The following is a 142837-nucleotide window of genomic DNA, read 5'->3' as shown; positions in this document are numbered from 1 at the left end:
TCACCATGTTTCACTAACAATGATGTCAATAAACAGGAGCTGCCCAGCTCAAGCCATGATAATTCTGACATTAACCCCAGATAGCCCGAGAGAGAGACATTGTGAAGTCTGGTATCAGAGTGGTACATCTGGGGAGAATATGCTGTTTGAATTGTCTATACCAGAGAGAAAACCAAACGTATGTGATATTATGTAAGTCTACCAAATTGAGAAAATCCATTATCTTTTTAAAACCTAATCTTGGCCGGGCGTGGTGGCTCACGCCTGTAATCCCAGCTACAAGCGCCCACCACCACGCCAGGCTAATTTTTTGTATTTTTAGTAGAGATGGGGTTTCACCATGTTAGCCAGGATGATCTCGATCTCCTGACCTTGTGATCCACCCACCTCCAGCCTCCCAAAGTGCTGGGATTACAGGTGTGAGGCACCGCGCCTCGCCCCTTATTTATATTTTTTTGAGACAGAGTATCATTCTGTCACCCAGGCTGGAGTGCAGTGGCATGATCCAGGCTCACTGCAGCCTTGACTTTCTGGGGTCAAGTGATCCTCCCACCTCAGCCTCCCAATTAGGTGGACCACAGGTGCAGACCACAGGTGCACACCACCACACCTGGCTAATTTTTGTATTTTTAGTAAAGACGGGGTTTCGCTGTGTTGCTGCCCAGGCTGGTCTCAAAATCCTGATCTCAAGTGATCCACCTGCCTTGGCCTCCCAAAGTGCTGGGACTACAGTCGTGAGCCACTGCATTTGGCAAGATGACCAGTTTCTTAAGAAATTGAAGTTGCTGCTGGATGGGGACAGGCGATCCACGACCAACATGCCTGCACTCACTCAGGGTCCTATTGGGCTCCACTAGTGCCATCAGCTCCCTGGGACTTAGCAGCCTCTGTGAGGCTTGTGACAACATAGGCTTACCAGAAACAAATTAGTAAGAAGTACCTCTTAAGGTACCAGATTGGAGGGCTTGATCTGTGATTAGAGGTGCCAATGAAATGGCAAACGGGTGGAAGCCCCAAGAAGTGAATATCAATTAAGTGACTCCCATGTGAGAGTTGTTCATGAACCTTAGGTCACCAAAATTGGTTTTGGTTTTGGTTTTTGAGGGCTGCCCTTATACCCCCAGAGAGAATAGCAGAATGGACAACTGCTGAAATTCATAGGCCCAATTTATCAGCACAGGTTGGTGAGAAAGGAGAAAGGGCACCCCTGTTCAGATTGGAAGAATGACCACAGCAGGCATCTACTGGGGAAGAAGCCAGCAAGGCTAGAAGGACCAGAGGCACCAGGAGCAGCAGCTCTCAACCTCAGCTGCACAGAGTCACCTGGGGAGCTTTTTCTACTGAGGCCTGCCTTCCCCTCAAGAGATTCACCTTCAGTTGGCCTGGCCTGAGTCCTGCAAAGAGGAACTTTGAAAGGATCCCAGGTGAGTCTAGCATGCAGCTAGAGCTGAGAACCTCTGATGTAGATGAAGGGCCTGTGATCCTAATTTATACTCAAGATGTATTCAGTTATCTTGGACTTCATCATGATCTTCAGAATTCTCAGCTGATCTGAGGGAGAGGAAAAGGTTACCGTATTTGTTCTCCAAAAGCAAGCTTACATGATGTATTAGTCTGTTTTCTACTGCTGATAAAGACATACCCAAGACTGGGTAGTTTGTAGAGAAAAAGAGGTTTGATGGACTCACATTTCCACAATCATGGCAGAAGGTGAAAGGCACGTCTTACATGGCAGCAGGTGAGAGAAATAAGAGCCAAGCAAAAGGAGTTTCCCCTTGCAAAACCATCAGATCTCGGGAGACTTATTCACTACCACGAGAACAGTGTGGGGGAAACTGCCCCCATGATTCAGTTATCTCCAATTATGTGCCTCCCACAACATGTGGGAATTATGGGAGCTACAAATCAAGATGAGATTTGGGTGGGGACACAGCCAAACCATATCACATGATAAAGCTCAGATGGAGGATTCTGGTAGAGATCTGTGTGAGAGAAGTGATTCCAAATACAACATGTACCCAGGATGAGCAAGATCCTAGTGGTTTGCATGAGCAAGGTCTGAAACCTGAATAGGACCTCCCTCCCAAAAGTTCAGTTACAAGACTGCACCCACTAATTTACTTTCAGCTGAACAGAATGAGTTAGAAGTGGGGTAGCACAGGTCGGGTACGGTGGCTCACACCTGTAATCCCAGCACTTTGGGAGGCCGAGGCAGCCAGATCACGAGGTCAGGAATTTGAGACCAGCCTGGCCAACGTGGTGAAACCCCACCTCTACTAAAAATACAAAAATTAGCCAGGCGTGGTGGCACGTGCCTGTAATCCCAGCTACTCAGGAGGCTGAGGCAGGAGAATTGCTTGAACCCAGGAGGCGGAGGTTGCAGTGAGCTGAGATCATGCCACTGCACTCCAGTCTGGGCGACAGAACAAGACTCCATCTCAAAAAAAAAAAAAAAAAAAAAGTTGGGCAGCACTGAGTTTTTGGCTACTCATACCCTGGCATTTTGGAAACCCAGACACATGCAAAATGAAACCTAAAGGGCTAGCTCCAAACATTGGGAGGTTCGATGTGTCCTGGGTTTGCTTCAAGCCGCAAAGAAAGAAGGTCATGCAGCAGCAGTCTACAAACACGAAGATAATCGCTTGGTGAGCATATCCTCATTTTCGTATTACGTAGGGCAGAAACTGTGGCGGGTCTGCCACTCCCTGGCTCTGAAGTTTGTGAGAAGGAATCATGATGAATTCAGTCAAGCTCGACCTGGCAGGACCTCCAGGATTTCAAAAAAAATAAGTAATTAAACTCACCCCAAAAGGACAAGGATAAAGATTGAACTGGAAGAAAACTCGTCTCTGGGTGCTTACCATCAAATACCAGGATTCCGTTTAGAGAGACTTTCAAATACTTCCTTGGGAAAAGCCTAACAGGGACAAAAATTCACAATCTTCCCTCACTATCTTCAGTTTCTAAGGGAGGAAAATTCTTCATGTTACAGCTCCTAGGTTTCCTTTGTTGTGGAGAATCCATAACGAGAAATTTTTTAAAAAGGAAATAAGGCTAGATGCGGTGGATCATGCCTGTAATACCAGCACTTTGGTTGGGAGGCTGAGGCAGGTGGATCGCTTGAGCCCAGGAGTTCGAGACCAGCCTAGGCAACATGGCAAAACCCTGTCTCTACAAAAAAAAAAAAAAATCGGTGTGGTCGTGCACACCTGTATTCCCAGCGACCCGGGAGGCTGAGGTGGGAGGATCGCTTGAGCCCAGGAGGCAGAGGTTGCAGTGAGCCATGATCATGCCACTGCACTCCAGCCTTGGTGACAGAGCCAGACCCCGTCTCAAAAAAATAAATAAAAAGAACCTAAAGATTCCAAGTTAATCCCAGCACTTTGGGAGGCTGAGATGGGCGAATCACGAGGTCAGGAGATCGAGACCATCCTGGCTAACACGGTGAAACCCCGTCTCTACTAAAAAATACAAAAAACTAGCCGGGCGAGGTGGCGGGCGCCTGTAGTCCCAGCTACTCGGGAGGCTGAGGCAGGAGAATGGCGGGAACCGGGGAGGCGGAGCTTGCAGTGAGCTGAGATCCGGCCACTGCACTCCAGCCTGGGCGACAGAGCGAGACTCCGTCTCAAAAAAAAAAAAAAAAAAAAGATTCCAAGTTGGAAAAAGATGGGCAAAAAGGAAAAAATAGAAGCTGTATGCACTAGATATTAGAGGGGACTTGGGGAGGGCTGAAAAGTGCTAGTGGGAGAGATTTTCAGAGCTCTACTGCCAGAGGTGTAGGGTATATTTGGAGAGAAGAAATATTTAAGATGTTAGGCATTAAAAATACATTTCCTCTTTGGCTCTTCTCAAGAAACAAAATGCTGCAAATTACTTGTCATGAATTTTAGCTGCTGACCTAGATTTCTTTGGATGGATGCCTTGCAATAAATGGATTACATAAGGTCCTGATTTACATTAAAATTATTAGGGGTATATATGGAAAACAGACGATGACTTCAAATCCATTATAATTAATATCTGGAGAAAGATTAAAGAGGCGATCACATTCATAAAACAAGAACTGGCTGTGAAGAAACCAGTGAAAGATTAGAAAATTAAAAATTGACTACCAAAAAACGCTAGCTGGAGAACAAGTTTTTCTGAGTGATTTTTAAAAACATAGTGCAGGCTGAGCACGGTGGCTCATGCCTGTCATTGCAGAACTTTGGGAGGCTGAGATGGGTGGATCACCTGAGGTTATGGGGTTCAAGACCAGACTGACCAACATAGTGAAACCCCATCTCTACTAAATATATAAAATTAGCCAGGCATAGTGGCACATGCCTGTAATCCCAGCTACTTGGGAGGCTGAGGCAGGAGAATCACTCAAACCTGGGAGGCGGAGGTTGCAGTGAGCCAAGATCACGCCATCACACTCAGCCTGGGCAATAAGAGCAAAACTCCATCTCAAAAAAGAAAAAAGAAAAAAAAAAACCACACACATAGTGCAAAAGGGGAACAAAAGAGACCAAAATATTCAAAAATGTCCAAGAAAACTTAGAAAACAAAGATCCAGAAGTATCAACATTGATCTAATGCAAGTTCCAGAGGAGCTGAAGAGAGGGGAGAAAATCATTTTTTAAACAAGATGAAAATTCTCCAGAGGTAAAAACAAGACACCAGTTTTCATATTTAAAGAGTCGCTCAAATGCAAGGAAGATCAATTTTTAAAACTATATCTGGACCTATCATGGGGAAATATCAGGACACCAAGAATAAAGAATAAAATTTGTAAAGTTACCAAAGAGAAAAGACATACTGCTTCAAAATAAACAGAATAAGATTATGCTTAGAATTCTCATCAGTACCTCTAAATGTAGTAAGAAATGCACTAATATAGCTGCAACTGTCAAGAGTGAGAACGGAAGAAATACGTATTCAGACATGCAAGGACTTAAAATTTATCTTCTTAAACCCTTTTCAGGAATTTAGAGGATGTGTTCCAGCATGTGACTATGTAAGCCTAGAAAGAGAAATATATAATGTTAAAGAAATAGTAAATATAACTAGGAAAATAATAAGTAATTCAAGGATAGCAGCTGCACAAATCAACCTGGAGAGCAATCAAGTCAGTTGGAACAGGGGAAGGAGGATCCCAGAGAAAAAATTTTGTGAATAAAATCCAACCAACTAAATCCTGAATCAAAATAAACAGCTCAAAAACAGCACTGCAATGGTGAAATGGCTGGTGGTGAACAGTGTAACCATATACATTTAGAACTACCACTAAACAACTCTGTAAATTATGACTGTAGAATAGAATGCCAATTCCAAACACTTTGATGAAGTAAAATAACCAACAACAAAAAAAATGAAAGGTAGGTTTTCTATTTCAGGCAGAAGTAGACTAACTTTTTGCATACCAACTCTCTCACTAAGTACAATCAGAAAAACTAGATAAGATGCTTAAGAGTGCAATGAGGACATGAGAGCGAAGATAGAAAATAGATGAGAAACACACAAAGATGAAACCAACATTCAGTGCTGCTTTTCCCTCGAGACATCTACTGATTTAAAACACACACACACACACACACACACACACACGCAGCTGAAAAGCTGAGCAGAAAGCGATGACTCATATATACCGAGGAGCTGTGCAGTGCTTCCAACAGTCTCAAAGGGATAGGGAGGAAATTAGACTTCAGAGTCCACCAAGGAAGAGACCCTCATAAACACTCCATGCTTTCAGCTGGAATATCTGAAGGGCCAAGTATTTGGAAAACTGGTGAATCAGAAGTGAAGAAGCCCTCAAAAAGACGTATTCCAGATTCAAATCGGCTCAATCCCTGAGTAGATTAAGGAGAACTGGCCCACTTTCAACTGACAGCCAGAAGCTAAATTAAAACTATTCTACAAGAAAATAACACTGTAGGCAGGGCGTGGTAGCTCACACCTGTAATCCCAGCACTTTGGGAGGCCAAGACAGGCAGATCACCTGAGGTCAGGAGTTCGAGACCAGCCTGGCCAACATGGTGAAACCCCATGTCTACTAAAAATACCAAAAAAAAACCCAAAAAATTAGCCAGGCAAGGTGGCATGTGCCTGTAGTCCCAGCTACTCCTGAGGCTGAGGTAGGAGATAATCTGATAATTGCTTGAACATGGGAGGCAGAGGTTGCAGTGAGCAGAGATTGCACCACTGAACTCCAACCTGGGTGACAGAGCAACACTCTGTCTCAAAAAGAAAAAAATACAGGGAATCAAATTTATGTCTATAATTTTGCATATGCAATATCAAACATTCAATGAAAAACTTTTAGGAGGATTCTGGCCAAGATCAACTAAAAGGATTACCTTTATCCTCCCATCCAAAACAACCAAAAAGATGGGGGGGGGGGGGGGCGGGGAAATGAAACAATAGGTTACAAGACACTGAACATTAAAGCAACAATAACAGTCATGGAGAGAGCTTGGAAACAAACAAGGTAAACCCTAAAATTGCCCCGCATTACTGCCTTGAAAGAGTTTCCAGGTCACGGTGTGGGGAAGGAGAACCCAAGCATAGCCTAACAAACAGCCTGAGTTGAGGAGACAGACTGAAAGTCTGGGATGACAAAGCAGCTAGAATCTGCAGGAACAAGTACCAGAGAGGAGGAAGCTGCAAAGACAGAAAACTCCAGATATCTGCAGAGGGTTCCCCTTGAGTATTCAACAGAGTACTAATCAGTGCAAGCATGTTTGGAAACTACCCAAGGCCAGGGAATGAACCAATTGAGATTAGAGGGAATGGTGCTGAGAATTTACACAGGGCCAAGTAGAAATGGACTGTTGCCACTAACGAGACTGGAAAACCTCAAAATGCACAGGGAATTTGGTAGAGTACGCAGAAGAGTCTTGGGTCAGTTGTGGGGATAATTAATCCTAGACTAAAGGATCCTGGTCCTGCCCCTGCCTAACAGATTTTAAAAGCAAGACTTGAAAGGATCAAACTGTTTCCAAGTAACTTAACTGTGTTCCAGAATAAAGCTCAAGAATGTTTATGGGAATAAAAATTATCAAACATTCAACAAGGTAAAATTCATAATGTCTGGTATCCAATCCAAAATTATTAGGCACAGGCCAGGTATGCGCATTGCAGTGAGCCACGATCGCGCCACTGCACTCCAGCCTGGGTGACAGAGCAAGACCTTGTCTCAAAAAAAAAAATTACTAGGGATGGAAAGAAGAAAAATACAACCCAAAATAGGGGCGTGGGTGGGGAATAAATCAAAACCAACCCCCAAATGAACGGATGTTAGAATTAGTAGACAGGAACACTAAGAGTTATAACAGTATTTCATATGTTCAAAAAGTTAAGACATGGAAGATTTCTTTTAAAGACCCAAATCAAACTTCAAGAGATGAGAATTACAATGTCCAAGATGAAATATACTGGCTAGAATTAATAGCAGATTAATAATAGCCAAAACTTTTACAAGATACAAACTAGAATATTTGCAAATCATATACCCAACAAAGGATTTGTATCCAGATAATAAAGAAACTCATAACAGTAAAAATCCAACAAGCCTATAGAAAATGGGCAAAATGTATTAAACCAAAATGATATGTGATAGTGAGCGAGCATATGAAAAGATGCCCAGCATTACTAGTCATTAGGGAAATGCACATTAAAATGGCTAAAAAAGGCCAGGCACGGTGGCTCATGCCTGTAATCCCAGCACTTTGGGAGGTCGAGGCAGGTGGATCATCTGAACTCAGGAGTTCGAGACCAGCCTGGGCAATATGGTGAAACCCTGTCTCTAAAAGAAATACAAAAAAATTAGCCAAGCATGGTGGCACATGCCTGTAGACCCAGCTACTCGGGAGGCTGAGGCAGGGAGGATCACTTGAACCCAGGAGGTGGAGAGTGTGGTGAGCTGAATCATGCCACTGCACTCCAGCCTGGGCAACAGAGTGAGACCCTCTTTCCAAAAAAAAAAAAGGCTAGAAAAGAAAACTGACAATGCCAACTGCTGACAAGGATGCAGAACCACTGGAACTCTCATGTATTTCTGATGAGAATACAATATGGTACAGCTGCTCTAGGAAATATTTTGACAGTTTCTGTGTGTGTGTGTGTGTGTGTGTGTGTGTGTGTGTTTTGAGGCGGAGTCTCGCTCTGTCACCCAGGCTGGAGTGCAGTGGCCGGATCTCAGCTCACTGCAAGCTCCGCCTCCCGGGTTTACGCCATTCTCCTGCCTCAGCCTCCCGAGTAGCTGGGACTACAGGCGCCCGCCACCTCGCCTGGCTAGTTTTTTGTATTTTTTAGCAGAGACGGGGTTTCACGGGGTTAGCCAGGATGGTCTCGATCTCCTGACCTCATGATCTGCCCGTCTTGGCCTCCCAAAGTGCTGGGATTACAGGCTTGAGCCACCACACCCGGCCTGACAGTTTCTTAAAAAGTTGAACATACACTTACCACACTACCCAGCCATCCCACTTCCATGTATTTACCCTGCATAAATGAAAACTTGTGTCCACAAAAACCTTTACATGAATGTTTATAGCAGCTCAAACGATAATTGCAAGAAAATGGAAACCCAAATGCCTTTTTTTACTTTTTAAAAAAATGTTTTAATTTTTAATTTTTGTGGGTACACTGTAGGTGTATGTATTTGTGGGGTACAAGAGATGTCTTGATACAGGCATGCAATGTGAAATAAGCACATCATGAAGAATGGGGCATCCATCCCCTCAAGACTTTATCCTTTAAGTTACAGACAACCCAATTACACTCTTAATTATTTCAAAATGTACCATTAAGTTATTGTTAACTATAGTCACCCTGTTATGCAATCAAATTGTATGTCTTATGCATTCCTTCTATCTATTTTTCGTACCTATTAACCATCCCACCTTCCTCCCAATCCCCTCACTTCCCATTCCCAGCCTCTGGTAACCATCCTTCTATTCTCTATGTCCATGAGTTCAATTGTTTTGATTTTTAGATCTTACAAATAAGTAAGAACATGCAATGTTTGTCTTTCTGTGCCTGGATTATTTCACTTAACATTGTGATCTCCAGTTCCACCCATGTTGCTGCAAATGATTTCATTTCTTTTTTGTGGCTGAATAGTACTCCATTGTGTATATGTACCACACTTTCTTCATTCATCTGTTGATGGACACTTAGGTTGCTTCCAAATCTTAGCTGTTCTGAACAGTGCTGCAACAAACATGGGAGTGCAGATATCTCTTTGATGTACAGATTTCCTTTCTTTTGGGTATATACCCAGCAGTGGGACTGCTGGATCATATGGTAGAGATCCATTGCTGGATCTCTATTTTTGGTCTTTTGAGGAACTTCCAAACTGTTCTCCATGGTGGTTGTACTAATTTACATTCCCACCAACAGTGTATGAGGGTTCCCTTTTCTCCGTGTCCTCACCAGCATGTGTTATTTTGCCTGTCTTGAATATAAGCTTTTTTTTTTTTTTTTTTTTTTTAAGAAGGTGTTTCACTCTTGTTGCCCAGGCTGGAGTGCAATGGCGTGATCTTGGCTCATCACAACCTCCGCCTCTGGGTTCAAGTGATTCTCCTGCCTCAGCCTCCCGAGTAGTGGGGATTACAGGTGCCTGCCACTACGCCTGGCTAATTTTGTATTTTTAGTAGAGACAGAGTTTCTCCATGTTGGTCAGGCTCGTCTCGAACTCCTGACCTCAGGTGATCCACCCACCTCAGCATCCCAAAGTGCTGGGATTTCAGGCATGAGCCACCGCATCCGGCCGAATATAAGCCATTTTAACTGGGGTGAGATAACATCTCATCATAGTTTTTATTTGCATTTCTCTGATGATCAGTGATATTGAGCATCTTTTCATATGCCTGTCTGCCATTTGTATGTCTTCTTTTGAGAAATGTCTATTCAAATCTTTTGCCCATTTTTTGATAGGATTATTAGACTTTTTCCTATAGAGTTGATTGAGCTCCTTATATATTCTGGCTATTAATCCCTTGTCACATGGGTAGTTTGCAAATATTTTCTCCCATTCTGTGGGTTGTCTCTTCACTTTGCTGATTGTTTCCTTTGCTGTGCAGAAGCTTTTTATGTGACCAAATGCCTTTCAATGGGTGAACGAATAAACAGTTGTGGTATAGCCTTATAATGGACTACTACTGAACAATAAGAAGGAACAGACTATTGATACATGCAACAACATGAATGAATCTTAATGACACTATGCTGAATGAAAGAAGCCACCCTCAAAGATTATATACTGCATGATTTCATTAACGTGACATTCTGGGAAAGGGAAAATGATTGTGATGAAGAACAGATGACTGTTTGCCAGGGCTTAGACGTGGGATGAGGGTATAATTACTAAGAGACAGCCTAAGAGAGATTTTGGGGATGATGGAATTCTGTATCCAGTTTGTGGTAGAGGTTATATAAATCTATACATTTGTTAAAACTCATAGAACTTTACACCAAAACAAGCATCAATTTTACTATGTGTTATCTTCTAAATACAGACCTGTACGCCAAATAAGTCAATTTTACTCTTTATTATTTAAAAGTAAAATAGAAACACAATCAGATATCACAACACACACCCTAAAATGGCTAAAATTTTTAAAAGACTGATCATAAAAAGTGCTGGTGAGGATGTAGAGCAACTGCAACTTTTTTTTTTTTTTTGTCTTTTTTTTTTTTTTTTCCTTTTGTGGAGAACGGGGTCTCGCTGTATTACCCAGGCAGGTCTCGAACTCCTGGGCTCAAGCTATCCTCCCACCTCTGCCTCCCTGAGAGCTGGGATTACAGGCGTGAGCCACCGCGCCCGGCCAACTGCAACTCTTAACACTGCTGGTGGGATTGTAAAATGGTACAACTATGTAGGAAAGTTTGGCTATGTCTAAAATGTTAAATATATACCTACCACACAAACCAGTCATTCCACCTACTCTCAAAGAACTGAAAACATATGTCCACACAAATATATAAATGTTCATGGCAGTTTTATGTGTAATAGCCCAAAACTGTGAACAATCCAAATGGCTATCAAGAGGTGAATGGGAAGATTATACTGTATCTATACAATGGAATAATACTCAGCAATTAAAAGGAATAAACTATTGATATATGCAGCAATAGAGATGAATCTCAAAATAATGGTTCTGAGTGCAAGAAACAAGACTGAGAAGGGAAAAAAAAGGAGTAGCAGAGTTAAGAGATTATATGTACCCCATAATGAAATTACTGAACTAGAAAGTAGGTCAAAAGAAACTATCCAGAATGAAGCATGGAGAGACCTAAAACATGGAAAATATGTTTTTGTTTGTTTGTTTGTTTTCTTTTGGGACAGAGTCTCGCTCTGTCGCCCAGGCTGGAGTGCAGTGGCATGATCTTGGCTCACTGCAAGCCCTGCCTCCCGGGTTCACGCCATTCTCCTGCCTCAGCCTCCCATGTAGCTGGGACTACAGGCGCCCGCCACCACGCCTGGCTAATTTTTTGTATTTTTAGTAGAGACGGGATTTCACCATGTTAGCCAGGATGGTCTCAATCTCCTGACCTCGTGATCTGCCCGCCTCGGCCTCCCAAAGTGCTTGGATTACAGGCATGAGCCACCACACCAGACCAGAAAATATGTTTTTAAAAGTGCAGAAGACATACAGGATACAATGTGAAGGCCTAACAAATATTTGTCCTTTTTTTTTCTTTTTTTGAGACAGGGTCTCACTCTGTCACCCACGCTGGGGTGCAGTGGTGCAATCACGGCTTACTGCAGACTTGATTTCCCGGGCTCAAGTGATCTTTCCACCCTCATACACTGCTGATGGGAATGTAAAATCATGCAACTGTTTTGGAAAACAGTCTGGCAATTGCTAAAAGTGTTAAAAGTCAAGGTACCATATGAGTCAGCAACTTCACCTCTAGGTTCATGGCCAAGAGAAGTGAAAACATGTATACACAAAAACTTGTACACAAATACTTAGAGCAGCACTGTTCATAATAGCCAAAAGGTGGGACAACTCAAATGTCCATCAACTGATGGAAGAATGGATAAACAAAATGTGGTATATCCATACAGTGGAATATTATTTAGCCATTAAAAGGAACAAAGCACTGAGACATGCTACAACATGGATGACACTTGAAAATATTGTGCTAAGTGAAAAAAGCCAGTCAAAAACAGCATATATTGTATGATTCCATTTATATGAAGTGACCAGCATAGCAAACCTATAGAGACTAAAGGTAAACTAGTGGATGCCAGAGGCTGGGAGGAAGTGGGGAGTGGGAAGTGACTGCTTATGGGTATGAAATTTCTTTTTTTTTTTTTAATTTTTTATTTTGAGATGGAGTTTTGCTCTTCTCACCCAGGCTGGAGTGCAATGGCATGATCTCGGCTCACTGCAACCTCCACCTCCTGGGTTCAAGCGATTCTCCTGCCTCAGCCTCCTGAGTAGCTGGGATTACAGATGCCTGCCACCACACCTGGCTAATTTTTTGTATTTTTAGTAGAGACGGGGTTTCGCCATGTTGGGCAGGCTGGTCTCCAACTCCTGACCTCAGGTGATTTGCCCGCCTCGGCATCCCAAAGTGCTGGGATTACAGATATGAGCCACCGCACCTGGCACTGGGTATGAAGTTTCTTTTGAGAGTGATGACATATTCTAAACTTAGATCATGTTGATGGTTGGACAATTCTGTGAATATACTAAAATTTGAATTGTATACCTTAAATGGTTGGATTTTATGGTGTGTGAATTATATCCCAGTAAAGATTGTTTTAAAAAGCCATGATGGGGCCAGGTGCACTAACTCATGCCTGTAATCCCAGCACTTTGGGAGGCTGAAGCAGGCCAGGAGGCCGGGAGTTCGAGACCAGCCTGGCCAACATGATAAAACCCCGTCTCTACTAAAAACACAAAACTTAGCTGGGCCTGGCGGTGCGTGCCTGTATTCCCAGCTACTCGGGAGGCTGAGGAAGGAGAATCACTTGAACCTGGGAAGTGGAGGTTGCAGTGAGCTGAGATTACACCACTGCACCCCGGCCTGGGGGACAGAGTGAGACTACGTCCTCCCCCACCTCCCAAAAAAAGTTATGGGGCACAGTTACAGAGAAAGACAAATGACAAATGGAACAAAACAGAGATCCTAGAAGCAGATTCACATACATAAGAATATTTTACATATCACAGAGCTGGCTCTGCAAATTAGTGGGCAAGTATTCATTTTTTTCAATAAAGAGTTGAACTGTATGAAGTTGAAGTTGAAAAAAGTTAAAGTGAATACTTAACTCACACTATATCCTAAAACTGATTCGATGTGGATTAAAGACATAAGTATGAAAACTCAAACTACAGAGCTTTAAAAAACTGATATCAGAGAATAACTTCATTGCTATTAGAAAGAATTTCTTAAGACACACAAAGTATAGTCATAAGGAAAAGATATCAATTTTACCATGTTATAATGATGAACTTATGTTAATCAAAAGACATAATACAGTAAAATGGCAAGCCACAGACCAAGACAAGATATTTATAGGGATTTTAAAATTACATATATGGCCAGATATGGTGGCTCATACCTGTACAGCACTTTGGGAGGCCAAGGCAAGAGGATCACTTGAGCCCAGGAGTTTGAGACCAGCCGGGGCAACATGGTGAAACCCCATGTCTACCAAAAAAGAAAAAAATATAAAAATTAGCCAGGCGTAGTGGCATGCACCTGTGTTCCCAGTTACTCGGGAGGCTGAGGTGGGAGAGGTGGTTGAGCCCAGAAGGTAGATGTTGCAGTGAGCCGAGATTGCGCCACCACACTCCATCCAGCCTGGGTGACAGAGCAAGGCCCTGTCTCAAAAACTAACTAAATAAAATTACATATAACTGACAAAGGACTAATATCAAGACTATATAAAGGGGCCAGGAATGGTAGCTCACACATGTGATCCCAGCTCTTTGAGCCCAGGAGTTCAAGATCAGCCTGTGCAACATAGTGAGACCTTGTCTTTTAAAATAGATGATTGATTGATTGATAGATAGATAGATGGATGTTTATGGATCAACAAGAAAAAGGTAAGCGATCCAATAGAAATGGGCCATTCATAGAAAATAGGCCAAAAATCTTACATAGGCTTGTCACAAAAGAGGAAACGTGAATAACCAATAAATATGTGAAAAGATGCTCAATAGTATTCATAATTAGGGATATGTTCATTAAAATATCAATGTAAAATCTCAATGTAATATTCTTTTACATGCACAAAGTTGGCAAAACTTAAAAGTGTGCCAATATTACAATGTTCTCATTGCTGCACATCCTCACCAAAACTCAATATTTTCCAATTTTACTGTGAAGAGTGTAAATTGGTCCATTTTGAAACAAAGCTTGGCATTGCACATGTGAACAAAAGTTCTCTGGAAAGGAATTTGGAGGAAAGATACTTTATTTCAGTGAATGGTTTGCAAACTAAGGAGAGGAAGGTTTCCCTGTAAAACAAAGGTGCTTTCCAGAGAACAAAAAGAGGGTTAGGTTCTCATAGCAAAAGTTCTTGACCAAGTTCCCAATCTAGTCTGTTCATACAAATAAAGGACTGAAACTTAGTTGTGATTGGTCAGTGAAGCTAACTTCTTGGTTGATTGGTTGATTGGTTGATACAGCTGAGTCCTGATAGAGGCAGGTAGGCTCTGATTCGTTGATTCAGGTGAGTTCTGGAGTCCCAAAGTTGAACAGAGGTGTGGATTTAGGGGTAATTCAAAGAATATGGGTGACCTCTAGTCAGCAAATGGCTGCTTGGCTCTGTTTTATTTTTATAATTTTTTTCCATTTTTTTTTTTTCCTATACCAGTTGGTTCACATCTATTTTAAATGTAGGCCCAGTTAGCCACTGGGGATCCATCGTGAATGATTGGCTCTCTCAGGTTCACATTTGTTCACACACGTTAAATTTGAATAAGATCAGGAATGACATTCAGGGACAGTGGTGATGACTGCTACAATAATGCTTTCATTCTTGCTCATTTAACAAAATGTGTAACGTACAGGGAAAGGAAGAGATGGAGAACTCTAATCCAGCACTGTGTACCTAGCATTAAGACTTTTTCACATGCTTCTTTATTTAAAGTTGAGGCAAAGAAGGTACTCAGAATGCTGTTATTCTATGAAAGGAAATTTCTGGCTGAAGTTCCTTCTACTAGGGAGAAATAAATCAGGAGCTTACTCCATCAGGACAGGCTGCACATTTACAGACTATCGCTCTCTTGCTGCTTTTTTTCTTTTTTTTTTTTTCTTTTTTTCTTTCAGCAATCCCACCACTGGGGACATACCTTGCTTCTCTCTTCAAGAGACATCCGTTTCAAACATTTAAATTTTTTGGTACAATAATGATCACACGCTGGGGCACGGGATTAAAGGGATTCTTTCTTCTTGGTGCCATTTTATGATGACAAGACAAATCCAAGAGACATTATATGTGAAAAATAGAAATTCCCAAAGAAGCAAAATGCCAGTAGAAGTAGTAATTACACACAAGATGTAAGAAAACTTCTTCAGCTGAAGAGAGACTTAACAGAAAGAAAGAAATCAGCAAATAACAAATCCCAGATGTGATTAGAAGTACACACAAACACACGCACATGCACACACCCCTAGATCCTAGTGACCTTTCTGAGTTCTAAAGACAAAGGAAAATTCATATGAACTTCAGGAAACAAAAGAGGAGGCATCGGAGTTCTCATAACACTGAAGTTGGAAAACAATGAAACATCTATAAACTGTGAAAGAAAAGAGACTGTGAACAAAAGTTTATACCTACTAAGATCATTTGTCAAGGCAAAAATAGATGTTTTGGGGTAGTCAAGGTTTTAGAATATACAACCACATACCAAATATGAAGTAACAAACGAAGTGTACATCAACCAAACGAAAATTGATTCAGCACAGAGATGTCAAATGGGGAAAGATGAAATGGACAAGAAACAGCTGTAGCCAAAAATTCCGCAGTGTACACTTATGTCTAATTATAACATGAGAATTTTTAATATAAGAAGAAAGGATTGAAATAGAAAACATATCAAAGTAGAATTCAAGACCAAATACATTAAAGAGGACAAAAATATCCTGTAAAACATACAGTCATAAATAAGATCTGTCAAACATCTATGAAACAAAAATCAATAGAAACCAAATACATAAAGCAAAACTTTAAGTACAAGGAAATTCCATAAAACTCCCTTATAGTGGGATATTTTGATATTTTTTCAAAAATTAAAAATCAAATAGTCACCAGGCACGGTGACCCATGCCTGTAATCCCAGAACTTTGGGAGGTTTAGGTGGGAGGCTCGCTTGAGCCCAGGAGTTTGAGACCAGCCTGGGCAACACAGCGAGAACCTGTCTCAAAAAAATAAAAATAAAAAAACTCAAGTAGTCAAAAAATAGCAAGGATATGGGATATAAAGGATCTGAATAAACAAGCTCAGTTTTATCTATAAGCTTATACCTATAAATGTAAAGATACATGTTACACTATATCTGTGTTGTAGTTTCCAAAAAATTATGTCTTGCCTAAAAGGAAAACTTCAAAAATTCAAAAAAAAAAAAAAAAATGTAGAGGTTATACAGGCCATACTTTGAACTCAAACCAACAAAACTAGAGATCAAGGCTACAGGGATTAATAAGAATGTTTACTACTTGAAAGTTAAACTCTACTGTAAATAGGAAATCAAAACAGATGTAAAACTATCTAGAATACAAAAAAGGACAACTCATATACAGTGGCCTATAGCTAAAGTTGTATACCAAAGGAAATACACAAGTTTCAAGGATTTCCTTTAAAAATAAATGAAAATTAATGAAATATGAGACATCAGACATTTTGATTAGACAGTAAAATATACCAGAAGAAAATAGGAAAAGAAAATAAGCCAGGCACGGTGGCTAACACCTGTAATCCTAACACTTTGGGAGGGGGATGCAGGTGGATCGCTTGAGTTCAGGAGTTTGAGACCAGCCTGGGCAACATGATAAGACCCTGTCTCTACCAAAAAAATACAAAAGTTAGCTGGGCATGCTGGTGCGTGCCTGTGGTCCCAGCTACTCAGGAGGCTAAGGTGGGAGAATCACTTGAGCCCAGGAGCTCAAGGCTGCAGTGAGCTGTGATCACACCACTGCACTCTAGCCTTGGCAACAGAGTGAGACATTGTCTAAAAAAAAAAAATTGTAACAATGAAAGATAAAATTAAGTAGAAAACCAAAAAATATAAAGAATAAAAGAGCAGTTTCTTTGACACTACCTATGAAATAGCAAAACCTCTGAAAGCCACTTAAAGAAATATGAGTCAGGCACAGTGGCTCACACCTGTAATCCCAGCACTTTAGGAGGCTGAGGCAGGTGGATCACCTGAGGTCAGGAGTTCGAGACCAGCCCGGCCAACATGGTGAAACATCATCTCTACTAAAAACACAAAAATTAGCCAGGCATGTTGGCATGTGCCTGTAATCCCAGCTACTCTGGAGGCTGAGGCAGGAGAATCGCTTGAAGCTGGGAGGCAGAGGTTGCAGTGAGCTGAGATCACACCACTGCACTCCAGCCTGGGCAACAAAGCAAGACTCCATCTCAAAAAAAAAAAAAAAAAAAAAAGAGAAAAGAAATATGACAGCAAACAAAACATATAACATTTAAGATGAGAAAGGAGATGCAACCAGAAATGCAAGAGAATAAAATGAGACTGTTAAATAATAAGAAAATATTGTATATCTATGGCAATAAACTGCAAATCTAGAAGAGTGGTTCAAATCTTGGCTACACATTGTAATCACCTGAGGAACTTGAAAAATTACTGTCTGAGACCCATTCCCACCTGGCTCTGGGAAGTTCAAAGGCTGCCCCGTTTGATTTTATGACCGAAATTGAGAACCACTGAATTCTTAGAGGGCTTGGACTGCGTGGTCCATGGACCACAGCATCAGTATCACCAGGGAGCTTGCAGGAAGTGCACAATCACAAGCCCCACTCTAGACTCACTGAATCAGAATGAGCATTTTCACAATATCCCCCAGATGATGCATATGCACATTAATACATGAGAAGTATTGATCTAGAGAAAATGGATGATTTTCAAAAATACCAGATCTTAAGAAGAAAAGCTGATGGGCTAATTAATGTAGAAGAGATCAGAAAAGTCAAGGCCTCCCATTTTATTTTATTGATTGATTGAGTAGAAGTTTTGCTCTTGTTGCCCAGGCTGGAGTGCAATGGCATGATCTTGGCTCACTGCAATGCGGCGCAGGTTCCCAGGTTCAAACAATTCTCCTGCCTCAGCCTCTCAGAAAGTAGCCGGGACCACGGGCGCACCACCACGCCCAGCTAATTTTTGTATTTTTAGTAGAGGCAGCATTTCACCATGTTGGCCAGGCTAGTCTCCAACTCCTGACCTCAAGTGATCCACCCTCCAAGTGCTGGGATTACAGGTGTGCGCCGCGGCCGCCTGGCCCCAAGACCTACCGTTTATAAAGAGGCATCAGACCCAAATGCTTTCACAACTGAGTTCTATCTGATCTTCAGGGATTAGATAATGCTTCTAGTTTTTAAACTATTGGAGATTGTAGAAAAGTTTCCAAGTTTATTTTTTAGAGCTAGAGTTAAATTAATATGCAAACTAATTAGTATTAGTCTTGGCCGGGGGTGGTGGCTCACGCCTGTAATCCCAGCACTTTGGGAGGCCGAAGTGGGCGGATACCTGAGGTCAAGAGTTCAAGACCACCCTGGCCAATATGGTGAAACCCCGTCTCTACTAAAAATACAAAAATCAGCTGGGCGTGGTGGAGCATGCCTGTAATCCCAGCTACTCGGGAGGCTGAGGCAGGAGAATCGTCTGAGTCCAGGAGGTGGAGGTTGCAGTGAGCCGAGATCTCACCACTGCACTCAAGCCTGGGCAACAGAGTGAGACTCCGTCTCAAAAAAAACAAACAAAAAAATGCATGTGTTCTGAATTAAAAATCCCAGTGAGGCTTTTAAGGGAAACTGGGTAAAATGATTTTCATGTTCCTATGGAATAAGGGTCAAGAAAACTACGAAAAAGAACTAAAGAGGGACTTGCCTTCTGGTTCCCCAGGGTACTGTGAGAAAAACAATATGGCATTGGCACAAGAATGACAAACAGACCAGTAAAACAAAATAGACTTCAGAAATAAATCCAAGGATATATATGATGACCACATAAAGTGTCATTTCAGCTCATGAGGGTAAAGGGTGACTTACTTAACAAACAGTACTGGAATAGGTGGCTCTCTATCCAAGAGAAAACAGAAATTAGATGCCCTACCAAACAATATATTTTTAAAAAATTTTTTTGAGATGGGGTCTCACTCTGTCACCTAGGCTGGAGTGCAGTGGCACGATCGTAGTTCACCATAGCCTTGAATTCCTGGGCTCAAGCTATCTTCCCACTTCAGTCTCCAGAGTAGCTGGGACAACAGGTGCATGCCACCTTGCCCAGGTATTTTTTTTTTTTCAAAATAATTTTTAAAATCACCGTTGGATCTGCTAAACTAAATTTTAATTACATAAAAATCCAATCAAAACAATAAAAATATAGGAAGAAAATCTAGGCATATATTTGTAGAACCTTGCAGTAGAAAATACCTTTTTAAGCAGAACAAGAAACACCAGGAATCACAAAGGAAAAAAAAAAAAAACATTTGATTACACAAATATTAAAGATCTTTATATATGAAAAGATTGCATAAGCAATAACAAGATAAATCAAAAAAATAAATAAATCATGGACTACAAAAATGTGCAGCAAATGTATTAGAAAGTTAGTAGGCTTAATGTACAAAGAACTCCAAACAGAAAATGGGGCACAGGATTTGAACAGTTAATTTATGAGAGCGACAACTTAAAGTGCTATTATATATATTATATATAAAAGTATTAAACTCCACTAGGAGTCACGTCAAAGCAAATTGAAACAGTGGTGGCATAGTCTTTATTTTTTTAACCTGTGAGATTAGCTGTAACACTCACTGTTTGAAAGGCTGAGGGGAACAAACTCTCCCATATACTGGTGTAGACACATGAATTACATTTGATGTTTGAAAAGAAAATCCCTGAACCCAGAATAGAATTGATATTGTGGTTACAAGACAGATCAAAGATTTATGTGTATGGACTAAGATTAGAAGAGAACAAAGACAAGCAATCCCTTTAATAAAGGTGGTGGCCTTGTGGATTATGATTTTCCCAATTTTTGTTACAAAAGCATGCAATAAAAATAACTTGCAAGATTTCCATCTTTGTATAGTAAGTACATTTGCCCTTTAAAAATTAATTTTCTGAAGAACAACCAAAGCATACTGCCTTGAGAGAGAAAGGAACTTTAGGAAGTCTGCTACAACCACCACTTCAAGGGGGAACAGTAAAAATCAATAAAAGTGGACATAAACATGCAAGGCTACTGGGGAAAACCTCACATGTGGCTAGTGTGCCAGTGCCAGAGGGCAATCCAGAATTGGACTAACCTTTATTAGGATGACATAAGGGAACTCTTCTCCCCCTTTTCCTGTGTCCTAGCCTGGGAGGGCTGGAGTAGATGCTCCCTTTCTCTGATGAGAGAACTAGTCTCTTGATAGCTCACAAAGGAGTGGAAGGTAGGCCCCACACCTTCAAATGACTGGCTACATCAGTCAAAGCCTACATTGGAGGGAAATAGATTGGAAACAAGCTCATCTCAGCCTCCAGGTCTCCCAGTCCAGCCTTACTAGAATAAATCACACACCTAATTGGTGGTTTCTGGTCTATTTTCAATGTGGTTGGAACTCAGGAGGGGAGGACAGGTGACTAGAACCTTCAAAACCCCAACAGATGGCTTTGCAATACCTCTCTTACTTCAAATAATCTCAGACAAAAGGAAATGGGTTCTGCATTTAAAAGCAGAAACTGGCCTCTTAGAAAGCAAAATAATATAGGTCTAGTTAACTATTCTATAATTTTAGTCGATGTGTTTAGATACTTCTGTGGTAGTTCACATAGCCAAACGACATCGAGAAGTCCTGAGCAAGTTTTCAGTAGCCAAGTCTCCTAGTGGCTTTACAGTCTCAACAGGTCACTGTAATGCCAGATCCTTTGTGTCCACCAATACCAGCAATACAAGTAACATGGGAGACCAACTGAATAGGAAAAACCAAGTAAAGGAAAGTAATTCTTGATTTTGACCTCAAACGTGATGGACTGAGTATTTCCATCAGAGGTCAGAATATGATTTTGAAATCTAAGTTGGTACAGATGCTACGCCTATATGCACCAGTGATATGTTCCTTGGTGCTATTATTAGTGTTGAACTACTGAAGGGAGTCGAATCACCTCCAGCAAGTTGGGAATTCATTAACTGTGTGATTTAAATCTCCTCATTTCGAGTGTATACCTTGTCTATAGCCAACACTCCACTAGGGTAACTTAAAACAAAATAGTAATTTATTTACAATAGCAAAGATGTCAAAAATAACAGGAACAATATATAACAAATCCAAGATTTTTATGAAAAAGGCAAACAATATATACACGAAACCAAAGATGAAACAAAATCCATAGGGTAAACTTAATTTGACCTTAACTAAACAGTTACAGAATGTGGCAAAATGGTTTATTATGATTTACTTAAGTAACCCTGGGCCAGTTAAACACACACACACACCCACACACACACAATCTTTTTCAGCCCTTCTCTTTTAAATGCTGAATCTTCCTCTGAACTCAATTTACCTTTGAGGAATGTAACTATGGGAGGCCACACAAGATTTAGGAAGTGCAGGCTATTTACATGTACGCTAAAGGTATACTTGTTGACTTGGCAGGCTTACACTTTTAAAACAGCAAACGGAAAGTATCAACTGTCTGGGTCGTATTTTTCTCTGTTCATTTCTGATTTTTTGTGATTTTCTTATCTACCACACAAAATGTTGAACCAGTCATCTTTTAGGTTCCTCAAGTGCTCTATAAGTGTTTCCCAAGTTTGAACAGGCATCAGAATCACTTGGAGAACATGTTAAAACAAAGATCGCTGGGTCCCACGCCAGTTTCCCAATTCAGTAGGACTAGGGTGGGGCTGAGAATTTGTATCTTTAACAAAGTCCCAGGAGATTAAGACGCTGCCATGCTGCCCGGCCACACTTTGAAAACCACTGCTCTGAAAGACTGTCCCTTTAAGATACTGATTGGCCATGTTTTTCCTTACATGAATGCTAGAATTTGTGGGAAATGAAATTGTTAATACTGGGATTCCCACAGAATACAGCAGCACGTTATCTGACTTGTTGGATCACAGACAGGTTAGGTGTCATTTTTTAGGTGTTCCATTACAAAAGTTTTTCAGCATGCTATGGTGTTGTCTGATTTATGGCTCTGGACAGTGACATTCACCACGTTCCCTTCGTCATTTACTTAAAATTTTGATTTATTGTTTCAACTATTAGGCAAACATTTGTTTGTTCATACAGTTGGAAGAACTGCAGAATCTTGTCTATAAAATCAAAGATGGCACAACTCTCTCTCTTTTGACTCCTGACATTTACTTAACTGCCGATTTTTAACTGTGGCAATGACCATTCTCTAGTATGTTAGCGTCTACTAGAGTCCTCTAAATTGGGCACCAAGTGGTAACTCGAGGGCACGATTTCTGCTGTGGAGGTGGTAACAGTACCCACTGATTAAATATGCTGTAAATTAATACTGAAATGAACTTTAAGTGCTCTCAAAAACCACTTTATGCATGGGTAATTTATCTCAGGGGATCTGGAGATGCTAATAAAACAAATCCTTTATGAAGATAAAAGAAAAACTGAATTCCAAGGACATGCTCATCAAAGGACTCACCAATCACCTCTTAACTTCTCTGAAATATTACTTGCAAATTCACAGAACTGAAATGTTACCAGTATTTGCATCCAAGTCACAAAATTCAAAGCAATCAAGCACTTTGCATTCCACTGCTGTGAAAAAGGAATTAAGAAATGGGGGGATGAAAATAATCCACTGCTTTTGATGTTTATTAGGTTTACAAAAACTGTACATTTTTTTTTTTCCTTAAGAAAAAGCATTAACTTAGTACTGGTATCAAATAGACTAAACATTCAATAACAGGAAAATATTCTGATTTTTATTTTTGCACGTTATTCTCAAGTACACAATTACAATAATGTCACACATCCCTATATGATTTTCTTTTTATGTATTTTACTTTCTTTACAAAGTGTACAGAGGGAGGGACATACAATATTTAATAGGATATTTCTACAGAACAATAACTTATATTATGTCCTTGTAAAAATCTGTACCTCTTTAAAACATTTAACTGAAACATCCATTTTTTTTAGCTTTGCTAATCAAAATTGTTTTAAGAATTAAAACTAGGTTGTAACTAATGTCAGTACATAACAGTGACTACACTTTCATTTTCTCTTTATACAGACAAATGTTTTATCATATTCACTTGACCAAACCCTTAAATACCTTTTAAAGGTTTTAATATTGTGCTTTAAAAAGAAAAGAACTGTGTATGGTTCCAGAGTATGTAAGAGAAATATAAAATGTGTGAAGTGTTGTGTTCTTTATCTTTCAGTTTATTTAAAAAAAATGACCCAATCATTTATATTTTCTGTATTAATTTTATAGGATTTAAAATTAATACATTTCCACTTTCATTTAAGTGTTTTTACATTATTTTTGGGAAAATAAAAAGGGAGATTTTAAAGGTTCTCACAAAAAAACAGACAGAGCTTTCAAGAATCGCAGGGCAATGAATCACGGATCACAAAATTGTAAGTTACTTTAAAAAAAAAACACACACACATTATAGGGGCCAAGAAGGTACAGGAATTTCCTATAAGATAGGCTAGGAAAACCCATGCCTTGACTTTGACTGGCATTTGGGCTAGAGTTCACACCTGCCTAAAGCACTTGATTTAAAACTAGACTAAATCAGTCTAGCACTTCAGGTTTGCCAAACACCAAATATTTTTATTTCTAACCCTAAAAATATAACTCTTGAATACAAACATCAATGGCAAAGAGAAAGATGAAAGGTAAAAACCTAAGCACACAGGGGACGGAGCACCATAATGAGGTGGCAAGGCAGCTATCGGGTAGGAAGACGATTTCTAAATATCCTACAATGTGCTAGATGCATATGGACCAATAGCCAACTGAAGGGACCCCAAAAACTGTTTTCTGTTCTCCAAGATTCGTCTTAACACAACCAAGTTCTAATTAACCGAGTTTGTTTTATGACTGTATGACACTGATTCAGACCTATGTGGTGTCTAAGTGTGGTGGCTCACGCCTCTAATCCCAGCACTTTGGAAGGCTGAGGCAGGTGGATCACGAGGTCAGGGTCCAAGACCAGCCTGGCCAAGATGGTGAAACCCCATCTTTACTAAAAATACAAAATACAAAAAATTAACCAGGCGTGGTGGCGGGCGCCTGTAACCCCAGCTACTCGAGAGGCTGAGGCAGATAATTGCTTGACCCCAGGAAGCAGAGGTTGCAGTGAGCCAAGATCGTGCCACTGCAGTCCAGCCTGGGCAACAGAGCGAGACTCCGTCTTAAAAAAAAAAAACCAAAAAAACCTTTGGAAGACTTAGTGATGTTCCAAGTAAGGCCTCAGACTTTCCTTATCTACTTAAAACACATCTTTACCTTTTAATCAAAGCCCACTTGAGTGTTAAGTTTTTTAAGTTTGCTAACTGTAACTGTCTGAGAAATAACAGATCGGCCTGAACTTGCAGAGTGTGAAGTCATAATTAGCACCTGTTCTCTGGTCCACAGAGCCATCGCTTCTTTTCCATCCCCTCACTAGGTAAGACAGAGTTCCCTCTCGGGCTTCTCAAAGAGAACTGTGGGAGTCATGTCTGGATACTCATTTGCTTTTCAGAAAAATATAAAGACATGGAGCTGAAACTGTATGAAACCATTCTACCTAGAAACATCTTAACCTCTATTTTTCAATTACCAAAGATATTTAAAAGAAAATATCTTTACTCTTTAAAAATACTAGTGTCCTTATTTGCCTTCTAATTCTTCACCTGAGTAATCTCTCTGAAGAGCATGACTTACAAAATGCTCTCATGCATCCCTGGATCTTTCATGTTACTGTAAATTTAATACTTTTCATTATAGATTTTAAACAACTACTGTAACTTGGGGTTGTGTGTATAAATATATAAAATAAGCAATACACACAGGTACATGATATATATGTGTATATATATAATTCGGGGTACATTTACATACATAAAGTTGCAAAAGATCCTATAAGCCATGAGTTACCTCTAGGAGATTCCAAAATGCAGTCCTCAGTAAATGTCATTTGTAGCACAAACCATTCCAAGACGAAGCCGCACAGACAGAATAATCAAAATGCAACATGATCAAGCATAATTTTTCAATAAGGTTTTCTAAAAGTTTGCTATGCTGACAAAAGATGTAAATAATCCAAAGAAAACCAAAAGTAATATATTTGAAAAGTAAACACGAACCCAGCCACTGCTCTTAAGCAAAGCCAGGCACGCAAAAGCTCAAACGGAAACTTTCACTGTCAAGTGGTCTGAAAATATTAAGTAAATGACTTCCATGTTATGATAATTAGACCTGACTGTAAAATCTCCCATTTATATTAGTAGATGTCTCTGACAATTTTATTGTGAGAAATGTATGGGGAAGGAAAATGAGTCAACATGATTACTTTCAGAGTTACCAATATAAAGTTACCTTAAGTTAATGGTCTTAGAAGAGTACCATCAAGGTAAGCAAGGTAAATATTTAAATAAATATAAAATTCTAAGATATAAAAATTCGGTATAGAATCAGGGATTACTTTATTAAAAGTAACTAGCATGTTGCCAGTTTTCCCCATTTATTAAACAAACTGAATAGAATTCAGAACACACTACTGAACAAAATGTATATTAAAAAAAGTCAACTAGAAGCAATAATTCTATTTGTACACAGCATAAATCAATATACAGTATTGTATGTGAACGAGACTGATTGGCTTTAAAATGAATTTTCTGCTTCAAGGCCAATATCTCTACAAACGTCTGTAGAAGTATTGTTAGGGCAGGCCAACTTCTTTATGATGTCTCATTATGTGCTGGTTCTTTTCTGAAGGTCTTCGGAAGCCTTTCTTGCAGTACTCACACCGGTGAGGATAGTCTTTCGTGTGAATGGAAATAACGTGCCGTTTAAAGCCTGAGGCATCTGTAGTGCTATACTCACAGTACTCACACTGATACACTTTCCTGCCACTGTGTGTCTTCATATGCTTTTTAAGCTCATTCTGTTGCCTAAATCCCTTTCTACATCTCTTGCACCTAAATGGAAGATCCTTTGTGTGAACTGAGAGAATATGGCGACTTAGAACAAACGGATCTGCAATCTTAAAGTCACAATGTCTACACTGGTGCATTTTTTTGCCCTTGTGGGCAGCCACGTGTTTCTTGAGTTCTGAAGGCCTATGAAAGCCTTTATCACACATGTCACACTTATGGGGGTAGTCTTTCGTGTGAACTGAAATTATGTGTCGTTTCAAATCACTTGAGTTCGAACTCTTGTGGTCGCAATGCAAACACTGGTGTGTTTTGCTTTCTTGGTGGATAAGAGCATGTTGCTGCACCTCTTTGGTATCCGAGAAAGTCAGAAGACAAATGTCACACTTGAATGGCATCTCTTTACTATGCTTAGTTTTGACATGTGTTTTCAAGTTAGAAGAGTCTGCAGACCTATATTCGCAGTACTGGCATTGGTACGGCTTCTCCCCAGTATGGATTCTCATGTGCTTTTTGAGCTCTGAGGGGTGACGAAAACCCTTACCACACTCCACACAAATATGAGGAAAGTTCTTGCTGTGGACCGCCAAGAGGTGGCGATTCAGTAACCCTTGTTCAGCTGTCTCGTATTCACAGAATTTACACTTGTGCATTTTGTTGGCTCCTTTTTCCTTATGCACCATTTTGTGAGTAAACAAAGCCCCTGCATGAGAGAAATGCTTCCCACACTCATCGCATTCTATGGCCTTCTCTGCCTTGCTGGTCAGCTTGTGGCTCTCCAGGTGGTTGTGTAAACTTATCTTCTTGTTGGTAGTGTAATCACAGTCAGTACAGCGGTATTTCTTCTTGGCAAGGTGTTCGGGATGGTTTTTCATGTGCCTTTTCAAAAAACCTCTCGACTTAAACTTCTTCCCACAAATCATGCAAGGATAGACAGTCAAAGGATGTCCATCAGGGCCAATAATTATTGCTAAGAAAGGAAAAGAAAGGAGTATGAGTGCTCTAACCAAGTTCTGTTCCAGTTTCTTTGCGAATGTAAAGTGTGGGTTCTGACCACTGTTGGCCAAGGACTCCTAAATTGGACTATTTGCTACTTAACATTCCTTTTACTGTTTTTCAACACAAGAGATACAGCAACCTAGTCATAGAGAAAATGGTCTGGAAACTTCACTCATGAGGACTGTACCACCTTCACTCCCTCTAGTTTAATAAAATTAATGAATATGTAACTTTTATCAATTAGTGATTAAACCTACAGCAATTCAGAAATTGGTGGAAAATTGGCTGGGCATGGTGGCTCATGCCTGTAATCCCAGCACTTTGGGAGGTCGAGGCAGGCAGATCCCCTGAACTCAGGAGTTCGAGACCAGCCTGACCAACATAACATGCTGAAAACCCGTCTCTATTAAAAATATGAAAATGAGTGGGGCATGGTGGCACACATCTGTAATTCCAGCCACTTGGAAGGCTGAGGCAGGAGAATCACTTGTACCCAGGAGGCAGAGGTTGCAGTGTGAGTTGAGATCACGCCACTGCACTCCAGCCTGGGCGAGAGAGCAAGATTCTGCCTCAAAAAAAATAAACTGGTGGAATATTATTCATAAAAATAAACTTTGATGACAAAAATTTCCACTGTTTATTCCAAAAAACATAACTTACATTAACTTACAGCAAAATTTAAACCCATAAAATTTTTAATACGCAAATCATCATACAAGAATAGGAATGTCATATGAACTAAAGTACTTATCCTGCTGCTCTGTAAATTATGCCTGCTTTATGCTGACATAGATCCTCTGTATTTATTTACAAAGTTAATGCTTATAACATATTTGAGGGATTTCATTCCATGTACACATAAAAATCATCCAAGTTTTGAATTTTTCTCATCCATGTTTCTCAGTCATGTACTGTTTCTTTTTATCTAAGGTAAATCATTCATGAATATCACTGAATTCTGAAAATTATATTTTCAAGTTCAATAGACAAAGCTACATATGGTCTAGCAGCTAAAATGCCATTGTGACACCCCTGTGGATACATACTAGAGCTTCCTCTGAGAGCACGCTGCGCCATGGAACTCGTGCGCCCTCACCTGTTTGGTACTGCCTGGAATCAGGTCTTCTCCTTTTCTTTGGTTTTTGTTTAGCCAGTCTGCCGAGGCCAGCAGACTCATCTATGTGCAAGAGGGCACTTGCAGTGCCATTCCGGTTTTCAATTCCATCAGAATTATTACCTAACAATGTGTATTAAAAAACAAAATTATACAGTATTATAAATTTTAAAGAATTAGGAATTCTTTATTAACTACAACAACGAAAAGTAAGCCATGATACTCATGAATGACAGAAATTCCCCATTCTAGGTCATGGGTTTTATGAGCACATTTATTATCGTGAGACCATAGGAAACGCCTAGCTTCCAAAGCTAAAAAACGCATGTCAGCATTTTTGCCCCATGGACTTCCTTTGTCTCCCAAAATGAAAAAGTCATGGGCCAAATATAATCAAGATGAAAACTTTCAGCTTGAAAGCCTGTATACTTCTTGCAGTACTTCCTTCTACATAATATACACATGAAGGAAATTCCTGTTAAAAATAAAGACAAAATGTAGACTTTATACTCTAATTCAATTCAAATAATCCTTACAGGACACTGGTATTTCAGACTTCTGAAACCTAAGACTACAGAAACCATTTTTCAATCATGGATTCATGTTCAAGAACCAACTTCTTCAATGCTAAGAGGTGCTGGGCAACTTACCATAAGCTGCTGCCCATGCGATCGGCATGAAAGTTTTGATTTCATTGTCGTCCATTTGCTGCTCATGCACAGCGGCGGCTGCCGCTGCTGCAGCAGCGTCCTCCTCTCCTACAATCACTTCCATGTAAACTTCGTCAGCAATTTCAGCAACATCTAAGTAGAAAGTTACAAAAACTTCTGTGACCAGGTTTACAGAGATTACAGGAAACATGTTTTTATTTGAATTCAGTTAATAGACAAAATGGAAAGAAGGGCCAAATATTACATACCTAGAACATAGCTTTCACGTAGTAAGCACTCAATAAATACTTGTTGAATGAATCATTCGCTTCTTGGCTTTCACCATAACTTGGTTTTAAAGCAACATTATAAGCATACATAAAAGAGTCACTGATGTTTCCCTTGGAATGTAGTAGCATAATCATCCCTAAAATAATGCTACTTATTTCAAACGCTGGTCACTCAAAAGCTCCAGAAACATAAAATTTTCTCCCACAAAAAGGCCACCTACTTACTTAAATCTTCATCTTCTGGCTGAGAGTCATTGACAGTCATATAAACCATCTTTTCCCTGGGAACACGAATACTGCTGCTCTGATCAAGCAGTTCAACTCCATGATCATTCTCAGGCTCACTCTCCACAATGTCTACAGTTCCACCTATCCGAGAAGAAGACAGTTTCAATAATGTATTTGAAAACTTCATTTCCATCTATTTCTTTTTACATACTTTTCTTAATACTTTTTACAAACTTTGCTATTACGACATTGGAATTCTTATACAAAAGTTACTTCAGAAGAGATTCCAAATGTTCTCAATCTAAATAACTCAAAAGTAATCAGGCTGAAACATTTGGATGAGGATGTACAATGTCTAAACACTTCTTACCTAAGTCATCTTCTCCAGGGTCAGCTTTAAAAATGTACACCTTGATGACTTCAGGGCAAGTGCCATCCACTTTACAAGGATCAATTTCCGACTCTGTGTCCATGGTCATTCCGGAAGAACCGTCGTGTTCTATTTTGCCAGCATCATCCACTAAAAAGGAAGGAAATAAATCACAAATAATAATAGATATTTAAATAAAATGTTACTATTTGCAAAAAAAAAAAAAAAAATTTTTTTTTTTTTTTTTTTTGAGACGGAGTCTCACTCTGTCACCCAGGCTGGAGTGGCAGTGGTGGGATCTCAGCTCACTGCAACCTCCGCCTCCCGGGTTCAAGCTATTCTCCTGCCTCAGCCTACTCAGTAGCTGGGACTACATGAGCCCACCACCACGCCTGGCTAATTTTTTGTATTTTTAGTAGAGACGGGGTTTCACCGTGTTAGCCAGGATGATCTTGATTTCCTAATCCGCCCGCCTCGGCCTCCCAAAATGCTGGGTTACAGGCGTGAGCCACTGCCCCCGGCAAAAGTTCTTTTACAAATATAATCTCTAACTTGATTCACATAAAATTGGATTTTACCTAGACAAGTAAAAGATTCAGTAAATATATTTCTAAAGACTTCTAAAAACAGAAGATATTAAAGCAAAAAATACCATACATACAGAAAACTCCTGGTAGCCTAGAAAACTGTAATACAAAAGAATATACTTATAGCCTTTGTTAAGCCATAAGGTAAAAGCACTCCTATATTAAAGATATTCTTCTAATACTAAAACCTTCAAAGAACCGGCCAGGTGCAGTGGCTCATGCCTGTAATCCCAGCATTTTGGGAGGCCAAGGTGGGTGGATCACTTGAGGCCAGGAGTTTGAGACCAGGCTGGGCACTATGGCAAGACCCCCATCTCTACCAAAAAAAAAATATATATATATATATATATTTTTTTTTTTTTCTTTAACACATACAGGCTATTATACCTTCTTTAAAGACAGCAATGGGTGTATGAGAATATGTTTAAATTCACGTATTGCTGCATTTGCCACCAAGGACCTAAACTCACTATTGTCATAAACTAAAGTTGTGTGTATACGTTATGTGTATTTACATTTAAGCAGATTGAAGTTGAATTTCTGTTGACCATCTCATTGCGGTGTACCTTTCTGGAAATCATGTTTTGGTTATTTTCAAATGTATTATTCTATTGGAGATAGATCATATCAAATGATACTCAAGAATATATATATATGTGTGTGTGTGCATATATATACATATGTGTGTATATATACATACACACACACACACAAAATTAGCTGGGCATGGTGGCACGCGCCTGTAGTCCCAGCTACTCAGGAGGCTGAGGTGGGAGGATCACATAAGCCTGGGAGGTCAAGGTTACAGTGAGCCAAGATAATGCCACTGCACTCCAGCCTGGGTTACAGAGTGAGACCCTGTCTCAAAACAACAACAACAAAAAAAAACTTAGAAGAATGTCCTAGAAGTAAAATCAAGAAATAGTCTTCATATAAATATTTTATAAGCAGTACTTCATGGTCACTATTCTTGAGTATCATTCGATATGATCTACCGCCAATAGAACAACACATTTGAAAATAATCAAAACATGATTGCCAGAAAGGTACACCGCAATGAGATGATCAACGGAAATTCAGCTTCAATGTGCTTAAATGTAAATACGCATAACGTACACACACAACTTTAGTTTATGACAATAGTGAGTCTAGGTCCTTGGTGGCAAATGCAGCAATACGTGAATTTAAACATATTCTCATACACCCATTGCTCTCATTAATGAAGGTATAATAGCCTGTATGTGTTAAAAAAATGAACAAATGAAAGAGAGACACGGGGGATAAAAAGAGAAAAAAAAAGATACATATGATTTCCAATAGTAGAGACTCAGGGGATATATAACAAACATCACATTTATTTATATTTTATTTTTATTTATTTATTTATTTATTTTGAAACAGAGTCTCTGTCATCCAGGCTGGAGTGCAGTGGCACAATCTTGGTTCATTCTGCCTCCTGGGTTCAAGCGATTCTCCTGCCTCAGCCTCCCAAGAAGCTGGGATTACAGACGCCGGCCACCACACCCAGCTAATTTTTGTATTTTTAGTAGAGATGGGGTTTCACCATGTTGGTCAGGCTGGTCTCAAATTCCTGACCTCAAGTGATCCACCCACCTCGGCCTCCCAAAGTGCTGGGATTATAGGCGTGAGCCACCACGCCCAGTCAAACATCACATTTTTTAAAACTTTACCAAGTAGCCAAGAAAGTAAGTGTCCTGTTATTCACAGGACCTGGAAAATAAAGCTGCAAAAAATGGTGTCTTCAAATAACAGACTCTGGATTTGAATAAATACCAACCAAAAGCATAATCCCCATATAATGTAGCCTTACATTACACGTCACTTATGGGCACTGACTGCTATCTCTAGCTCAACAAAAAGTGTAGCAAAGACTAATGAAAAGTTACCACCCAATACAATTTATCACAAAAGTAGGGTTTTTCAATGTTGAGTCCATTAGTGAAACTCTGAAGGAATGTTCTCTCTGCTCTAGGCCCAGCTGGCCTATCTGGCATAGTGGAAGACCAACTAGAGGGGAGCAGAACCGAGGCCCAGAAAAGAAGGCTCATTGAGCTTGTTTGTAATACCTGCAACTAGCCTTTTCATTTCCCCTTTGTCCTTTTAGTTCCCTTTCTGGTGTTCCTCTGCTAGATATATCTGTTTTCCTTTTGGATGGACATTGTTTTATTCAGTTCAGCAAACAGTGAATCACAACTACATTAGACTCTAGGCAGGTATTGGAGATGCAAATATGAAAAAGTCAAGGGTTCCAGAAATTTACAGTCTTGTGGCAAAGTGGACAAGTAAACAGGTGGGTATTTTTAAATGTAGTAATAATAATGCAGCTACCATTTACTAAGTGATTATGGTAAGTACTACTTAATACAACAACCCTGTGAGGCAGATGGTACAATATTCTCTACATTTTACAGTAGAGCAAACTGAAGTTTAGAGAGGTTGAGTAACTTATCTGGAGTCACACAATTCACATCTCAAGCTACGCTGGTCCCAGTCAGGGCTCGTCAACTTCTGGAATTTGGAGCATGGGGTTTAAATTGGTAGAAGCAACTGTGGTTTTTGAAAAATCAAAAAATAGTGTAACTATCTAAACATGCTTTCTTTTCATGGAAAACAAATGAATATGCTCATGACTCAGGCAGGCGTAATTAGTATTGCAACCAAGTCTAGGTGGTAGTGATTCTGACCACTATAACTTTTAACATTCACAGCCATCCCTTGTCTAATTTACACCCGTTATACCAAGACAGAACTCAGAGTCTGATATCTTTGAAATGATACTTCTGCAAAGTTCTGTCGCAATCTCCATCAGCTCCAAAAACTGTGTTTACCTAATCAAAATTCTTACACAGAACATCAAGATGAATCTAATATCTTAAAAGCCAACATTAAAAAACAAAAATACAGTGACAATTTATCGACTTAACTTCTGACTTATTGAGAATCAATAATATCCACATCCCAATTTACGTGCAAAGAAAAGCTTGAAAATGGCAGCCCCAAACCTTTGTCATTTACAAACATAAAAATTATAAAATTTAATCAGCTGGTTTCAAATGCAAAGTTCAAGAATCCCAAACTCTGGGTCACTGAAAGCAGTTGTTGTTTTGGTCTATTTTTGACATCATTAATCACCAAACTACATTCTAATATATCTTCAGTTTCAAAACCAAACAAGTCACTTAAAAATGCACTTGTTGATAAATTATACTTTTTCTTACATAAATTGAAATGAAGGTCATTTATGAGAAAAAAGCAAAAGCTTGTTTATGTACATTGTAAGATGACAATGTTGAACCCTCTAATGCAATCTTTAATAAATTGATACAGAAAAATGAGAGGATGAGCGTCAGAAATGACTGGCAAACATCATTGTGCACTGATCTCTGCCATGGGAACAAAGGAAAGATACCTCACTCGGGTTAAGAGAAAGAGAAGGGCACTTACGTAAAGGGACAAATGAAGGGAGACACAAAATGGTGTGATGGTACGAGAATGCATGGTTCAATATTGCTGAAATGTGACGGTAAAGTGTGGCAAAGGACGTGGCAGGAAATGCAGCCGACTGCGAAGCAGAAGCCAGGTCACAAAGGGCCTTGTGCACAGGCAGAGGGGCTCAGACTTTATCCTTGCAGGCCAAGGGTTTCTCAGTCTGGTCAGGTGTCAAAATCTCTTAGGGAATTTAAAAACAAAGCATCCAGTCCAGCAGCTCTACAGAATCAGAATCTGCAGCACTCGGACCTGCTATATAGAGACAGATTTAGGGGCGCCCTGCCTCTCAGACTCTGATGAGAGGCTGGAGAACATCTGCTGCAGGACTGAGAGACTTTCACACAGAGCAGTGACTAAGTCAGGTGCCCATTTCTGCTGGTCTTGGAAAGGTAGATCCAACGAGATCAAAGCACGGAGCTGACTTGCGTCTACTGCAGTAATGCAGGTGACAGATGGTGAGGCCTTGAATCAGGATGGAGGTAGTACAACTGGCGGAGTGGGCTGGACTTGAGGCCTATCTTGGGACTGAAATGAGTAGAACTTGGTGTCTGACTGAAAACCCAACATGACAAGCCAAGGATAACTGGGTTTTTAAAATTTAGGTGACTGAGTGACTGGGGTAAGAAATGTGAGAAATGAGGAAAAGAATCTCTCTTCCTGCATGTTTGATTAACTTAAGGTCCCAAGGATAACGTCCTGAAAAGCCCTCAGAACCAGTGATTGTCGCTATTGCTTTGTGCTCACGGCACCCTTTGCTTGCTTCTCTTGGAATACATGATTCACTGTGTGGCCACTGTCTGGTTTTTCTCCCCGTCTTTCCCATTGACACAGCAGAACCTGTATTTTCATTACTCAGTCTTTTAAGACCCAGTCTGGTGATGGTAGATGATCAGAATATTGATGAATCAACAATTCACTGAATGAATGAGATGTGCAGCCAGCTGCTTAATATTCAAGTCTGAAAGTGGAAGGCTGACACAGTTTGGGGAGCCCTCAACTGTGTTAACTAAGCTTTGTCATCATGCAGTGAGAATCTGCAGTGTGAGGACAGAGTCCCGGGGAATGCCATAGTTGAAAGGGAGGGGCAAGAATAGTTCATAAAGAAACCAGAGAAGTGAAAGCTGGAGAGGGTGGTAGAAGGGTATGAAGGAAGCTAGGGAGTTAAAAGATGCAGGAAGCCTAGTAAGTAAGGCCCATGGCAATAATGCAGCACCACACAAGAAGGAACGTGGAGAAGGAATGTCCACTGTAGTAGCGAGAGGTCGCTAATGTTCTTGGTTAAAATCAGTGGAGTGAAGGCTCTAAGGGGTCAGACTAGAGTGGGCTGAGGAGTCAATGGAACATGTGAATTTCTTCGAGTCTAGTTTGAAAAAGGCAAACAGAAGGACAATAACTAGAATGGGTTGCAGAGTCAAGGACTTTTCCATTTAGTATTAGTAGATAAAAATACTCAAGCATGCTCGGTCTGTGGGAGAAAACAGAATAGAAAGTGAGAGACTGAAGCCAGAGGATATGATGAAATTTGGGGATCCAAATCTCAGAGGAAATGGGATAAATGAAACTAGGGGCAAAGATGAAGGAATTTTCCTTAAATAGAAGGAGAAACACGCTATCCTTCTGAGACTTGAATGATAATGTAGCTATGCTGTGTTTAGGGAAGCAGGGAAGGTGATAATGCAGAAAGTTGTAGTTTATGGCTGGTGGCTTCAATCATAGGTATGAAACAGGAGGCAAGAACTTGGGTAATCAGTGAGAAAACAACAGACTGGGTTAAGAGCTTGAGAAACTAGAGAAAATGAGTGATCCAGGACAAGCTTAATGATATGAAGGTTCAAATAGTCCAACTGGTTAAAGTCTTTGCAGTTAAAAAACAACTACAGGTTCTCTAAACACTGGACATAACTATCTAAATTAAAGTATCTTGATTATGCTTTATAAAAATGGTTTGTAGGGAGAAAGAGTCAGCATTAATGTTCTTACTTCTGGACTGATATGTACTTACCCTTTTTCAAAGCTATTTTTATGACATACCTGGCTAACTGGGCCAAGGTTATTTTCTTAAAGGTGGTTTGGAATTTCAAACCGAGGTAGCAATGGAGGGATAAAGTTTTCACCAAACTAGGAGGAAATTTGTAACATCTTCGGATAATTCAACTCAAAACAGTTTGATGTTGTTGATAAAGCTGGCCTCTTTTGACAAGGCTTGTCAAAACTGATTCCAGCAAGTACTGGAAAATCCATGTCCCTATGTTTACAAATAACAGTGCCAGGCTTGTTGTTTTTGCATGTCAGTTTGTCTGTACCCTTCAGGTTAAACCTTTGATGACTAGAAAATCCAATCATTTTAGAGCTTGCAAAATGTCATGGTTTTACCTGTAACTTGGAGTAAAAGACCTTTGTTTGCTTTCACAAATGTGTGGGAAAACACATTCCAAATATATGAGCTTACCTGGTAGCAAAGCTATTCTATTACATAAGTATAATTCACCTTCAGATTTTCACCTTGAACATTTATCCCACTAAATCTATAAAATTATTCTGAATATGAAATGTTACAGGAATGATTTATCTTTTAAAAAGACACTTTGATGGTCCTGTTAAGTACTCAAAATTTCACTATGATTTTAAAGCTACCATTATTAAAAATGAATTTCTAAAAACAGACAAAGAAGGCTTCGATAAAACTGAGTCATCCTACCTATGATTCCTGCATAAGTGCCTTCTCCTAATGTAGTAATGAAGAACTAGAGCTTTAGAATAAGGCCTCTCCAAAATAGAAGAGCATAATTTCTGGAAATTAAGACTACTTCTAATAATAACTACCATTTGCATGGCATTTTGCAATTTCCTTAGCATTTCTACATTTTTTTAAATTACATTTGATTCTCATCTTTTCCAGATAAAGACATACAGGCTCTGAAATGGCATGTGATTTGCCCAAAGTCAGTAAGCTACTAAGTGAGAGGTGGAAGAGAAAGTGAGGTGCCTGTCTTTAGAACTCAGACCTTTATCTTCATCTTCTGAAAGAAATGAAAATGTGCTCAAAATCCTGCCACTGGGAACCATCAACAGAATTTACAAATCATTAGACATTTCTCCACGCATACTACAAATAAAAGGATGGAAGAAAGAACAGAGAATTTTTTGTGAAAATGAGATGTTGTAACATGCTCTTTTTAAACAAAAGTTACAACATGAGAATTTAAACTCAAAACAATTTTAACTCCAAAGTCAATCCCATTCCCTCGCCCACGATCTCAATTCCCTTACCCTACCCCTTCTTTTGTTTCATCACACAGGCTTGGCACAATCACACACTTTACAATTTGCCTCTTTGCCTCTGCACCAGCACCTATGTAGCTAAATATGGCTGGAAACACACAAAAACACAAACACACCCAGCGGATGGTTTCACTTTAAATTCATAACCCTGAACCTGAAGTGAGCCCTTTCTGCTACTTTCTGTCCTCTCCTCTTTTCCCTATTCTCCTCACCCCTCAAATCTCTAATACCACCTCCCCATCCTCTCTCTCAGTGGCTGACCTTACTTCTTACTTCACCTAGAAATCGACCAGAAGAGAACATTCATTACCGCATCTAATCCACCTACCAGCAACTAAGCCCACATACGCTCTCTTCAGCCTGTTCCCACAAACCATTTGTGTTCCTACCTAATGCCCATCCCCTCTTTTTGAAGCCCCTTCTTCACTGCTTGAGCACCACTCCCCTCTCCTTCCCTGCATCCTCTACTGGATCATTCTCATCAGGATACAAACAAGCCATTCTTTCTCTCCTGCTTAAAATGAGCAAAACCTCCTTTTTTTTCTTTTTGAGATGGAGTTTTGCTCTTGTTGCTGAGGCTGGAGTGCAATGGTGTGTCTCAGCTCACTGCAACTGCCACCTCCTGGGTTCAAGCGATTCTCCTGCCTCAGCCTCCCAAGTAGCTGGGATTATAGGCGTGCGCCACCACATCTGGCTAATTTTGTATTTTTAATAGAAACGGGGTTTCACCATGTTGGTCAGGCAGGTGTTGAACTCCTTACTTCAGATGATCCACCCACCTCGGCCTCCCAAAATGCTGGGATTACAGGCGTGAGCCATCATGCCCGGCCAAGCAAAAACTCTTGATCCCATTTCTCCACCACCTCCATTTCTCAAATTTGCCTCATTTCATATCCTTTAAAGTCACTTCAAGGTTGGGTGCAGTGGTGCACACCAATAATCCCAGCTCTTTGGGAGGCCAAGGCAGGAGAATTGCTTAAGCCCAGTAGTTAGAGACCAGCCTGGGCAACACAGCGAGACCCTCATCTCTACAAAAGATTAAAAAATTAGCCAGGCATGGTAGTGTGCGCCTGTAGTCCCAGCTACCCAGGAGGCTGAGGTGGGAGGATCACCTCAACCTAGGAGGTCGAGGCTGCAGTGAGCTGTGATTGCACCACTGCAGTTCGGCCTGGGCGACAGTGAGACCCTGCCTCCAAAAAAAAGAAAAAGAAAATAAAAGTTCATTTCAATCAGGTCATTCTTTGCCCACAACTTCACCAAAACTGTCCATCAAGGTCACTTATGACCAATTCTCGGCCCTCACATGACTTGCAGTGGCAGCATCTGACAGATACGCACTCTCTGTGATTCACTTTCCTCACTTGGCTCCCATGACCCAACCTCTAGGTTTCCTCTCACCTCACTGACCATGCCTCCTCACTCTTGCTGGAGCCTCCTTTTACCACCTAATGCTGCAAACCCCAGGGCTTAGTCCTTAGTCTTAAGTTTGTCTACAATCACTCCTTTGGTTATCGCACTCTGTCTCATGACTTAAATTTCATTTACATACCAACAACTCCCAAATTTACATCTCCACTCTAGACCTGTCTCCATAACTCAGATTTGTACGTGTATCTCCTCTATGATGTCTAACCAGATGTCTCAAAAGTAAGTGTCTGCTCAAATGTTACCTTCTCAGCAAAACCCTGACCATACTTGTAACCCAAATCCTCCTTATACCTCTTTTTACCTCCCCAAGTACGTATCACCTTATAATATGCTGCACCACTCACCTATGTCTGTGTACCTCTGCTAGAATGTAATGTCTATGAGGGAAAGAAACTTTCCTGTGTTTTGTTCACTAATGTATATCCCAAGTGCCTACAATACTGCCCAGCGTATAGAGTAAGTACACAACATTCATTTGTTAAATATATGAATGCTAATCTTCAAGTAAAAGTTTGGTCATTAAGATATTAGTTCTTAACCCTCTAAAAACAACAAAGGCAGGTGCAGTGGCTCATGCCTATAATTACAACACTTTGGGAGGCCAAGGTGGGAGGATTGCTTCGGCCTGGGCAACATAGTGAGACCATCTCTAAAAAATTTTTAAATTAGCCGGGCATGGTGGTATGGGGCTGTGGTCCCAGCTGCTTGGGAAGCTGAGGTAGGAGGATCATTTCAGCCCAGGAGGTCAAGGCTGCAGTGAGTCATGATCATGCCACTGCACTCCAGCCTGGGCTACAAAGCAAGACCCCGCTTCAAAAAATAAATAAAAGTAAGAAAAAATATTATAAAAGCATCCATATTTTGCCTATAATACACAAATAAGTTTTAGACCCAGCATCTACTGTCACTTTACTGTGAAAGATATGGAAGTTAACATTTCGACTTCTCCACTTCCCCAAATATTTTATAGCTAGTTTTATATTAAATGAATTCAATGCTCATTTCTAGTTTTTTTAAAATCAGTTTCTCCATTCTGGGGTTCTTTCTATTGATCGGTCCTTTAATCTGCTAGATTCAATACCAAATAGTTCCCCCATCCAAGAAAGGCCAATGGGTGCTACAGTCCCTGAATTTCTGCATACTTGAAATGTTGGTCCATGGCCTTTACTTGAAGAATGAATTGGCTGAATATAAAACTCTTAGGTTACAATTTCCTCAGAACTTTGCAGACATTGTTTCACTGTCTCCTAGCACTAAGCATTTCTGTGTGGATGTCCCTATAATTCTTGATCCTTAAAGTTCACTAAATAACAGTATGATTATGATTTGGTTGTTTTACCATTTTGACAATTTCTTGGAACAAAAAAGATTCTAATCTTTATTTCAGGAAAAAAATCTTCCATTATAAATATTTTTCTAGTTCATCAGTAGTTCTCTTCCGGAATTTCACTTATGTGTGTTTGTGTCCTTTATCTTTCTCCATATCTATCCTTCTTCTCCATAAGCATTTTCACGATTTTATTTTCTTAACATTTCATTTTGTGATTTCCTAAAGCCCAATCCCTCTGTCCTTGGCTATACGCTAAGACACATTTTGTCTTATTGTTGCTTCTATGATGGCTTTTACCTTGATCATATTTTTTTCTCTTCAGCTTCTTTCTGGATTTTGTCAGTTTATACTCTAACTGTCCCTATTGCCTTGTAATATATAATAAATAAATTTTTTTTGTTTTGGTAGAGATGGGATCTCACTGTGTTGCCCAGGCTGGCCTCAAACTCCTGGCCTTAAGCAATCCTTCCATTTCCTACAGTCCTGGGATTACAGGTACGAGTCACCACACCTGGCCTGTCTCAAGTTTTTAAAAAGATATCATATTGTTTGCAATTTCACTGAGCCTGCAGACCAGTGCTAACCAAGAGAACTTTCTTTGATGAAGGAAATGTTCTGCACTAGCCACATGTAGCTATTGAGTACTTGAAATGTGACTGGTACAATGTAGGAACTGTATGTTTAATTCATTTGAACAACTTTAGCCAAATATGTGGCTAGTGGCTACTATTAGAGGAAATCTCCAAATTCAAAGGGCTCCCATGCACGAAAATACAATGCATAAACAAACAAACAACAAAAAACCTACAGCCAAACATGGTGGCTCACACCTGTAATCCCAACACTTTGGAAGGCCAAGGTGGGAGGATCACTTAAGCGAGAAGTTTGAGACCAGCCTGGACAACACAGTGAGACCCCATTGCTACAAATAAATTATCTGGATGTGGTAGCACGTGCCTGCAGTCCCAGCTCCACAGGAGGCTGAGACAGGAGGACTGTTTGAGCCCAGGAGTCCAAGGTTGCAGCAGTGAGCCATGACCACACCACTGCACTCTAGCCTGGGCGACAGAGCAAGATCCTGTCTCAAAAAAAAAAAAAAAAGAAAGAAAGAAAAGAGAAAAAGGAATACAAAGGGGAAAGGGGACAATAGATTTCTAGGGGAAAAAAAGCTGTATGCAAAAATGTAATCAAAGTGATCAATGGTTATGCTGCGAATGATATTTTCACAATCAAAATAATGTAAGCACTGTGTACTGATTTTCTACTTTATTGGAAGGCTAATGGTTATAGAACATACATGGATTGGCTGGGCGTGGTGGCTCATGCCTGTAATCCCAGCACTTTGGGAGGCCAAGGCAGGCGGATCACCTGAGGTGAGGAGTTCAAGACCAGCCTCATGGAGACCAACATGGAGAAACCCCGTCTCTACTAAAAATAGAAAAATTAGCCAGGAGTGTTGGCGCATTCCTGTAAGCCCAGCTACTCAGGAGGCTGAGGCAGGAGAATTGCCTGAACCCAGGAGGCAGAGGTTGTGGTGAGCCAAGATCACACCATTGCACTCCAACCTGGGTAACAAGAACGAAACTCCATCTCAAAAAAATAAAAATAAAAGAGAACTTAAGATGGATCAGCCTCAACAATACAAAGTAAACATAGATTGGAAGGTAGGCTGAACAGCTTAAAGAAAGTGGAGGCAAAGGCACTGATATCCTCATCTTAAAAAGCAGGAGTCAAAAGATACTGTCCACATTTGATGGAACAAGAAATAAAGATGTTAATGTATTACTTAAATTTTGAAAGGTAAAAGAACCAAAAATTGAAACACACCTATCATGAAAAGTCATGGGAAAGGGATGTGAGAACAAAAGTGAGCAAAATTGTCAGCTATCACAGCAGGACATGAAGAAAGAACATATGAAACGGAAGTAATAAAAATCAAGAAAGTGGCCGGGCGTGGTGGCTCACGCCTGTAATCTCACCACTTTGGGAGGCCAAGGTGGGCAGAACACAAGAGACCAGCCTGGCCAACACGGCGAAACATCGTGAAACATCGTCTCTACTAAAACTACAAAAATTAGCCAGGCAAGGTGGCAGACGCCTGTAATCCCAGGTACTCAGGAGGCTGAGGCAGGGAGATCGCTTGAACCTGGGAGGTGGAGGTTCAGTGAGCCGAGATCACGCCACTGCACTCCAGCCTAGATGACAGAGCGAAACTCTGTCTCAAAAAAAAAGTCAAGAAAGTATATTATTTAAAATCATATAGATAAGTACCATTAGAAATAGCTGAAAGAGAAAGTATAAGTCCTCACGTAATGTCATTGGTAGGTTCTCAGAAATTGTGACTTTCAGCCAAACAACGTAGTGTAACAAAAGCAATTTTTTGGCCAGGCGCAGTGGCTCACGCCTGTAATCCTAGCCCTTTGGGAGGCCAATGCGGGAGGATCACTTGACGTCAGGAGTTCGAGATCAGCCTGGTCAACATGGTGAAACCCCGTCTCTACTAAAAATACAAAAATTAGCTGGGCAGGGTGCTGCACATGTGTAGTCCCAGCTACTTGGGGGACTGTGGCACGAGAACTGCTTGCACTAGGGAGGCAGAGGTTGCAGTAAGTCGAGATAGCGCCACTGCACTCCAGCCTGGGTGGCAGAGTGAGACATTGCCTCAAAAAAAAAAAAAAATTACAGTAGGCTAATTGACATGAACAAGAGTTAAGTTCCTATGGCATATTTCTGGTCACAAAAACATCACCAAACTTCTATGTATAGTCTAAAACACTTCTAGCATTAAACGTGGAAATAAATATGCGCTATACATATATTTAAGAAAGATTAGTAAAAACAAGATGATAATTTGCCCAATGATTCTAGATCAGGGTCGTGGGTGTAGAAGCCTCTCCAGCAGCTCAGGGTACCAGGCAGGAACCATCACAGGGCATGCTCAGTCACATTGGGACAGTGTAGACATGCCAATTAACCTAATGTGCACAGCTTTGGGATGTGGGAGGAAACCCACACGGACATGAGGAGAATGTGCAAACGCCACAGGGACAGTGTCCCCAGCAGAAAGTCGATTTTCTTTCTCATCAACATTATAAGGAAATAACATGTTATTCCAGGACCTGCTACGGTTGCCTTTGGGGGGATGAGCCAGGAAGAACAAAGGGTAGGTAAGGCAAAGGATTACTGCTTTAAAATAGTTTTTCAATGAATAAACCCAATATGGTCTATCCATACAACAGAATCCTATTTAGCCTTAAAAAGGAAGGAAATTCTGACACAAGCTACAACATGAATAAATCTTGAAAAATCATGCTAGGTGAAATAAGTCAGCCAGCCACAAAAGGAAAAATACTGTATGATCCCACTTATAAGAGGTAGCCAGGGTAGTCGAATTCCTAAGAGACAGAAAGTAGGAAGGTGGCTGCCAGGGGCTGGGAGGAGGGGATCAGGGAGTTAGTGTTTAATGGGTATGGAGTTTGTTTTGCAAGATGAAGAGTTCTGGGGATTGATGATACTGATGGTTGCTCAACAGTGTGAATGCACTTAATGCCACTGAACTGTATACTTAAAAAATTGTTAAGATGGTAAATTTTATGTGTATTTTATAATTAAAAACTAATTTTAAAAACTAAATTAAAAGCTTTTGGCACAATTCCACAACTATCACCTCTCCTTTTTTAAACATCCCTCATGATACTGGAAGATATTTTATTGAAAAAAGTAATTGCTTAAAGAGGAAAGGCTAATTTGGGGCCTTTAGTAAACAGAAAAGCTAATAATAAAAGCTCTAGGGGATTGTTGCTTGGCCCATTTGGCTTTTATCGTTATTGAGATACAGTTTACATAACAAAATTCTCCATTTTAAAGTGTACAATTAAGTGATTTTTAGTACATTCACTGTGGTGCAACCATCACCACCCTTCTAATTCCCCATAAAGAAACACCATACCCATTAGCAGTCAGGCCCAACTCATTCTTCCCCCAATCTCCTGGAAACCACTCATCTACTTTCTCTATGGATCTGCCTCTTCTAGACATTTCACATAGATGGAATCATACAACATGTGGTCTTTTTCGCCTGGCTGCTTTCACTAAGCATAATGCTTGAAAGATAAGAAATGATCTCTTAAACCCAGAAAAGAGAAGTCATTAAACAGTCATTAAAATAAGCTCAAATAAAATCTTTTTTGGGTTTTTGTTCTTGTTTTTGTTTTTGTTTTTTTTTTTTTTTTTTGAGACAAGGTCTCGCTCTGTCACCCAGGCTGGAATGCAGCACGCAATCATGGCTCACTGTGGCCCTGACTTGGGCTCAAGCAATCCTTCCACCTCAGCCTCCTAGGCAAGCGCCACCATACCCGGTGTTTCTTTTTTTAATTGTTTCTAGAGATGGGGTCTCCCGATGTTGTCAAGTCTAGTTTGAATTCCTGGGCTCAAGTGATCCTCCTGCCTCAGCCTCCAAAAACGCTGGGATTACAGGTGTGAGCCATTGTGCCAGGCCTCAAAATCTTAACACTGCAACTCTGATTGCCACATTTCAATAAAGATTGAAAAGACCTTGTGCTCATCTTGAGAACAACTGAAATTATCTAGGAGGCACAGACAAGAGGGAAAAATCTATGCCATGAGGACACAATCAGTCTCAAACTCTAATTAAACTTGAAGTCAATAAACCTATGGCCAATACTCACAAGGTAGACATAAATTCATTCACTAAATCCCAGCCTCCCAGACACCTAATAAATCTTTAAACAGGCTAATTTGAGAGAAAAATAAAGAGGATTTTACTTCCTAAGTAAGTTACCTCAAGGGGCAGTATGAATACACAAATCTTTTCTAAAGTTTTAACAAGATTCACACCTGTGATCTTGGGACTGCTGTCAAGGAAGGAAACCAGGCCTTTCCTTACCATACACTTCACTTCACTATTGCTAAGATAAAATTAGGTTCTGTGAACAATAAGCCTATTCTAACTTACTATGACAAGTCTAATAGTCTTACTACCTAATTACCAGAATGTTTTTTAAACCTCGAACCCCAAAATCCAATCAAAAGAGAAACTGTAGGATAGACTTGGTATTAGTCAACATCCTCAGGGTCCCTGTGTGGATGGCTACTTAATACTCAATGAAAGCCGGGCTCGGTGGCTCACGCCTGTAATCCCAGCACTTTGGGAGGTCAAGACAGGAGAATCACCTGAGATCAGGAGTTTGAGACCAGCCTGGCCAACATGGCAAAACCCCATCGCTACTAAAAATAACAAAAATTAGCTGAGTGTGGTGGCGCACACTTGTAATCCCAGCTACTCCGGAGGCTGAGGTAGGAGAATCGCTTGAACCCAGGAGATGGAGGTTGCAGTGAGTCAAGATCGCACCACTGCACTCCAGCCTGGGGGGACAGAGCAAGACTCCATTTCAAAAAAAAAAAAAAAATCCAATGAAGATATCAAAGATGGGTATTTCCTCCTAAAAGGATATCTGAGCAACTATTATGTCCCAGGTACTATGGTAGTTTCCCTGTATTTTATTATGAAATCAATGACAACAACCCCAGTACTTAGATGTTTTGTCTCTACTTGACATATGTGAAAACAGAGCACCTAAAAGACTGAGTAACTTGCAGGAAGTATTCTGTCAAGAAGGCAAATGCTTTAGTAGATAAATACCTTTAAATTTCACTCTTAGATCTTCCTCTCTTAACTTCCTCCTCAGGAACCCTCTTTGTGGGGTTAAAATTCCACCTTATTTTTATTATATAGCGTATAAGAGACTTGAAAGAATTGGGTACGATCTGATCTCCTTTAATTCTTGAAACTTTCCTGGAGTGGTTCAAAGGTTTAGTGAAATTAGCCTCATTCTGTAGACCAGGAATTAAAGGAACAGTACCAGTCAGGTCCCTGTCCTAAGTTAGAGTGATCTGTAGCATGGTGTCAGAGACATAAGTAATGAAAAATAGTTGAAGAGGTCTAAAACTAGTAAAACAATAACTGATTTCTTTATACATTCAGGGGGAAGAGAAAGGAATAACTGTTACAATCCCACCCTGTACCTGCCCTTACCCAAGAAGAATTCCCTGATGGGACAACAGAAACGTCACAATGAAGCTAAGCGACATTGAGCCTTGGTAGCCCAATGGATGCCACTGACTGAAAGCCTCTGGATAACGACAGCAATGGCTAGCAGTGACTGACAGGATCTCTCATTCTCACAACCACCCTGGAAGTCAAGCAGTATTACTGGCATTTCACAAATAAGGAAGCTAATACAAAAAGGTTAGTTAACTTGCCCGAATTCATTCAGCTAATGAGTAGCAGAGCTGGTATCCAAATCCAAGGCTGTCTGACTCAGCCGCAAGCTGAGTTTCTATACACCAGATGTTGCTTCTCTAAGATAGGCAAGGAGAGGTATGTTCTCTCTCTCCCTCCCTCCTTTTCTTTTCCCTCCCCAGACCCATTACCTCACAAAGTAATCATATATCTGTTCAAAGGGCAAGGTGACATTTTTGTCTAGGTTTCAGTAGATAAACAGTAAATATTAACCAAAAGGCCAGTCTGAAGCTCCAATTGCTTGTAATGCTTTCAAAATAGAGACCTTTTCCCAACCTTGTTTTTGGCAGGGGAAGGGAGAAACTAAAACATCTTTGCCTATTTGAGTGCTTTATTCTTGTTATAAAGCTAGCCAACACCTAGATTGAACATAATACTGAAAACTCTTAAGTCATTAATTGTAGTGTTGATTTCTAAATAAACTTCAGTGTCTATAGTAAAGACACAATTTTAGATGGATTAAAATAACCTCTTTCTGAATTTTATCCGAAAAAGTTTTAAAAAGATGCTTGAGGTGATTATAGTTAATAACAATGCACTGTATACTTGAAAATCACTGAGACTAGATTTTAAGTGTTCTCACCACAAAAAGGTAAAAATGTGAGGTAATGTACGTTAATTAGCTCTACTCAGCCATTCCACAACACATACATATTTCAAAACATCATGTTGTACACCATAAATACATACCATTTTTATTGGGCAACTAAAACAATTAATTTAAAAAATGAAATAAAATTTAAGAATGTTCAATACACTTTCTCCAAAATATCCTTAGTTCAGTAAATAACACTTCTCAGAAATATTCCCATGTAGAGATATATTTTTCAAATTCCAAACTTTTTCCTGTGTTTTATCAAATGGTTTTTTAAAAGGTGGTAGGGTACATACATAAAAATAATAAAATACATATACCTAGCCAATAATTAACCCATGAACAAAGGAGTAAATATTTTACTAACTCTTCTGTGCTAATAGTCCCTAGAATCAATCAATAAACTATTTGATTGTGTTGACCCTCAGAGTTTATACGTTAAAGATAGGGGTTTGGACTTTATGTATTTATTTGCTCCCTGGTTTAAAAAAACTGGCAGGGTACATACATAAAAATAATGGTAAAATACATACCTAGCCAATAATTAGCCCATGGAACGAAAGAGTAAATATTTCACTATCTCTTCTGTGCTAACAGTCCCTAGAATCAATCAATAAACTATCAGATTGTGTTGACCCATAGGGTTTATACATTAAACACACGGGTTTGGACTTTATGTATTTATTTGCTCCCTGAACCACGTTTTATTGGATGTCTACTATGACCAAAGTCATGCTTAATTAGGAGCTAATATTAGAATGATTGGTCAAAATACCTAAACTAGATTACCAGGCAAACCAGGGCCACCTCATTACATATTTGCAGGAGTCCCTTTACATTGTAGTTGTATGCAGCAACCCTGTAAATAAATCTTTAGCATGTCTATCTGCTCCTCCTCTAGTAACAGTTTTGCCATGTGCCCAGCTGCATAAGCCAGAAACCAAGAAGTGAGCTGCAAACCCTCCCCTCTTCCTCAACCCTAAATTTAATCCAAATTCTACTTCCTAAGTATGTCATGAATCAGTTTCTGCTGAATTCTACTGATAAAACCTTATTTCAGGCCAGGCGCGGTGGCTCATGCCTGTAATCCCAGCAATTTGGGAGGCCAAAGCAGGCGAATCACGAGATCAGGAGATCGAGACCATCCTGGTTAACACAGTGAAACCCCGCCTCTACTAAAAATACAAAAAATTAGTCGGGCATGGTGGCACACGCCTGTAGTCCCAGCTACTCGGGAGGCTGAAGCAGGAGAATCGCTTGAACCCAGAAGGTGGAGGTTGCAGTGAGCCGAGATCACACTGCTGCACTCCAGCCTGGGGGACAGAGCGAGACTCCATCTCAAAAAAACAAAACACAAATTTATTTCGAACTATTATCAACTTTTTCTTACCTGAACTACCACAATAACCTTCTGATATGTACTTTTTGTTTCTGAATTCACTCTTAACTTGCACCTGCCCTGAACATGCCATTATCTAAACTATAAATCTAAACATGTTATTATTAATCTGTCTAAAACCCTTTAACAGCTTCCCACGTCCAAAAAGTAAAGCAGGCGTCTATGTTCAAGAGCCTTTGTGTTTTGGGCCCTATTTGCCAATCTTCTTTCTCACCACTTCCCCCACACTCCTCACCAGACATTATTAGCACCCAAAGAATAGGTCTGTGAACCCTCAATGATCTCTCACATCTCTCTGCCTTTCTTCCCTCCTCAGCCACCTAATGAACATTTTATTTTATATGCCCTTCAGATTGAGTTCACGTCAAATTATTTTTTAAAGCTTTGAAAACGGTTTTTTTTTTAATCCTTGTCTTTGAGAAGTAAATACTGAAATACTTATGAAAAAAATGTTCTGTGGAATTTGCTTCAAATACAGGAGGGAGGAAAATGAATAGGAGATGAAATAAACTTGGTCAATATCTTCAAGTGAGCTTCCATAGAACTTCAGTTTATAATGCTTTTATAGCATTCATCTCCCTCAAGCGTACCAAAAATTTTCCTTTATTTAAAATTTTCTTTTATTTATTTTTTTTGAGACAGTCTCGCTTTGTCACCGGAGTGCAGTGGCGCGTGATCAGTTCACTGCCACATCTGCCTCCCGGATTCAAGCGATTCTCCTGCCTCAGCCTCCTAAGTAGCTGGGATTACAGGTGCGTGCCACCATGCCCGGCTAATTTTTGTATTTTTAGTAGAGACGGGGTTTCACCATGTTGGTCAGGCTGGTCTCGAACTCCTGACCTCGTGATCCGCCTGCCTCAGCCTCCCGAAGTACTGGGATTACCGGTGTGAGTCACCGCGCCCGGCCCCATTTTCTTAGTGCTTCTAAAGTACTTTGTATATCTATTTATATACCTTCCTACACTCAACTGTAATTGCCTGTTTCTGTTTCTCTTCCCTCCGAGTCTGTGAACTCTTAAAAAGCCAGAGAGTTTGCTGTTCATCTCCAACCCCTAGTGAGGTTTGCAGCTCATTATCGCTAATCAATAAATGTTTTCTGAATGAATGAAGGCAAAAGAAAAATCAACACTGGCAAGAGTAAAAATAATAGCTTATATGAGATTCCTTTTTCTCATGTAAACACAAATTTGAAAAAAATTAACACTTTTCAGTTAGAAAAACAACAGGATGGGGTTTGGAAGCTGTCTGGGCTTCTGCTAGAATGAGTTAAATAAGAAAATGCTTAACCCCTCCCAACAAATTATTTTTTAACACTGTTGAAATTTGGTATTCATTAATATTGTAAATTGTAGTTATCTTTGGAATTCTATTTGCCTCCCCATCTACCAATAAGCACTATATATCATGAACTCTACTGCTGTGTAGTATTAAGTTATACACAAATACATACAAACATACATACACAGAGAGAGACAGAGAGAGGAAGCGGGGGCAATAAGAGAATTAAGAGTGGACACTTTGGAATAAAACATAACTGGTTTCAAAGCTCACCCTAATGCTGCTGGGTGTGACCTTGGAGAAGCTATTATTTGAGGCTGCAGTGCACTATGATCAGGCCTGCAGAAAGCCACTGTACATCTATAGGCATATATGTATGTATGTATGCCAGGCATGTATGTATGCCTGGGCAACACGGTGAGATCTCATCTCAAAAACTAACTATATTTTCAATTCCGGCACATAGATATTATTTATTGAAGATTTACTATTACCTATTTTTATTGTTATCAAGAGACAATAGCTACGGGTAAGGAAGAAATGTTACCGTTAATGCCTTGGATGAGGCATGATGTACAGACTTTCAGCTGTAACATTCATATATTCATTTATTCAACAAATATTTATTTCATACCTAATACACACATGGTGTGATAAGCAGCAAAGATGCAGTAAATAGTTCCTGTCCTCAAGAAACATATAATTAACTTAGAAGCCAATCATAAAATCTAGATTGCAAAGACTAAAGAAGTCAGTCATCCTGACCTCAAAGGTAGTTATATACTGTGACAATGAACATCTGTGTCTATACACAACCATGATATTATAAAGAATGAGGACTGCTTCATCATCATTTATTGTTGTTTTGTGTGGTTTTTTGGTTTTTGGTTTTTTAAAGATGGGGTCTCGCTCTGTCACCCAGGTTGAAGTGCAATGGTATGATTATAGCTCACTGCAACCTCAAACTCCTGTGCTCAAGGGATCCTCCTGCCTCTGCCTCCTGAGCAGCTGGGACTATAGGCACACGCCACCATACCAGCTAATCTTTTTTTCGGGGTGGGGGAGGAGTGGGGGTAGAGATGGGGGGGTCTCACCATGTTGCCCAGGCTGGTCTCGAACTCCTTACCCTCAAGAGATCCTCCCACCTCAGCCTCCCAAAATGCTGGGATTACAGGTGTGAGCCACCTTACCTGGCCCATCATCATTTTAAATGAGGCCTGCAAAGGGAAGAAACCTGCCAAGATGGATACTAAAGACATTATAAAAGCTGTTTATTAGACACTCAGATCCAGTAACTTACTGAAACTTTTAAAGAAAAGAGAGTACTTGGACATCTGGCCACATTTCTGACCTAAAGATAAAGAGTTTAATAAATATAAGAATTCAGAGATACTACCATCTCTCATCACAATATGAAAAAGCAGTAAAGTTGACTACCAATAATGGTATCTCCACATTCTCTATCATGGATTAAATTAGCCCATACTTCCTCTATATACTTATGACAAAACCTTTGTTAATCCTTAACTTCTGAAATCAATATAGATGTTTTAGGGGGGCTTTGGGAGGGGTTTTTTTTTTTTTTTTTTTTAAAGAAACAGGGTCTCTTTCTGTCGCCCGGGCTGGAATACAGTGGCGCAATCAAGGGTCACTGTAACCTCTGAACTCCTGGGCTCAAGCGACCCTCCCATCTAGGCTTCCCAAAGTGTTGCGATTACAGGCATAAGCCATTGTGCCCGACCTCAATATAGGTTTTAAGTTAAAATGCATCATTAAGGCCAGATGCGGTGGCTCACGCCTGTAATCCCAGCACTTTGGGAGGCCAAGGCAGGCAGACTGCTTGAGGCCAGAGTTTGAGACCAGCCTGGCCAACATGACGAAACCTTGTCCCTACTACAAATACAAAAATTAGCCAGGCGTGGTGGCACGCACCTGTAATCACAGCTACTCAGGAGGCGGAGGCAGGAGAATTGCTCGAACCCAGGAGGTGGAGGCTGCAGTGAACCAAGATCGTGCCACTGCACTCCAGCCTGGGCGACAGAGCAAGATTCTGTCTCAAAAATAAATAATTAATTAATTAAAATAAAATTCATCATTAAGTATCTTTGCTGGGAGGCGCAGCCAAGAGAAATATTAATTAATTCTAAAGTGTTCAACTGGTTTGATCCCAAAGCCAGTGGTAAATTAAATTTTAAAATATGATCATTACTTTGAAAGGAAAGGGGATGATGAAGTAGAGGGAAGTAAGAGTGCAAAAGTGCCTATATAGGCCAGGCAAGGTGGCTCACACCTGAATTGCAGAATTTAGGGAGGCTGAAGTGGGCGAACTGCTTGAGCCCAGGCTGGTTCAAGACCAGGTTCAAGACCAGCCTGGACAACGTGACAAAACCCCCTCTCTACAAAGAATACAAAAATTAGGCGGGTGTGGTGGCGCATGCCTGTCATCCCAGCTACTCGGGAGGCTGAGGCGGAAAGATTGCTTGAGCCCAGGAGGCAGAGGTGGTAGTGAGCCGCGATGGCACCACTGCACTCCAGCCTGGTAAGGGAGCGAGACTTCATCTCAAAAAAAACAGTAATAGAGAAGACAAAAGAACTACTAAAGGCCACCATCTCTAAATCCAACTTAAAAACAACCATTTCATTATAGTGAAATACGGGAATATCACATGTGTGCATGCAAATGCTCATGTGTGTATGTATTTGTTTAAATGTATATCCGCATTATTTGAGCTTGGATATGTTTTATTTTATTTTTTTTTTTTTTTTTTTTTTTTTTTTTTTTTGAGACGGAGTCTCGCTCTGTTACCCAGGCTGGAGTGCAGTGGCCGGATCTCAGCTCACTGCAAGCTCCGCCTCCCAGGTTCACACCATTCTCCTGCCTCAGCCTCCCGAGTAGCTGGGACTACAGGCGCCCGCCACCTCGCCCGGCTAGTTTTTTGTATTTTTTAGTAGAGACGGGGTTTCACCATGTTAGCCAGGATGGTCTCGATCTCCTGACCTCGTGATCCGCCCGTCTCAGCCTCCCAAAGTGCTGGGATTACAGGCTTGAGCCACCGCGCCCGGCATATATGTTTTATTTTAAAAGGAAAAATTATATTACTAAAATATATACTCATACATAAAACATATTAAAATACACTAACAACAGCCATTTATGTTCATCCATATTTACTTTTTCGGGAACATTAAAATATATATAAATTAGAAGAAACCCAGGGCCTAAAGATGACTACAAATAAGATTTTTAATGAAAATTTTACAAGTTTGTAAAATTTTACATGTCTTGTATTACAGATTCTGTATACAGAATCTATACATCTCCTCTTGTATACAGAATCTGTAATACAAGAACCTGATATGCTGAGTCAATTGTTACTAAAGCAACTCCAGGTTTTTTTCAATGACTTCCTTGGAGAGCTGAACTTCCTAAAAGAGGAGAAAGTAAAGGCAAGAGACAGTGTGCAGTTAAAGGGCAAAACAATACCATGCATTTTATTCCTTAGCAAAAAAGCTAAGGAAGACAGAAAAGGCAGAAAGTACAGAGAGAAGTCAAGGAGAAGTGAGAGTGCTTTCTCCTCTTCAGTATTTCACCAGGCCCTCTTCCCGTCACAAACTGGGATGAACTCAACTCTCTGCTTTCTCTAGCCTTGGTCCTGGTTTGCCCAGTCTTGTAACAGAAAATCTGGCAGTTGTAAGGGTTGAGTAACCCTTATCCAAAATACTTGGACCAGAACTGTTTCAGACTTCTGTGGATTTTGCAATATTTGCATATACGTAATGAGATTATCTTAGGGATGGGACCCAAGTCTAAACATGAAATTTATCTGTGTTTTGGCCGGGCGCGATGGCTCACACCTGTAATCCCAGCACTTTGGGAGGCCGAGGCAGATGGATCACTTGAGGTCAGGAGTTTGAGACTAGCCTGACCAACATGGTGAAACCCCGTCTCTACTAAAAATACAAAAAAAATTAGCTAGGCGTGGTGGCACGTGCCTATAATCGCAGCTACTCGGGAGGCTGAGGCAGGAGAATCGCTTGAACCCAGGGGGTGGAGGTTGCAGTGAGCCGAGGTGGAGCCACTGCACTCCAGCCTGGGAGACAGAACAAGATTGTCTCAAAAAAAAAAAAAAAAAAAAATTAATCCGTGTTTCATATACACCTTATACACATAGCCTGAAGGTAATTTTATACAATATTTTTTAACAATTTTGTGCCGAAATAAAGTTTATACGCATTGAACCTTCAGAAAGCAAGTGTCAGGTGTGGAATTTTCCACTTGAGGTGTCATGTCTGTACTTAGAAAGTTCTGGATTCTGGAGCATTTCAGATATTGGATTTTTGGATAAAGGATGCTCAATCTGCATTTTAAAATAGCATTTATGGCTGGGCGTGGTAGCTCACACCCATAATCCCAGCACTCTGGGAGGCCGAGGTGGGTGGATCACCTGTGGTCAGGAGTTCAAGACCAGCCTGGGCAACATGGTGAAAACCCGTCTCTACTAAAAAATACAAACATTAGCTGGGCTTGGTGGCAAGTGCCTGTTATCCCAGCTACTCGGGAGGCCAAGGCACGAGAATCGCTTGAACCCGGGAGGTGGAGGTTGCAGTAAGCCAAGATGGCGCCATTGCACTCCAACCTGGGCAACACAGCGAAACTCCATTTAAAAAATAAAATAGACCCCTAACCTCAGCTGGCCCCTCAATGCAGTTCAGTAATCTATCTCATAAATTCTTGGCTTCCTACACTGGCCCATCCCCAAAAGACTAAAGCTTTTCAACCCTTTGCCATTATCCTTCAGCTTTCCACCCAACCTCTGCAGTCCTTTCATATGTGCAGATGAACCTGCTACACAGACAAAATAGCTCCCAACATTCAAGCACTCCTTTTACCTTCTGTCCCTGGAAAGGGGCCTCCATCCTTAACTGCCTTCCTGTCTCAGAGAAGGGGACCCACTTTCTCTCTCCAGGACTCACCTAACAGCCACCTCCCTGCAGCCCTGGACCCTAGTCCCTTCCCCTTCTCTGGAACCTGATCCACTAGCCCTTCCTTTATTTTCAGGCTCTCTCTGTTCGTGATTTTTTTTTTTTCCCCTTAAGTCTATAAACATGTTCAACTTACTTTCGCCATCCAGGCAACCATCAAAAGCTATACTCCCACCTCTTCAGTCCCTTTGCTGACCAAAATGGCAATTTTTCCAAACTGCTGCTTCACGTAACTCCACTTCCACTAACTTCTTAATCCATCACAGCTCATCTCTTCCATCTCCTCTCCACTAGCCCATGCCTTACTGAACCTACTCTAATTTAGATACCAATGACCTAAATGCCAAACCAAAAAGCCTGCTTTCTCCTCAGTGGCTGATACTTATAGAAACTCTATCCTCAACAGTGTTGGAAACACTTTTTCTCCTCCTTCTCCTCCCAAAACCTCCTGGTTTTTCAAGGACTCTTCTCTGCCTACTTCTTAAATACCTAAAGGAGCTATACTTGACACTCTTACTCGACAAGCATGCTCTGGGGACTACCATCAATTTCCATATACGATACTGCCTATATTCTGTTGTCCTAAATTTCTTCCTCTAGCAACAAACTCTCTCAAAAGCACTGAAGTCATATTTTCAACTGACTAGAGAAAACATCCACCAGCAAGCAACTCAAATTGTAACAGATCCCAAATATTTCCCGTCCCCACCTTCCCCCACCAAACCTACTCCTCCTTTCAGGTAATGGTATGACCAGGCATCCAATCTCCCAACGTGGAACACTTAGGGTCATCCTTGAATTATCTTCCTCAAACCCCTAGCCTTTTTTATCTATCATCAAATCTCATCCATTTTTCTTCCTAATCTCTTTTGAATGCAGCTAACTCTCCCCTTTACTATTACTAATGTACTTCATACCATCTTATATATGAACCATTTCAGCAGCTCACTGCCACTAATCTCTCCCTTAGTCTTATTCCACATACAAGGATTATCATCCTAAAATAAATTCAAAACTGAAACAGGATACTGTATTTTTCCCTATCAGACTGGCAAAACCTAGAAAGAAAAATAATACTCTGTGTTGGTTCGAGTGTAAGGAAATGAACATTCTCATAAATTTGGTGAAGGGAATATTAAGGCAAAATACCAACGGAATTTAACAAAACTTCAAGCATAACCAAACTTGTAAATGTGTATACCCTTCGATCTATCAATTCTATTTCTACAAATTTATTCTAAGGAATAAAACAGAACATACACAAAGATATATAAGTGTATCCTAAAGTTCCCACCATTATCAGCAAAGGCCAGAACCTTTTTTTCTTTTTTAACACACTATACTATATGCCTGAAATGTCTTTCTGCCACCCGTGCCCTTCATCCTGTAAAACTAGAATTCATCCTTGATTTTAAAGGTCAGCTACTCCATCCCATCTCCACAGCAGTTTAGTCACACCTCTGCATCACACTACAAACTTTCTCTCCCACAGATGATCAAAAGCTCTCCAGGGATAATAGTTTTATGTATGTATTTCTTTAGCACATATCTGTATCTACACTACCTACAACAATGTCTCACACATTAAGAGTCCAATAAACACGTTGAATAAAGGCATTTTGTTCCCCTTTCCACAAATAATTCTTTGATTTTCAAAATTTCAAGAAGTTTTCAAAGGAGTTTCAAAATCTCAAAGAAGTTTCCTAAAATGCTGGTGGACTCCAATATATTAATATTAAATTCCTGTATTAAAACAGGTATTCGAGCAAAGCAAACATTCTTGTAAATTTATAAATAGCCTATGAATCCTTTATATTTTAAGTTTAGTTCCTTAAGGCATAAGAATTTCCATACTGGGTCAGAACCGTGGCCTAGCTAATCTAGAATTTTATCTCCAAAATCGGTACCAAGAAGTATGTTGTAAGAAGATAACAGCTGTCCTTCCAGATGCTAAGATAAACATGTAAAGGTGTGTTTCAAAATACTTTACTTCTCTCCAATAACCTAATATGAACACATCATACTTGATATGTTTTGGAATCATATTTCATACTATACCAGAACTCTTTTTCATGTTATCTGTTATGTAGCATTTTACATATTATATTAGTACATACGTATTACATAAACAGTACTGTGTATCCATATTCAAGAAAATAAGTAGCAGCATGGTATCTCACACCTGTAATCCTCCCACTTTGGAAGGCCAAGGCAGGCGGACTGCCTGAGCTCAAGAGTTCGAGATCAGACTGGGCAACACTGCAAAACCCCATCTCTACTAAAAATACAAAACATTAGCCAGGCGTGGTGGTGCGTGCCTACAATCCCAGCTACTAGAGAGGCTGAGGCACGAGAATCACTTGAACTCGAGAGGAAGAGGTTACAGTGAGCTGAGATCGTGCCACTGCACTCCAGCCTGGGCGACAGAGCAAACAAGACTCTCCCCCCCCAAAAAAAAAAAAAAAAAAAAAAGATTGTAAGTAGCTTGGTTAGACTTTCTTTTTCCCTACTCCTTTTAGGTTTCAAGAGCGTTCCTAATTCTAATAAAGGCTGGTAACAGCCTAATCACATCCTTCATGATTCCAAAATTCAGTTCTATTCCTTTCAGTTTTTTTTGGTTTTTTTTTGAGGAGTCGTCTTGCTCTGTCACCCAGGCTGGAGTGCAGTGGCACAATCTCGGCTAACTGCAACCTCCAGCTCCCCAGTTCAAGAGATTCTCCTGCCTCAGCCTCCCGAGTAGCTGGGATTACAGATGCACACCACCACACCTGGTTAATTTTTGTATTTTTAGTAGAGACGGGGCTTCACTATGTTGGTTGGCCAGGCTGGTCTCAAACTCCTGACCTCAGGTGATCCACCTGCCTCGGCCTCCCAAAGTGCTGGGATTACAGGCATGAGCCACCACGCCCAGCCTCACTTTTCTTAATTTTCAGTTATCTTGTAGCCTGCAAATGGAAACAACAATGCAGGTAGGTCTATCAGATTTACTTTAATTTTACAGACATTTAAGTCAGGAAAATTTCTCCCCTGATGTAAATTAGGAGAGGCAGCCTTCAAAAACACCTTTGACAATTACTGTACCCCAAGACTTACAGGAAATCATAAGGTAGTCCTCACAGTTGCCTTTGTCATCATCCTGCTGGTCCACAGGGATCCCATTGGCATCTATGACTGCTTCAGAGGCACAGTCTGCTACCAATACTTCTTCTGAAACTACGTCGGTAGTCAGAGGATCAGTGACAATTTCTGCTTCCACTACACTATCATGAACCACATGTTCAACATGTCCAACATGTCCAACGTCAGACACATGTATAGAATCACCCGTCAAGACGTGTTCGGGCATAGACATTGAGGCTGAAGTAATGTCAGAAGCTAAAACATCATCTGGGACTGTGCAATGTGCTAAAGAAACTTCTTCAGTTACATCTGAGTCCAGCACTTGCTCAGGAATGATGACCGTTTCAGATACATCTGCTTCTTCCATGATATCTGGGCACTGAACATCTTCTATAACAACGTCCTCAATAACATCTTGGATTACAACCGAATCTGGGTCATCAGGAACAAAGTTATGCACAGTTATGTCTGAATCCACAACATCTGAAACAAAAACAGTTTCTTGTACTTCCACAACAATTTGATCACCATCCATGTGTGTACCATCAGCTCCTTAAAAAAAAATTAAAATGACAAATTTCAGGTAAGTATGCATGACTACAATTAATGTAAATGTTATTTAATTTCTACTGGTAAAACATACTAGCTCCTCAGTTTTCTTAAACATTAAGATAGATTAAAGAAATAAAGAGGGAATCTATTTTTGAATCAGATGTTTTTAACCCAAGAACTTTTGTAATCAAATCAATAGATTTTTAAAAATTAGGAGAACAAAGCAATCGAGGCAGTCACAGAAGAAATATATAAATGAAAGTAAAATTCTAGGCACACTAATAAAATCCACATACAGCCAGGTGCAATGGCTCACGCCTGTATTCCCCACCACTTTGGGAAGCCAAGGTGGGGGGATCACTTGAAGCCAAGTTTGAGACCAGCCTGGGTAACACCGCGAAACCCTATCTCTACTAAAACTACAAAAATTAGCCGGGTGTGGTGGCACAAGCCTATTATCCCAACTTTCTGGGAGGCTGAAGCAGAACTGCTTGAACCCGGGAGGCGGACGTTGCAGTGAGCCAAGGTGGTGCTGCTGCACTCCACCCTGGGTGACAGAGCAAGACTCTGTTTAAAAAAAAAAAAAAAAAAAAGGGCCGGGCACGGTGGCTCACGCCTGTAATCCCAGCACTTTGGGAGGCCGAGGCGGGTGGATCACGAGGTCAGGAGATCGAGACCATCCTGGCTAACAAGGTGAAACCCCGTCTCTACTAAAAATACAAAAATTAGCCGGGCGTGGTGGCGGGCGCCTGTAGTCCCAGCTACTCGGGAGGCGGAGCTTGCAGTAAGCCAAGATGGCGCCACTGCACTACAGCCTGGGTGACAGAGCAAGACTCCATCTCTTAAAAAAAAAAAAAAAATTAAATAAGTAATGCAACTTCAGGTGACAAACATACTATTTTCCTTCATCATATGTGTTTCACCTTTTTGCTCCATCTCCCTCTCCTCAACTCATATTTGTTCTTCTTTCCATCTCTCCCATGTGTTTCTTTTACTTCTTTTTTTTTTTTTCCTTTTTCCCTTTACACGCTTCCCTTTTTGTTCTGGTGCAATATACCACCAATACGCTCCATCTATGGCTATAGAAATTTAGAAATCATCCTCTGAATCTAGGACATACAAGGATCAGAGGATAAATTAAAACAGGGACAAAAGGAGGAAAGTTGAGGAGGAAAGACAACTGGGGTGAGGAGGCTCTGGAGACAGATAGGATAAATACAAGTGCAGCTGCACTGGAGTGGTGGAGGGTAAGAGTAGTTCCAGCGGGAGCTGCCCCAACTTCACCAGGATACACTGCCTCCATCTAGCCTCCTCCCGTCCCCCTAGACCCCAACTCCCAAGGCAGTTCCTCAGAACATAGTCCCCCTACTCTAGTCCATTTTGCAGTTAAGGAATGAAGGTAGAGGATTCAATCAATTGAAGCCCAGTGAGATTAAATGACTTAACCAAGATCACACAGTTTGCACAGTGTATGGTGCTCAGAAAATATCATTCTGAATGTCACAAATGGAAATAGAAATCAAATATCCTTATCAAAAATATAAGATAAAAGAAGGCTGGGCATGGTGACTCACACCTGTAATCCCAGCACTTTGAGAGGCCAAGGTGGGCGGATCACAAGGTCAGGAGATCGAGATCATCCTGGCTAACACGGGTGAAACCCTGTCTCTACTAAAAATACAAAAAATTAGCTGGGTATGGTGGCACATGCCTGTGGTCCCACCTAATAGGGAAGCCAAGGCAGGAGAATCACTTGAACCCAAGAGGCGGAGGTTGCAGTGAGCCCAGATTGCGCCACTGCACTCCAGCCTGGGCAACAGAGCAAAACTCCGTCTCAATAATTAATTAATAAATTAATTAATTAAATATCTTGGCTTCTGTTCCAGAGAAAAGCAAAGAAAGTTTTAAAAAAAAGTCTTACCTAAATAGCTATTCAGTAAATTAGTGCCTCTGGTTGACTCAGACCAGGCTGAGTCCAACCAGGTGCCTAACTCAATGACTATGTGTCACTGGCCAGGCCCTCAGAGGAATACATAGCTTAATCAACAATCAAAAATAATCAGGCCTGGCGCAGTGGCTCACGCCTTGTAATCCCAGCACTTAGGGAGGCCAAGGCAGGCAGATTACCTGAGGTCAAGGGCTCGAGACCAGCCTGGCCAACATGGTGAAACCCCGTCTCTGCTAAAAATACAAAAATTAACCAGGCGTGGTGGTGCATGCCTGTAACCCCAGGTACTCGGGAGGCTGAGGCAGGAGAATCACTTGAACCCAGGAAGCGGAGGTTGCAGTGAGCCGAGATTACACCACTGCACTCCAGCCTGGGCAACAAACAGAGTAAGACTCTGTCTCAAAAAAAAATTCAAAGGCCAAAGAATATTAAAAATTGTAGGAAGCCAACTAATATCTATTTTAATTACATCTAGAAATAATAAAAAGAGGCTGGGCGCGGTGGCTCAAGCCTGTAATCCCAGCACTTTGGGAGGCCGAGACGGGCGGATCACGAGGTCAGGAGATCGAGACCATCCTGGCTAATACAGTGAAACCCTGTCTCTACTTAAAAATACAAAAAACTAGCCGGGCGACGAGGCGGGCGCCTGTAGTCCCAGCTACTCGGGAGGCTGAGGCAGGAGAATGGCGTAAACCCGGGAGGCGGAGCTTGCAGTGAGCTGAGATAGGGCCACTGCACTCCAGCCTGGGCGACAGAGCGAGACTCCGTCTCAAAAAAAAAAAAAAAAAAAAAAAAGAAATAATAAAAAGAATGTGTTCACTTTAGGCCGGGCGAGGTGGCTCACACCTGTAATCCCAGCACTCTGGGAGGCCAAGGCAGGAGAATCACCTGAGGTCAGGAGTTCGAGACCAGCCTGACCAACATGGAGAAATCCCATCTCTACTAAAAATACAAAATTAGCCGGACACGGTGGCACGTCTGTAATCCCAGCTACTCGGGAAGCTGAGGCAGGAGAATCGTTTGAACCCGGGAGGCGGAGGTTGTGGTGAGCAAAGATTGCAACATTGCACTCCAGCCTAAGCAACAAGAGCAAAACTCCATCTCAAAAAACAAAAAAAAGAGTATGCTCACTTTAATTTCTACAGAACTTCTACAAAATGCTTTATACTTTTCAATGTCCACAATATTATCATTAAGTAATAGATCACTAATTTCCATTTTGCATACATAAAGATGAAAGCATCTAGTGGCAAGAACACTGGTTATAAAATGTAAATCAGCCGGGCACGGTGGCTCATGCCTGTAATCCCAGCACTTTGGGAGGCCGAGGCAGGCGGATCACTTGAGGTCGGGAGTTCAAGACCAGCCTGGTCAACATGGCGAAACCCCATCTCTACTAAAAATACAAAAAAGGAGCCGGGCATGGTGGTCTGCACCAGTAATCCCAGCTACTTGGAAGGCTGAGATAGGAGAATCACCTGAACCAGGGAGGTGGAGGTTGCAGTGAGCAGAGATCATGGCCAATGTACTCTAGCCTGGGCAGCAGAGCAATTCTCCATCTCAAAAACAAAACCAAAAAAAAAAAAAAAAAAAAAAAAAAACCACAAAAAACAAAATCTAAATCACAGAGTAGAGCAGGGTAGGACACTTATTAGTTTTGTGACCTTGGGCAAGTCATTTAACCTCTGAGTTTCAGTTTCCTCATCAGTAAAATGAGGACAGTAGTATCTGCCATGCATACCTCACAGGACTGTGGTGATGATCAAATGGGAATGTATGGGAAGTGTTCTGAAAAACTGTAATGAGAGGTTTCATTATTATTATGACATATGAAAACGGAGGCCCTGGCAGATTAAGTGACTTGCTCAAAGATAAACAAATACCATTAAGTGTTATCAATCAAGACTAAAATGCAATAGCCCTTCAATCTACCACTTAGCCCATGACCTAGGTTTGCCTGTGGCAAGATTAAGTGAACAAACACTGCACATTTTTCTCCAAAGAGTTTAGTCTCTTTCAAGTACATCACTTATATTTCATGTTCCAAGGAAGAAAGAATTATAAACTTTACGTTTATCATTATCAAATTGAAATTACCAAACGAGTTAAAAGATTATCCCAAGTTGTTAAGAAACACGCACACATCCCCACTAGATTTAGAGATTTAAAGAAAATTTTTAAATTTGACCGAGCATAGTGGCTCACACTTGTAATCCCAGCACTATGGGAGACCAAGGTGGGAGGATCACTTGAGCCCAGGAGTTCGAGACCAGCCTGGGGAACAGAGCAAGACCCCTGTCTCCATAAAAACTAAAATTAGCTGGGCTTGATGGCGCACACCTGTAGTCCAAGCGACTCGGAAGGCTGAGGTAGGAGGATCCCTTGAGCACAGGAGTCTGAGGTTACAATGAGCTATAATCATGTCACCGTACTCTAGCTAGCCCAGGCAACAGGGTGAGACCATGTCTCTAAAAGAAAAATAAAATAATAATAAAAAGAAAATTTTAGGGTCGGGCGCGGTAGCTCACGCCTGTAATCCCAGCACTTTGGGAGGCCGAGGCGGGCAGATCACGAGGTCAAGAGATCGAGACCATCCTGGCCAACATGGTGAAACCCCATGCTACTAAAAATACAAAAAAATTAGCTGGGCATGGTGGCGCACACCTGTAGTCCCAGCTACTCAGGAGGCTGAGGCAGGAGAATCACTTGAACTCGGGAGGCAGAGGTTGCAGTGAGCAGAGATCATGTCACTGCACCCCAGCCTGGCGACAGAGTAAGACTCCATCTCAAAAAAAAAAAAAAAATTTAAAATTTTAAATCACTGACATTTAATTTCCTGATAAAGTTCATTGCTATTTCTTTAATATACTACAATCTGATCATTTACAGTCCAATGGAAAACTTACTAGCATTTTATTTACAGTAAAGGTAGCTACCTGGTGTGATATAAAACCCTTTTATATTTGTTTTGTTTTTTTTTTTCTCTTTCGAGACCGAGTCTCACTCTATCACCCAGACTGGAGTGCAGTGGTGCGATCTCAGCTCACTGCAACTTCCGCCTCCCAGATTCAACCGATTCTCATGCCTCAGCCTCTCAAGTAGCTAGGATTACAGCCATGCACCACCACACCCAGATATTTTTTTGTATTTTTAGTAGAGATGGGGTTTCACCACATGTTGGCCAGGTTGGTCTCGATCTCGACCTCATGATCCGCCCGCCTCGGCCTCCCAAAGTGCTGGGATTACATGCACGAGCCACCACGTCTGGCCTCAAATCCCTTTTATCTTATAAAACCAAGTATAGGCCAGGCGCAGTGGCTCACGCCTGTAATCCCAATACTTATAGAGGGCTGAGGCAGGCAGATCGCATGAGCCCACGAGTTCAAGACCAGCCTGGGCAACATGGCAAAACCCTGTCTCTACCCCCCAAAAAAAAGGAATACAAAAATTAGCCAGGCATTGTGACACACACCTGTAGCCCCAGTTACTCTGGAAGCTGAGCAGATCACTTGAGCCTGGGAGGCGGAGGTTGCAGTGGACCCAGATGGCGCCACTGTACTCCAGCCTGGGTGACAGAACGAGACCCTATCTGAAAACAAAAAAAACCCAAAACACAAGTGTAACCACTTTACAACGTTATATAATTATAAACACAGGTAATCTGAAATACATTTTTTCTAATACTGTTTTTTTCCTATTTTTAGAACTTCCTGAGTATAATTTTTCCTTGTACACTATGGGGAGTGAAGACTCCATCTTCCTGAAGCAGAAGTCTCTTTTTGGGAACTTGTGAGAGAGATGGTTATAAAAATAGGACAGGGTCAATGTGGGGGACCTTCTTTATCTGCTGGGTATTGGAGAACAGAGAAATGACAGGATCCACATGTTATTTTACAGTGAGTACTCTGATCAGCAGGCTAGATAAGAGAGACTAAGGGTAAAGAAAACAATGCAAAAGTTATTCCAGACTAAGAATGAGACGATAGAGCCTGTCTCTGTGGTAGGCACTAGGATGAAGAAGAGCAGATGTAAACAAGGAATATTTTTTCTTTTTCTTTTTTTAAATAAAGGTCCAAACAAAACTAACAAGAAATATTTTCAAAGGGAAAAACAACAGGAATTAGGGAAATAACTGGGGAAGGTATTATCTTCATAAGTGAAGATAAAACTAAGGTTTGATATCGCTGCTGTTACTGACAAGAATATGAGAGTTGGTTGTGAGGGAGCCACATCTTTGAGGAGGGTAATAATAATGTGCTCACCGTAACATCTGTGAATTTTGACAGGATAACAAGATAACCTAAGTGTGAATGATCAATGTGAGAGTTCTAGCAATTCATTGATGACAACCAACTCCAAATCTGGTAGATGGGAAGTGGAACAAGTCAAGTAGTTATACCTGTTGCATCAAAAAATGAGTTTGGCTCTTGTTGTAATTCAAGCCCATCTTCATCCATGGCCTTTAATTCTCATCAGTCACAGCTCCTAAATCAGGGAAAAAAGTAAACCAAAGCCATTAGTTTTTTCGTATCACGTACTGAACGCCACCATGATAGTTTCATTTCTGAGACACTCAAATTATGTGAAAGATAAATGTGTATCAAAAACATATCTATCTAAAGTAAAATATAACTTAATTGATTTACAATGATAAATGGGCATCTATATGACAAGGCAGGGCAGATAAATCAAACAAGTCAACTTTGCCTGGACTTCTTTCTAAGTTGAAGCAATAAATGTATTGCTTACATCCATCAAGTGCACATATTTTGATGAATTCTGATACATACATAAACCTTTGTAATCACTACCTTGATCAAAATATAGAACATTTTTAAGACCCCAGCACTCCTGTGTCCTCAGTCTGTAACAACCCCATGTTCCCACAAAGGTAACCAGTTTTGTTAAGGTTCAACTTAAAATACATTCTGTAGCTTATTGGGGGAAATTTTTGCACAGTTTTCATATTCTCTATATTTAATTAGTCTAACACCTTCCAACCAGATTAAACAACGATAAAAATTCAAAGTGCATAACTGTAGTAAACAACCTTTGGGATTCTGCCTAACCTCTCTTAACTAACCCTCTCATCTAGAAAAGTAAATTCCCACAGTGTATTTATACTCTCCCAGCCACAGTTAATTGGCACTAGCTATAAAGCAGTTAAAAAATAAGTTCATCTTTAAGCACAATAAAATCAAAGTCCTATCCCTGAGAATCCAAAACCATGAGCAAGAATCAGTGTCTGTCTCTGTGTGTGTCTCTCTCTATCTCTCTCTCTGTCTCCCTCTCTCCTGGTGGCTGGAACTTAAGAGCTAAGGAAAGCCATTTTGCAACTCTGTCTTAGACTAGTGAATAAAAAATAAAAATAATCCTGTGAGTGCCTTGAGTAACAGAATAGAGTAAGCAGGGAGGGGAGACAGCTTTTTAGTTCCTGGTTCTAGACCTATCTGAGGTACAGCTATAGTCCTGCCTTGAATTTTTATAAGACATTCCAATGGCCTTAATTATCCCTTTTCTACTTAAGCCAAAAACTTATGACAAAAAGAACTCTAACCAATAATTTCACCTTTATCATTTTTTTTGGCTGATAAGTACTACATGCTTATTAAAATTTCAAATAACAGAAACACAAGTCATTTTTCTAAAGCTAGGTGACATCATTCCTCTTTTCAAAAATGTTTAATGGCTTCTTGCTCCCTCTAAGTAAGTTCAAACACCTGTCATCTTCTAATTTCTGGCCCCAAACTACCTTCCCATCATCATCTCCCGTAACTTTCCTTCAATCACTTCCCTCTACCACTGTCAGCATGTACACAAACACACAGCCCCCACCCACACAAAGTTCAGCCAAACAAAAATGCTCAACATCCCCATAAAACCCCAACTTCATATTTGATTCAGGGTTCCTTCTACCTGGAACACCTTTCCCCCATTATCTCTGCTTTGATCTTTCCCCCTAAATCTCCTTCCCTACAAAAAAAGAGAAAGCTGGAAATAATTTTTCCCTCTGAAATTTCTACAGCACTCTATTCTTCTCTTATTGTACTGGTTTGTCATATTATCATTATTTATATATGCTTATTTACAGATACCAAATTATATATATAGTCTTTAAAAAATCCATTAACATGGAATAGTAATGGAAATATCCATTAAATGTTAATTGAGAAAAATTAACATTCATAAAAGGGATTCTCGGCCAGGCGCAGTGGCTCAAGCCTGTAATCCCAGCACTTTGGGAGGCCAAGACGGGCGGATCACGAGGTCAGGAGATCAAGACCATCCTGGTTAACACGGTGAAACCCCGTCTCTACTAAAAAATACAAAAAACTAGCCGGGCGAGGTGGCGGGCGCCTGTAGTCCCAGCTACTCGGGAGGCTGAGGCAGGAGAATGGCGTGAACCCGGGAGGCGGAGCTTGCAGTGAGCTGAGATCCGGCCACTGCACTCCAGCCTGGGCGACAGAGCGAGACTCCATCTCAAAAAAAAAGGGGGGGGATTCTCAACATATCAACTCTGAGATACAGTCTACTCATTTTTAAGAAATAGCACATTTCATGTTGTTTATTCAAACTGTTTCAAATTAAAGTAAATGGGTTGGGCGCGGTGGCTAACGCCTGTAATGCCAACACTGTGGGAGGCCGAGGTGGGTAGATCACCTGAGGTCAGGTGTTCGAGACCAGCCTGGCCAACATGGCAAAACCCCTCCTCTACTAAAATACAAAAAAATTAGCAGGGTATGGTGGTGCATGCCTGTTGGGAGGCTGAGGCAGAAGAATTGCTTGAACCCGGGAGGCGGAGGTTGCAATGAGCCAAGATCATGCCACTGCACTCCAGCCTGGGCGATAGAGCAAGACTCCGTCTCAAAAAAAAAAAAAAAAAAAAAGAAAAGAAAAAAAAAAGTTAAAGCAAATGAAAAACAGAAAGTGTACATGCTCTGAAAAAGTTATTACTGCCCTACTCCTGCAAAACCACCTCTGGCTACAGAATAGCTTTTCCCCCCTTTAAAAATGATAAACGTAAATTAATCTAAGCATTGCCGGATGTGGTAGCTCACACCTCTAATCCCAGCACTTTGGGAGGCTGAGGCGGGCCGATCACCTGAGGTCTGGAGTTCGAGACCAGCCTGGCCAACATGGCGCAACCCCATCACTACTAAAAATACAAAAATTAGCTGGGCGTGGCGGTGGGTACCTGTAATCCCAGCTACTCGGGAGGTTGAGGCAGGGAGAACTGCTTGAATCCGGGAGGTGGAGGTTGCAGTGAGCCGAGATTACGCCACTGCACTCCAGCCTGGGCGACAGAGCGAAACTCTGTCTCAAAAAAAAAAAAAAATCTTCTAAGCATTATGAAACACTATGACATTAAAGCAAGCCAATTAAGAAGGCAATAAAGGAGATACATTAAGGTATTTAAGCCCCTCACCGCACAAATTTCCCTACATAAACCCAATCCCATCAGCTCGATGAATTCTTAACCTGAAGAACAACTTTTCTTGGCATTCGTCCTCCTTGGCATTTCTATTAGAGTTTAACAATCAACTCCCTAATTTGTGAAGTGCTCTCCTTCCTCCGTTGCTTTAAGTGACTTCTAGTTCTCTTTCCCTCTTCTTAAATGCTGGCTGCTATGCCTTCCCTCACCCCGTACTGCAGTGCTCAACCCTCTTCTCTTCTGCTTTCTCTTTTTTTTTTTTTTTTTTTTTTTTGAGACGGAGTCTCGCTCTGTCGCCCGGGCTGGAGTACAGTGGCCGGATCTCAGCTCACTGCAAGCTCCGCCTCCTGGGTTTACGCCATTCTCCCGCCTCAGCCTCCCGAGTAGCTGGGACTACAGGCGCCCACCACTTCGCCTGGCTAGTTTTTTTTTTTTTTGTATTTTTTTAGTAGAGACGGGGTTTCACCGTGTTAACCAGGATGGTCTCGATCTCCTGACCTCGTGATCCGCCCGTCTGGGCCTCCCAAAGTGCTGGGATTACAGGCTTGAGCCACCGCGCCCGGCCTCTGCTTTCTCTTTATTCCCATGGTTTCAACTACTATTTCCACAACAATTATTCCCAAAATCATCCTAACATGTCCAACAGACTGTTGAATATTGTCATCTGGATAAAACCCAGCCTTCTGATATGACCACTATGGCCTTTTTCTTCTTCCCTGCTCAGAGTCAGATTGCCAGATATTGTCAATTCTCCTCAACTTCTCAAGAATCCATCCTTTTTTTTTCTTATTCCTAGTTACCATTCCCACTCAGCTTCGTATTTCCTGATCCCTGGGGGATGAAAATAGCCTCTGGACTGGCCTTACTCCTTTCTTCCACTCACACAACAAATGACTAGAAACTCTATTATTACACGTAAGGGCTGGTGCCAAGTATTGAGGCATTTCTGCAATCTGTAGGCAGATTAACCCTCCTGAAGCACTGCTTTGATCATAGCATTTCCCTGCTCTGAACACTTCAGCAGTTCCTCAATACTCAGGGGCTCTACAATATTAACCCAAGCTACCATTAACAGACTGATTTGCTTTCTTCCCATCCTTTTATATCATATGCATTTCCTAACAGATATTCTGGCCCACATGGGGGTGCCTACTCATCTCAAGTGAGCGGTAATTATTCAACAAACTACTGTTTTGCCTGGTCATTTTCCCTTGTTTTGTCATTACAAAAATTCAAACATTCTAAACAGAGATGACTATACCTCAACTTTGTAACCCCTCTGGAGTTAGAATACTAATTCCCTTTGACAATCAGAATGAAACTGTGTTCTCAGAACAGAACCTACTCAGGAGTTCTCAGATGTGACAAAGGAAGGGTGTAAGAAGGTATGTGATAACGTAACTGACGGTATCCATGCCTCTGTAGTACAAACCAAACCCAGAGATCAGTGGAACCTAAAGACAAATAAGCAGGATGGTTCAGAGAACCAAGAATCTCAGAACTTGGGTGAACAAGTACTAACATTTAGTCTTACTATCAAACGCCCTCAAGATATTTCCTCAATAACACCTCAAATTCAGTAAGATATTCCCTTCCCAGTTACAAGAATCACGATCCTGAAAATGCTTCTGAAATAATTCACAGTGGAAAAACGTAGTTTTTGGGAACACATTGTGAGGGCAGAAAGTAAAAAAAAAAAAAAAAGAAAGAAAAGAAAAACGTATAGTTTTAAGGGAAATAATGGGCTCGGAGAACCCAAGAAATTCACAAAAATTTCCTTCCATTCTTTAAAATAAAGCAATATCATCCTAGAAGAAGGGAATTATAAATAAATTATATAATAAAGCAATAAAAGTTAACGGGTATAGCAATGGCATTTTATCGATGTTAAATTAGGGATCACAGATATAATTTATTTGTTTTATATCTTTTGATGCTTAGACACTTCTGTGATCTCCCTCTTGGGCAAGTTAACAGGATTCTTACTTATTCACTTTGCTTTCTGCAGCTAATATCCATATAAAAATCACTTTTCTGCTTTTGGTCTCCCAAAACCTCAATGCCTGTTAATTCTGTGACTCAACTCTAACTCTTCTCACTAAGTCACACTCAGAGAACCAAATTTTATTATACATGGTAGAAGGAATGCTTAAGCTGCAGGAAAGGCAAACAAAGGCAAATGTGTCTATAACAATTTTTCTTAGAGGGAAATCAGAACTGGTGAAAACTTATATTTAAGGCCTAATTAACATCTTCTCTCTTAAGCTACATTTCTTTCCTAATTTTCCCCCCATGTTGTTCAGCGTTAGCTATCATTTCTCTAGATATCTCATTTTCAAATCTGGAGTCATATTTCACTTCTCTGACTATACCAGCCTTTAAATTAAATTCATCTCAAAGCCAGTAACTCTTAAATTTATCACTTCCTCTTTATTCTCACTGCTACCACTCTAATAAGTTCTCCTCTTCACACATGCAGACCATGTGGGGCCTTTCAATCAAGACTTGAGCCCTTCTTGAACTCAGGAAAGTTTCTCGTTTCTATAACTTTCCTCCATTTTCTCTATTTGTTCTTAGTAGTATTTTTATTACAGGCCTTTTAAAGGCTACTAAATCTAGCTTCTGTATTGCTTTAACTTTTCTCTCATATTTTTTATCTTTGTCTTTCTGCTATACTCTCAGAGAATCCCTGAATTCTTTCTTCTAAGCTAGCTAATTTGATCTTCACTCCATCTACTGAATTTTTAAAAGATCATATGTTAATTCCAGTAGTTTCTTTTCCATAGCAATCTTTTCCTTTTTGGGTGGACACGATATCTTCCCAAATCTGTGGATTTACAGTTTATTCTGTACCCTATATACACTGTCTCCTCTGGTGTTTCATTATTCAGTTAGTTGAATTTGGTGCCTCTCTTTCAAACTGCTGGTTTTCCTGAAAAGCATGGCTCTTCCTGGTTGTCTATTCCTATTTGCAGATGAGGGTCTAGACTAGAGTTATATTCTGACTGCTGGGGTGAACTTGTTCAGCCCATGTGAGAATTCCTGTTTGCCCAACAATAAACTTAAATTCAGATCACAGGAGTCCTATCTAGAATGAGTCCATAGGCGAGAAAAAAATCATGTAACCAGCCAGGTTCTCCTTTAATGGTGGAAGAGTATCCCATCTTCCAGGTACTGGAGGGTCAATATCCTTCAGGATATCTGCAAGCTACCTAAACTACTGCCCCTATCTTTCTTGCTATACAGCACTCACTTTGGAATTTCCTATGGACAAACAAGCAATTCAGAGAGCTGAATTTTGGGCATTATTCCAGCAGGAAAACCATTACAGGCACCTATACTAATAGGTAAATGGTTTAGTTTTCCATGGCTTCAATTATCTGGCTGTACTCATGGCTTGTTCAATCTCCAAGTGCCTCCCTGCTTTTGATGTTGGTGGTACTGCAGGATACCAATTCTTGGCTGGTGTTTTCTACTTTCTGAATAAGGTCACACGTTCACTAAGCTCTCTTGGGTTTTGCCATTAATTGATTTCCAATTGCTTTATTCAACCAGAAATTCATCATATTCTGATTCATACCGCTGAGGTTTTCTTGTTTCTCTGGATTTCTTTTTACATTCTTTATGTGATTTTAGAAGGAAGGAAAAAATAGGCTGGGCACGGTGGCTCATGCCTGTAATCCCAGCACTTAGGGAGGCCAAGGCGGGCAGATCACAAGGTCAGGAGATCGAGACCACCCTGGCTAACACGGTGAAACCCTGTCTCTACTAAAAAAAATAGAAAAAATTAGCCGGGCGTGGTGGCAGGCGCCTGCAGTCCCAGCTACTCGGGAGGCTGAGGCAGGAGAATGGCGTGAACCCGTGAGGTGGAGTTTGCATTGAGCCAAGATGCGCCACTGTACTCCAGCCTGGGCGACAGAGCGAGATTCTGTCTCAAAAAAAAAAAAAAAAGAAGAAGAAAAAATGTGTGTGTTCTCTAGTCTATGTTGAATTTGAAGTCATTATGAATTTTTATGTGCCAAATAAAACAGCATGGAAATATGTAAATATAAAAAAAAGCAAAAGAACCTATGAGACACCAATAAAAAAAAATCAATAGTAGTGGAAGGTTACAACTCTATCAACACTTAACAGATCAACTACTCTAAAAGGAAGGAAAATGTATATAATCAGTATTAATCTAATAACTAATTCAAATTCCATTATCTAAGAAAAGAATATTTTATTTTCAAACAGTCCTGCCTACTCCATGTCAAGAAGGGGAAAAGAAAATATCTACTATTGTAAACAGAGCCCCATCCTTCCTTGCCCTGTCCCATTTGGAACTTTTGTAGGCTTTGCTCAAATATTCAAGGCCAAGTTTTTGTATTAGTTTTTCCATAAAACCATGTTGAGCCACTCAGTAATTTCAAGGTTTTGTTTGTTTAAAATCTAAGAGTCCAAACTTTCACAATCTATTAAAACTTGGCCCTAAAATGACAAACCTTCTTAAAGCCTGATTTTCTCAAAGCCCCTATTCCTGCTCAGATTAAGAGTTGACATAATACTCTCTGAACTTACTTGTACCAATGAGCTACAAACACTACACTGTTTTAAATGCTTTTAAGACTTAGCTTGATGTGAGGAAATGCACACACTTTCTAACTTGTTTTCAGATATTTAAAGCAGTAGAACCTCCTTAATAAAGTATCGCCATTTAATGCATTCAACAATTTAGCAATATCCATGTTCATTACATAACATTCTACCATATATCATAATGGAATGAGTAAAACAACTCAACTCTTTGGATCACTCGTTTATTTCATAGTGAAAAACTTTAAAGTAGCTTACTAGTTTTTGCTGAAATTCTGAAAAGAAATTCTATTCACGTTTCCTCTACTGAAGTACTCTACCTTTAGGTGCAGACTTAGTTCAAGCAGTGTGAGAAACACTTAATGTAATCGAAGGATGAAGACAGTATTTTGACACAGTATCAAGTGGAGATTTAGACTACGCTGTACATGGAATAAATGAAATAAAACCATCCTAGGTAAAATTTTTAAAAGATTAATTTCTGTCAAATGCAGCACATGATGAAGAAAAGTTTAAGTATCAGAAACTGTTTTCTTACACATTTCCTTTTCCTTGCACCTGCTACTTTTCCCAAAATTGGGCATTTAATTTATCTCTGAACTAGTCATTAACATAGTTGTTAACTTAGTAAGTTCTTTTCTTATCAAACCCCTTCTCAATGAGCAATATGTCTCCTTGTATTAGAAAATCTTTCTGGCCGGACGCGGTGGCTCACGCCTATAATCCCAGCATTTTGGGAGGCTGAGGTGGGCGGATCACAAGGTCAGGAGATCGAGAACATCCTGGCCAACATGGTGAAACCCTGTCTCTACTAAAATACAAAAAATTAGCCAGGCATGGTGGTGCACAACTGTAGTCCCAGCTACTCAGGAGGCTGAGGCAGGGGAATTGCTTGAACTCAGGAGGCAAAGGTTGCAGTGAGCCAAGATCGTGCCACTGCACTCCAGCCTGGCGACAGAGCGAGACTCCATCTCAAAAAAATGAAAGAAAGAAAAGAAAACCTTTCTGATACCATATTAGGATTTGGGGTTTTTTTAAATTAGTGCATTCTCGCTTTCATGTTACTTTATTCAAGCTAATTAAGTGCTTTCCTTCATTTTCTGGTAACTAGTTGTAAAAATCATGCCTTGCAGGTTTACAGTTTTTTTTTTTTTTTTTTTTTTTTTTTTGAGACGGAGTCTCGCTCTGTCACCCAAGCTGGAGTGCAGTGGCCGGATCTCAGCTCACTGCAAGCTCCGCCTCCCGGGTTCACGCCATTCTCCTGCCTCAGCCTCCCGAGTAGCTGGGACTACAGGTGCCCGTCACCTCGCCCGGCTAGTTTTTTGTACTTTTTAGTAGAGACGGGGTTTCACCGTGTTAGCCAGGATGGTCTCGATCTCCTGACCTCGTGATCCGCCCGTCTCGGCCTCCCAAAGTGCTGGGATTACAGGCTTGAGCCACCGCGCCCGGCCTACAGTTTTCAAAACATTCTAAATTTTCTTTTTCTTTTTGAGACGGAGTTTCACTCTTGTTGCCCAGGCTGGAGTGCAATGGCACAATCTCAGCTCACTGCAACCTCCGCCTCCCAGGTTCAAGCAATTCTCCTACCTCAGCCTCCCAAAAGTAGCTGGGATTACAGGCATGCGCCACCATGCCTAGCTAATTTTTGGTATTTTTAGTAGAGACAGGGTTTCACCATGTTGGCCAGGATGGTTTCAAACTCCTGACCTCAGGTGATCCACCTGCCTCAGCCTCCCAAAGTGCTGGGATTACAGGTATGAGCCACCGCGCCCGGTCCTAAATATTCTTAAACTATGACCTTTCTTAACATAATTGTCTTGCCAACTCTCTTGTCACTGATCACCAACACTGTAATTTGACTCATACTGACCATACTGTATCTCACCTACATGAATGCATACTTACTATTATTGCTTTTCCTAAATACATTACTTTGGGCCTATGAGGTTCTGTAAACTCAGTGTTAACACTTACAGTATTCTCTGTACACCTTAAACACCGGCAAGAATATAACACTAGGCCTTTCAACAACTAGAACAAATATTTTAAATGGACAGTTCTAGAATTGTGGGGTATTTTTACATTGATCTTTTGCCAATGCAATTAGCAATGTGTTTTGCACATGGAATTTAATCCTTTAATCATTAAAAAAATAATAAAAGAAAAGAACAAGCTGGGCAATGCGGGGGCAGGTTTGAAATACACCTGCTTCTCACAAGACCAACAATAGGCATGCTCCAGGTTGACTATCAGCAACCATTACTTTCATGACCATTCTCTGGAGCAAAGCTAGGGAGCCAGCTAATTTTTACCCCAAAAAAATCTCCAAACTAGGCTTTTTCCAGGGAGTTGGGAAGACAATAAAATACGAGATCATAATCTAAAAGAGGGGAAGAAACTGGAAGAAAGCACAAACATATATAATTTGAGATAAGAAAAAAAAACATAGATACAGAAAAAAAAAACGACTTGTATGAAAATGGTCTAGAATTCTACACTAGCACATTGAGGGGAAATGTAAATTACCAGCATTAACTCAATAAAAGAAAATCCAATCATCATGAATATTTTTTTAAAAGGGGGGAGGGGCCTGAGCACAGTGGCTCACACCTGTAATCCCAGTGCTTTGGGAAGCCAAGGCAGGAGATCACTTGCAGCCAGGAGTTCAAGACCAACCTGGACAAAATAGCTAGACTCCATCTTGACAAAATAATTTTAAAAATTAGCTAGGCAGCTGGGCATGGTGACTAATGCCTGTAATCCCAGCACTTTGGGAGGCCGAGGTGGGTGAATCACTTGAGGTCAGGAGTTCGAGACCAGCCTGGCCAACATGGTGAAACCCCATCTCTACTAAAAATACAAAAATTAGCTGGGCGTGGTTGCTCGCGCCTGTAGTCCCAGCTACTTGGGAGGCTGAGGCACGAGAATCACTTGAATCCAGGAGGCAGAGGTTGCAGTGAGCCGAGATCACATCACTGCACTCCAGCCTGGGCAACAGAGTGAGACTCAGTCTCAAAAACAAAAAAATTAGCTAGCCATGGTGGCGCATGTCTGTAGTCCTAGCTACTCAGGACGCTGAGGTGGGAGGATCACCCGAGCCCAAGAGTTCAACGCTAGAGTGAGCTATGATTGTCCCACTCCACTCCAGTCAGGGCAACAGGGTAAAACCCCCGTATCTTTTAAAAACGAAAAGAGGGCCGGGCGCGGTGGCTCAAGCCTGTAATCCCAGCACTTTGGGAGGCCGAGACGGGCGGATCACGAGGTCAGGAGTTCGAGACCATCCTGGCTAACACGGTGAAACCCCGTCTCTACTAAAAAATACAAAAAAAGCTAGCCGGGCAAGGTGGCTGGCGCCTGTAGTCCCAGCTACTCAGGAGGCTGAGGCAGGAGAATGGCGTGAACCCGGGAGGCGGAGCTTGCCGTGAGCTGAGATCCGGCCACTGCACTCCAGCCTGGGCAACAGAGCGAGACTCCGTCTCAAAAAAAAAAAAAAAAAAAAAGAAAAGAGAAAAGTTGTCTAATGTTACCCCTTTCAAAAAGCTCCAGTCTTTCCCCAAAGCTTTTTTTTTTTTTAATAGAGACGAAGTCTCTCTATGTTGCCCAGGCTGGTCTCGAACTCCTGAGCTCAAGTGATCCTCTCACCTCAGCCTCCTAAACTGCTAGGATTACAGGCCTGAGCTCCATACCCCGCCTTTTAAGAAAACTATCTGAATTGAGGAAGAAAGCTTTCTCAACTCCTTTTACAAAACTAATTTACCATTTAAAACAAAACCTAGGCTGGGCATGGTGGCTCACACCTGTAATCCCAGCACTTTGGGAGGCCAAGGCAGGAGGATGACCTGAGGTCAGGAGTTCAAGAGCAGCATGACTAATATGGTGAAACCCCATCTCTACTAAAAAAACAAAAATTAGCCTGGCTTAGTGGCGGGTGCCTGTAGTCCCAGCTACTCAGGAGGCTGATGCAGGAGAATCGCTTGAACCCGGGAGGCAGAGGTTGCAGTGAGCCGAGATCACGCCACTGCACTCCAGCCTGGGCGACAGAGCGAAACTCTGTCTCAAAAAAAAAAAAAAAAAACCTAACAAAAATAACTTAACCAAACTACAAACTTGGTTAATTATGAATCCCAAGTCAAGTATCTGCAAATGTGATCCATCACGTAAATAAAAAAAAAAGCACATCTATCATCTATGTACACGTATGCACGCACGCGCACACACACACACAGACACAGACCCTGGCACAGTATGGGTACTCTAAAATTCACGGATGGAGCCAAATAATGGCCCAAATTAATAGGTCAAAAAATAAACCGCCTGATATTCTCAATACATGCTGAAAAGTTGAAACTGAACGTCTACTTTTGATTTAAAGCAAACTTTTCAGTCAAATTGGGATAGATATTTAACAGTTAAAAAAATTAAATAAACAGGATAAATGCTAAAACATGGATGACCTTGAAAACAATATGCTAAGTGAAAGGAGCCAGACATGAAAGATCACGTTATACGATTCCATTTATATGAAACGTCAAGAACAAGCAAATCCATGCAGACAGAAGGTAGATTAATGGTTGCTAGGGGATGAAGGCAGCGGGGAGAGGAGAGTGATTACCAATAGGTATAGGGTTTCTTTTTGGGGTGACAAAAATGTTCTAATTAGTGGTAATAGTTACAGAACTCTGCATCTACTAAAAAACCACTGAAATGTACATTTTAAAGGGTAGATTTAATAATAGCTTTATCTCAATAAAGGTGTTTAAAAAATACTTAAGTATATGCAATCTTAAACCAGTTCATGTCAGAATGTGTGTTTTGGGATATGAGAATGATGTCAGTCATCACTTGATAACAAAAAGACATCTATTGGCCGGGCGCGGTGGCTCAAGCCTGTAATCCCAGCACTTTGGGAGGCCGAGATGGGCGGATCACGAGGTCAGGAGATCGAGACCATCCTGGCTAACACGGTGAAACCCCGTCTCTACTAAAAATACAAAAACTAGCCGGGCGAAGTGGCGGGCGCCTGTAGTCCCAGCTACTCGGGAGGCTGAGGCAGGAGAATGGCGTAAACTCGGGAGGCGGAGCTTGCAGTGAGCTGAGATCTGGCCACTGCACTCCAGTCCGGGCGACAGAGCGAGACTCCGCCTCAAAAAAAAAAAAAAAAAAAAAAGACATCTATTAAACCTAAGGTAAAACATTAGAAGTATTCCCTCTAAAGTCAAAATTAAGACAAGAATGGCCATTAATACTGTTATTATAGGGTTGTGTGAGAAATGCCAGCCAGTACAATTAGGTAAGATGATGAAATACAATACAAGACATAATTATTATTTGAAGGAAATTAAACTTATTTGCATATGTTGTATCTAGGAAATCCAAGAGAATCAACTGAAAAACTATTATCAATATGAATTCATAAGGTGTGCTGGTACAAAATTAATATATTTGAAGACAAAAGCTTTCTTATGTAAACACTTAAGAAGGAAAAAATCCCACTGATAAGAGTAATTAAAAACTCTACTGTGTGGGAATTTTTTTTTTTTTTTAGACAGAGTTTCACTCTTGTTGCCCAGGCTGGAGTGCAATGGCACGATCTCAGCTCACTGCAACCTCCACCTCCCGGGTTCAAGCGATTCTCCTGCCTCAGCCTTCCGAGTAGCTAGAACTACAGGCATGCGCCACCACGCCTAGCTAGGGATTTCTTTTTTTTTTCTTTTCTTTTAAGACAAATACAGAAAGCAATCTTGCTTTTGAATATGTTACATTAGGGCCAGGTGCAATGGCTCACACCTGTAATCCCAGCACTTTGGGAGGCTGAGGCAGGTAGATCACTTGAGGTCAGGAATTTGAGACCACGTTGGCCAACATGGTAAAACTCCGTCTCTACTAAAAATACAAAAGCCTCGGGAGGCTGAGGCAGAAAAATCACTTGAACACAGAAGGCAGAGGTTGCAGTGAGCCAAATTTGCACCACTGCACTACATTCCAGCCTGGGCGACAGAGGGAGACTGTCTTTAAAGAAAAAAAAAAGAATATGTAAGATTAGTAGTATCAATTCTCCCTTAATTAACCTCTACATTCAATCAAAATCCCAATACACCTATCTTTAAATCAACTGACCTTGTACGTGTAGGTCAACTTTTGGACTCTATCCTGTGCCATTGGTCAATCTGGCTTTGCGCCCACTAATTTAATCACTGTAGCTTTATAATCAGTGTTGATATATGTTAGTGTAAGTCTTCCAACTTTTTCTCAAGATTGCCTTTGCCATTCTTGGCCCTGTGCCTTTCCATATAAATTTGAGAACCAGCCTATCCAAATGAAAAAAAAGCAGCAGCAGCAGCAGCAGCAACAGCCCTATTGAGATATTTACTGCGATTGCACTGAACTTCAGTATATATCAATTTAGAGAGAACTGACATCTTTACAATACTGACACTTCCAATCCAATGAACATGGTTATCTCTTTCCATTAATTTAGGTCTTCTTTCATTTATTTTAGTAAGGTTTTTATTGAAGGCCTTGGTACACTTTGTTGGATTTATTTCAAGGTATCAGATGTTCTTTGACTTTACTATAAATTACATTAGTTTTCAAATTTGATTTTCAAATTGTTTGCTGCTGGTATAGAGAAACAGTTGATTTTTGCATCTCAATGTTCCCCAAATATAATACAATAAAATTAGAAACAAATATCACAGAGATAACAGTAATACAAAAAGAAAATCCTGTAAATACAAAGTTCTAAATAATTTTAATGGGCAACAGGAAAATTATGGAGATCACGATATATTTAGAACTAAATAATAAAAACCAATTCATATCAAAAATCATAGTATCCAGACATAGGGAGAGGCTGGTTAACAGATACAACATTATAGCTAAATAGGGGGAATAAGTTCTAGTGTTCTATAGCACTGTAGGGTGATTATAGTTAAAAGTAATTCATTGTGTATTTTCAAATATCTAGAAGAAAGGATGTTGAAAGTTCCCAACACAGAGAAATGATAAATGATGAAGTGACAGATATGCTAATTACCCTGATTTGACCATTACATTGTATACATGTACATAATGACTCTACCCCATAAATATGTACCTTTTGGCTGGGCTCAGTGGCTCACGTCTGTAATCCCAGCACTTTGTGAGGCCGAGGCGGGTGGATAACCTGAGGTCAGGAGTTTGAAACCAGCCTGGCTAACACGGTGAAACACTGTCTCTACTAAAAATACAAAAATTAGCCGGGTATGCTGGTGCACGTCTGTAATCCCAGCTACTCAGGAGGCTGAGGCAAGAGAATCACTTGAATTCGGGAGGCGGAGGTTACAGTGAGCCGAGAGCACACCACTGCACCCCACCCTGGGTGACAGAGCGAGACCCACTCTCAAAAAAAAAAAAAAAATTTCAATTTTTTAAAATAGCGTCCAATTATAGTCTAGAGAAAATTTCATAGTTTTTAGTGTATATATTATAAAAATAGATTAAATATGAATGAGCTAAGCCTCTAAATTTTTAAATGTCAGAATGAATGCAAATAAAACAGAAGGAAAATATTAACCACAGGAGTAGAAATAGAAAGGATCAATAAAAATAACTATGTTAAAAGTCTAATAATAAAGGCAGCTACTGGCAATACTGATCAGAAAAAAAGGAACAAACTAACAAAATTAGGTTTTCAAAAGTCATCGGGGAAATCTGTATTTTGTAATAACGCATCTGAAATTTAATATTTTTCTATAAAATTGTTCATTTTGTATAAATGACCAAAAAAACCTCAAGAACAGCCAAAAAAAAGACTTATCATCATGAAAGAAACAATTATCAGAAACCACAAATTTACACTCAGAAGACACCAAGCACAGATAATTTCACAGATGAGTTCTTACTTTTAAGAAACAGATCGCCTTGCTCGGACAAGGTGGCTCACGTCTGTAATCCCAGCACTTTGGGAGGTCAAGGTAGGCCCATCACCTGAGGTCAGGAGTTCGAGACCAGCCTGGCCAACATGGTGAAACCCGCCTCTACTAAAAACTGCAAAAATTAGCCGGGCATGGTGGCGGGCACCTGTAATCCCAGCTACTCAGGAGGCTGAGGCAGGAGAATCACTTGAACCAGGGAGGTGGAGATTGCAGTGAGCCGAGCTCATGCCACTGCACTCCAGCCTGGGCGACAGAGATTCTGTCTCCAAAAAAAGAAAAGAAACAGATTGTCTCTATTAAATAGCAACTGTTTAAAAAAGAAAGAAAGAAAGAAAGAAATACTCCCCAATTTATCTTGTGAGATTAATATAACTTTGTTATCCAAACAAGATTACATAAAAAAGGAAAAGTACATGGCAATAACAAAGATATGCAAATATCCAGGAATCCAAAAACAGTTTAAAATAGAAAATGTAGGACCCACGCTGTAGCTCACGCCTATAATCCCAGCTCTTTTGGAGGCCCAGACAGGACAACTGCTTGAGACCAGGAGTTCAAGACTAGCCTGTGCAACATGGCAAGACTGTCTCTACAAAAAAATTTTAAAAATCAGCCCAGCATGGTGGCACATGCCTATGGTCCCAGCTACTTGGGAGGCTGAGGTGGGAGGATGGCTTGAGCCCAGAAGGTCAAGACTGCAGTGAGCCATGCACTCCCACCTGGGCAACAGAGCAAGACCCCATCTCAAAATGTAAAATAAAAAAACTAAAAATAAAACAGAAGAGTAATGAACTTCATCACGCCAACAGATGTAGCAAAAGCATTAGCAAAATTAAAATCCTCCTCACGGTAGAAACTCTAAAATTATAAGTAAAAGAGAACTGCAACTAAAAAATATCATCCAGCCTGGCCAGGATGGTGAAACCCCAACTCCACCAAAAATACAAAAAAAAAAAGAAAAAAGAAAAAAAAGAAATTAGCCGGGCATGGTGGCACATGCCTGTAGTCCCAGCTACCTGGGAGGCTGAGGCAGGAAAATGGCTTGAACCCAGTAGGTGGAGATTGCAGTGGGCGGAGATCACACCACTGCACTCCAGCCTGGACGACAGAACAAGACCCCATTTCAAAATAAATAAATAAATAAAAATATCATCAGCACCCCCTCTCAAAAAAGCCCACTACAATATCATATTTAATGACAAAACATTAGAAGCACTCCATCAAACTAGAGAAGGATGCCCATTATTATCAATGCTTCTACTGAACACTTCAATAGAGGAATTAGTCAATGCAGTAAAACCAGAACAAGAAATAGGAGGCAAGAAGGAATGGAAAAGAAGAAATAAAACTGTATTATTCACAGACATGAAAACTACTTAGAAAATACAAAAGAATTATGAACTGTGTTTCTGTTTGTTTGTTTTTGTTTTGTTTTGAGACGAAGTCTGCCTGCCTTGGCCTCCCAAAGTGCTGGGATTACAGGCGTGAACCACCACACCCAGCCATGAACTGTTATTACAACTACATTTCTCTGACTCTGAAGATACTAATTGTAAGCTATAGCCTTATTTTACACACGACTAAGAAAAAAACATTGCCAATTAAACTGATACAGTATTTTCTTATTATCTAGGATTTTCATTCTAGATTTATCAAGACTATTCAGACTTATTTAGACAGACTTTTATCGTATCTTGTGCATAAGAAGCAAAAGAAATTGGCCAGGCGCAGTGGCTCATGCCTGTAATCCTAGCACTTTGGGAGGCCGAGGCGGGCGGATTGCCTGAGTTCAGGAGTTCAAGAACAGCCTGGGCAACACGGTAAAACCCTCTCGAGTAAAATATAAAAAATTAGCTGGGCATGGCGGCGTGCGCCTGTAGTCCCAGCTACTTGGAACGCTGAAGCAGGAGAATTGCTTGAACCTGGGAGGTGGAAGTTGCAGTGAGCCGAGATCGTGCCACTGCACCCCACCTTGGGCGACAGAGCGAGACTTCTTCTCCAAAAAAAAAAAAAAGCAGCAAAATAAACTGTTAAGGTATTCCTACAACTTCACATTCAAGGTCCTACTATGGATTGCTTTTCCACTTAAAACTGTTCAACTGTTGCTAACAATATCGTGCTCTGCCAATAAGAGTGTTGGTGATGCAGCACTTCTTAAAATGATCCATTATTATTTATGGGATTTTCTTTCAAGGCAGACACCCACTTCGCAATTTCTTCCACCTCCAGTTTTATTATTTGGCATGAAATAACAATACAACAATGCACATACTCATTTAAAGTGATGACAAAATGAAGAGACCTGACCAAGTTTGTGCATGTGCAGGCAATGATAACTACATCATGACTGCTGCCTAGATAACAGTGATTATAGGACACCATCAAAGATCTATTTTGATTTCAGATATGTGAAGATGTAGGTAGGAAAAGTGTACCTCAGAATCCATGTAATATGATGAGAGTTCAGCAAGGTTACTTGATCAATACATATAAGTCAACAGTGATCCTTATACATCAGCAATAATAGAAATTATAACTAAAAGAAAATCCTATTCACAATGACAACAAAAATTACACAGTATCTAACAAAAATATCTAATAAAAGTTGTGCAAGAGCTTTATGAAAAGTAGTAGCACATACCCAGAATTCAAATCCCAGCTCTATTAGCATTTATCTACATGAATCTATGTATTTATTCTATAAATTTGAGGCAAATATAAAAATCCAACAGTTTTCACAGAAATTGACAAACTAACCCCAAAATATGCAAAGGGAGGAAAATAGCTAAAATAATCCTGAAGGAAAAGAATATATATTGTTTTAATTATAAAGTCATTATTATTAAATCAGGATAATATAGATATTGAGATAGGCAAACAGATCAATGAAACCATAAGAGAGAAATTAAAAACAGATACATATGTGGGAATATGATATACCTCAGGAGTTGCATTACAAATCAGTGGGGAGAAATGCTGAACTATTTGATAAATCCACATGAAAAAGACATGATTCCTACGTCACACAATAGAGAAAAAACTCCGGTGAATTAATGACCTAAATATGAAAAAGCACAGTATCACTACAACCTTGGGGTAAGGGAAGAATTTATTGAAGACCTAAGAAAACACAAGCCATAAATGAAAAAAATTGAGAACTGGCTACCATCATATTAAGAAGTCCTACATAAAAAATTTTCCACAGAGTTAAAAGCCAAGCCACAGACCAGAAAAAGATATTTTCAGTATATATAATCACAAATTAGTATCCAGAATATAAAACCCATAAACCAGCCGGCCACAGTGGCTCACACCTGTAACCCCAGCACTTTCGGAGGCCAAGGAGGGCCGATCACTTGAGGTCAGGAGTTTGAGACAAGCCTGGCCAACATGGTGAAACCCTGTCTCTACTGCAAACACAAAAATTAATGGGGCATGGTGGCAGGTGTCTGTTATCCCAGCTACTCAGGAGGCTGAGGCAAGACAATTGCTTGAACCTGGGAGGCAGAGGCTACAGTGAGCCCAGACCATGTGCCACTGCACTCCAGCCTGGACAATAGAGCAAGACTCCATCTCAAAAAAATAAAAATAAATAAATAAAACCCATATACCAATAAGGAGGAGGCAACAATCCAACAGAAAAATGCACCAAAGGTATATATGCACAAGCAATTCATAAAATACTCTGATGGCCAATAAATATATGGAGGAAAAAAGGTCAACCTCACTAGTAATCTTAGACATGCAAAATGCAAATAGCAAGGAGATGCCATTTACACCCAACAGATTGGGAAAAAATTGCAAAATCTAATCCTTTGGCAGTGATTTGGGGAAACAGGATCAAACACAGCTGGCGGGAGTGTCAAATAGAAGACAATTTGCCATTTTGGCAATTCCCAGTAAAGTTGACAATGCACAGACTTCTTAAATGAAGCAATTCTACTTCTACTATATGTATATAATCCCAAGAAAGACAAACCATGTATAAGGATGTTCACAGCAGTATGAAATTGAAATTCAGAAACTGCAAACAGCCTATCGGTCCCTCCAAGAATAGATAAATAAACCACAGTATATTTATACACTGAAATACAAATAAAATGAATGAACCAGACTAGCAGTTTTCAAACTTCGTGGTCTCAGGACTCCTTTGCATTCTTAAAAATTAAGGAGCACAATAAAATTTAAAAAACAAAACAAAAAACAAAAATTAAGGACCACAAAGAGTTTTTATGTGGGTCGTATCTACAGATGTTCACCATACTAGAAATTAAAACTGAGACCTTTAAAAGCACTTATTAACCCATAAAAATACTTTTTTAAATTCTTTTTATCCCTTTGGTTGAGATATTTTTTATAACTTTTATTTTAGGTTGGGGAGTACATGTGAAGGTTTGTTACACAGGTAAACTTGTGTACAGGGGTTTGTGGTACAGATTATTTCACCACCCAGGTATTTAAGCCCAGTACCCAATAGTTATCTCTTCTGATCCTCTCTCTCCTCCCTCCCTTCACCCTCTAGTAGACCCCCAGTGTCTGTTGTTTCCTTCTTTGTATTCATCAGTTAGCTCCCACTTGTAAGTGAGAATATTCGGTATTTGGTTTTCTGTTCCTGTTAGTTTGCTAAGGATAATAGCCTCCAGCTCCATCCATGTTTCAGCAAAAGACATGATCTCGTTCTTTTTTATGGCTGCATTTTAAAATAACTATTTTTCTAAACAAAAAATAATAATAAAATGAGTGGCACTGTTTTACATTTTTGCAAATCTCTTTCATGTCTGGCTTAATAGAAGCCGGCTGGATTCCCATAAGTGTTTCTGCATTCCATCTATTTTGACACCACATGTCATGCAGCCTCTGTACAGTATTCCTATAGTATACACGAAAATGTGGGTGAAAAGGGCAAATAAAAAGTATTATGAAAATAGTTTTGACTTCATGGACCCCCTGAAACAATCTTAGGGATCCCCAGGAATCCCTGGAGCACACTTTGAAAACTGCTGGACTAGATAAACACATTGCATGGATAAATCTCAAAAACACACTGTTAAGTGAAAATAATATATAAGGTATGGTTATGATACTGTTTATGTAAAGTTCAACACACAAGCAATAACCTGATATTGTTTTGGTACATACATATTGGTACAGGTGGTTACTTCTGGTGAAAAGAAGACAGAGGATGCGGAGGGACCCTTTGAATCTGTAAGATTTTATTTCTTTAAACAACAAAAAGATATGAATCAAATATGTAGCAAAATATTAAGATCTCTTAAATCTGGGTGATTCTGATTTTCAGTAATTTTAAAATATTCCATAACACTTTTTAAATATATTTTTTAAATGCCTAATGGCTGTGTACTTAAGGCCACACAATTTCCTTAGAGTATACTTCCTTTGAGTAAAATACAATTACAAGATACCTGGGTTTTATAAAATGTTGTCTGGAAAAATAATTTGGCAGGAATAAGAATAGGCTGGCCATATTCCAATCAGATAAGGGGTGGCGGGAGGGGGTTACTCCTTGACCTGGTGCCCTAATAAGTATGCCTTAATATGTATATCCCTTAGTTAAAAAACACACTGACTGGATACCTGATTTTGAACAGCTGAAAACTATTCAACTACATAAAATTCTCTGCACCCAATAACTGAAATGATTGCTTTTAGAGATAATGGTCCATATGCCAGGTACTGCTTGGAGACAAAGATAAATGAGAACTTGTCTCTATATTCACAGTGTAGAAGAGAAAAACATAAACACACAGTTCAAATAAAATACATTAAATGCTAAATTAAGGGGAATCCCACCATAGAAGACAGAGAAGGCACAGAGTTTCTGAGACACAGAGCACTTTTATATAATACACCTGTTAACATGCTGCGCAAGTTTCCCAATTTGGGAAATACTGGATTTAAGAATAAGTGGGATGAAAAGAAAGTGAAGACAGGTGAGGTTTTTGTAAGATGAGCAAACCTAGGAATATCTGTAAAGAGAGGATAATGATGCAAGAGACGGCATCACAGACAGAGCTCGGTCCCTAAAGAGGCAGCCACGGCGAAGAGCAGGCGCAGAGCAGCAGTGGGGCCTGTGAGAGAGCAATCCCTCCCGCAATCCCCCCTGCGGCAAAAGGAGGAAGGCCTAGGTGAAGACAGAGGAAAGGCACGAAGGGGAAGGGCGGGAGACTTGGCTCTTTATCAGATGGCCATCTACCCCTCTCAGTGAAGTAAAAGATTGGGTAATCTTTGCTGAAGGTGAGAGATTTCAAGGACCAGCTGAGTCGTTTCAAGAGTGAAAAAAAGTTTGGAATTGCCAGTGTACACAAGAACAAGTAATACAAAGAAGATTATCAGTGACAGTATCAGTCTAGATGGGTTAAGTGAGAGGAAGCATTTGCAATGAGAGTAAGCATTTACAAAAAGCAATGTGGAAAAAAAAACTGGAACACATTCGTGAGCATGTTTTCTTAAAAAAAGAAATCTGCATCTATCTGAAAAATACACAGAAATTAAAAACTAACACCTTATTTATCCAGGGTGGTTGGATTCGAAGGTGTTCCACCAGTCAATTTTCCAAAGTTTCAAGGTCTACCCTTTCAGGCAGAAATAATTTTATATTTAACCATTTCTAATTGAAACTAAACTACACACTTACCTGTCTTAATCACACAACTTGACTCTAATCTTAATCTTGAACATCCACTGTTGCTGTACTGGGCAGCAAAACAATTCTATCTTCTTAATAGTTCTTCTATGTCTTTCCCAGCTGTCAAAATATAAAAGCACCTGGTTCTTCTAAGTTTATGTTTACCCTTAACACCTCAACAACCACAGCCCGCCTTCGCAACTTACTTCTAGTCAGCTTTATGCAATGCACTGTTTTTCGAACTTTTCTAAACCACAGCCCTTTATAATAAACATGAGACTCTCATTCCCTCCAGCCTTTCATGGAGCACTGCTGCTCATGACCTGTTACAGTCCAGAAAAATGGAAAAACTGAAAATGGGTATCTATGCCACCTAAAGGTTTCCATCATAAAATTCTAGGAAACAGGCAGGGCACGGTGGTTCATGCCTGTAATCCCAGCACTTTGGGAGGTCAAGGCAGGCAGATCACTTGAGGTCAGGAGTTCGAGACCAGCCTGGCCAACATGAAACCCCGTCTCGTGGCAGGGTCCTGTAGTCCCAGCTACTCGGGAGGCTGAGGCAGGAGAATCACTTGAACCCGGGAGCCAGAGGTTGCAATGAGCCAAGATCACACCACTGCACTCCAGCCTGAGCAAGACTCGGTCTCAAAAATAAAAAATAAAAAATAAAAAATAAATTACCACGGGAATACTCATTTCTCATTTTCGTCAAATAATCCACAGCACTAGTCCTGTACTTTCCAACTATGGTAAATCGAATGTTAGAAACCCCTCCCTATTTGTGTACCATAGAAATTCTCACAACTCTTAGCAAAAGATTATTTCGGATGAGAAATCACGACAGAAAAACGGAGTAGCTGTCTTAACAGAGACGCATCGTTCCAAAAGTAGCAAAATTTGCTTAACTTCTGAACATTCTTGTAATCGTTCTGATTAAAAAAAAAAAAAAAAAAAAAAAAACACTGATCAACTTACTACTCTCATTATTTTTCAACTCTGAAACTTTTCCTAGTCCAATGGAACTACTAAGTACCGTAAAGCACAGCTCAGGGAACAGACAGCAGTGGGAGGCGGGAGAACGGCTTGAGCCCAGGAGTTCGAGACCAGCCTGGGGCAATATAGCAAGAACCTGTCTCAAAATAAAAAATAAATAAGTAAATAACAAGGTGCAGCTCAGGTGTGCCAACACTCTTCTAGTTGAGGGCACCCCTGCTGCCTCCCCCCATTGAGTATAAGACCCTTCACCTGGCAAGCAAGCTCTTCTGCAATCTAACTTTTCTAGCCTGAAATTCCCACCACTCCCCTACCAATACCATCCACTTTTGCCAAACTGTAAATACTTACTGTTTACTGAAGAAGCTTCACCCTTGAAACGTCCTTTCTCCACCTCCACCTCTACCTAACAAAGTCCTACCCATCCCTCGGTAACCTTCTCAAAATGCCACCTATTAATACTTCAGGAACCCGTCCCTCCCTGATCCTCCAATGGGAATCTTGCTTCCCTCGGAAATCCCAGTAATTAGTTGTACCTCTCACTTTACTGCATTTCACCTTGCCCCACCTACCTCTAAACATAAGACTTCTTGCAGCCACCGTCTGCATTACAAGAACCTTTTTAAGGTTTCTTAGCATCTAGCACGGTGCATCGCTAACAGTAGGCTCCCAGTTTATCAAGAAAGTTGTACAGTGTGCAATAAAAAAAAGTACGTTAGGGGATGAAACTCCGCCTTAAAACTTCACAAATGAAAAATCGAAATAACATGACAGGCAAATGCACAATATGCACCACACTAAGTTGTCCACCAATACGAAAATAAAAAACGTCTGCCCTTCTTACTTCTCAATCAAAAAAATACCACTAACAGATCACTAATTGCTTAAATCGTTTTTCAAGAAAGTTGTTTCCACATAAATGAGTACGAATGATTCAAAATTTTATTCCTCCGCTTTCGTGTTGTGTAATTTTTTTTCCTATAGAACAAAAGAATGGCAAAAACTTTCCCATCAATCTTTATTTTTCTTTATTCAGATACTCGGGGCGGTAAAGATTGTTGGGAAAACAACCGCATCGAAAACACCTTAGCAGCCACATAGATTTGGCTTAAGCAAAAATAACATTTCCTGGGGTCCCGCATGCCCTGTAAGCTCAGGTGTCCGGACTGCCACCTGCCCCGACTGCCCTCGGGTGGCTACAGGCGCGGGGTAAAGGCGCAGGGCCAGGGGCGCTGAGGGCGAAATAATCCCGGCGCCCGGGAGGCGGCGGTCGCCGCCTGCGGCAGCTCAGCTGAAACGCAGCGGAAACTGCAGCCAGTCACGGGGCTGCGGAAGGCAAGGCAGGAAGGTGGCGCTGCCGCCGAGCGCCTGGAGCCCGAGCGCTCATCATGGCGGCAAGGGCAATGGACGCCACGGGGAGCGAGCACGCCCCTCCGCGCGCACACGCCAACGCGCCGGGCCTCCGGGGCCCGTCACCGGCGCCGCTGCTGCCGCCGCCCGCTCTCCCACCCCCCCTCACGGGCTGTAGCGGAATTTTCTCTCCAGACACCGCCTCCAAGATGGCGGCTCCCCCTCCCGGCAACCCCCTCTATCGTCCCCTGCAGCAGGCGCCGAGCCGCCGCCATCTTGTCCCCCGTCCCTCCCCCCCCCCACCGATATTTACATAGCGAAAATCGGCCCGGCCGGCCTGCGGCCTTCACCTCACGCCTGCAGCCTTCGCCTCCTCGCCAGGCCTCACCCCGGCGCGGTGCCCCGGGTCGGCCGCGGAGCCGACTCGGGGCCCCTCGGCCGCCTCCGGCATAACCGGGCGACCCTCCCCCAACCCCCGCCCGCTTACGGAGCGCGCCTCCGCCGCCGCTCGGGGCAGCCGGGCTCCTCCCCGGGCCTAACTGCGGCCTCCTCGGGGCCTGCTCGGCGCCGCACGCCACGCCGCCCGGCCTAGCGCGGGAGGGCGCCTTGCGGGCCGCCGACCAGGCCAAGACCAGGCCGCTGTGCGCGCACTAGGCCCCGCGGCCGCGGCGGCACCCGGGACTCACCGGACGGGCGTGCAGGCGGCCGGCGACGGTGGCGGGTGCTGCAGGCCGGCCTTTCTCTGGAGCACTGGGCCGGGCTCCGGCTGGTGGGGCGGGCGGAGGGAGGGAGGAGGGGCCGAGCTCGGAGCTGACAAAAAGCGGCCCAGCTCCCCGGCACGGGCCCGCCGTCAGCACGTCACGTCACCGCCCGGGAGAGAGACCCAGGAAAATGCGGAAGGATAGACAGGCCCCCTCCTCCGCCCGGTGGGTTCCTCTGGCGCCCCGGGTCGGCGCCGTTCCCGCCCCGCGACCGGGGAGCCCAGTGGCCTCGCTGCGGCGGGGTCTCCGGCGGCCGGAGTCTCAGTGACAGCGCCCCCCTTCTTTCCACCTCCTCCGCGCTCCCGCCCGCCGCCGCCACACGCGCCGCTGCCGCCGCCTCGGCCGTAAAGCCCGCGCGGGGCCGCGGTCGGCGGACCCCGCGGAGAGGCAGGCGGCCCGGCCGCCCCCCACCGTGTCCCGTGGGCCGCGGCCGCCCCCCGGGGGCCTCCCCGGAGACCTACCGCCTCTCGCGCCAGTCCTGGCCGAGGCTTCAGCTCGAGTTGTTTGCAGGCCCTCAGACCCCCGCCCGCAGTAAATGTGTTTTCTTCATCCCCGTGGCTGGGGAGGAAGATAAATTTAGCAACCCCCGCCGTCCCCTGCCTTCACTTTAAAAAAAAAAAAAAAAATCTTTGAAATAAAATGAAAATGGGCTTGCCAGTCTAAAAGGGTGTGCGGGAAGGGGGGTGGAGTGGGGGGAGAAGGGTTATCCCTAGAGCACCTACCAGGCCGTCTACTTTTTAAAAATAAGCAGTCAGAGAGCCAAACTGATTTTATTAGTTTGTACGGGGGAGGGAGATGAGCAAAGTTGCATTTTGAAACGTTTCGCACGTTGCAAAGAACAGGAATTTTCTGTGTATTTTCCTATGTACCCGTGTTTCAGAGCTTGGGGAGCCTGTGAAATGTAAGACTGGTGTCATCGTTTCATAAATCATGAATTTTCCACATTCCTTAATAGAGAGGAGCCCAATTGGGTATGGATTTTTTTTTTTTTTAAAAACAAACTGCTTAAACAAGCCTTTTGAAGTTTCAAGACGGGAGAGAAGAGGAAAATGATTAAACAGCACTTACCAACTTCAAAAATGTGCATTTTGCACTTTACTTAGTTTAAATGTTTATGCTATCTTTCCATGCTGAACTTGGAACCCAAACTGTTTTAAAGTTACCAGGGAAAAGTTAAATAGTGGAGTCTTTACATTAATCTGGAATCTGGCATGCTATCCTTCCACACAGCACTAAATGTTAAAGACATTTGTAAACAATAAGAAACACAAAAATTATAAAGCAAATAGTATACTGCTGTGAAATCTCTAAATACAGAGGCCACGTATTTTAGTTGCCTGACATAACTCTTTAAAACTCCCAGAATGCAATTTGTCCCTTCCCTCAGACATCTCTCAATCACAAATGCTTTCAAAAAGGAAAAACAAAAGTAGAGTAAGAAGAAATCTCTGAGCATGCACTGGATGGTAATTTTCCTCGCGGGGCTTTAGTCTGAATTTTTCCAAGCGATTAAATTTCCTTTCAAAAACAGTAACAGCATGTATTCATTGTTTATAAAAATTACATCAGGCTGTGATAGAGACTTTCACAGAAATTTTACAGAAAGGTAGGTGAAACTAAGCAATGTTGTTTCAATCAAAAAAAACAAAAAACAAAAAAAGGAGAAATACTTTGTGTGCCCACATTAATACTTCTTGCACTCCCAGGCTGGAGTGCAGTGGCGCCATCTTGGCTCACCGAACCTCCGCCTTCCGGGTTCAAGCGATTCTCCTGACTCAGCCTCCCGAGTAGCTGGGATTGCAGGCGCGTGCCACCACACCTGGCTAATTTTTCTATGTTTTTAGTAGAGACAGGGTTTCACCATGTTGGCCAGGCTGGTCTTGAACTCTTGACCTCAGGTAATTCACCCGCCTCGGCCTCCCAAAGTGCTGGGATTACAGGTGTGAGCCACTGTGCCCGGCCATCCACATTAATATTTCAAAACATTGATAACCAGCGTTTAAGTACTTTCCAAAGGCCTCAGTTTGATGCTACGGTATGGCAAGAATGGAAGCCAAGTTCCCTGGCTCACTCCTGTAATCACAGCATTTTGGGAGGTTGAGGTGGGAGGATCACTTGAGCCCAGGAGTTCAAGATTAGCCTGGGTAACATGGTGAGACCTCGTCTCTATTAAAAAAAAAAAAAAAAAGAATAGAGCCTCACTTCATCATCCATGCAACTGTAAGCAGCATGTTCAAGACAGAAAAACCTAATGTCACCATTATTGTTAGTTTTTCCATAATTGCCATCAAATACTTATACATCCACCAGTGTAAAGCACTTAAGAAAACAGTGTCCAAGGCAAGCATAAAAGAAAAAGATGTTTTCTCAGTTTAAAAGATCACAAGTAGTTTAGGGATTGATACTTTCAAAAAGCCCTTTGTCATTACTTTTCATACAGGAAGAGACTGTTAACTTGGGTGGGAAACAAAGAAAGGATGGCCTAGTTCTATTAGATTAGATAAACCTTTATTAAAGTCCAGCAAACTTTATAAAGTCCGGTTATTTTATAGATGACTATACAGATAAGGTCAACTATATTTTCTTAAGTTTAAAAAAAAGTAATTTGTTCTTTAAGCCCATTTATGGAAGTCTGTAAAGAACATTGTTAAACTGGTAAAAGAACAATGATAAAAATCATTTCACTAGAAGTACACTTAGTTAGTATTATACTCATGATAAAGTGAAGATGAAAAGGAAGTGTAAACAGCAGAGATCAGAAATTGTTTGATGTGATAAAATACAAAATGCATTTTATGAAAGTACTCACAATAGGACCTTGAGGACACCTAAGATCCTTGAAAGCATTTGGTAATTAAGCACCAGACATCTTGCACTTAAAGGACCTACTGCAGCCTATCTTGCCTTGATAATTTTGATAATTGTTTTCGTATTAGGCACCTTTAAAATTCTGGGCACAGGAAGTAACAAAGATGTGCTTGCCCTTGGGGAACTCGAATAAGGAGGCTGTGTAAGGCAAAATAAAAACATTCCTAAGTACTTTCATTTTCTCAAGTAAACATAATAAAAGGAAATTTTATCTAGGGAGGTCGAGAGCAGAACATTTCAAAAGAGAATGCTATGAATACAAAATAGCTGGTTTCAAAGCAGTAAAAGGAATTTTGATTACGTGCTAAAATGTATTTGTTCCTTCAGAGCTGTTAATGTACATCAGATAGTTAAAAGCATTTACTCACGGTTTTGACAGTGTTTTAATAACTTAACTAAAAATCTCTGACATGTTTATAGGTCCTTGAGCCAGAAACGATAGAAGGCCTTTCAATCATTTTCCCGGAGAAAGATTAGTCAAAAAAGAAGCTGTTGATTTTCACTCCACATCAGAGACTGATGGGAATTCAAATAAGAAGTAATACATTATTGGCTTATGAGAATATGTACACCTTCTTGAATAAAGTTGTGGTCATTCTGGTTTTTTTTTTTTTTTTGTATCCCAAACATTAAAAAATATTTATCTTCCCCCAGAAAGGCCCTAGTTTTATTGAACTAAGCATACCCTATAAAAATTAACCATTTATCTGATACCTGATACTTAGGTTATACTTAGCGTGAGCAAGTTGCATCTTCTGTTGGAATTCAGTTGGCCATAATTAATGCCAATTAATAATTTTTCATCTGAGCCTGTAAGCCACACACTCTCCCAAGGAGAATAATTTTAAAATAAACAATGACTGGCAAATAGGTGATTTTCAAGCAGTGCTTTTTACATGAGTCATTAGTTGAACAAGATATTGTTTAATTCCTGAATATAATAGTCAAATTCTTCATGGATTATAAATCACAGGGCACAGCAAATAAACTAGCTCCACTAAAGAGATTTAAAAAATCAATATAGAGACCTAGAAACAATGAGCAGTAGCAATGAGCACCCCTGGTGTCCAAGTTGGGGCCTCTACAGTTTTCCACCAAAGGAAAGGGAGAAGTGATTGATTCCAGGGCTGGAGCAGGAAAGTATAAGATAAGCCAGGAACATCTCCTTATAGCAGAAAGCAAAAGAAGAAAGTATCTAAGCTTACTAGGAGTGTGTTAAAGTTTTCAGGAGCCACTTTAAGGAGGCTCCAGTTGTCTAACGTTAAGAAAATTTGAATGTCAAAAAAATAATTGCTATGGATTGAAACACAGTGGATATATTAATGAATTTATGAGACTTTAAAAATGATCAACTAGTGGTGATGGTTGCACAACGTTGTAAATGTACTAGAAATTAGTGAATTGTATGTATGCTTTAAAAGGGCGAATTTGATAGTATGAGAGTCATATTTCAATTTTTTAAAATGATCACTTTTGGAGAATGCTAGGGAACCAACTCAATATTTTGAAAACCAGTAAAGGCAAAGAGATGAAGCCTGTAAGATCTACTCCTCAGAGTAACCAAATAGTTGATGAAGGGACCTTCCTTTTAATAGAAGTATTACAACTAATACATGAAGAAGTCCTGATGAAATTAGAATATCCCCATTTTGCAACACCTAATGAATTAATGGACCTTGGCAATGATCATCGGTGGCTGCTAAGCAGAGAGAAAACCAGAAATATGCCTCAAGACGGAAGGACAAAATGCTACTAGACCAAAAAAAAAAATCAAACCTGAGTTTGATCCTAAGTTTGATTAACCTTCTAGCTCTAACTACCAGTTTACAGGAAATACAGGAAACAGAGAAACATATCAATGAAACCACAGGGATGCGGTCAACAAAATCCAGTTGATGAGAAACTCTAAAGGACAAATGAAAGATAAGAATAAACAAGTAAATTATAAGAAAACAAATAAAAATAAATTCAACATTTAACAAATAAATGTCTTCAACGAATAAATTATTAGAAAAAATAGGAGGGGAAATTAATAGATTAGAAAAGACTTAAAAGACGTGTTAATCAATGGCAGCGTATGAACTTCATTTCATTTTTTTTTTCTTGTGGCAAGGTCTCTGTTGCCCAGGCTGGAGTGTAGTAGCGCAATCACAGCTCACTGCAGCCTCAACATCCCAAGCTCAAGTGATCCTTCCACCTCAGCCTCTTGAGTAGCTGGAACCGCAGGTGCACACCAGCACAGCCTGGTAATTTTCATATTTCTCGTAGAGACAGGGTTTTGCCATGTTGCCCAGGCTGGTCTTGAACTGGACTCAAGTGATCCACCTGCCTCAGCCTCCCTAAGTGGGGGGATTACAGGCACAAGCCACAGCACCTGGCTCATTTCAATCTTGATTCAAACAAGCTGTAGGTAAGGTGTGGTGGCGCATGCTGTAATCCTAGCACTTTGGGAGGCCAGTGAGCTCAGGAGCTCGAGACCAGCCTGGACACATGATGGAACCCCACCTCTACAAATACAAAATAATTAGCCAGGCACAGTGGGGCTCCTGTAGTCCCAGCTACTCAAGAAGCAGAGGTTGGGAGGATAGCTTGAGCCCAGGAGGTTGAGGCTGCAGTGAGCTGAGATCATGCCGCTGCACTCCAGCCTGGGAGACAGAATGAGACCCTGTCTCAAAAAAATAAATAAACAAAAAAAAAAAACTAAAAATGTGAGACAATTGGAGAAATATGAACACTGGATTTTGTCAATATTGACTGGATATATGCTCATATAAACAAATTATTGTATTGTTAATTCATTTAGATATAATGATGGTGTGATTATGTCTAAAAACTAGTCCTTATCGGTCAGGCACAGTGGCTCATGCCTGTTATCCTAGCACTTTGGAAGGCCGAGGTGGGCAGATCACGAGGTCAGGAGTTCAAGACCAGCCTGGCCAACATGGTGAAACCCCCATCTCTACTAAAAATACAAAAAATTAGCCAGGCGTGGTGGTGCGCACCTGTAATCCCAGCTACTTGGGAGGCTGAGGCAGGAAAATTGCTTGAACCCAGGAGGCAGAGGTTGCAGTGAGCTGAGATCATACCACTGGATCCAGCCTGGGTGACAGAGCTAGACTCTGTCTTGAGAAAAAAAAAAAACTAGTCCTTATCTCTTAGAGATACATGAACAAAATATTTACAGATAAAATGATACGATATGATATCAGAAACAGCACTGAAAATAACATGGGGGGTTCAGGGTGAAGTGTGTGAGGGAATATACATGAAACAAGATTGAAGTTGGATGATGGACATAGTTGGATGATGGACATATGGGGGTTTGTTGCATTATTCTCTTTGTATATGTATTTGAAATGTTCCATAACAAGTTTAAAATATGTATAATATATACCCATAATATATATACACACAGAAAAAATTACCTTCAAATTTCAAAGAATCTTTGGAGTAGGGCAAGCATTACAGATATTAGTGGCCTCCTTTCTCACACTTTTCTGTGAACCATATAACACTACTCATTTGCAAAACAATTAGCAGAATTAAGCAATGAAATATATAAAAACTAGACCACTTATGATTAAGAAAACAGCAATAGTTTTCAAATTTACAAGGGAACACCTTGGTAAAGATGCAGATTCCCAGGCCCCAACTCCTGGAAATTCTGATCTAGTCGACATGATGGTTAATTTTAATGTGTCCACTTGAATGGGCTACAGGATGCCCAGATAGCTGGTAAAACATTATTTCTAAGTGTGTCTGTGAGTGTGTTTCCAGAAAAGATTTGCATTTGAATCAGTAGCCTAAGTAAAGAAGGTCAGGCCGGGTGCAGTGGCTCACGCCTGTAATCCCAGCAATTTGGGAGGCCGAGGAGAGCAGATCACTTGAGGCCAGGGGTTCAAGACCAGCCTGGCCAACATGGTGAAACCCTATCTCTTCTAAAAATACAAAAAGTTAGCTAGGCGTGGTGGTGAGTGCCTGTAACCCCAGCTACTCGGGAGGCTGAGGCAGGAGGGTCACTTGAGCCCAGGAGGCAGAGGTTGCAGTGAGCTGAGATTGCACCACTATACTCCAGTATGGGTGACAGAGTAAGACTCCATCTCAAAAAAAAAAAAAAGATCTGCCGTTACCAACGCGGGTGAACATCGTCCAATCTGTTGAGGCCCTAAATAGAACAAAAATTCAGAGGAAAGATGTACTCTCTTCTTGAGCTGCCCTGGGACATTGGATTTCCTGGTTTTCAGGGTTTTGGACTCAGATCAAATTACACCACCAGTTTGCCTTGTTCTCCAGTTTGCATTAGGCAGATCATAAGACTGCTTGGCCTCCATAATCACATAAGACAATTTTCTTAATAAATCTCCTCTTATATATCTATGTACATATCTTATTGGCTCTGTTTCTCTCTGGAGAACCCTGACTGATACAGTAGGTATGGGATAGGTCCAATTTAACCAGGAGTCCTGGTGATACACAGACAAGTCATCCACACACCAACGTTAGTTTAAGAAATGTTAGTACATCTTTGAGATGTACTTTAAGAAATGTTAGTACATCCTCGTAAATGGCTCTTTGCCCACATTTATAAGAGTTTTTCTTGGAGTATAAATAAGTAAAATTTTCAGAATATGGCACATTTTCAATATTACTCTCCAAAATGACTATCCTAATATACATTCCCTCCAGCAGAATATGAGAATTCCCAACTTCCTGTTCCTTCATAACTCTTGATGTGCTCATCCTTTTTGACAATCTAATAAGTGAGAAATGGTAAAATCATTTTAATTGACATTTCCTTGATAACAAGTAAGTTCAAGGTATCTGACTCTTTATTAGCTATAGTTTTCCTCATCTGAAAATTGCCTTGGAATAACCTTTGTCTGCTTTTCTATTGTTCTTATTCATTTGTAGAAATACTTTCTACATTCTGAATATAATTATTTACTAATTATGTATGTTACAAATATCATTTCCTTGTCTGCTGCTTGTCTTTTAACTTACTTTGTCTAAGGTAGTTTTTTTTTTTTTTTTTTTTTTTTTTTGAGAGGGAGTCTTGCTCTGTCGCCCAGGCTGGAGTGCAGTGGCACGATCTCGGCTCACTGCAATCTCCGCCTCCCAGGTTCACGCCATTCTCCTGCCTCAGCCTCCCAAGTAGCTGGGACTACAGGCACCCGCCACCACGCCCGGCTAATTTTTTGTATTTTTAGTAGAGACAGGGTTTCACCGTGTTAGCCAGGATGGTCTCGATCTCCTGACCTCATGATCCACACGCCTCGGCCTCTCAAAGTGCTGGGATTATAGGCGTGAGCCACCGCGCCTGGCCTAAGGTAGTTTTTCTAGTTGCACATTTTAAAGTCAATTAAAATCCTGGGGAACTTCTTCTTTTAAATGAAACAGGGTCTCACTATGTTGCCCAGGCTGGTCTCAAACTCCTGGCCTCAAAAGAGATCCACCCACCTCGGCCTCCCAAAGTGCTGGGATTACAGGCATGAGCCACAACACCCAGCCAAATTAATGTCTTTATATTTATTTATTTAGTTAGTTTGAGATGGAGTTTCACCCTTTTGCCCAGGCTGGAGTGAAGTGGCAGGATCATACCTCACTGCAACCTCTGGTTCCCAGGTTCAAGCGATCCTCATGCCTCAGCCTCCCGAGTAGCTGGGATTACAGGTGCGCACCACCACGCCCAGGTAATTTTTGTATTTTTAGTAAAGATGGGGTTTCTCCATATTGGCCAGGTTGGTCTCAAACTCCTGACCTCAGATGATCCTCAGCCTGACCTCCTGATCCACCTGCCTCAGCCTCCCAAAGTGCTGGGATTACATGTGTGAGCCACTGCGCACTGCCGACTTTCTGTTTTTGTCCTAAATTTTCTTTTCTTTAAAACCTTCCTTACCAAAAATACATCTTCATAACTTTCTTCACATCTCTTCTCTACTTCCTGGTTCCTTTCTACCTTGTTTCCTGAATAACATTTTAAAGTCTGTAATTTGAATTAATCTTCAGATAACTTCTGAATTAGATAAAATTATTCTTTCTCTCAATAAAAACATATCTTCTTGGGTACATATTACATACAGAATTATATCTTAACTAGAATTATTTTCCTTAGTAACTTGAAATTTTGAAAACCTAGGAAGCAAGAAATCCTGAGCTACCTATCACATATTAGCTTTTTATAAATGAGAACCATTCCACGATTTTTAGAAACATGTTTCCCCATATCATAATCTTTTCTTAACTGGAAATGACCCAGACATCCAATGACCAGCAAAAATAACTTTAAGATTTTAAGTTACACAAAAAGTTCACCTATAGCACTTACTCATTGATATTTTATTTGTTTTTAGCAGTTCATCTAGATTATTTATAAATCATTTCCTTGTTATCTATTTTACAAACTGTGAATATCAAGTGTTCACCTTTTAAGAACCTTAAAGGTAACTACATGGGCATTTTCACCAATAACTCAGAATATTCTGCTGTTTTTTTCATTAAACCAATAATATTAAATTAGTCTTACTTATTTAAAAATGTGCATAAAGATCATTTTGTTTTGGCTGGGTTTACAGTTTTATAACCTTCTGTGCCAAACCCTGATACCTCAAGATATCTAGCAGAGACAAATATAAAACCCAAACAAAAGTGTATACTGACAACTCTGAAGACATTTCTATTTTTATTTTACCAATAATTTTATTTATTTATATGTATTTGTTTGTTTTTTTGAGACAGAGTCTCCATCTGTTACCCAGGCTGGAGTACAATGGCGCCATCTCGGCTCACTGCAACCTCCACCTCCTGGGTTCAAGCGATTCTCCTGCCTCAGCCTCCCGAGCAGCTGGGACTACAGGCACCCACCACCACGCCTGGCTAATTTTTGCATTTTTAGTAGAGACGGGGTTTTACCATGTTGGCCAGGCTGGTCTCGAACTCCAGACCTCCAATGATCTGCCCGCCTCGGCCTTCCAAAGTGCTGGGATTACAGGTGTGACCCACCGTGTCCAGCCTCAGTTGGGCTTGTTCAACCTACAAATGGGAATTCCTTTACAAATTTCCCAAACTGAAAGGAGCAGATCCTGCTGTCTGCTGTCTGGGTCCACAAAGTGCACTCATCCTATCTGGATGCAGTTGTCAAATTTCAAAGGCTGTTCTTCCGAGGCAATCAGGAACACTGTTGAGGCTGGCTGCAGAGGGGCCAGAGAGAAGGAAACTCACCTCCAGCCAAAATTGCGTGGGCAGCTGCTTAGGAGGGCTTCTGAGCCTCCCGGCAGCCCATCACAGCCAAGCCACAAGCAAAGCATACTGGGTCAGAGAATCAAAATCTGTTACTAAAACACAAGGGGCTCCATCTAGGTTCTGCTGCTCGCAGCACAGAAAGACAAATCACTGAGACAACAATGATTGCCAGGGAAGAAGGTTTTAATCAGATGCAGCAGCCAAGGAGATGGAAGATCAGTCTCAAATCCATCTCCCTGACCAACTAAAATTAGGGGTTTATATAGCAGGAAAGAAATGTAACTATGTATGGGAAAACAGAGGAAGCAATCATGATGAATGAGGGGTCTGGTGTCTTAATGTCTGGATGCAATGATCTGGTGAGTTTCAGTTATTTGATACCTTTTGAGAGGCCTGGTATCTCCTTGTCTGGATCTGGTGAGTTTCAAGTTTTAAGACCAGAAGGGTCAATTTCTATGTTTATCAAAAAAAAAAAAAAAAAAAAAAAAAAAATCCTGTTTTGGCCAGATGCAGTGGCTCATGCCTGTAATCCCAGCACTTTGGGAGGCCAAGGCAGGCGGATCACCTGAGATCAGAAGTTCGAGACCAGCCTGGCCAACATGTCGAAACCCGGTCTCTACCAAAAATACAAAAATTAGCAGGGCGTGGTGGCAGGCACCTGTATTCCCAACTACGTGGGAGAATGAGGCAGAAGAATTGCTTGAAGCTGGGAGGTAGAGGTTGCAGTGAGCCAAGATGGCGCCACTGCACTCCAGGCTGAGTGACAGAGGGAGACTCCAACCCAAAAAAACAAACAACCAAAAACACTGTCTATGGGGGCCGGGCGTGGTGGCTCACGCCTGTAATCCCAGCACTTTGGGAGGCCGAGACGGGCGATCACGAGTTCAGGAGATCGAGACCATCCTGGCTAACACGATGAAACCCCGTCTCTACTAAAAATACAAAAAATTAGCCGGGCGTGATGGCAGGCGCCTGTAGTCCCAGCTACGTGGGAGGCTGAGGCAGGAGAATGGCGTGAACCCAGAAGGCGGAGCTTGCAGTGAGCCAAGATCACACCACTGCACTCCAGCCTGGGCAACAAAGTGAGACTCCGTCTCAAAAAAAAAAAAAAAAAAAACTGTCTATGGGACTGTTAGGTTGATTTCAGTATTAGCTTATAATTTTCTTTCCGCGTGAGATCTTTTTCCAGTTTTTTGGTTTTTGTTGTTGTTTTTTGAGACAGAGTCTTGCTCTGTAGCCCAGGCTGGAGTGTAGTGGCACAATCTCAGTTCACTGCAGCCCAGAGCTTCCCGGGCTCAAGCAATCCTCCCACCTCAGCCTCCAGAGTAGCTGGGACTACAGGAGTGCACTACCACACCTGGCAAATTTTTGTATTTTTTGTAGCGATGTGTTTAGCCATGTTGCCCAGGCTGGTCTTGAACCAGTGGACTCAAACGATCCGCCCACCTCGGCCTCCCAAAGTGCTGGGATTACAGGTATGAGCCTCTGGACCTGGACTTTTTCCAGTTTTCATATTAAGGTGAATGTAGCTTCTTAAATGAGTTGGATAGCATTCTCTTTAATTATTGTTATTTAAATAATTAAGAGTTCTCTGTTTTCTTGTGGGTTGAGCAACACTCTCCTATAAAACTCTCTGGGCCTGGTTGTATTTTCTTTATGTGTGTGACTATTTTAGGTGACTAGGTATCTTCACTATTGTATCAGTTCATCAATGGTCTCTGTCTGAATTCTATTACCTCTTGAATTCATTTAGAAAATTTATATTTTTCTAGAAAAGTGTCTATTTCATTGTGAGTTTTCTAATGCATTTCTGTAGAGGAGATCATAATAATCTATGAGTTTTGGAAACTTTACTGTTTCTATCATAGTGTGCCCTTTTTCCTTTGCACTATTGTCTATTATGCCTCTTATTTTTCTCAGTTTTCCAAGTGATTAACCTGTTTTAAATTCTCTTAAATTAATTGACTTTCAGTTTTGTTCATCACCTTGTTTTCCTTGTTTATAACATTCTGCTTTTATACTTACTGTTTTCTTCCTTCAATTGTCTTTGAGTTTACTAATATGGTTGCTTATGGCAGTTTGGTCATCATCCCCCAATATCTTTTTCCCTTTCCTTCAGAGATACGGAATTGTAATTGGACTCAGGACTTCTTATCTAAACTCCATAGTTCTTAATCCCCTTTGCCGCTACCTGTCATCATATGACCAACTTCTGACCAATGGAATGGAGGACCCCTTCTTTTCTTTCTTTCTTTCTTTTTTTTTTTTTTTTTTTTTTTTTTGAGACAGTGTCTCCCTCTTGTCATCCAGGCTGGAGTGCATTGGCACCATGAATCATGACTCATTGCAGCCTGTACCTCCTGGGCTCAAGTGATCTTCCCACCTCAGCCTCCCAGGTAGCTGGAACCACAGGTTTGCTGCCATACCCAGCTAATTTTTTTATTTTTTTGTAGAGACGGGGTCTCACTATGTTGCCCAGGCTGCTCTTGAACTCTTGGGCCTCTTGAACTCCACATCGGCCTCCCAAAGTGCTGAGTTTACAGGCAGGAGCCATCTCACCCAGCCCAGGTCTTGCATTTAAAAAAAAAAAAGTGTGTGCACTCTCTTAAGCTCATTTCCACTGTCTGATTACTGAAAGGTGATGACAACCAGATAGTGCTACTTTTGACATGTAAATGAAAGGCTTATGTTGAGTTTGACATAAATGCCTGCCAATCCTGGACCTGCCACCTGCACAAGACTATCTTATGAGAAGAAAATAGTGGTCTATCTTATTTAAGTTTCTATATTTTGGGGACTCATTGATAAAAGTACTGAGCCTGGCCAGGTGTGGTGGCTCACGCCTGTAATCCCAGCACTTTGGGAGGCTGAGGTGGGTGGATCACCTGAGGTCGGGAGTTCGAGACCAGCCTGGCCAACACAGTGAAATTCCATCTCTACTAAAAATACAAAAATCAGCCAGGCGTGATGGCACGCCCCTGTAATTCCAGCTACTCAGGAGGCTGAGGTGGGAGAATTGCTTGAACCGGGAGGCAGAGGCTGCAGTGAGCTGAGATTCTGCCACTGCACTGCAGCCTGGGCAACAGAGCGATACCTCATCTCAAAAAAAAAAAAAAAAAGTACTGAGTACTGATTCTCTGCCTTTTCTGAACATTCTGATCATTAAGTGTAAATTTTTGTGTGTAATATATGCATTAAAAACTTTAATTTCTGTCTAAATACCACCTTTCATCACCCAAGTTTTTTTTTTTTTTTTTTTTTTTTTTTTTTTTTTTTTTTTTTTTTTTTTTTAAGACCGGGTCTAACTCTGATGTCCAGGCTGCAGTGCAGTGGCGCAGACATGGCTCACTGCAGTCTCCTCCTCGGCTCAAGTCATCCTCTCACCTCGGCCTCCAAACTGCTGGGATTACAGGCATGAGCTACCACACCCAGCCCACACAACCTTTCATGGATTCTGTTCTGTTGCTATTCAGCTCTAAATATTTTGTAATTTTCTTTTCAGTTTCTTTTTTTTAACCCAGTCATTATTTAGAAATGTTTTTAAATGCCCCTACTAGGGGCAGGGGAAGGTTATACTTTCATTCTATTACTTATACCAAATTTGATTTCTTGAAGCCAGAGAGTATGCTCTATATCAGCGCTGTTCAAACCATCTGCAGTGAAAAACCAACTTAAAAAAACTTTCCAATCTGTTGCACACTGATATTTCTGTAAGATACAATATGAATAAATCGGCCGGGCATGGTGGCTCACGCCTGTAATCCCAGCACTTTGGGAGGCTGAGGCGGGTGGATCACAAGGTCAGGAAATCGAGACCATCCTGTCTAACACGGTGAAACCCCGTCTCTACTAAAAATACAAAAAATTAGCCGGGTGTGATGGCGGGCGCCTGTGGTCCCAGCAACTCAGGAGGCTGAGGCAGGAGAATGGCGTGGGCCCGGGAGGTGGAGCTTGCAGTGAGCTGAGATCGCGCCACTGCACTCCAGCCTGGGCAACAGAGCAAGACTCCGTCTCAAAAAAAAAAAAAAAAAAAAAAGAATAAATCACTAGAAAAATAGAATTTTAAAATGATGTATAAAATACAAAGCCAAATTTTTACTGTTAAAGGCAGCAGACATAAAAATATGTTATAAAAGTTTCTAAACACTCTCAATTTCTGTATTTATCTCATTACAGATGGGTAACAGAGTTCACTGACTGGCACCACTCTACAAACTATATTCGTAATGGCACTGGGGTTTATACAATATATATAACGTATAATATACAACTACCTTACATAATGACCCTTCAGTTAACAACATTTGCCAAAGCAGCTCTTGAAAATTATATCACCTTTTGAACAGACTCCTTTTTTTAATGACATAATGACTTTTCACCCCCAACATACATTTAAATAAATATGCTAAAAGAAGTGATAATTCAACATTACAGCTTAATGCAAAAATACACTCACCAATTATAGGACGTAAGAATTCCTAGTCAGAGACTATCATATGGAACGAATTTGGATCGTGCCCTGTACTTGAATGAACCGCAATGTGTTCTGCTTATTTATTTCTTTTAGCATACAGACATCAAGCAAAAGAAATAAACATCCCAAATTGAGAACAAAACAGGAAGAAGCAGCTGGTAGAACTGTGGAAAGTTTTGTAATTCTCGAAAAGGTGAGGCAAGCCAAGGACACAGTAAAAGTAAAGTTTCAATGAAGTCTGAATTGTGCATACAGAACTTCAAAGGGCCCTGGCAACAGAGCTCCCACTTTATGGTAATAACATTACATTGTTCTTAAGAATTTCTGAGTTTGAAAAAATAAAAAATAATAAAATAAAATCATTATATTGAGGGAAAATATCACATAAAAATGAAGTAGGTATTAATAGTAAAGAGAGTCAGTATTACATGACCTGGTCTGGTGAGGAGTTGGGGATTTTCACTGTAAAGAATGACTGTGGGTAGACAAAAAATGGTTTATGAAAAAGGTTAAACTGAGCCTGCACCCTGGAGCAGAGCTTCTGAAACTTTGATGTGCACACAAATCACCCGCAGATGTTGTGGAAATGCTCGTTCTGGTTCAGGGGTCCAGGCCAGGGCCTGAGAGTCTGCATTTCCAACAGGATCTCAGGTGTGGCCTTTCAAGCTGCTGGGCTGCACAGCAGGGGTCTCTGGGATCCTGCAGAGCTGTTGCGTTTCCCACTGGCTTTGCAGAAAGTCTGTGTCACCAAGTCCTATATCGCACACACCTGCCAGCACCACTGCTAGAAAGACAATGGGGGACCAGGATGAGGCAGAAACCCATTCCCCCGGGTGGCCTGTGGGAAGGGGCTGAGGCAGGTGGTGGCTTAAGGTTCCTCCCCTGTCCCTTGGATGGCCCTTGGATGGAAGGTTGGGGTGGAACAAGGAGTCAACGGCTCTCATAATTAATACTTTCACCAAGGCCAAGCCCTGAGGAATTCCCACATTCGGAGGGGAGGAGAGAGAAAATTATGAGAGAGATGACAGATATGGAGAACAGAGAATGCGGCACCAACACACAGATAGTTACCATTCCTGGCCAAGAGATGCAATCATGAAAGAGCTTTGGAAACAATTTTCCTAAACTTAAGAAAGATCAGTATCTGCAGACTGAAGGAATTTACCACATTTCAGGAGAATCAGCTATCTACACGTACATACATTTGGCAACAATTTTTTTTTACTTTTTTATTTTTGAGCAGAGTCTTTCTCTGTGACCCAGGCTGGAGTGCATTGGCGCCATCTCGGCTCCCTGCAACCTCCGCCTCCCAGGTTCAAGCAATTCTCCTGCCTCAGCCTCCCAAGTAGCTGGGACTACAGGCACATGCCACCACGGCTGGCTAATTTTTGTAGTTTTAGTAAGAGATGGGGTTTCACCATATTGGCCAGTCCTGGCCTCAAGTAATCCTCCTACCTTGGCCTCCCAAAGTGCTGGGATTACAGGCATGAGCCACTGCTCCTGGCCCGACAATTTTTAACTACAAGGAAAAAAACTCCTGCAATCCTGATGACAGGAGGAAACAGATCATCTTTTCTTGAGGACTTGCCTTGTGTCTGACACATACTTGGTGCTTTCCACGAATTCTCTTATTTAAACCACACAGCATCCCAATAAAGGGGCGGCGCTGGCCCGGAAGTTGACTGGATGCAGGAACTCAACCCATGTTGTCGGGGTCCCTCTGCTCTCCAGCTGCTCAGCTCCGGTTGGTTCTGTGTGGTAGCCTGAGCCTCTCCTACTGCAGACAGGCTTCCAGGTGAGGCCCGGGCAGCTCCAGGTTCACGTAATCCTAGCTCAGGAACCGCAGAAGGGAGAAAGCGTCTCCCTCCTGGTTTGCCCATAGCAGGACTCCTGTTGTCTTCAGGGTACACGCTCAACACTTAGATCCAGCACAGTGGCCAACAGAGTTCAGTGAGTTCAGGTCAGGGGGTGAAGCTACTATGATTGCAAGTCCCACCTGAATCAAAAGGTGGGAGTGAAAAAAACCCAAACAACTAAAAGGGAGGAAGGATGGTTTGGCCAACAAATGCGAAGGGTCCACGAAAGGGAGGCTCTATGAGTTGCCCCACATTACAGGAGAGATCAACTTGTCCAAGGTCACACATCCAGTAAATGGGAAAGCCAGGACTCAAACCAAGGCAGTCCAACCCCAGACTCTTAACCACCCTGCTCTAAGGAAACAAAGCCTGTTTGGTTTCAGAATTCTCTGCAACATTAGCTTTCAGAAGAAAACAGAGCAACAGCTGGACTTTCTGGAGAAAAAGATTGTAACTGAAGATTCACACACTCTGCCAAATTGTCTTTCACAATTTCAGGATCGCTAAAAAGCATTAAACACACACCATGTGACAGGCACTGTTCTAAGTGCTTTATATGTATATTGAGTCATTCACTCCATGAACAACTCTATAATACAGGACTTCTTATCCTTATTTCACAAATGAGAAAACCAAAGCCCAAAGAAGTTAGGTAACTTACCTAAGAGTTAGGATTGCATCTAGGCGGTCTGATCTTCTGAGCTATGCTGTAAACTTCTCTGATCTCAGAATATGGGATGTCTCCTTTTATTAAACCTTCTTTAATTTATTTCAGCAATGTTTTGTGGTTTTCATTCTTTCTTCAAATATTTTCTCTTCTCCTTTCTCCTTTTCTTTTTCTAGTATTCCCATTACATGTATATTGGTGTGTGGTTAATGGTGTCCCAGATTTCTGTGAAGCTGTTAATTTTTCTTCATTCTTTTTCTTACTCTGTTCTTAAGATTGCATAATTTCTATAGATCTTCAAATTTTTTCTTTTTCTTTCTTTCTTTCTTTCTTTTCTTCCTTCCTTCCTTCCTTCCTTCCTTCCTTCCTTCCTTCCTTCCTTCCTTTCTTCTTTCTCTGCCTCTCTCTCTCTCTCTCTTTCTCTCTCTCTTTCTTCCTTCCTTTCTTTTTTTCTTTCTTGGCATACCCGAGTGTATTTGGGGCACACTGGGGTGAGAGGGCCCTGCAACTAGCAGAAGGTGTTGGGCCTCTTGGTAGTGAAGCATGGCTTGTGCTGATGGCGCAGGACGCGGCAGAGCAGCAGGAACTTGATGTTGGAGTCGTGGAACTGCACTTGCTGGCTGTAATCTCCTCCAGTGGGCCAGGGTGTGGTGCTGGGCACCCATGTCGAGGTCTATAAAAAGGAGGAGGGGGCAGGGTAACTGCATTTCCCGGGCTCTAGGCATTTGGCAAACCTCCTATTGAGTACCTGTCCAGTGACCTGGTACATTCTGTCAGGCACAGCCATTGCCTGGGGGCCGTGACTTGGGGCTGACTGGGGGGCCAGATGGCCACAGCCTCTGGTCCCAGCAGGCACTGGCCACCAGGGAGGTAAGCCTCTAAGTTCACTTTAAGGAGCATGGCCACAGCCACCAAAGATAATGAGATTCGCTTGCTGTTTGCAGCTCTGTTTAAACCATCACTTCAAGAAACAGTGATTCTTCAGGTTTAGGTGCAACTGATTCTTTTTTTCTTTTTTTTAAGGGACAGCTGTCCCAGAGGGTAACACCAATTAATTTTGATGCTTTTTTCTTTAGTGCATTATTATTATTATTATTATTATTTATTTATTTATGACAGGGTCTCACTCTATCACCCAGGCTGGAGTGCAGTGGCACAGTCACAGCTCACTGCAGTCTCAACCTCCTGGGCTCAAGCAATCCTCCCACCTCAGCCCCCGATTAACTGTGACTGCAGGTGCATGCCACCTCACCCTGCTAATTTGCTGCCTTTTTTTTTTTTTTTTTTTGTAGAGGCAGGGTTTCGCCATGGGTTTTGCCCAGGCTGGTCTCAAACTCCTGGGATCAAGCGATCTGCCTGCCTCGGCCTACCAAAGTGCTGGGATTACAGGTGTGAGCCACTATGTCTGGCCTCCTTTAACTTTTTTTTTTTTTGACAGGGTCTCACTCTGTCACCCAGGCTGGAGTGCAGTGGCACACAATCTCGGTTCACTGCAACGTCTGCTTCCCAGGCTTAAGTGATCCTCCTACCTCAACCTCCCGAGTAGCTGGGACTACAGGTCCGCACCACCAAACCCGGCTAATTTTTATATTTTTAGTAGAGACGGGGTTTCGCCATGTTGGCCAGGCTGGTCTTGAACTCCTGACCTCAGGTGATCTGCCCACCTCGGCCTCCCAAAGTGCTGGGATTACAGGCATGAGCCACTTTGCCTGGCCTCCTTTAACCCTTTAAACATGGTTTCCCCTGGTTTTTTGAATATATTTGTAATAGCTGCTTTGAGGTTTTGCTAAGTTCAACCCATTGACCCCTCAAAAGCAATTTCTATTGCCTGCTTTTTCCTTATGTATTGGTCACACTTTCCTTTTTCTTACATGTCTTGTAATTTTTTTTGTTGTCGAAAACGACATTTTAGAGACTATGGTAGCAACTCTGGATACTGACTCCCCCTTACCTACCTACAGGACCTATTGTATTTGCTTGTTATTTGTTTAGTGACTTGATTGCACTAGTTTGGTGAAGTCTAGGTTCCCGTGCAATGTGGAGCTGCTAGTGTTTTCCTCAGAGGCCACAGCCTTGGGCACACACAGTCTCCATGACCACCAGGGATGACTGACTCTAGGCTCTCTATTTCCCTGATCAACTTGTTAAGCTTTTGGCTGGTCTACTTCATACCCACTTGTTAGCCTCTTCTAATTTCTAGGTGATTGTTCTATGGTTTTTTTTTTTTTTTTTTTTTTTTTTTTTTTTTTTTGACAGAATCTCCTTCTGTTGCCCGGGTTGGAGTATAATGGTGTGATCCTGGCTCACTGCAACCTCCACCTTCCCAGTTCAAGTGATTCTCCTGCCTCAGCTTCCTGACTAGCTGGGATTACAGGCGTCCACCAACATGCTTGGCTAATTTTTGTATTTTTAGTAGAGACAGAGTTTCCCCATGTTGGCCAGGCTGGTCTCGAACTCCTGACCTCAAATGATCTGCCGGCCTCGGCCGCCCGAAGTGCTGGAATTACTGGCGTGAGCCACCACACCCGGCCAGCAATCTGTTCTTTTGGTTTGCCTCTCCTGCTGGACAGAACCTCTGTACCACTACTCCTGAGCTGGAAGGGGGGAGGAAGATGGTGGCCTGCTTTTCCCAGAGTGACACACTTGCTCTTCAAGAGGGGCACTGGACAAAGACAGTAGCCCCTGGTCTTCTCATCTCCCTCCTCCTGGCGTGGAAACTCTACCCTGTGAGTAAGCAGAGCACAGTACTGCAGCCTGCCTCCATGCAGTAGAACTTCTGCTCTAAGGTGGAGGCTGGAAGGAGGAGGGAGCTCCAATCCTCTGCCCTGCAGTTGCCTGGAATACAACTTCTGTGACACAGAACTGGTGGTGATGAAAGATGCTGATGGCCTGCCCTTCCTGGAGTAAAACCATAGCCCTACTCTGGGATCTGGGAAGAAAGGGTGCCCCATCTTCTTGGCTGTGTTTTCCCAGAGTAGAGCTTCTAACACACTGAGCTTGAGGTGGGAGGACAGGAAGCATTTTGGGGTTCAAATGCCACAGACTCCCATTGTTCTTCCCAAGGTTTAGTAGGTAGATTTTCTTGAATAAGTTTCTCCACTTGAGCAGTTCAAGACCAGCCTGGGAGGTTGAGGCTGCAGTGAACCATGATCATGCCACTATACTCTGTCCTGGGCAACAGAGCAAGATCCTATTCCCCCCAAAAAATATGAAGACAGAAAGACAAAAACAATAATAATTTTCACCAGTTAAAGTTTGTTCCATTTGGGAGTATAATCTACTGATCTCCTCATCCCAGTATTTTGAAAGTCCTCTACCTCAATCAGGTTTTTTTTAAAGGTAAAAATAAGTTTGTTTGGTAATATTATAAATTCATGGGCTCAAACTTATTTGATGTGTTTCAATCAACTGCAATTATTTCTACTGATACTCAAATTATTTTAATTTTGGCTAGTAGGAACTTCTTTAAGTTGGCTCCTTAGTCCTTTTGATGGGAACCTAGCAATTATTGATAACTTTCCTGCTATTAAAATACCTTATACAGGCCAGGCGCGGTGGCTCACGCCTATAATCCCAGCACTTTGGGAGGCCAAGGCAGGAGGATCACCTGAGATCGGGAGTTCAAGACCAGCCTGACCAACATGGAGAAACCCCATCTCAACTAAATATACAAAAATTAACCGAGCATGCTGGCCTGTAATCCCAGCTACTCGGGAGGCTGAGGCAGGAGAATCACTTGAACCCAGGAGGTGGAGGCTGCAGTGAGCTGAGATGGTGCCATTGCACTCCAGCCTGGGTGACAAGAGTGGAACTCCATCTCACAAAAAAACAAAAAACAAACAAAAAACAACTTATACATTACTTTCCCAATACCCACAGAATGCTTTTGGAAAACTGAAAGGTTGCATTTGCCAGTATCAAAAGGAGTGTATATGCCTTCCAAGGAACTGAAGAAGATAAAAGCAAACACTCAAAAGGGAGAAGAAAAAAAACAATAGAAAAACCATAAGGCTGGGCGCGGTGGCTCACACCTGTAATCCCGGCACTTTGGGAGGCCAAAGAGGGCAAATCACTTGAGGTCAGGAGTTCGAGACCAGCCTGGTCAACATGGCAAAACCCCCACATCTACTAAAAATACAAAAAAAAATTAGTTCAGTGTAGTGGCAGGCGCCCGTAGTCCCAGCTCAGGAGTCTGAGGCACAAGAATTGCTTCAACCCAGGCAGCAGACGTTGGCAGTGAGCTGAGATCGCGCCACTGCACTCCAACCTGGGGCAACAGAGCAAGACTCCATCTCAATAAAAAAATTTTTAAAAAAGAAAAATCATAAAAGAAAACAATGACAAGGAAACATTAAAAATAGCATAGGAAAATATGGCAGATGCAGTGGCTCACACCTGTAATCCCAGTACTTTGAAAGGCCGAGGCAGGATTGCTTGAGCCCAGGAATTTGAGACAAGCCTGGGCAATATAGTGAGACATTGTCTTTACAAAAAATTTTAAACATTAGCTGGCTGTGGTGAGGTGTGCCTGTAGTCCCAACTGCTTAGGAGGCTGAGGTGGGAGGATCACTTGAGTCCAGGAAATGGAAATTGCAGTGATCCGAGATCACCCCACTGCACTCCAGCTACGGAAAAGGACCCTGTCTTAAAAATAAAAACAAGAGAAGAAAAATATGACCTGTATAATAAAACAGATGAGGCCAGGCACGGTGGCTCACGCCTGTAATCCCACCACTTTGGGAGGCTGAGGCGGGTGGATCATGAGGTCAGGAGATCGAGACCATCCTGGCTAACATGGTGAAACCTGTCTCTACTAAAAATACAAAAATTAGCCAGGCATGGTGGGGGGCGCCTGTAGTCCCAGCTACTCAGGAGGCTGAGTCCCAGCTACTCAGAATGGCGTGAACCCGGGAGGCGGAACTCGCAGGGAGCCGAGATCCTGCCACTGCACTCCAGCCTAGGTGATGTATTAGCAATGATAAATATAAATGGACTCTACTCCTCTATTAAAAATTAAGACCCCCAAACTGAATTCAGATTTCAATTTTATGTTATTTAAAATAAGCACAAAATGCAACAAAAAGATTAAAATAAGAGAAGGGGACATATATAAAACAAATGCAAATTAGGAGAAATCAAAGATGAAAATACTTACATTAATAGAATTTGACACTCCATAAATAAATAAATGGCATTGAAATGGATGAAGTGAATATATTAAGGATAGAGAATCACTTAATAATAAGTCTCAACAGCTTCCTGGAAAGAAACACATACAGCAGACAATATACCTATTTTTCCTAGTACCTGTGCAATGTTTAAGAAAACTGAATATACAGTATAGCTGGACTAACAGTGGCACTTAAATAGAGTTCACTTGCTAAAGAAGACTCACAGGACCCCAAATGACAGAGCTTACAAGTCTACACTGTATTACAAGGAAGGGACCCACTATAGCAAGAGCATGAAAGTCAGGCTATCCACCAAGCAGAGGACTCCACAAAGGGCCTGGAGAGGCCAGGTGCAGGCTATTCCTGTCTTTTCTTTCTGGTACTACCATGTGTTCCATGCGCATCTTGTATTTTTCCTGCCCTAGACCTAGAGGCAGCCATTTCTTCAAGGAGCTCTGGTTTCCTTTATTGGAGACTGGTATTTGGAAACGAAGATCTGGGTGCTAAGTGTGCTCAGTGCTGCTGGGATCTCACTGCTTCTAGCCCATCTCAACAGTCAAAGCTAGGAAATATATTTATGTATACTAACCTATATATATGTATACATCTATATTTCTGTATCCATCTCCTGTTACATAAAAATTATATCAGGCCATTGTTTTGGACTAAGCTCCTACACTAGGCCCCAACAGAGCAGACTATACACCAGAATGGAGTCATTCATACTAAAGATCTACATCATGGCTGGGCGCGGTGGCTCACGCCTGTAATCACAGCACTTTGGGAGGCCAAGGCAGGCGGATCACCTGAGGTTAGGAGTTCAAGACCAGCCTGGCCAACATGGTGAAACCCCATCTCTACTAAAACTACAAAAATTAGCTGGGTGTGGTGGTGGTGCGTGCCTGTAATCCCAGTTACTAGAGAGGCTGAGGCAGGAGAATTGCTTGAACCCTGGAGGCAGAGGTTGCAGTGAGCCAAGATCGTGCCACTGCACTCCAGCCTGGGCGACAGAGCAAGACTCTGTCTCAAAAAAAAAAAAAAAAAAAAAAAAAAAATCTACATCATCAGACTAAAACTGAGTTGTTAGCTGGCCTTCTGAGAAATCAGGAGACAGACAAAGCCCAATTTCCCAAGCAGGCCAGTTTCCATCGGCATGATAATGAAGTTCCCTTTGCCTTTAGTCCTTATAACAAAAAGTAATCTGAAGTAACCTCATGTTAACCAATCAATTATTTGTCTATTGTTCTCTTTCCCTGTTCCCACTTTACAAGGAAAGTAACTTTGAAATGACCAGTCCACTTTTTGCTCTTTGTTTCTGCTTTCTTTAGCCCTTTCTGTCTATAAAATCAACCTCCTCTGTGCAGTCCGTTGGAACACTTACTCTATTTTACAGAATAAAATGTTGCCCAATTCTAGAATCACACACAAAAAAGCAAACTAAGATCCTAAAACTACATTGTTGTGATTTTGCTCTTTGATGCTCCCAACTAAAGTACAGTGTTTATATACAGTTGTTTTTATTTTATTTTTTTGTTTTTTTGACACAGTTTCACTCTGTCATCTAGGCTGGAGTACAGTGCCGGGGTCTCAGTTCACCACAACCTCCATCTCCCAGGTTCAAGTGATTCTCCTCCCTGAGTCTCTCTAGTAGCTGGGATTACAGGTGCTCGCCACCAAACCTGGCTAATTTTTATATTTTTAGTAGAGATGGGGTTTTACCATGTTGGCCAGGCTGGTCTTGAACTCCTGACCTCAGGTGATCCGCCCGCCTCAGCCTCCCAAAATGCTGGGATTACAGGCGTGAGCCACCTTGCCCAGCCTACGTACAGTCTTTTTTGTCTTTAGCCTTACACTATCTAGTCAAAACACTTTTTTGCAAACGTTGCTTAATCAGCAACTTCTTCCCCACCATCTTCAGTAATGTCACACATTTTTCATAAAATTACATTTTTATTATTTTTTAATTGACAAATAAAAATTGTACATTAACCCTGTACAAAATGTTGTTTTGAAATATGTATACATTGTGTGAAATGACTAAAGCTAATTAACATATGCATTTCTTCTCACACTTATTATGTTTCATGGTGAGAACACCTAAAATATACTCTCAGCAATTTTCAAGTATGCAATATATTGTTATTAACTACATGCAGCACGATGTACAATAGCTCTCTTGCACTTACTCCTCCTGTCTAACGGAAATTTTCTATCCTTTGATCAATATCTCCCCAACACCAGCACCCCTCCCCTTCCCCAGCCCCTGGTAACCACCTTTCTACTCTCTGCTTCTTTATTTCTTATGTTTTCAACCTTTTTTTTTTTTTTTTCTTGAGATGGAGTTTCGCTCTTGTTGCCCAGGCTGGAGTGCAATGGCGCCATCTCAGCTCACAGCAACCTCCACCTCCCGGATTCAAGCGATTCTCCTGCCTCAGCCTCCCAAGTAGCTAGGATTATAGGCATGTGCCACCACGCCCGCTAATTTTGTATTTTTAGTAGAGATGTGGTTTCTCCAAGTTGGTCAGGCTGGTCTCGATCTCCCAATCTCAGGTGGTCTGCCCACCTTGGCCTCCCAAAGTGCTGGGATTACAGGCGTGAGCCACCACGCCCAGCCAATTTTTTCAACTTTTTTAGGTTCCACATATAAGTGAGATCATGCAGTATTTGTCCTTCTGTGCCTGGTTTATTTCACTTAACAATTTTCTCCAGGTACAATTAATTTCTTTTGTCATCCTCTGCATTTCATCCTGGAATCACTGAAAACCAGGTTGATTCTTTTTTCAATTTGCATACAGTAATGTTCACTCTTGGTGTTGTACTATTCCATAGGTTTTGACAACTGTAGAATCGTATATCCACCACCACCCTCATGTACTCAACTCTTCCTTCTCCCCTACCCCTGGCAACCACTGATCTGTTTTCAGTCCTGTTCTAGACTGAAGAATGACCCCGGAAAGATATCCATGTCCTAATCCCCAAAACCTGTGAATGTTACCTTAATATGGCAAAGGGACTTGACAAATGTGATTATATTAAGGATCTCAAGATGAGATTATCCTAGATTATCCAGGTGGGCCCTAAATGTATTAATAATAACAAGGGTCCTTAAAAGAGGGTGGCAAGAAGGTCAAAGGAGGTCATAGGAGAGGTGAGGATAGAAGCAAGAGGCTGAAGTGATGTAAGGAAGGGGTCAGCAACTAATGTATGCAGATGGCCTCCAGAAGCTAGAAAAGGCAAGGAAATGAATTTCCCCCCAGAGCCTTGTATTAGTCTGTTCTCACGCTGCTGATAAAGACTTAGCAGAGACTGGGTAATTTTCTTTTTTTTTTTTTTTTCTAGACAGTGTCTTCCTCTGTCGCCCAGGCTGGAGTGCAGTGACACGATCCTGGCTCACTGCAACCTCCGCCTCCCGGGTTCAAGTGATTCTCCTACCTCAGCCTCCCGAGTAGCTGGGATTACAGGCGTGCTGACCACCACACCTGGCTAATTTTTGTATTTTTAGTACAGACCAGGTTTCACCATGTTGGCCAGGCTGGTCTAGAACTCCTGACCTCGTGATCCACACCCCTCAGCCTCCTAAAGTGCTGGGATTACAGGCATGAGCCACCTCGCCCAGCAAGACTCTGTTTCAAAAAAATAAGATTCATCTATGTTTGTTATATATATTTTACCACTAAAAAAAACAAGATTTGACCGGGCACGGTGGCTCACGCCTGTAATTCCAACACTTTGGGAGACCGAGGCAGGTAGATCACGAGGTCAGGAGATCGAGACCATCCTGGCTAATACGGTGAAACCCCGTCTCTACTAAAAATACAAAAAAATTAGCCGGGCATGGTGGCGGGCGCATATAGTCCCAGCTACTCGGGAGGCTGAGGCAGGAGAATGGCGTGAACCCGGGAGGCAGAGCTTGCAGTGAGCCGAGATCGTGCCACTGCACTCCAGCCTGGGCGACAGAGCAAGAATCCGTCTCAAAAAAAAAAAAAAAACAAGATTCACACGTATTGTTGAGTGAGTCAACAGACTTTTCCTTTTTTTCATTGACGAGTATTCCACTGTACACATATACCACAGTTTGTTTACCCATTCACTTGCTAAAGGACATCTTCGTTGTTCCCAGTTATTAATAAAACTGCTGTGAGGCCAGGCGCAGTAGCTGACACCTATAATACCAGCACTTTGGGAGGCCGAGGTAGGTGGTCAGGAGTTTGAGACCAGACAGCTAACATGGTGAAACCCCATCTCTCCTAAAAATACAAAAATGAGCTAGGTGTGGTGGAACGCACCTGTAATCCCAGGTACTCAAGAGGCTGAGGCAGGAGAATTGCTTGAACCTGGGAGGCAGCGGTTGCAGTGAGCCAAGATCACGCCATTACACTCCAGCCTGGGCGACAGAGTAAGACTCTGTCTCAAAATAAATAAATAAATAAAACTGCTATAGGCCAGGTTCAGTGGCTCATGCCTGTAATCCTAGCACTTTGGGAGGCTGAGGCAGGTGGATTGCCTGAGCTCAGGACTTGGAGACCAGCCTGGGCAACATGGTGAAACCCCGTCTCTACTAAAATACAAAAAAATTAGCTGACGTAGCGTCATGCGCCTGTAATCCCAGTTACTTGGGAGGCTAAGGCAGGAGAATTGCTTGAACCTGGCAGGCGGAGGTTGCAAGTGAGCCTAGATCACGCCATTGCACTCCAGCCTGGGTGACAGAGTGAGACTCCGTCTCAAAAATAAATAAATAATAAAAAATAAATAAAAGTGCTATAAACATTTACATACAGGGTTTTGTCTGCACAAAAATTTTCAGTTCACTTAGCTATTAAAGAAAATTTGGCCGGGCATGGTAGCTCACGCCTGTAATCCTAGTACTTTGGGAGGCCGAGGCGGGTGGATTGCCTGAGGTCAAGAGTTCGAGACCAGTCTGGCCAACATGGTGAAACCCTGCCTCTACTGAAACTACAAAAAAATTAGCCAGGTGTGGTGGTGTGCACCTGTAGTCCAGCTACTCAGGAGGCTGAGGCAGGGGAATTGCTCAAACCAGGGAGGTGGAGGTTGCAGTGAGCTGAGATCGCACCACTGCACTCCAGCCTGGGAGACAGAGGGAGACTCTGTCTCAAAAAAATAAAAATAAAAAGGAAGAAAGAAAAAAGAAAACTCATAGGTATTCACAGCTTTTAGGACATGGAGAAGTCAATTTAAATATTATTACTAGGGGAACAGATTATTAAATGATACCAACCAAAAGAATTACAGGCTTTTTTTCTTTTTTCTTTTCTTTTCTTGTGGAGACAAAGTCTCCTCTGTTGCCCAGGTTGGAGTGGAGTGGCAAGATCTTGTCTCAGTGCAACCTCTGCCTCCCGGGTTCAAGCAATTCTCCTGCCTCAGTCTCTGGAGTAGCTGGGATTACACGGGTGCACCACCATGCCCGGCTAATTTTTGTATTAGTAGAGATGAGGTTTTACTATGTTGGCCAGGCTGGTCTCAAACTCCTGACCTCAGGTGATCCGCCCACTTCAGCCTCCCAAAGTGCTGGGATTATAGGCGTGAGCCACCGAGCCTGGCCAAGAATTTCAAGTTTTTTAAGGCCAAGGTAATATTCATAGATCAAGTCACAAGCTCAGAGTTCTAGATGTCTTACAAGAGCTCTTTGTTAGAAAAAACATTTTCAAGGGTATTTTAAGAGACCAGAATAATCACTTTTTCCTTATTCCGTTGCTAGGATTTCTTATACCAGCAGTCAGGAGGGCCTGTGGTGTTGCAGATGAAATCCTAGAATTCTATTATTTAGAACTGAAAAAAGTAAAAACAGATCTGAGAAGCTTAAAAGTTACTATGGAAAAGAAAGGGGCAAAATAATATTATAAACAATTGGAATTTGAGGCATGTGATGTTATCCATCTACAGAATGAACAGACAAAAATGACAGTATTTAAATTTCTGGTTTATTATATCGGCAATCCAGTCACCCTTAGTCCTTAGTACTGTTTGCTATGAAACTTTGTCAAACACTTTCATGAAGTCATTAAAAGTGACCTGTTTTTTCCAACAGATGTGCAGTGATACCTTTGCCAGTAGAGTTTTGCCTGAATAACAACAACAAAAAAATCATTCAAACACAAAAGTGACCAAGTTTTTCCCTTAGGGACCAAAACTACAGAGAAATAATTGAGTTGTACCCTTCAATGCGAAATCACGTACAAGTCACATGATGTCCAAAAGTTTGTAAAACCAACTGCAATGTTTCTAACGAATATTTGCCAGGGTCTGGGAAATCCCCCTATTTACATGTTAGCCTTTTGTGGATCCACATATCCATTTCATGGATGTCAGCAGCACGAGCTAGCAGCATGAGCATCAGCATATTTGTGTCAGTTCTCTAAGTCTCCCACGGGATCATGCAGTTCCCTGAGTCTCCAAGTCCCACAGGACCTTGCGAAGGGGCCCAGGTGGATACACTGTGTACACAGTGCAGGTTTGCATCACAGCCAAGGAACACCAGCCTTGGGGAAAGCAAGCCTGCTCTTTGTCCCAGAAGAAGATATCACCTCATCCCCCAAGGCAGCTCCTTGCAATAGAGCCCTGAGAAACGGCCCAGCTAAAGAGCAGTCAGGACCTTGCATTCTTGGCATGCCCAACAAGAACTAGCAGGAACTCTCTAGGCCATGGGGGATCGCCTCTCCCAACAATATGCCCATAGAGAAAATAGGCCAGCTCTCCTTCCACATGAAAGGGACAACAAGAAGTACTGCCCAAAATGTTGCCCCTTCACCACTGTCTTTCAGGGCCTAGAATGCAGCTACCACCCACTTTTAGGTGCTGCTGGGAAACTGTGCATCATAAACCTTGCTCTTTCTCTGCTATCCAGTCATAGGGAACTCTCTGGGAAGTCACAGATCTGGGTTAAAGGAGAAGTAAACCAGTAGCCGCAAGCATCGTGAGGGTCTGAACCACCTCTTCATGCAGTTTACTTGTGCCCTCCAACCAGCTTGGACCCAAACTTATATATTACATTTTCATTTTCTAATGGAATATGGCTTTGCACATTCAACCTAGCCTTGATGGTCGTTTCGAATGGCACACCTCACTCTCCTCCCACCTTCCAGATCTCCTGCCAATGCTTCGCACTGAGTGAACCCACCCAGAAGCTGGAAGGCAAGGAAACCTGTTGCTACAGCCCCTTTGCTGGGCACAGAGCAGGTAAAGAAGGGTGGAGTGAGTCTGGAAAGGCACATGGAAGATATCCAGCACAGCCCATAAATGACATTGATGTCATTGCTGTGATTTTCTAAAACATTAAGCTATTCTTGGAAAAGTTCCAAACAAAACAACACACACTCCTTTCAATTTACATAGTAGTTCCGTTCCTGGAAAATTCCACATATATTAAAACCGTGCAGAAAATCCTTTGAGTTATTGCTTGCTTCAGCAGCAATATACTAACATTGGAATTATATTGATACAAAGAAAATAAGCACGGCCCCTGTGCTAGATGACATGCACATTTGTGAAAGCATTTCATATTTTTTTAAATAAATTTCATTAAAAAATAGTGCTTTGAGTTTACAGGTAAAACAAGGTTAGGTTTAGGCTCAGATAATCACAAATAGGTTCTCATATACACAAATGTCTAGGGAGACATTTGAAAATTATGTTAGACGTAGGAAAATTCTTCCGTGCAGGAATGTCACATGCATTGAAGGACATATGACATTCTTGGCTCCTGCCCACTAAATGGAAGAAATGACTTCTCAATTTCTGGGTCCCCGTTCCATCTAACACACAGAAGTTTCTGACCTAGTGACAAAACACTTGCTGCCGTTTCTGACAACATAAAGTTATGAATTGGAATTTTCTGATTTAGCATGAAGTAATAACTGGCTACATAGGAAGCTTCAGGACGGGCAAGGTGCCTCACGCCTGTAATCCCAGCACTTTGGGAGGCCAAGGCAGGCAGATCACTTGAGGTCAGGAGTTTGAGACCAGCCTGGCCAACACGGCGAAATCCCGTCTCTACTAAAAATACAAAAATTAGCCAGGTGTGGTGGTGCACGCCTGTAGTCCCAGCTACTCAGGAGCCTGAGGCAGAAGAATGGCGTGAACCCAGGAAGCGGAGCTTGCAGTGAGCTGAGATCGCACCACTGCACTCCAGCCTGGGCCACAGAGCAAGACTCCGTCTCAAAAGAAAAAAAAAGTTAATAGACAGTTAATAAAAGATAAATAACCACATTTCATGTCACTTGAAAATAAACTATAACATTGTTCTATTTTTAACATATGCACTTTAATTCATGCACATTACATAAAATTAGAAAATGCATACACAAAACTAAAAACAAAAACGCATATTCTGTAGTAGACAGAATAATGGCCCCTTAAAGATATCCATAGTCTAGTTTCTGGAACATTTTACATGGCAAAAAGGATTATGCAGATGCCACTAAATTAAGGATCTTGGGATGGGGAGATTATCCAGGATTTTCCAAGCAGGGCCAATGTAATCTCAAAGATCCTGATAAAAGGGGAAGTGGACCCGGTGCAGTGGCTCATGCCTGTAACCCCAGTGCTTTGGGAGGCCGAGGTGAGAGGATCACTTGAGGCCAGGATTTTGAAACCAGCTTGGACAACATAGTGAGACCTCGTCTCTACAAAAAAGAGAAAAGAAAAATTAGCCAGGACTCTGTTGTTCCAGCTACCCGGAAGGCTGAGGTAGGAGGATTGCTTGAACCCAGGAGGTCATGGCTGCAGTGAGCTGTGATCGCACCACTGCACTCCAGTCTGGGCAACAGAGCAAGACCTTGTCTCAAAAAAGAAAAAAAAAATCATGGACTTTCTTAGATTCCATCTGTTTCCACCATTAGCCTTTATAATGTTCTAAATGTCATGACTGTGACCAATGGTATATGACCCAAATGATACTTGAGAACTTGACTGATTTCTAGCACAATCAAATAGACTTGGCTTTCCTTGTACTTTTCCAGCCACAGACCTGGAATAAGACATTGCTTCAAAGAGCCCAGATTCCCTTTAATGGGGGGGATGGTTTGGTTTGTTGTTGTTGTCGTTGTTGTTGTTTGAGACGGAGTTTCGCTCTTGTTGCCCAGGCTGGAGTGCAATGGCGCAATCTCGGCTCACCGCAACCTCCGCCTCCTGGGTTCCAGCGATTCTCCTGCCTCAGCCTCTCGAGTAGCTAGGATTACAGCCGCCCACCACCACGTCCAGCTAATTTTGTATTTTTAGTAGAGACAGGGTTTCTCCATGTTGGTCAGGCTGGCCTCAAACTCCCAACCTCAGGTGATCCGCCCACCTCGGCCTCCAAAAGTGCTGGGATTACAGGTGTGAGTCACCACGCCAGACCGGGGGAATGGTTTTTAAGGACCACAACCTGAGCACTAGAGATGTTCATTATTACAGCGTGAAGTTACTTTTAGGCTACTTCAATGGATACAGCTAGAAAAAAAAGTATGAATATTTATGACACACAGACTCTAGAGTGGCACCCATGATCCCTGCCTCCTGCTGTTCATGCTCCTGTGTGATCCTGTCCTCTTGAAAGTGGGAGGAACCATGACTTGCTTCTAATCAGTAGTATATGGCTAAGGTGACAGAATGTACATGGTTACATATACATGAGTACATTACGTTCAGAATGATTACATGATGATTGTAATGGCCCTCTTGCAAAGACACTCTCTCTTTGCTGGCATAAAAGAAGTAAGCTGTGTATGGAGAGGGCCATATGGCAAGGAGCTGAGGGCAGCCTCTGGCTAACAGCCAGCGAGAAACCGAGGACATCAGTGCAGCAGCCTTCTAGAAACTAAAGGTTGCCAACAACCATGTGAGCTTGCAAGCAGATGATGAGACTGCAGTCCCTCTGACACCTTGATTGAAGCTTTGTGAGCCATAAGCAGAGCATCTAGCTAAACCATGCTTAATCTCCTGACTCACTGACAGTGTGAGATAATAAAAGTGTCTTGTGTTTCTTGCTGCTGTTGTTTTTTTGTTTTTGTTTGAGAAGGAGTTTTTCTCTGTCACACAGGCTGGAGTGTGCATTCTCGGTTCACTGCAAACTCCACCTCCAAGGTTCAAGCGATTCTCCTGCCTCAGCCTCCCAAGTAGCTGGGATTAGAGGCGCCCCCCACCACGACTGGCCAATTTTTGTATTTTTAGTAGAGACAGGGTTTCACCATGTTGACCAGGCTGGTCTCGAATTCCTGACCTCGTGATCTGCCCACCTCGGCCTCCCAGAGTGCTAGGATAACAGGCGTGAGCCACTGAGCCTGGTCTAATTTTTTGTATTTTTTGTAGATACGGGATTTCACCATATTCCCCAGGCTGGTTTCTAACTCCTGGGCTCAAATGATCCTTCTGCCTTGGCCTCCCAAAATGTTAGAATTACAGGTATGAGCTGCTGTGCCTGGTCAATAGATTAACTTAAATCAAAGACTTTTCTAGCACAACTTCACAAGTTCTTTACAATTCTGTTCTATGTCATGAAATTGTTTTCTCTGGATTAACAATGCTTTATTTATTTATTTATTATTATTTTAATTTTTATTTTTTTGAGATGCAGTCTCAATCTGTTGCCCAGGCTGGAATGCAGTGGCACGATCTCGGCTCACTGCAACCTCTGCCTCCTGGGTTCAAGCAATCCTCCTGCCTCAGCCTTCTGAGTAGCTGGGATTACAGGCATGCACCAACATGCTTGGGTAATTTTTGTATTTTTAGTAGAGACGGGGTTTTACCATGTTGGCTAGGCAGTCTCGAACTCCTGACCTCAAGAGATCCACCCGCCATGGCCTCCCAAAGTGCTGGGATTACAGGCGTGATGAGCCACCAAGCCTAGCCTGGATTAATGCACTGAAGAGGCTGAGGAATCCTGAGGAAAGGGTCTGAGTTTTATTTCTCTCTCTATCCCTGGACCTAGTATAGAACGTGGCATATGAATTCAATTAATGTTAAGTAAATGACTGGATAATTGGAGGGATGGAGGGAAGAAGGAAGAAAGGAAGAAAAGAAGGAGGGAAGGAAGAAGGAGGGAAGGAAGGAAAGAAGGAAAGAGGGAAAGAAGGAAGGAGGGAAGGAAGGAAAGAAGGAAGGAAGGAGGAAAGGAAAGAAGGAAGGAGGGAGGAAGGGAGGGAAGAAGGAAGGAAGGAAGGAAGGAAGGAAGGAAGGAAGGAAGGAAGGAAGGAAGGAAGGAAGGAAGGAAGGAAGGAAGGAAGGAAGGAAAGAAGGAAGGAAGGAAGGAAATAAGATTCATGAGATGGCCTTAAGTGGCTTTAAAGTTACTCTGAAACATATTTAAGGCCGGGTGCAGTGGCTCATGCCTGTAATCCCAGCACTTTAGGAGGCCAAGGTGGGCGGATCACCTGAGTTCAGGAGTTTGAAACCAGCCTGACCAACATGGTGAAACCCCGTTTTTATTAAAACACAAAAATTAGCCGGGCATGGTGGCACATGTCTGGAATTCCAGCTATTCGGGAGGCTGAGGCAGGAGAATTGCTTGAACCCAGGAGGCGGAGGTTGCAATGAGTTAAAATGGCACCACTGCACTCCAGCCTGGGTGACAGAGTAGGACTCTGTCTCAAAAACAAAAACAAAACAAAACAAACAAAAAACAAAAAAAAAAGAGATATATTTAAATATCCTGAAAGGAATAAAGAAATGCAAAGCAATGAAGTACTGAAGGAAGTTAGCTAGTGAAGGAAGTTATCTTCATGAAAGCTGCAGATTTCCATGAACCAGTGAAAGAAATAGGTACTGGTAGGATATAAGCCCAGAAATGAGAACTATGTGGACTGTGAGAACAACCCGTATCTAAAAGTTTTGGAATCCATGTCATTTTGTCTATAAAACGGGGATTAGTCTAGTCTTTGAACTCATGAGAAACTGGAGATCTACAGCCACATCTTCTCACAACCCAGCCAGTTTCTGGCCAAAGAAGCAACCTCAGTCAAAAGAGAGAGTAGGCTGGGTAAAGTGGCTCATGCTTGTAATCCCAGCACTTTGGGAGGCCGAGGTAGGAGGACTGCTTGAGCCCAGGAGTTTGAGACCCGCCTAGGCAACATGGCAAAAGCCCGTCCCTACAAAAAAATACAAAAAAAATTAGCCAGGCATGGTGACATACACCTGTAGTCTCAGCTACTCAGGAGGCTGAGGTGGAAGGGTGGCTTGAGCCCAGGAGTTCCAGGCTGCAGTAAGCTACAATTGTGCTACTGCACTCCAACCTGGGTGACAGAGTGAGACCCTGTTTCAAAACAACAACCAAAAAAAAAAAAAAAAAAAAAAAACTGCAAAAGAGGCCAGCTGTGTCTCACACCTGTAATCCTAGCATTTTGGGAGTCTGAGGCAGGAGGAGAGCTTGAGCTCAGGAGTTCTTGACCAGCTGGAGCAACATGGCGAGACCCCTATTTCTACAAAAAAAAAAAATTTTTTTTTTTTTTAATTAGCCAGGCATGGTGGCATATGCCTGTGGTCCCAGCTACTCAAAAGGCTAAGGCAGAGGATTGCTTAAGCCCAGGAGGAGGAGGCTGCTGTGCGCCATGATCAGGCCACTGCACTCCAGCCTGGGTGTCAGAGTGAACAAAAAACCTGTCTGGACCAAAAAACGAAAGAGAAAAAAAAAGGCATTAGCACTAAGAAATGAAAATTAAATCATTAGCCGACTTGGCATCTGCCAACAACTGATACCAGAAGATAGCAGAATGATATTTTCAAAGTGAAAAAGGAAATAATTAGCCACCTAGGATTTTATACCTAGATAAACGATCTTTCTAGAGTAAAGGCAAAATAGAGATGTTTATAGACATATAATAAAGTATGGTTTACCACTCACAAACTCACTAAAAGTAATATTATGGGCTGGGTGCGATGGCTCACGCCTGTAATCCCAGCACTTTGGGAGGCCGAGGCGGGTGGATCACTTGAGGTCAGCCTGGCCAACATGATGAAACCCCGTCTCTGCTAAATATACAAAAAAAAGGCCGGGCACGGTGGCTCACACCTGTAATCCCAGCACTTTGGGAGGCTGAGGCAGGCAGATCACAAGCTCAGGAGTTTGAGACCAGCCTGGCCAACATGGTGAAACCTTGCCTCTAATAAAAATACAAAAATTAGCTGGGCGTGGTGGCACATGCCTGTAATCCCAGTTACTTGGAAGGCTGAAGCAAGAGAATCGCTTGAACCTGGGAGTTGGAGATTGCAGTGAGCCAAGTTCACGCCACTGCGCTCCAGCCTGGTGACAGAGCGAGACTCTGTCCCCACAAACAAATAAAACTAAAATAATAAAAATACAAAAAAAGAATTAGCCAGGTGTGATGGCACGTGCCTGTAATCCCAGCTACCCAGGAGGCTGAGGCAGGAGAATTGCTTGAACCCGGGAGGCGAAGGTTGCAGTGAGCCGAGATCGTGCCAATACACTCAAGCCCAGGTGACAGAGCAAGACTTCGTTTCAAAAAAAAAGAAAAAGAAAAAGAAAAAGAAATATTATGGATGTACCAATTTCTGTTGCCAGCCAAGATGGAGTAAGCCCACTGTAGTCTCTCTCTCCCACTTATGACAACTAAAATTTCTATAGAAAACACAAAAAGCAACTACCTGGGAACTCTGAAAAGTAAGCAAGACTGGGTAAATTGGGAAGAAAAGCCAAAACTTGAAACAGTGCTCATACAGGGATGAGTTACTTATATTTTTTTCCCCACCTTCTCTTCCAACATTTATCAGTGAGGAAGTCTCCAGCAAAGCTGCTGCAGGCGGTGCAAGGAAGAAAACTCCAAGGAGCCCCATTTTACTGGCCAGAAGACTGAGAAAATGGACCCCTGAAAACTGGACAGTGTGGAGGGAATCACAGAGGAGAGAACTGGAGAGAGGATCCTTTAATCGTGTGTGCGTATGAACATGGCACAAATCCCAGACTCAACCCTGAGCTGAGCATGCGTGGGTCAGACCCAAATAAACAGCAGACTTTGAGAACTGAGCTACGATTTAAAACACCAGACTAACCCCTGAGGGGGCCATATGTGAAATAAGCCTAAAATAGCATGGCAAAGGCTTTGAAAATTGAACTGACACTGAACCAACTGCACACAGAAGGTAAGATAGAACTTGTAGTCTGAGCCTAACCAGGTTGATTGCCTGATTTAAAAAAAAAAAATCACATTCACCAGAGGACTTGAACAGGACCCAGATTCTTACAATATAGTATTTTAAAATGTCCAGGATCTAATCCAAAATTACTTTGCATACAAATAACCATGAAACTGTAATTCTCAAGAGGAAGGACATTCAACAGATGCAAAATCCAAGATGATTCAGATGTTGAAATTAAAAGACGGACTTCAAAGCAGTGATTATAATTATGCTCTGTGAGGTGAGGTAAAGGTAAAGGTGAACACTCTTCTTCTTTATTTTTTAATTTTTTTATTTTTTTGAGACAGAGTCTTGCTCTGTCACACAAGCTGGACTTCAGTGGTGTGATCTCAGCTCCCAGCAGCCTCGCCCTCTGGGGGCTCAAGCAAGTCTCCAGCCTCGACCTCCCAAAGTGCTGGGATTACAGGAGTGAGCCACCACAGCTGGCTTGAACATTCTTTAAATAAATGAAAATATAGTACTCAGCAGAATAGAAAGAAACTATAAAAAATAACCAAATGGAAATTTTAGAGAGTAAAACTACAATATATTTTAGGGCAGTGAAAATACTCTGTATGATACTATGAGGATGGATTCATGTCATTATATATTTGTCCAAACCCGTAGAATATACAACACCAAGAGTGAATCCTAATGTAAACTATGGACTTTGGGTGATTATGGTTGTTGATGTAGGTTCATCAGCTGTAACAAAAGTACCACTCTGGTGGGGGATGTTGATCATGTGGGAGGCTATACATATGTGGGGCAAGGGATATATGGGAAAACTCTGTACCTTCCTCTAAATTTTGCTGTGACCCTAAAACTGCTCTAAAAATGAAGTCTTGGCCGGGTGCAGTGGCTCATACCTGTAATCCCAGAACTTTGGGAGGCCGAAGCAGGTGGATCACTTGAGGTCAGGAATTCGAAACCAGCCTGACTAACATGGTGAAACCCCATGTCAAATAGAAATACAAAATTAGCTGGGCGTGGTGGCAGGCACCTATAATCCCAGCTACTCGGGAGGCTGAGGCAGAAGACTCGCTTGAACCTGGGAGGCAGAGGTTGCAGTGAGCCAAGATCGTGCCATTGCACTCCAGCCTGGGCAATAAGAGCTAAACTTCATCTAAAAAAATAAAAATAAATAAATAAGAAGTCTTTACAAAATACCAATGCACTAAAAATAATAAGAATACAATATATCAAATTAAAAGCTCACTACATGGGCTCAATAGCAGAAATACATGTATATTAGTCAGGGTTCTCCAGAGGAACAGAACCAATAGAACGTGTGTGTGTGTGTGTGTGTGTGTGTGTGTGTGTGTGTGTGTAGAGGCAAGTCCAGGTTCTTTAAGGCAGGCCAGCAGGCTGGAGACCCAGGGAAAAGTATATGCTACAATCTTGAGTCTGAAGGCATTCTGGAGGCAGAATTCTTTCTTCCTCTTTACTTTTACGGTCTCCCACTGATTGCATGAGGCTTACTCAAATTATATAGGATAATCTACTCTACTCAAAGTCCACGGATTTAAATGCTAATCACACCTAAAAATATATGCCAGACAGACTGGGCGTGGTGGCTCATGCCTGTAATCCCAGCACTTTGAGAGGCTGAGGCAGGCAGATCACAAGGTCAGGAGTTTGAGACCAGCCTGACCAACATGGTGAAACCGTCTCTACTAAAAATACAAAAATGAGCCAGGTGTGGTGGTGAGCACCTGTAATCCCAGCTACTCAAGAGGCTGAGGCAGGAGAATTGCTTGAATCTGGGAGGCAGAGGTTGTAGGTAGCTGAGATCGCACCACTGCACTCCAGCCTGGGTGACAGAGCGAGACTCCATCTCAAAAAAATAATAATAATAATAAATTAATTAATTAAAAAAATAAAAAATATAAAGAATGGAAAGAAGATTGAAAAAAATTTAACAGATCCTCAGTCCTGTGAAAACATATCAAAAGATCTAACTTTTGTGGCTCTGGAGTCCTAGCAGATTAGAAAGAGATTGGTGCAGAAAAAATATTTGAAGAAATAATGGCTGAAAACTTCCCAAATTTGGAGAAAGACAAGTTTTTCTTGTTGTTGTTGTTGTTGTTTTGTTTTGTTTTGCTGTTGAGACAGAGTCTCCCTCTCTCACCCAGACTGGAGTGCCATGGTATGATCTCGGCTCACTGCAGCCTCTACCTCCTGAGTTCCAGCGATTCTCCTGCCTCAGCCTCCTGGGTAGCTGGGATTACAGGTATGTGCCACCACACCTGGCTAAGTTTTGTATTTTTAGTAGAGATGGGGTTTCACCATGTTGGCCAGGCTGGACTCAAACTCCTGACCTCAGGTGATCCACCTGCCTAGGCCTCCCAAAGTGCTAGAATTATAGGTGTGAGCCACCGCATCCGGCCAAGAAAGACAAGTTTTTTATTCAAGATAAGCAAACCCAAAAACTCAACAACCAGAAAAATGTGTTCATTCTCCTTAATTACATATGAAGCATTTACCAAAAAATGATCAGATATAAATGATGGACTGGGCGCGGTGGCTCACACCTGTAATTCCAGCACTTTGGGAGGCCAAGGTGGGTGGATCACCTGAAGTCAGGAGCTCAAGAGCAGCCTGACTAACATGTGAAACCCCATCTCTACTAAAAATACAAAAATTGGCCAGCTGTGGTGGCAAGCACCTGTAATCCAAACTACTCGAGAGGCTGAGGCAGGAGAATTGCTTGAATCTGGGAAGCAGAGTTTGCAGTGAGCTGAGATCGTGCCACTGTACTAGCCTGGGTGACAGAGTGAGACTGTTTAAAAAAAAAAAAAAAGGGGCCGGGCGCGGTGGCTCAAGCCTGTAATCCCAGCACTTTGGGAGGCCGAGACGGGCGGATCACGAGGTCAGGAGATCGAGACCATCCTGGCTAACACGGTGAAACCCCGTCTCTACTAAAAAATACAAAAATCTAGCCGGGCGAGGTGGCGGCGCCTGTAGTCCCAGCTACTCGGGAGGCTGAGGCAGGAGAATGGCGTAAACCCGGGAGGCGGAGCTTGCAGTGAGCTGAGATCCAGCCACTGCACTCCAGCCTGGGCGACAGAGCGAGACTCTGTCTCAAAAAAAAAAAAAAAAAAAAAAAAAAAAAAAAAAAAAAAAAAAAAAAAAAAAAGGTATAAATGACGAAGGAAGTCTCAACAAATTGGAAAGAATTAATGTTAAATAGACCTCACTCTCTATTATTTATTATTTTAATTTTAGAGACAGAGTCTCTCTCTGTTGCCCAGGCTGGCCTCAAACTCCTGGGCCCAAGCCATCCTCCCATCTCAGCCTCCCAAGTAGCTGGGACTACAGGCGTGCACCACCATGCTCAGTCAGACCTTACTTTCAAAAAGGAAAGAACGATAAGGGTAAGTTTTAAAAATAAATGTTTACAACACTAAAATGTTACTAAATAACTCATGGGCTTAAGAGTAAGTCACAATTTGGCAAAGGATTCTTAGATATGACACAAAAGCACTAGGAATAAAAGAAAACATGGAGAAATTGGTCTTCATCAAAATCAAAAACTTTTCTTTCTCTCCCTCTCTGTCTCTTTTTTTTTTCTTTTTCTGAGACAGGGTCTCACTCTGTCATCCAGGCTGGAGTGCAGTGGCGTGATCTCAGCTCACTGCAGCCTCATCCTCCTGGCTCAAGCAATCCTCCAACCTCAGCCTCCCGAGCAGCTGGGTCTACAGGCACATACCACCACACTCAACTAACTTTTGTATTTTTTGTAGAAACAGGGTTTCACCATGTTGGCCAAGGTGGTCTTGAACTCCTGGGCTCAAGCAATCCACCCTCATCAGCCTCTCAAAGTGCTGGGATTACAGGCATGAGCCACTGTGCACCACAATTAAAAACTTTTCTTTCAAACACCACCACCAAGAAAGTGCACAGGGGCCAGGCGCGGTGGCTCACGCCTGTAATCTCAGAAGTTTGGGAGGCCAAGGAGGGCAGATCACGAGGTCAAGAGATCGAGACCATCCTGGCCAACATGGTGAAACCCCGTCTCTATTAAAAATACAAAAATTAGGCCGGGCGCGGTGGCTCAAGCCTGTAATCCCAGCACTTTGGGAGGCCGAGACGGGCGGATCACAAGGTCAGGAGATCGAGACCATCCTGGCTAACACGGTGAAACCCCGTCTCTACTAAAAAGTACAAAAAAAACTAGCCGGGCGAGGTGGCGGCGCCTGTAGTCCCAGCTACTCGGGAGGCTGAGGCAGGAGAATGGCATAAACCCAGGAGGCGGAGCTTGCAGTGAGCTGAGATCTGGCCACTGCACTCCAGCTTGGGCGACAGAGCGAGACTCCGTCTCAAAAAAAAAAAAAAAAAAAATACAAAAATTAGACGGACGTGGTGGTGGGTACCTGTAGTCCCAGCTACCCGGGAGGCTGAAGCAGGAGAATCACTTGAACCCGGGAGGTGGAGGCTGCAGTGAGCCGAGACTGCACCACTGCACTCCACTCCAGCCTGGCGACAGAGCGAAACTCCGTCTCAAAAAAAAAAAAAAGAAGAAATTGCACAGAAAACCCACAGAATGGGAGACCATATTTGCAAATCATAAATCCATTAAGGGATTTGTATCTAGAATTAAAAACTCTTAAAATTCAATAAGAAGAAGACAGGCCAACATTTTTAAAATGGGCAAAAGATCTGAATAGACATGATCAGTATTTCTCCAAGGAATATATAAATGGCCAATAAGCACATGAAAAGATGCTCAATATCATTACCCATCGGAGGAATTCAAATCCAAATGAGAATGAGATACCACTTTGTAGCCAGTAGGATGGCTAGAATCAGAAAGTCATAATAAGCAACAGGAGCTCTCATTCATTGTGGGTGGGAATGCAAAATGGTACAGCCACTTTGGAAGACAGCTTGGCAGTTTCTTACAAAACTAAACATACTCTTACCATATGATCCAGCAATCGCACTTTTTGGTATTTACACAAATGAATTGAAAACTTATGTCCACATAAAAAACCTGCACATGAATGTTTATAACAGCTTTATTCATAATTGCCAAAAGTGGAAGCAACCAAGATGTCCTAAAATAGGTGAATAGATAAACAAACTGTGGTACATTCATACAATGGAATGTTATTGAGTGATAAAAAGGAAATGAGCTATAAAACCAGAAAAAGACATGGAGGAACTTTAAATGCATATTGCTGAGTAAAAGAAGCCAAACTAAAAAGTCTACATATTGTTTGACTCCAACTATATGACATTCTGGAAAAGGCGAAACTATGGAAATATAATGGTTGCCAAGGGTTAGAAGAGAGGGAAAGAAAGAGGGATAAGTAGGTGGAACGTGGGGAATTTCTAGGGCATCAGCACTATTCTGTGTGAAACTGTAATGGTGGGTACATGTCATCATACATTTGTCCAAACCCACAGAATGTACAATGCAAAGAGTGAACCTTAATGTAAGCTACAAACTTCAGTTAAAAAGAAAACCTGGCTGGGCGCAGTGGCTCACGCCTGTAATCCCAGGACTTTGGGAGGCCGAGGCAGGTGGATCACGAGGTCAGGAGATCGAGACCATCCTGGCTAACACGATGAAACCCCGTCTCTACTAAAAATACAAAATATTAGCTGGGTGCAGTGGCGGGCGCCTGTAGTCCCAGCTACTCGGGAGGCTGAGGCAGGAGAATGGCATGAACCCGAGAGGCAGAGCTTGCAGTGAGCCGAGATTGCGCCACTGCACTCCAGTCTGGGCGACAGAGCGAGACTCCATCTCAAAAAAAAAAAAAAAAAGGAATCAAGTACTAATAGATACTACAGCTTGGATGGACCTTGAAAACATTATGCTAAATGAAAGAAGCCACATATAAAGGAAAAGATCACATATTATATGATTCTAGTCACATGAAAATTTGCAACTTAGAAATCTATAGACACAGAAAGTAGAGCAGCGGCTGCTTAGGGCTAGGGGTGGAGAAGGGCGCTGAGGAGTAGGGGGATGATGGCTAGAGGGCACAGAGCTTCTTTATGAGGGGATAAAAAGGTTCTCTTTTGTGTGTGTGGGGGACAGAGTTTTGTTCTTGTCCCCCAGGCTGGAGTGGCATGATCTCGGCTCACTGTAACCTCCGCCTTCTGGGTTCAAGTGATTCTCCTGCTTCAGCCCCCCGAGTAGCTAGGATTACAGGAGCCTGTCACCACACCCGACTAATTTTTGTATTTTTAGTAGAGACAGGGTTTCACTATGTTGGGCAGGCTGGTCTTGAACACCTGACCTCAGGTGATCCGCCCGCCTCAGCCTCCCAAAGTGCTGGGATTACAGGCATGAGCCACGGCGCCTGTCCCCAGGCAGAACCCCAAGGTCGCTAGGTAATTAATGGAGAATACTTTGTCTCCATCGAAGAATGCCAGACAAAAAAGTACGGAAAGAATGAGTGAATTAGAAAATCAACATTTTGCCACTGCAGCCTCCGCCTCCCGGGCTTCAAGCAATTCTCGTGCTTCAGCCTCTGGAGTAGCTGGGATTACAGGCATGAGCCACCACGCCCGGCTAATTTTTGTATTTTTAGTACAGATGGGGTCTTGCCATGTTGGCCAGGTTGGTCTTGAACTCCCGACCTCAGGCGATCCACCTGCCTCAGCATCCCAAAGTGCTGGGATTACAGGCCTGAGCCACCGTGCCTGGCTGGATAAAAAGGTTCTAACATTGACTGTGGTGATGGTTGCACAACTTTATGAATACACTAATGGCCATTGAATTGTACACTTCAAATGAGTTAATTGTGTACTGTGTACATTATATCTCAATAAAGCTGTCTCTAAAAAGGGAATGGGCTGTACTTGGTGGCTCACACCTGTAATCCAACACTTTGGGAGGCCGACACAGGAAGCTTGAGCCCAGGAATTGGAGACCAGCCTGGGCCACCTAGCGAAACCCCATCTCTTCTAAAAATACAAAACCTAGCTGGACGTGGGTAGCACATGCCTGTAGGGCCAGCTACTCGGGAGGCTGAGGTGGGAGTATCACCTGAACCCTGAAGGTCAAGGCTGCAGTGAGCTAAGATTGTGCCACTGCACTCCAGCCTGGGAAACTGGAGTGAGACCCTGTCTCAGAGAGAGAGAGAGGTCTGTCTCTGAAAAAAAATAATAATAATAAAACTAAAATAATTTAAAAATAAAAAGGAATGAACTACTGATACATGCTATAACATGGATGAACTTCAAAGACATGACCACATATTATATTATTCCATTCTATGAAAGTCCAAAAGCAGGTGCAGGTAGCAGTGAGCTGAGATCACCATTGCACTCCAGCTTGGGCGACAGAGCCAGACCCTATCTCAAAAAAAAAAAAAAAAAAAAAAGAAAGAAAGAAAAAAGAAAAAAAAAAGTCCAGTATAGAAAAACCTATAGAGACAGAAGGTAGATTTGTGGTTATTAAGGTTGGGTGGTTGGAGGATGAGGGATGAGGGAATGATAACTAAAGGATATGGTTTCTTTTTTTTCTTTTTTTTAAGAAATTGATTTTCTTTATTCCCCTTTTCTTGTTTTTCTTTTGTATTTCTTTGCTGTGTCCCCAGCTTACTGAGGGGTTTCCTTCTGAAGTGACTCAAATATCCCAACTGTCACGATGGTGGCATATATCTGGTAATATACTAAACACCATTGAATTGTACACTTTAAATCAGTGAGTTGTATAGTATGTAAATTACATCCCAATAAAACTATTTTTTAAAAAGAGTAAATCAAAATCAAAATGACAAAATAGGCCAGGCACAGTGGCTCACAGGTGTAATCCCAGCACTTTGGGAGGCCAAAGCAGGAGGATCACTTGAGCCCAGGAGTTCGAGATCTATCTGGGCAACATGGTGAAACCCTGTCTCTACAAAAAAATAGAAAAAATTAACCAGGTGTGGCCGTGCCCATGGTCCCAGCTACCTGGGAGGCTGAGGTGGGAAGATCACCTCAGCCCAGGAGGTTGAGGATGCAGTGAACCGTGATCGAGCCATTGCACTCCAGCCTGGGTGACAGAGCAACACTCTGTCTCAAGATTAAAAAAAAAAAATTATATCTCAACTGGAATGTGAGTATTTCATACCAAAACTTACTGGATGTAGCAAATCAGTATTTTGAGGTAATTTTTATTCATAAGTGGATTAAGTTGGGTTGTTTTGGTTTTTTTTTGTTTGTTTGTTTTAAGACGGAGTCTCCTTCTGTCGTCCAGGCTGTAGTGCAGTGGCATGATCTCGGCTCACTGCAACTTCTGCCTCTCAGGTTTGAGCAATTCTCCTGCCTCAGCCTCCCAAGTAGCTGGAATTACAGGCACCCGCCATCATGCCCGGCTAATTTTTGTATTTTTGTAGAGACAGGGTTTCACCATGTTGGCCAGGCTGGTCTCAAACTCCTGACCTAAAGTAATCTGTCTGCCTTGGCCTCCCAAAGTGCTGGGATTATAGGCATGAGCCACTGAGCCCGGCCACTGGATTACATTTTAAAAAAGAAAAGCCCCCAAATGGCTGATTCCACATCTGGGACAGAAAATATGTATAATACAAACCTGGGACAACTTGCCAGGATACTATCAGGAAGGCACAGGAGTCACCTTGAAGGGGCTCCCACTGGCCAAACAAGAGATAATTTGAGCATCAGAAACAATAATGAGTGTAATTGATTGAAATATGTAAAATGTATATGTGAGCCCACAGAGATAATTTTAATAACCCTTACCATGTTAGAGCACCATCTCATAACTCTGCAAACTGATAAATAAATGGAAAGAAACATTTATCATGGCATTTCTGTCCCCAGGCAGAACCCCAAGGTCACCAAGTAATTAATGGAGAATACTTTGTCTCCATCAAAGAATGCCAGACAAAAAAGTACAAAAAGAACGAGAGAATGAGAAAATCAGCATTTTGCCACTGCAGCCTCCACCTCCCGGGGTTCAAGCAATTCTCGTGCCTCAGCCTCTGGAGTAGCTGGGATTACAGGCATGAGCCACCACACCTGGCTGATTTTTGTATTTTTAGTACAGATGTGTGGGGGGGGCGGGTCTCACCATATTGACCAGGTTGGTCTTGAACTCCTGACCTCAGGTGATCCACCTGCCTCAGCCTCCCCAAGTGCTGGGATTACAGGTGTGAACCACTGCACCTGGACTTGCTCTCCCCACTTCTATTCAACATTGTAGAAGAGGTTCTAGCCACAGCAATCAGGCATGAAAAAGAAATAAAAAGGCACTCAGATGGAAAAAGAAGCAAAACTATCTCTATTTGCAGATGACACAGTCTCAAATGTAGAAAATCCTAAGAAATTTGCTAAAAAAAAATCAGAACTAAGGAACAAGTTCAGAAAAGTATCAGGATACAAAATCAACATGTCAAAGTCAGTTATATTTCTATACACTAGCATTGAAGAATCCAAAAATCAAATTAGGACAACAATCCCATTTATAATAGCAGCAAAACCAAAGAATGCCTAGGAATAAATTTAAGAAAAAAGCTTGTACATTGAAAACTATAAAACACTGTTGAAAAAACTTTAGATCTAAAAAATGGAAAAATATATACCTTCATGGATTGGAAAACAAACATTGTCAAGATGGTAATACTCCCCCAATTCACCTACAGATTCAATGGAATCCCTATCAAAAATCCCAGGCTGTTTTGCAGAAATAGATAATTTAATCATAAAATTCATAGGAAAACGCATCGGACTCAGAATAGCCAAAAAAAAATATTGAAAAAGATCAAAGCTGGGCGCGGTGGCTCAAGCCTGTAATCCCAGCACTTTGGGAGGCCGAGACGGGCGGATCATGAGGTCAGGAGATCGAGACCATCCTGGCTAACACAGTGAAACCCCGTCTCTACTAAAAAATACAAAAAATTAGCCAGGCATGGTAGCGGGCGCCTGTAGTCCCAGCTACTCGGGAGGCTGAGGCAGGAGAATAGCGTGAACCCGAGAGGTGGAGCTTGCAGTGAGCTGAGATCCGGCCACTGCACTCCAGCCTGGGTGACAGAGCAAGACTCCGTCTCAGAAAAAAAAAAAAAAAAAGATCAAAGTTGGAGGACTCACATGTCCCGATTTCAAAACTTACTACAAAACTAGTAATCAAGACAGTGCAGTACCGTCATAAGGATAGGCATATACATCAGTGGAACAGAATTAAGAGCTCAGAAATAAACCCTTACATTTGTGGTCAACTGATTTTGATAAGCGTGCCAAGACAATTCCATGGGGAAAGAGTAGTCTCTTCAACAAATGGTGCCGAGACAATTGGATATCCCCATGCAAAAGAATGAAGATGGACCTCTTCCTCACACAACACACAAAAATGAACTCAAACGGATCATGGCCTGAGTGTAAGGGCTAAACCTGGAAAATTCTTAGAAGAAAATATAAGAGTATGTCGTCATTACCTTGGATTTGGCAATGGTTTCTTAGACACAATAACAAAAGTAGAAATGACAAAAGAAAAAATAAACTGAGCTTCCTCAAAATTAAAAACTTTTGTGCTGCAAATGATCAAGAAAGTAAAAAGACAATCCACAAAATGGAAGAAAATATTTGCAAATTACGTATCTATAAGGAACCTGTATCTAGAGAACCTAAAGGGCTCAATAATAAAAAGACAACCCAATTTAAAAATAGGCAAAGGAGGCCGGGCGCGGCAGCTCATGCTTGTAATCCCAGCACTTTGGGAGGCCAAGGCAGGTGGATCACCTGAGGTCAGGAGTTCGAGACCAGCCTGACCAACATGGTGAAACCCTGTCTCTAATAAAAATATGAAAATTAGCTAGGCATAGTGGCGGACACCTGTAATCCCACCTACTTGGGAGGCTGAGGCAGGAGAATTGCTTGAACCTGGGAGGTGGAGGTTGCAGTGAACCGAGATTGCGCCATTGCACTCCAGCTTGGGCGACAGAGTAAGACTCTGTTTCGGGAAAAAAAAAAAAAAATGGGCAAAGGATTTGATAGACATTTCTTCAAAGAAGATATGCAAATAGCCAACAAATACATGGAAAGATGCTCAGTATCCTTACTTGTCAGGGAAATGCAAATCCAAACCAAAATGAGATACCACTTCACATCCGCTAGGATGGCTAGAGTCAAAATAATACACGCTGGTGAGGATGTAGAAAAATTAGAACCTTCCTACATTGCTAGTGGCAATGTAAAATGCTGTGGCAGCTGTGAAAAACAGCCTGGCAGTTCTTCCAAAGGCTAAACACTGAGTTACTATACATCCCAGCAATTCTACTCCCAGGCATATACGGAAGAGAATCAAAAATATGTGCCACACAAAACCTGTATGTTCATAGCAGCATTATTCATAATAGCTAAAAGGCAGATGCAACCCAAATGTTCATCAACAAATGAATGAATAAAGAAAATGTGGTATATCCATATTATTTGAATATTATTTGGCAATAAAAGGAATGATGTGCTGCTACGAGTTGAGTTGTGCCCCTCAAAAAGATATATTGAAGTCCTAACCCCCCAGCACCTCAGATTGCAACCTTATTTGGTAATATGGTCTTTACAGAGGCAATCAAGTTAAAATGAGGACATTGTGGCCGGGCGTGGTGGCTCAAGCCTGTAATCCCAGCACTTTGGGAGGCCAAGACGGGCGGATCACGAGGTCAGGAGATCGAGACCATCCTGGCTAACACGGTGAAACCCCGTCTCTACTAAAAAATACAAAAAACTAGCCGGGCGACGTGGCGGGCGCCTGTAGTCCCAGCTACTCGGGAGGCTGAGGCAGGAGAACGGTGTAAACCCGGAAGTCGGAGCTTATAGTGAGCTGAGATCCGGCCACTGCACTCCAGCCTGGACAACAGAGCAAGACTCCATCTCAAAATAAATAAATAAATAATAAAATAAAATGAGGACATTAGGATAGGCCCTAACCCAACAGGACTGGTTTAAAGAGGAAATTTGGACACAGAGGCAGGCACACATACGAGGAGAATGCCACGTGAAGATGAAGGCAGAGATAACAGTGACATGGCCGGGCGCAGTGGCTCACGCCTGTAATCCCAGCACTTTGGGAGGCCAAGGAGGGCGGATCACCTGAGGTCAGAAGTTCAAGACCAGCCTCGCCAACATGGTGAAACCCCGTCTCTACCAAAAATACAAAAATTAGCCGGGCGTGGCAGCAGGTGCCTGTAATCCCAGCTACTCAGGAGACTGAGGCGGGAGAATCGCTTGAACCCGGGAGGCGGACGTTGCAGTGAGCCAGGATCACGCCACTGTACTCTAGCCTGGGTGACAGAGTGAGGCTCCCTCTCAAAAAAAAAAAAAAAAAAAAAAAAGATATAAGGGTGATACATCTTATCTTTGGAATGCCAAAGACTACCAGCAAGGCAGCAAAAGCTAGGAGAAAGGCCCAGAACAGATTCTCCTTCACAGTCCTCAGAAGGAGCCATTCCTGCCAACACCTTGACCTCAGACTTCCAGCCTACAGAACTGTGAGACAATACATTTCTGTTGTTTTAAGCCACCCAGTTTGCAGTACTTTGTTACAACATGGATGAACCTTGAAAACATTTTGCAAAATGAAAGAAACCAGGCAGAAATGGCCACATATTATATGAGTCCATAATAAAAGTGTCTAGAATAGGCAAATCCATAGAGACAGAAAGTAGATTAGGGTGTGCCAGGGGCTGGGTGTGTGTTTGAGGTAGTGCTGGGATGGCTGCCTAATGTATATGGGGTTTCATGTTTCAAAATTAGATCGTGGTGGTGGTTGCATAACTTTGGGAATATACTAAGAACCACTGAATTATATATTTTAAAAGGGTAGGTTTATGGTATGTGACTTGTATTTAGTAAAAAATAAGTCCGGGCATGGTGGCTCATGCCTGTAATCCCAGCACTTTGGGAGGCCGAGGCAGGTGGATCACCTGAGGTCAGGAGTTCGAGACCAGACTGGCCAAAGTGGTGAAACCCCGTCTCTACTAAAACTACAAAAATTAGCAGGGCGTGGTGGCGGGTGCCTGTAATCGCAGCTACTCAGGAGACAGGAGAATCGCTTGAACCTGGGAGGCAGGAGAATCGCTTGAACCTGGGAGGTGGAGGTTGCAGTGAGCCGAGATCATGCCACTGCACTCCAGCCCGGCAACGGACTGAGACTCCGCCTCAAAAAAGTAATAATAATAAAATAAAATAAAAAAAGAATCACTTGAACCCGGGAGGCAGAGGTTACAGTGAGCTGAGATCATGCCACTGCACTCCACCCTGGGCGACGGAGCAAGACTCTGTCTCAAAAAAATAAAAATAAGGGCTGGGAGTGGTGGCTCATGCCTGTAATCCTAGCACTTTGGGAGCCTGAGGCTGGCAGATCACTTGAGATCTGGAGTTTGAGACCAGCCTGGTCCACATGGTGAACCCTCGTCTTTACTAAAAATAACAAAAATTAGCCGGGAATGATGGCAGGTGCCTGTAATCCCAGCTATTCGGGAGGCTGAGGCAGAAGAATTGCTTGAACCTGGGAGGCAGAGGTTGCAGTGAGCCGAGGTCGCAGCACTGCACTCCAGCCTGGGGCAACAAGAGCGAAACTCCATCTCAAAAAATAAAATAAAAGGCCGGGCGCGGTGGCTCACGCCTGTAATCCCAGCACTTTGGGAGGCCGAGGCGGGTGGATCACGAGGTCAGGAGATCGAGACCATTCTGGCTAACATGGTGAAACCCCGTCTCTACTAAAAATACAAAAAAAAATTAGCCGGGTGTGGTGGCGGGCACCTGTAGTCCCAGCTACTCGGGAGGCTGAGGCAGGAGAATGGCATGAACCTGGGAGGCAGAGCTTGCAGTGAGCCAAGATCGTGCCACTGCACTCCAGCCTGGACAACAAAGTGAGACTCCGTCTCAAAAATAAATAAATTAATTAATTAATGAAATAAAAATAATAAAAATAAATAAATAAAATAATGAAAATAAATAATCCCTCAAGCCTCAAGGAACAGGACAAGCCCCAGTGACTGTTCCTATTGTGGCTGGATGTTGAACCCACTGGTTCCTGGGGAAGCGGCTTGATTAAAAAAAAAAAAACTTGTGAAAACAAAAATAGGAGCCGGGCGCAGTGGCTCACGCCTGTTATTCCAGCACTTTGGGAGGCCAAGGCGGGCAGATCACTTGAGGTCAGAAGTTTGAGACCAGCCTGACCAACATGGAGAAACCCTGTCTCTACTAAAAATACAAAACTTAGCCGGGCATGTTGGCGCATGCCTGTAATCCCAGGTACTCAGGAGGCTGAGGCAGGAGAATCACTTGAACCCGGGAGGCGGAGGTTGCAGTGAGTGGAGATCACGCCATTGCACTCCAGCCTGGGCAACAAGAGCGAAACTCTATCTCAAAAAAAAAAAAAAAAAAAGAAGAAGACAAAAATAGGAAAGCCTGAAAATAAGTGAGTTATATATTCAGTTCAGGATCTTAGACTTCAAAAAGTAAACCCCAAAGAAGTAGAAAGATGGGTATAAAGTCTATAAGAGCAGAAATTAATGACAGAAAGGAAAGAAAAAGGCAATCAGTACAACTAAAATTTTGTTCTCTGACAAAACTACTAAAATAGAAAAAATTGTTGGGCACAGTGGCTGTCGCCTCTAAACCCAGTTACTCAGGATCCTGAGGCAGGAGGATCACTTGAGCTCAGAAGTTCAAGGCTACAGTGAGTTATGATCCCGCCACCGTACCCTAGACTAGGCGACAGAGTAAGACACCATCTCTAATTTTAAAAAGAAAAAGGAAAAAATTCCAGCGAATCTGATCATCAGAAAGGAGAAGAGAGAAAATAAACAATAATAGGAACAGAAAGGAAATATAACAAATGATAACAGTAGAGATTTTTAATAACATATGAGAACACTGTGAACAACCTTGTTCCAGAACATCTGAAAACTAAGATACCATGGAAAGATTTCAAGAAAAATACAGATTACCAAAATAGGAACTGATAATCAAATACCTCTCATGATAAGAAATATCAAGCTCACACAGTTTTACTAAAAAGTCTTACCAAACCTCCAAAGGAAAGATAATCTCTCTATATTAAATTATTATGAAATAATATATTTTAGAAAACAGAAATAGTGGGAAATTTACTCAGCCCATATTATGAGCTAATACAAATTTAATATCAAATTCACAAAACAGTGTTAAAAAATAATGTTTTAGACCAATCTCACTTATTAACATGCATGCAAAACTTCTAAATAAAATAACAAGCCAGATGCAGTGGTGCGTGCCTGTAGTCCCAGCTAACTGGAGGCTGAGGCAGGAGGATCCCCTAAGCCCAGGAGTTTGAGACCAGCCGTTGCAACATAGCAAGACCCCAACTCCAACAACAACAAAAAAAATAGTAACAAACCAAATTTTAGCAGACCTCATCTCTGATAAAAATAATACACCAGGCACAGTGGCTCACGCCTATAATCTCAACAGTTTGGGAGCCCGAGGTAGGTGGATCTCTTGAGCCCAGGAGTTCAAGACCAGCCTGGGCAACATAGTGAGACCTCTCTACAAAACATTTTTAAAAATTAGCCAGCTGTTGTGGTGCACACCTCTAGTCCCAGCTACTTGGGAGGCTGAGGTGGAAGGATCACTTGAGCCTGGGAGGCGGAGGTTGCAGTGAGCCGAGATTGTGCCACTGCACTCCAGCCTGGGTGACAGAGCAAGACCCTGTCTCAAAAAATAAATAAATAAAAATAAAAAGTAATGTGTTATGACTAAGTAGACTTTTATGAGGAATGCATCAATAAGGGTTCAACATCGGAAAATCTAGCAAAATATTTTATAGATTAAAGGGAAAATATAATCATTTCATGAGATAAAGAAGAGACAAACACTCATTATTTGAAACAAAACAGGCCAGGCATGGTGGCTCATGCTTGTAACCCCAGCATTTTGGGAGGCCAAGGTGGGTGGATCACCTTGAGGTTAGGAGTTCAAGACCAGCCTGGCCAACATAGTGAAACCCTGTCTCTACTAAAAATACAAAAATTATCTGGGTGTGGTGGCGTGCGCCTGCAGTCCCAGCTACTTGGGAGGCTGAGGCACAAGAATCGCTTGAACCTGAGAGGTGAAGGTTGCGGTGAGCCGAGATCGTGCCATTGCACTCCAGCCTGGGTGACAGAGTGAGACTCTGTCTCAAAAAATAATAATAATTAAGGCCAGGCACAGTAGCTCACGCCTGTAATCCCAGCACTTTGGGAAGCCGAGGTGGATGGATCACCTGAGGTCAGGAGCTTGAGACCAGCCTGGCCAACATGGTGAAACCCTGTCTCTACTAAAAATACAAAAATTAGCCAGGCATGGTGATGGGCACCTGTAATACCAGCTACTTGGGAGGCTGCAGCAGGAGAATCACTTGAACCCAGGAGGCAGAGGTTGCAGTGAGTCGAGACCATGCCATAGCACTCCAGCCTGGGCAACAGTAGCGAAACTCAGTCTCAATAATAATAATTATCATTATTATTGACTGGGCACGGTGGCTCATGCCTGTAATCCCAGCACTTT

At 41.8% G+C, this 142837-nt stretch overlaps 1 protein-coding gene, 1 long non-coding RNA gene and 2 other non-coding genes across 10 annotated transcripts; 2 read left to right on the top strand and 2 right to left on the bottom strand.

Moving 5' to 3' along the window:
• Positions 1-21426: 21426 nt before the first annotated feature.
• Positions 21427-90685, bottom strand: ZFX (zinc finger protein X-linked). 7 transcript variants are annotated; one of them, XM_030933874.1, is made up of 11 exons: positions 89879-90247; positions 87883-87978; positions 86859-86969; positions 64680-64765; positions 63753-63869; positions 57754-58332; positions 29947-30096; positions 29574-29717; positions 29059-29211; positions 28391-28531; positions 21427-27265 (listed from the first exon to the last, which is right to left on the bottom strand). In XM_030933874.1, exons 4-11 carry the CDS (start codon positions 64735-64737, stop codon positions 26082-26084), a joined length of 2526 nt encoding a protein of 841 aa, XP_030789734.1. In that variant the 5' UTR covers positions 64738-64765; positions 86859-86969; positions 87883-87978; positions 89879-90247; the 3' UTR covers positions 21427-26081. The 7 variants fall into 7 exon arrangements, with proteins under 7 accessions (XP_030789734.1, XP_030789735.1, XP_030789740.1 ...); XM_030933875.1 differs by lacking the exon at positions 63753-63869 and having other exon boundaries at positions 89879-90246; XM_030933880.1 differs by lacking the exons at positions 63753-63869; positions 89879-90247 and adding an exon at positions 62022-62076 and having other exon boundaries at positions 87883-89313.
• LOC115898668 lies at positions 90019-93472 on the top strand. Its single transcript, XR_004058335.1, has 3 exons — positions 90019-90118; positions 90834-90924; positions 93242-93472. It is a non-coding gene; the product is annotated as an uncharacterized LOC115898668 (long non-coding RNA).
• Positions 93473-107922: 14450 nt separating this feature from the next.
• LOC115898881 lies at positions 107923-108055 on the bottom strand. The gene has a single exon (XR_004058536.1). It is a non-coding gene; the product is annotated as a small nucleolar RNA SNORA68 (small nucleolar RNA).
• An 11584-nt stretch (positions 108056-119639) lies between these two features.
• LOC115898853 lies at positions 119640-119750 on the top strand. The gene has a single exon (XR_004058515.1). It is a non-coding gene; the product is annotated as a U6 spliceosomal RNA (small nuclear RNA).
• The last annotated feature ends 23087 nt before the right edge of the window (positions 119751-142837 follow it).

The sequence above is a fragment of the Rhinopithecus roxellana genome, chromosome 7 (genome assembly GCF_007565055.1).
Source record: "Rhinopithecus roxellana isolate Shanxi Qingling chromosome 7, ASM756505v1, whole genome shotgun sequence".
Taxonomy (NCBI): Eukaryota; Metazoa; Chordata; class Mammalia; order Primates; family Cercopithecidae; genus Rhinopithecus; species Rhinopithecus roxellana.
Note: the sequence above shows the minus strand (reverse complement) of the source record. Positions and strands in the feature narration are given on the sequence as shown.

Excerpts from the sequence above, each read along its gene's own strand:
- ZFX (XM_030933874.1), bottom strand. The coding sequence starts at position 64,737 with ATGGATGAAGATGGGCTTGAATTACAACAAGAGCCAAACTCATTTTTT. Across the intron at positions 63,870-64,679 it reads CTCATTTTTTGATGCAACAG|ATAGGGTCTCGTTCTGTCAC; the intron begins GTATAACTACTT and ends TTTTGTTTTCAG. Across the intron at positions 29,212-29,573 it reads GCCAGAAGATGAAGATTTAA|ATGTTGCTGAAATTGCTGAC; the intron begins GTAAGTAGGTGG and ends CTTTCTACTTAG.